The following is a 134506-nucleotide window of genomic DNA, read 5'->3' as shown; positions in this document are numbered from 1 at the left end:
ACAAATGTACAATGTTTGAAATACGCTGCCGGCTCCAAGTCATGAGGCATTTAGAGACCGTCAACAAATGGCAATATCAGGTCATACGTGCTATGAATGTGGCGAAACGACAATTTCACATTTAAAAGCTATTGAATGTTCATATTTGTAATTCACCATAACTCTGTGTGTGTGTGTGTGTGTGTGTGTGTGAATAAACACATTGAATAATATTTATTAATATTCCCAATTCACAATCATTAAACAAACTGAGCCTAATAAAGCGTCAGATGACAAAAGTCGAGGCTCCATAATTCATAGTTTAACGTCATTATAAGCCATTATGATGAATAGCAATATTCAATACATTTTTATTATGTTCTTATTACATTGTAATAATGAATAGTGTTTGTAATGGCCTTCACCCTGTTGTATTTATTTTGTATTTAAAGTGTTGTGGCTATTAAGAATTGAAATATATTTGGTATTGCCATTTGTTGACGGTCTCTAGTGTAAAAATACACGTCTGTAACTGAGGAATCTGCTGTTTGTCCCACAAGCTCTGAATGTCCCAATCTGTGGATTTCACATTGACTTTACCTGACTCATGGTTAGTGCCGTGGAGGGGGTAGTGCGCGTGAGAGCGTGCGTGCGTGTGAGCGCGCGCGTGTGTAAGAGCGTGCGCGCGTGTGTGGGAGCGCACGCGAGAAAGAGCGTGCGCGCGCGTGTGAGAGCACGCGCGCGTGTGAGAGCGTGCGCGCGAGAGAGAGAGCGTGCGCGCGTGTGTGAGAGCTAGTGCGCGCGCGTGCGCAGGGTGATTTAAGGGGTGGGGCTGATTAAACGGTAGTTTATGCCTCTCCATGAAATCTGGGCGGAAATGCCGCACACCGCCCCCACTCACACCGCAGCCAATCAGAAAGCTTGCAGCTCCTCCATCCTAAAGTCACCTTTGACAACAAAGGCTGTGATTGGTGGATCCACACGGACTATGTGGGAGATTAAATACAGGCTGAACCATAAATCAGCTGTGATGCTTCTCCATCAGCAGCAGTCACGTGCTCACGTGGTTACGCAGACCTGAACCATTCCAGCTTCTTTGTGGAATTAAACTTTATTTGATATATTTATTGGCACAATAAACTGTCTCATTAGGGTCAGAAGTTCTAAGCTGTATTTAGTAAGCTTTCCTTATAGTCTGTGTGGATCAACCAATTGGAGTTGGGTTTTAGGACCAATTCATACTTAATTACAAAAATATATACAAATGAATAATAAGTTATATATATATATATATATATATATATATATATATATATATATATATATATATATATATATATATATATATATATATATATATCATTATTTATTTTCAAATGTTATTGAACACAAATAACTCACACAGTGAAACAAAACATGACAAAAACAAAAAAATCTATTTTCCAACGAAGTCTGGAATTTGGTCTTGTTTGGTTAAGATTGCTTTACTCTGTTTGTCATGTTTCTAAAGTTGTTCTTTTGCAGGCTAATAGTTTTTTGTATTTTGTATCCACTTTAGTAAAGACTTTGTTTGGTAAAAAGCATTTTCTTAACTATTTCCTGTTAGGTCAGGTCACTTTTATTTCAAATGTCCTGTAGCCTTTGAGGATTTCCCTTCTTGGTTTTCCTCCAGCATTTTGAGTTTGTCTTTCTTTTTCTCAATGGCTATATTTGTATCAAAACTGTTTTAGAAGTCTCCCAAAGGATGGACGGATACGTCTTAATGTTGTTGGACATTTTGTCTTAAAACAAAGAGTCATTCAGCATTGAACCTCCACCTCCTCCAGTGTTTCATCTTTCCTCTAAATCTACAGAAATGTAGATATGAGCGTGATCATTTATGTCTATTGTGCCTACATCTGCTTCATTCTAAGTCTTTAATGAAATTAAGAGATATTCTGGAATAAAGTGCATGTGGATTTGAAAAACAGGTATGCTGGCGTGCATGAGGGTTCAATTCCCTCCATATGTCAATCAGTCCAATATTCTTCATTAACTAATCATTTTCCTTCATATTCTTAATGAACACAATCATGATATGGCGGCTTCAGACACTGGCTTACCACACATAGGGTTATCATTTGGAACAAGAGAGAAAATGATTGCCTGAGCTGTATCAGCGGGACCTGTCTCGGTCGCCGCCATATTAGAATTGTGTCTCTCGTGAGGCAGCGGGGGCTGATCTAGACCTTGGCAAATTTGAGAGACTTGGACCGAATGGACTGAATATGCCGGACTACATGTTGAGTTTAAATGCTCGCTGTGTCTTGTTTTGTCCAATGTTCTATTTTTATTTTGGTTCTATTAAAGGTTAAATGTTATGCATTATTTGTAAAGTTATCAGCCTCTAAACATGCTCTTGAATTGTTACCTATAGGATCTGCTGTGTAATTCCCTCTACAGCCAGTAGATGGCACCAAAACTCACAGGTTAAGATAGGCCATGCTTTATACTGGGAAAAGTCTCAGCACGTAGTTGTGCTGATGATGCTATAACAAGGACAGAAAAGGATAGAATGAGTCTGGCAATGATGTGCGTACACACATATGTACATTAGGGCTGATATGACAATATCCATCAAACTTCCTATAAGTGATCTGTTCTTTTCCTCTGTATCTTCCTGCGTTGCATCAATGACATTTCCCCATGTGGGACAATAAAGGATTATCTTATATAATCTAATATAACGCACCCACTGCTAGACTGGGGAGGCAAACGACCTGCTAATTTAAACTGTAAACTTATAAACTTAGATGGCGAACTCCCACGGACCAAACTTCTTCTCTCTCTCTCCCTCGCTCCGCTTGGTCTAGGCTCCGCCCCTTAATGGGCCAGCATCTCTCATGGAGCCTTTTTAACAAATAGGATACAAGTTGTTTATTTATCATTGTGTTTCAACAAACATTGAGATACATTTATATTTAGTATTGCCATATCGCGATATTATCGTATCGCGAGCCGTGTATCGTATGGTGAGGTACCCAGTGATTCCCATCCCTAATATACATAGATACACATCAGGCTGAGAAATAGATTTTCAAAGTTAGGGGCCAGGAGGGCCCCCTACCTAAAAAAGTTAGGGGCCCCGCAGCAATTTCAGGGGCCCACAAGTGCGCGCGGCATCGCAGCATCATAAGAACAAGATAAATGTGTTGTTTTAAACCTGGTTATTGTAAGTACTTTTATCTGTTATTTGATATGAAGAGCACAAATAGTGAATCATATAAACCAGAGATCATGATCTTTAAAACTGTTTAATTCAATATAATCATGTTTCTTAGATACAAAATAAATACTGTTTACAGCATTTGACACAAGGAGATCTTGTGGAATATATGAAATCACGTCCTACAAAATAAACTACTAACATATATACATTGCCCTGATGCTAACAACTCCAAAGGGGGCGGGGCCCTTGGGGCCCTTGGATACTTCCACATTGACATTGTCCCTAATGTGCAAAATTACAGCTTTTGTTGCAAACAACTTTAAAAAGACTGAATTGCGAACTGAGGAGATTGATGCTCGCCAACCTCGATATCACTTTTGGGGCAAAATTAGAGCGGGCATTTCCGAGTACAACCGAACACAGCGGCCAATCAGATGCCCGCTTTCAAATTAAGATCACGGACACCGCTCGGCCAATGAGAAGCGAGAAGACTGCGAAGTGGGCATGTCTGTCAAAACGAAACTTAAGCGATGAAAATGCCCCATATATGGACAAATTACTAGTTAAAGGTTGAATGGACGATTTTTTTGGCCCAAATTTGAGTCTTATTTCCTCGTGGCGTGGACGGCCCATTAGTCCTGCCACGTGTCAATCATAAAACGCACCTACCGCTCACCTGCAGAGCCTCGTTCACCTGCAGCCGCGTGTGGCTCGTCCCCCGAGAGCAGGCTTTTAGCTAGAGGGCCGTCTTCCCGTCTTTTGGACGGCGTATCTCGACATGTGGACGGACATTTTCGAGGGCAAGGACGGTGTAATTTTTATTAATACATTTCAGAAACGTTTTTTAAATTGGGCCGGGAAGCGCTTGACGATAGTCCGCCGTGGTCCGCGCCATGACAGTTTAGTGTTTACAAGTGAAAATTTGCATGCTGCGCGCTGATTGGTCGACAAAGTTTGTGTGCTTGGCTCTGATTGGCTGCCGAGCCGTGGTCTGGAAAATGCCGAACCTCCACGGCCAAATACCATGTCAAATACGGCGCAATACGCAGAGTGTGATCCGCACGGCCGAGAGGCGCAGGCGGCGCGAGAGTATGGAAAGTCAATATGACACGAGAGGCGTGCGGCGCTCTAGATCGCCTCCGCGTTAAAAGCGCCGCTTTATTTAGTAATAGCGTCGAAAAAAGGTCGTGAAACACATATTGGGTTTCCATAGCCAATATGTAAAGCCCCCGGTTGGACGGGGTGTTTTCAAATCCTAGATAAAAGCCGGCCCAAGAGCAGCACGGTTCCGCGTGTCTAAGCGCATTGATCTATCATAATATAGTTCCCTCAGTGTACGGGACAAAATTAGGACGGAGATAGACTGTTCGAGTTGACTCATAAGAGACGGAAATCTACGGGAGACGAGAGATGTGATGTGATCCGTCGCGCTAATAAACAAACGCACGTGTGTGTTGTATCAGTCCACACGGGGGAGTGGCATGTGCACGGGGGAGTGGCATGTGCACGGGGGAGTGGCATGTGCACGGGGGAGTGGCATGAGCACGGGGGAGTGGCATGTGCACGGGGGAGTGGCATGAGCACGGGGGAGTGGCATGTGCACGGGGGAGTGGCATGTGCACGGGGGAGTGGCATGAGCACGGGGGAGTGGCATGTGCACGGGGGAGTGGCATGAGCACGGGGGAGTGGCGTGGCATGAGCACGGGGGAGTGGCATGAGCACGGGGGAGTGGCATGTGCACGGGGGAGTGGCATGTGCACGGGGGAGTGGCATGTGCACGGGGGAGTGGCATGTGCACGGGGGAGTGGCGCATTTCCGCCTGAGTTCTCAAATCGCCGAAAAATCAAGATTTTTTTCGGGGAATTTAGATACAGGGGCACGGCGGGCCCCCTCTTAATTCAAACCCCGGGCCCGCCGGAGATTTGACTGCTTACGGGCCCCGGGCCCCCGTCTATTTCGCGGCGTGTACATACACATACACATACACATACTTGCATTCATGCTGTAATATACTCATGTGGATACTTCCATATGTACATTTTTGGTAAAAGTATCACTGTGGAAAAAGCTTATAAATGTGTTTCTCAGAGTCAGTTACCGAGGAAACGTTAGTAATCTTGGAGCTGCAGAAAAGACCGTTTTTGACTATCAGAAGGAGAGGATTTTCTAACTAGAGTGAATGAAGCTAAATGAAACTCCAAGTGTGTTTTTGATGAGGGAACAATGTTAGAACATGGGTCTAAACTAAATTCTGTACCAGTTGGATGCCGCTCGTCATAGATTGAGCTAATCACATAGACATGTCAACAATAGTAGAAATGGAGGTGATTTTTGTTAATACTATGCATGAGATGGACAGTTCTACAACAATCTCGCTCAAAGCTAGACCTCTCTCGGTCCACTCTTGATTGCTAGTACAGTTCACTTCAGACAGTGGAGACGTGCCACTTGTGGTTGAATGGATAGCACATATGCCTGCTAATTTTATGCATGTCATTCCAAAATCTCATTCACATTTCACACCGCTATGTCCTGTTGAAAAAAGCTTATGGGCAAAACAATCCATCCATCCTCTTCTGCTTATAAGGGGCCGTGTCGCGGGGGCAGCAGTCTAAGCAGGGACTCCCAGACTTCCTCTCCCCAGACACTTCTTCCAATTAATCTGGGGAGATCCTGAGGCGTTCCCAGGTCAGCCGAGAGACATAGTCCCTCCAGTGTGTCCTGGGTCTTCCACGGGGCCTCTTCCCGGTGGGACATGCCTGAAACACCTCCCTAGGGAAGTGCCGAGGAGGCATCCGGAACGGCTGGCCTCTCAACATGGAGGAATAGTGGCTCTACTCCGAGCTCCTTCCGAGTGACTGAGCTCCTCACCCTATCTCTGAGGGAGCTCCTAGCCACGCTGCGGAGGAAACGACCGCTTGTATCCGCGATCTTATCCTTTCGTTCGTTACCCAAAGCTCATGACCATAGGTGAGGTCAGAACGTAGACCGACCGGTAAATCGAGAGCTTTGCCTTTCGACTCAGCTCCTTCTTCACCACAACGGTCCGATGCAGCGACTGCATCACTGCAGCCGCTGCACCGATCCACCTGTCAATCACGTTCCATCCTTGACTCACTCATGAACAAGACCCCGAGATACTTGAACTCCTCCACTTGGGGCAAGGACCCCCCACCCACCCGAGCAGATGGGTTCCAGAGCCCAAACTGTGCATGGAGGTGAGGCCGACTATATCTAATGGATCCCAGTTACATTACATTACAGCTTTTGGAAAACATAACCACTCACACTGTGATATTGCAGGCTTTTCATCATATGTTCTTGCTATTGCATCCAATCACATTTCTGGCATGGGTCATGTGACATGTCTTGTCACATAAAGTTGCCAAGAATCTACGTGACAAAACGGCTCTGTGGCGCCCTCTTGAAAATCAAAATATATTACGCCAATGGAGGTGGTGACCGTCATTTTGGTTCAAACTTGACATCCTGTTTTTAAAATGATTTGCTGTGTGTTAATTATACATTTATCTTTAAAAAATGTAACGTTATAATGGGACAAAAAAAAATCTTGAAATTTGTTACACACTCCCTTAACGCGGTGGGAGTGTGTAACAAATTTCAGGGCAGGTAGGGATTAAACAATAAAATGTAAAATAAATGTTCTGAACTATATACAAATAAGCCCTTCTGCTGCTGAAGCGTGGCTGTCCTTTAGTGGCTCCTACACTACTTTAGGACACTTGGTTGTATTTTTGCCACAGCAGTCTCTGATTATTTATTGTTAAGTCATCTATTTTATATTTGCTCAATACTCTAAATAAATCAGGCCAGCTAACAGAATCAAACGTTTTCTCTGCGTCTAGACTTATTATTATAGCTTTGTTTTGTCGTTTTTGTATACGGTTCATTATGTGTAAAGATCATCTTGTGTTGTCTTGTTGTTTGTTAATAAATCCTGTCGGATCATTGAGGATTTGTTCCATTCTTTTGGACATAATTGAGGTGTACAGTGAGGAAAGTAATTATGTGAACACTGCAATTTTGCATGTTCTTCCATTTAGATATGATGGGTCTGACATTATCATCTTAAGTGGATTTCCACTGTGAGAGATAGACTCTCAAAATAAAATCTGGAAATCACATTGTATGATTTTTTAAAATTGTATTTCAGAATCAGAATCAGAAAGGGTTTATTGCCATAGTCAATGAACAGAATTCACAAACATAGGAACTTGTCTTGGTGATTCAGTGCAACATAAAACAATGAATAAGTCAAAAAGAGAAACACTTAAATTCTGCTATGGGATGAAAATAACAATAAGCCTTAAGATAAAATATAAAAATAAAAAAATAATATAGGCTTGTACACAAATTTATAGTTGAGTTTACATATTTAGTGTAGAAAGTGAACAGCGCAGTGAGTGATTCAATTATGGTTAATGGTTAATCTTGGCTTTCCTCAGCTGCCGCAGGAAGTAAATCCTCTGCTTGGCCTTCTTGATGAGGAGCTGATGGTGGGCTCCCACTTGAGGTCCTGGTGATGATGGTGCAGAGAAAGCGGGAGTCCAGGTTGGTGATGGGGGAGTCTGTGATAGTGAGGGGGGGATGGGGGGCTGTAACTTTCCTGAAGTCCACGATCATCTCCATTGTCTTCTGGGCATTGAACTCCAGGTTGTTACTGCTGCACCAGGACACCAGCAGGTTCACCTCCTGTAGACAGACTCATCCCCGTCCGAGATGAGCCCGATGAGGGTGGTGTCATCCGCAAACTTGATTATGATACGGAGCCATGGCTGGAGGTGCAGCAGGTTGTGTACAGGGAGAAGAGCAGGGGAGAAAGTATGCAGCCCTGTGGAGTTCCTGTGCTGATAGTCCGAGTTGCTGAGACATTCTTCCCCAGCCGCACACACCGCCTCCGATCCGTCCGGAAGTCAGTGATCCACCAGCAGGTGGAGTCAGAGACGTTGAGCTGGGAGAGCTTGTCCTGGAGCAGAGCAGGAGGATAGTGTTGAATGCAGAGCTAAAGTCCACAAACAGGATCCTGGTATAGGTTCCCGGGGAGTCCAGATGCTGCAGGGTGAAGTGGAGTGCCAGGTTAATGGCGTCGTCCACAGACCTGTTGGCTCTGTAGGCGAACTGCAGGGGGTCCAGCAGAGGTGAAAGACTTGAGGTGGGGGAGGACCAGGCACCTCGTGGGGGATCAGTGATGATAGGAATGGTGAGGAGTCCCTTGCTTAGGTCTGCACATGTCCAGGCCTGTCTGAAGTTTGCCAATGACCATCTGGATGATCCAGAGGAGTTATGGGAGAAAGTAATGTGGTCAGATCAGACCAAAATAGAACATTTTAGTATAAATTCCTCTCACCGTGGGTTGGCTGAGGAGGCGGGGCCTATTCCTCCTGCCATATAGCATGACAGAGGCGTCACCCCTTCAGGCTTTTAACTCTTCTCGCTCCTTTCTTCGGATGAGGCTGAGGTGGATGTGGAGGAATTCACACTCACACAAGCCGCAAGGCCGGATGTAACCGCCTCCAGTGGTAGCAGGGCGCAATCCCCGTTTGCCACTCAGGATTTGCACCAAGTGTGTAGGAGGGCAGCTGAAAAGCTGGGCTTAAAATGGCCGGAAGCACCCGCCAAGGTCTCGCTACGAGGGAAGAAGGCTACCAGCGGCCAACACTTCCACAAAGCAACTCCTACCACTATTCCCAGAGTGCCTCGAAGAAGCCCCCCGGTCCTGGAGCAATCCTCTCACAGCCAAGGCCCCTGTCCAGGGAGGGGCCGCGCTGGACTGGGACGGCATGGAGTATAAAGGCTTTACCCACCTGGTGGCATCTCACCTGCACCCACGGAAGTCAATGACGACCGTGGGGGTCTGGCTCTCCCCTCCAAAGCGGATTGCTTCCAGACAACGCTAACGAAGAAAAGCTACAAATCTATAGATACTTCAGTGAGAGCCCTGAATGCATCCTCCATGCTACTTGCCTACCAGGCAGAGCTACAGGACGACATGACCTCCTCACTGGACCCGGAGGTGTGGGACAAGTCGTGCGTGGTCACTGACCTCTGCTGCGCAGTCCAGGCATGCGGCTGAGCTATGGGAGTAATGGTGACACAGGAGAGGGCCAGTTGGCTCAACCTCTTGCGCTCTCCCAAAGGGAAAAGACTCAGCTCCTGGATGTCCCTGTGGACCCCAAGGGCCTGTTCGGATCTGCCGTCCCCGTTATGCAACAACGGTGCAAAAGCGAGAAGGCGATTCTCTACAGGTGTGTCTTCCCAGGAAAGAGCCCTCCGCCACGGCACAGAGACAGGCGTTTAGAAAGCCGCATATGACCAGACAGGCATATTGCGTCCCTAAACGCCAGCTGCACCCTCAGGCTGAAGGTGACAAGCCACCGGAACTGAAAGGTGCCTTGGCCAAAAAGCCATTTGCCCCCAAGGTGACGGCGGGAATCCAACAGGGCGTCCCATAATGGATCTACGTGCTCTGAACATGATAACGTATAAGTTCAGAATGCTGGCACACTACTCTTCTACGCTTTGTGCATCAAGGCGATTGGTTCGTGTCCATAGATCTGAACGATGCATACTTTCACATCCCTATTCATCCCCCTCCCAGGAAATATCTGAGATTTGCCTTCCAGGGAGTGGCCTACGAATATACAGTCCTCGGCCTCTCTTCCACGGGTCTTTGTGAAATGTACAGAGGCTGCAATAGCACCACTCAGACAGAAGGGGTTGCGCTTGGCCACGTACATAGACGACTGGTTGCTTGCAGCGCAGTCGCCTCATCAACAACATTGACGTCATTAACGCCATTGAAAGCGCCAGGGCCAGTTCTACTCGTAGTGCATACAATGGGAAGTGGCACGCTTTTGAGGAGTGGTGCATGAACATAGGCTGTGTTGCTCTTCAGAGCCCAGTGCCCATCATTTTGACGTTCCTCCAAAGTTTGCTGGAAAAAGGACTGGCTTTCTCCACCATCGAAGTGTACTTGGCCGCTATTTCAGCTTGTCACATTGGTTTTGGGGATAAGACGTTATCTGTTCATTCATGAAAGGTGCCTCAGGCTAGTCTCAAGAAGCCTGGTCACTCCGTGGGATTTAACAATCTCGCCCACCGTTTGAGCCGCTCCATCAAGTGGAGCTGAAATGGCTCTCTTTTAAAACGGCTTCACTGCTGACGTTGGCTTCTGCCAAGCGTGTGAGTAACATACATCCTCTGTCTGTTAACGCGTCATGCATGCAGTTTAATATAAGGGATTCTAAGGTTTTGTTGAAACCTAATCCTGTTTTTATGCCGAAAGTCTTTAACCCGACTTTGTCATGCCTCCCCATTGAGCTCTCTGCATCAGCGGCTCCATGCGTTCTGTCCAGTGCGCGCACTGCGCATTTATGTAGACAGGACTGCTTTGTTTCGGGGAACTGAGCAGCTGTTTGTGTCATGGGCTCCACCTCATCGGGGTAAGCCTCTCACGAAACAGCGTTTGTCTGTATATTGTACTGTATAGTGGAAGCTATTAGGGATCTTCTCAAAATAGGTTGAAGCTTAAAAGACAATTTTTTTTCCGTCTCTCTCTGGACCCCCTCCCCCCCTCAAAAGACTAAAAGCAAAAAAATGTCTGGCTTCACATAAAATGTTACGCGTTGATAAAATGATAGTAGCTTGATAGACCCTGCTCACCTCTAGTCCCTGAACATCCTTTGGTATGTTTATCAGTAGAAGTTATGAACTCTCCAAATAATGTCACCTGTCACGCATGTTAGTTTACTCAATCCACATGGTCCACGGGCCCAAGGGGCCCTAGGGGCCCTAGGGCACATCCCATTCAACCCAAACTGTGAGATGACCACATTGAGATCGTCTCAAGAGGATGAGAGAGTGAGAAACTCATGTTTCTTGTCAAAACCTGTAATTGTCAATTGCCTGAGTTTAGACCTTAGACATGTCAGAGTGACAGAAGCAGGACACGCCCTTTCGTCTCAGTGAGAATCTCACGTCTTCTGTGATTGGCTGAAACCTCGTGCGGGGTTTGTTTTGTTTCCTTCTTCTGGTATGTGCGTAGCACGTTACTAGAGTGTAATCTCTTGATCATTTGCTGCGCCAGGTTTTGCCGCAAAAAAGCTTTTCCAACTTTTCTGCACCAGCCCCGCTCCCCGCGCTGGCCACGGCACGCCGTGCTCCCCGTACGCACCCACCCCGCTCCCCGTACGCACCCGCCCCGCTCCCCGTATGCACCCGCCCTGCTCCCCGTACGCACCCGCCCCACTCCGCGCATGCACGGCTTTTTTTTAGCATTTCAACGATGTATTGAAGCTTCAAAGCAAGAAAAAGACGAAATGTAGGTTCAACAATACCTCATGTTTCAAAGAACCGGGGTTAAGTTCTTAACCTTAAGTTGTGGAGAGGCCTAGCCAGTCTCCAGACCTCAATCCAATAGAAAATCTTTGGAGGGAGTTGAAACTTTGTGTTGCTCAGCGAGTCTAAAATAAGATCTATCTAATCAGACTACAACTGAAGCTGTATCTAGATTGTTTTTTAGTCTTTATTATTTTGCTCTCCGGTCGTGGCAGGTAAATTGAGACTGTTCCAAAAAGTTTTTCTGCAGAAGAATTCAAATGCTGATGTCTTGTTTGGTTGAAATTACATTGTTCTGGCTAGCTCATTTTTTTGTCTATAAAGTCTATAATTTGTAGACTTTTGAATCACTTTCATACCATCTTTGTTTGGTGAAGAGCATTTTAAAAATGATTTCCTGTAAGGCCAGGTTATTAACACTAGGACTCCCAGAATTTAGAATGATTAGAACTCCCAAGGCTGTCAATTGTACTCATCAATAGAATTATTATTTTAACAAGCAAAAAAATTGTATATTATTCTCTTAAGAACCAAAAAAGTATATTAATGATTTGTATTATTCTATTATCAGTATTTAGAGGGAATTTGTAATTTTCTTTTATGATATAAACAAGTTTAAAAGTTATGAAGGGTTTAGTAGATTTGATTTAATAAGTAAATTAATTCAACATAGGAATATATAGGCTATTTATAAAAGAACCACTATAAATTATTATATTTATAGACAAATATTACAATAAATAATAGATCATATGTCAACAAAATTACATACACACTCTAAAAAACACATTCAAGCTACAATAAGCAGGATATTTATATATATTGTTAATTTCTAAATAATCATAAAGGATACATTTGGAGAAAACAATTTTAGACAATGAAAAGAACATATTCATACATTTTTTTGTATGCTACAAAAGTCATTTCAATAAAGTGAAATATCTAAGTCTAAATCATCAAAAAACTCCATACAATAAACAAAATGTACAAACATAATGGGCAACACTATTTACAATTCACACAGAAGAAACTGACTGCTCCTATGCAGCCGCACACATGCGACTTTGGACCGTTTAGGGGAACCTGGCCCTTCTTTGGTTCAAAAGGACAGGAACTGTCCTGTTCAAAAGGCTGCTCCTTTGAGCACGTGTGGTCTGCGTGGAGTTCGTAGGCCATCTCAAAGATGAAGTCGTGGACACTTCTTGAACAGGACCCAGGAGTTGTCCCATGTCCATCATGTTGTAACTGCCATCTACGCGTTGCTGCTTCCTGAGAAGTTCCTCAGCACTTGTCCAGCACGTTGCGTTATCACTGTGCCGTCAGGTGTTTATGGACGCCACTATTACTACAATAATCCAATAGATGGCGCCAAAAACGTGTCATTCTAATTGTGAAATTGCTTTTAATGGACTTCTTGAAAACAACATTTAAAAGTTTGGGCCACTCCTCACTGTTCATGCAAATTAAGACTGTGAATATAAGGATCCCTCAATAAGATTAACGTTTGCAGATCTAGTACTACATTAGATTTGATATGCTATGACATGTCACTATTTTGATACATACTTTATTTACGTGTTGTATCATTAATATAAATGCATATTTTTGTTGTACTGAAATAAAGCTACTGATTTATTAGAACTTATGGCTATACTGTAAATAAATCAAATCCACATGACGTGTCACTGTCAAAAAAAAATATGTTTTGTGATTTCTTTAATTGAATAAAATAATGGACAGAGTGCGGAACACGCAGTGCAAATGTGTTTTATATAGTTCATGAGGTGAAAACACTGGTCTTGTGGCGAGAGGGTCTGGTCTGACAGGATAGTAACCTCCTGCCCGGGGGCCGTAGTAGTAGTACTTTTTAGCATTCTGATGTTATACCAACCTAATATTAATATTCCAATTCTTATTAAAGGTGTGGAGGAATTGAAACAATGTCAAATGCAACATTTCAAATGATTCACTTTGTCATTTGAAAAATTCGACATTGTTTTGTTGTTTGTGGCTCTCTGTGAAAAAAGTTTGGACACCCCTGGGCTAAGGTCTGTGTCCAGGGTGAAGAGGGTCCAGGTCAGAGGTCACCTCACTTCTCAGCAGAGTACCCAAAGCCCTGCAGTCTGTGTCTGGCAGAGACTACACAGTGATGGAGGATATAAGGATCTGATGGTCTGCTGCCACTTGAGGTCTTGATGATGGTGCAGAGGAAGCAGAAGAAACCCAAGGTCACAGTGGTGATGGCTGTGACCTTCCTGAAGTCCAAAATGATCTGTAATGGCATCCAGCTCTACTGCACCAGGACACCAGCCTCTGCTTTTATCCACGCTTTGGTCTTTGAATAGGTATTATGTGTGACATGCAAGCTATTGTGTCCAAGTTGTGGATCTAAATGTCCCAGATCAGATGCATTGACACGCAGTGTAACAAAATGTGGCGTTTCTCATCTTTAAATCACACAATTAAAACATTCAAAGCTTCCCCAGGTTTTCATGTCAGGGACATTTCATATCATTTATCGCGGTCCAGTGCAACAGTAGTAAACACTGCAACTACTGGTCTTCTGTAACATGCTATGGCTAGTAGCAGTGTGCTAACAACACTACAAGCCAAACAGATTGAGGCTACTACCGCTGTACTTCCCCATTGCTTGTTTTTGACTGGAAGTGAATTAAACTTACTCAGAGCCGTGGGCAGTAGCTGTGTTCTGGAAGCATCTAGTAAACACGATGGGTGAATGATTGCCGATGTCTTGCCTTCACTGCGCTGATTGGCGGAAGAAAGGAGAGTCTAACTGGCTTGGCAAAATAAAAGGGTGGGAATCATCAGCATCTTATTATAATATGAAGAGAATGGCTCACAGCGTAGGCCGTAAACTACGATACTCGTTTTTGGCGCATGTCGGACCGCCAGATGGCGCACGGCGATAAAAGCTTTATTTTGAAAAAAAAAAACACTTTTTCTTTACCTGTGTGTATATCATCCCCATGTTGCAATTCAACGGAAATAAAATCATTGAACACGTTCATTCAAATGTGAGTAATTCTTCCTCTAACTCCCACACTCAATTTGACAGCCTTAAGTTTTGTAAGTTTTCCTGCGGATGACAGTGGCGCGGGAGCATTGCGTAACCTTTAGTGTCACTCACAACAAAGCAAAATCTAAAGGTAAAATGGATTTGAGGAAGCGATTATTCATAGTCACTGGCAATGCATCAACAAATGGATAAGGTTGATTTGGGAGGTGACGGCGAGTCAGACGAGGACTGGTGGGTTTTGGGCAGCTCAGCCGAATCAGACAGTGAGTCGGAGGACGAAAAACAACCTCCCGCAAAAAGAAACTGGCAAAATCTCACTGGCAGTCGGTCTATTGTAAATTTTCAAGGTATTAATGACAAACTTTATTATAGGGTAATGGCATTTTAGGCTGTCGAGAACTAAGCGCCTGCTTATTTATTATCGCCGAGTGAGCTGCTCATTCTTGACAGCGGTGACAATATTCCAGGTATTTAGGAGAAAAACCTGGCTGGGTGGCTTCAATAAGTCAATGTGCGTCTATTCTCTAACAGCGACTTAGCAATCACAAACAACTGCTGAGCGAGCGCAGCAGCACCCACATCCTCCTCGTCCTCCATCCACTGATGATGATCTACTTTGGCAGGAGATGGGAAAGGATGGCACTTTGTGGACTCTTGCACAAGGAGAAGAGAGAGGAAAAGGGAAAGCCATTTTGATAAGGGAATGTATTCTGATGTGGATCAGATAAGGTTTATTACATATACTGTAGTACAGAAGATTTGCAAAGTGGTTCTGTGCCTTTAAAAATGTCTTCAGGGTAATGAATGAATTCCTTTTTATTCTGTGTGTTGAAGGTATGATGGCTGCCAGGCTCTCCACACTCCTCCTGTTGCTGCTGCTGCTGGTGCTGTGCTGCAGTGACCTTACCTCAGCCAAAGATGGCAAGTCTAACAAGAAGGGCAAGAAGGGCCCGCTGGTGGTCTGTCCCGCGTAAGTAACCTCACTACTACCCCCGCTCTACTTTGACTTGAGATAATAATGCAAACAATACAAATATTGAATCATTTAAAAATATAGTCATTGGCCTTAAAGAGATATAGTATATATAACATATAGTACAACATATAAGTAGAAATTGACTTAAATTTATGTCCAAATGTGATCTTCTCCATATTCTTTATGCCACCGGAGTGTTTTAGGAGGCCCTTCATTAGAATGGACTTTCTTCCACTAGGGATCAGTTTTTTTTGGCCCTGATCCGATTCTGAGTCATCTGATTTTGAGGATCTGCCGATACCGAGTCCCGATCCGATACTTTCATAACACATCAAAAAAATGCACAAATGCAACATAAACCGTTTTTTTAAACCCCAGTTTTAATTTTATTTCTTAAAACTTTAACAAGGCAAGTTTATTTGTGTCGCACATTTCATACACAAGGCAATTCAAAGTGCTTCACAGCAGGAAAAATGCATTCAAATCACAAAGAAATTACAGAAACAGAAATACAATAAAATTAACTAAATTAAAAATTATCAATCCAACTGATTTTCTAAACTAATAAAATCACAAACAAAAGAGAAGAGTACAAAGAAAAAATCCTTTCAGTCACATGTGCAGCTAAACAAAACTGTTTTTAGCTTAGATTTGAACATTGTCAGAGTAGAAGCCTGTCTCACATCTTCAGGAAGACTGTTCCAGATTTTAGCTGCATAAAACTGAAACGCAGATTCCCCATGTTTAGTCCTGACTCTGGGCACCAGCAGGAGGCCGGTCCATGTTTAGTCCTGACTCTGGCACCAGCAGGAGGCCGGTCCATGTTTAGTCCTGACTCTGGCACCAGCAGGAGGCCGGTCCATGTTTAGTCCTGACTCTGGCACCAGCAGGAGGCCGGTCCATGTTTAGTCCTGACTCTGGGCACCAGCAGGAGGCCGGTCCCTGAGGTCCTCAGAGTCCGAGATGGTTCATATGACACTAACATATCCAAGATGTACTTTGGTGCTAGGCCATGGAGAGACTTGTACACAAGCAGAGCTGCTTTAAAGTCTCTTCTGAGCCACAGGGGGCAGTGCAGAGACCTGAGAACAGGACTAATGTGATGGTACTTCCTGGTTCTAGTCAGGACTAATGTGATGGTACTTCCTGGTTCTAGTCAGGACTAATGTGATGGTACTTCCTGGTTCTGGTCAGGACTAATGTGATGGTACTTCCTGGTTCTGGTCAGGACTAATGTGATGGTACTTCCTGGTTCTAGTCAGGACTAATGTGATGGTACTTCCTGGTTCTGGTCAGGACCCGAGCAGCAGCGTTCTGGATGAACTGCAGCTGTTTTACAGCTCGTTTGGAGAGACCAGTGAGCGGCCGTTACAGTCTAATCTACTGGAGACAAACGCATGGATAAGTCTCTCTAAATCTGGTTTTGACACTATATTTTTGATTTTGGCAATGTTTTTAGATGGTAAAAAGCTTCTGATGTTATTGATTTGACGTGGCTTTTAAAGTTCAAGTCTGAGTCCATTATTACCCCCAGATTTCTAATTTGGTTTGTAGGTTTTAGAGCGAGACTCTGGAGGTGACCGCTAACACTTTCTCTTTGTTTCTGTGACAAAAACGATGATTTGAGTCTTGTCTGAGTTCAGCTGGAGAAAGTTGTTTTGCTCCACACACTGATCTGTTGGATGCAGTGACAGAGTGAATCTACTGGTCCATATTCACCTGCCGATAGTGAAACATAGATCTGACTCGTCTGCATCATTGTGATAGGACACATTTTCACTGCGTATCAACTGACCCAACGGCAGCATGTAGAGATTGAACAGAAGGGGACCCAGGACTGACCCTTGGGGCACTCCACAGGTCAGGGTCATGTGGTCTGAGACACAGTTACCAATTTCAACAAAGTACTTCCTGTCTTCCAGATAGAACCTTAACCAGATTAGGGCAGTGCCAGTGATGCCCACCCAGTCCTCTAGTCTCTGTAAGAGGATCCCATGATGGACAGTGTCAAAAGCAGCATCAGATCTAACAGAATTAAGACTGAGGCTTTGCGCGTGTCAGTGTTCAGGCGGATGTCATTTGTCACCTTGACAAGAGCAGTCTCAGTGCTGTGATGAGGTCTAAAACCTGACTGAAAAACATCAAATGAGTTGTTTATTAACAGTGAAACCTTTCTTTGATGTAGCTTGAATAAGAAATAATAGTGCAAAATTTGAATTAGATAAAAATAGCAGCTCAACTTCAAATACCCAGCAGCAGTAAACAAATAAACAAAGTGTGTATTAAATGAAAGTGCAACAGTGTCATAAAGTAAGGCCATAATGTGCTTTCCAGAACTCTTAATACTCTTCTGGCTTCAATAATAAAATGTATGTTTTTCTTGATGAAATCCGTCCAAATGTCGAGTCGAGAGTAAGTCAGGGGCGAGTGTTCTGATCCTCGCGGTCGCCACGGTGACTATCACGCCGCGCTATCAGCCCGCACTCCGCTCCCCCATCTCCCCATGGCTTTCTTCATATTAGTAGCGTTTGTCGCGCACAATTACATCAACCCATTTCTTGTCGATGCCACAGTTATTGAGCATTTTTCCTTCATGTGTGTGATGCTCTGCTGTGACGTGCAGGATCGAAAACAACAAACTAAAGTTTACTGCCGTAAAGTGTGGGCTTTACGACAGTCAAATGTTGTGATCCATTCATGCATTATGCGGAGGTGAGAGACTAATAATGAGCTTGAAATATAAAGCGCTGATCAAACTAATAAGAGTAAAATGTATATCCGATCAGTGATCGGAGGCGACGTCTGATTTCGATCAAGTCTGAAACCACGTGATCGGGCCCGATTTCCGATTACGTGATCGGATCATCCCGACCTTCCACCGTTTTGATTATATTACATGCTCATGTTTTTGGCTGGAATTCTGCTGTTGGAGAGGAATGACACGGTTGTCCCCCATGTCGGGTGCTCATTGTTTACGAGGAGATTCTAGCTGTTGGAGAAACAGTTTTCCAGGTGTTTTGGGACTGCCCAGTTGCTGATAAATATTGGTCTGAAGTCACCAAAGAGCTGTAGACTGTATTTGACATGGCTATTCCATTTGATTTTGGACCTAATTGGGCCATAGGGCTCCTGCCATGGACACAATCGATGGATACCTTAGAACAGGGGTTTTCAACTAAAAGTCACTGAGGTCCAGTTATTAAATTTTGTTCAAGTAGAAGGTCCGAACTGAAGTCCAGCTCGTGTCGACATTTTCATCTGGTTTCAACAATACTTATTGTTCATTTCCACTGCAGGAAATGAACTGGTGCATAACTATCTCTTTTACCATCAATAAAAGTCGTCCCAGGCAAATAAATTCAAGGGCTTTATTTCAGATTAAAGAAAACAGAAACCTCAGAATAAAAAAAAATAAAAGTGCAAAGTGGAATAACTAATTGTTCTCTTAAATAACATTGACTTAACATTCTCTCATCTGTGTTCTTAAAATAAGAAGGTCCCAGCCCAAACAAAATGAAGGATCGACAAGCTGTAGAGATAGATGGTGGCTGCCCACGAGTCCGAAGGTTCACTAGTCCGAAAATTCAGAAATTTTAAAGGTCCCATAACATGCAAAATTGACTTTTCAGAGCTTTTAACTTTCTTACATTGCTATTTGTGCTTCATATATGTCCAGAGTGATTTTTTGATTGATTCCCGCAGTGTTTAGCTATAGTACAGACTATCTCCTTTCCTCCAATCTCCAAACTGACGGGCGGTGGCTGCAAGACCGCGTCATAAGGGCAAGCACGCGTCATCATCCCCCTCCCCCCTCTCCACCCGCCTCCCCCTCCCGCCTGACGCCTCCCGCCCCCTTCCCCCCGGCTCCGCGCTGCTCCAGGCTCGTCTCCTCATACAAGCCCCGGAGTTTTTCTGCTTCGATTTACGACCAAACACGGTTCAAAGAGGCCCAAAACTTCATTAATGATATCACACTCTTTACTATTATCACAATGGTGAAGGTTTATGTGGCAGTTGATGCAGCAGCCGGGAAAATAAACGGAGAGAAGTTCTATCCGATACCGAGAAACCCGGAAATAAGAGTGCGATGGACATAAGACTTTTATATATATATATATATATATATATATATATATATATATATATATATATATATATATATATATATATATATATATATATATCTGTTCTGCGCACGATGTAGAATTAATACCAGTTTTATTTAGTCTCAAAGTAGTGTTGATCTGAATTTCTATCGTTTCTCACTCACTCGCGCGGAGCGGCGCAGACAGCTGTGGGGGACACACACTGAGACTACGTCACGGGTGGGCGGGGCACACACGCTGAGACTACGTCACGGGTGGGCGGGGCACACACGCTGAGACTACGTCACGGGTTGGGCGGGGCACACACGCGCTCTGAGACTACGTCACGGGTGGGCGGGGCACACACACGCTCTGAGACTACGTCACGGGTTGGGCGGGGGAGCCAGATGGCTCTTCACAAGGGTGGGGGCGAATATCAAACCAAGCCGTCTGCATTTCCGGGTTGGTGAAGGGTCCAAGGTCTGGGTGATATTTCTGAACTATTATGTTAAGGGTGTTGCACAACCCTTATTATTATCAATTATACACTTAGGATAGACTACGAAACGTGAAAAAAAGCATGTTATGGCACCTTTAAGGTTCACTAGTCCGAAAGTTCGCGGGTCCGAAATTTCCCCGAAATGTTAAGGTTCACAAGTCCGAAGATGTGTCTCCGCTCAGCGGGCTCTCCTCGCGGCTCTCCTCGCCTCCCTTTGCCCTAGACACTGGCTTTTAAGACTTTTCTAGTGTTGATGCACTTTTTATGATTAAACTCACGTATTTTCCAGAACCGACTTGTTTCTGTGCATAGCCTGAGCTCCTTATCGTATTATTAATGAATGAATTAACTCAAATAGCAGCAGTTTCGGCCGCGCGCCGCGGCTCTGTAGACACTCCCGTCTTGGCCAGCTGAATTTCCTTTTTGACTACCAATCCTACGGTGATCGGATCACGCGTTTATATATATATATATATATATATATACATATATATATATATATATATATATAATTTCTATACTTATGATAAAATGCATTTTACAGTCTGCACCTTCACTTTAGCCCATGAGGGACTTTCGGATCAGTGAACTTTCGGATCAGTGAACCTTCGGACCAGTGAACCTTCGGACTCGTGGGGGAACCGTAGAGATCCTGCATGTGCCACTTGAATGTCTGAGTCGCTTCCTTCCAAAATCCTCTGACTTCTCTGATGAGGAAAGGATTCTGAATTAACAGGAGGAGCTGCTGCCCAAAACTTCATTAATGATATTGCACGCTTCACAATAATGAAAATGGTGAAGGTTTATGTGGCAGTTGAGTGCAGGGCAGCGGTGGCCAAATTATTATTATTTTTAACAATATCATGTCACACACCAACATGATAATGACAGAAACTGACTCCTACAGCACTAAGACCACAGTCATTTTCAACAGTGAACATTGTGTCTCACACAAACTCTCAGTTCAACAAAGTCCACAAACAAAAACATCATCATTTACAATAGTGTGTTTCACTTACTGCATGTTGCTTAGTGCGATTGTTCAAGGGAACAATCCTCTTCAAATCTGGCTTGAAAAATATAAACTTTCCCACTCTGTTAAAAACGTCCTGTGTTCATCTTCATATTTTCTTATAGTTGTGCATTTTTTCCTGCCATTTTGAGAGCAAAATTGACACCTGCTTTGCGGAATTTCAACTCATGCACGTTTGACAAAAATACCATATTGAAGTTCAATATTGGTGGACTGAAGAACGATAATATGAACGCGTTCATTCTGGTGTCTGTGAACGGCACCTTCGTTTTGTAAATTTTTGTTCAATAAAGTGTCAGATTTCTAGAGACTTCCAGGCGAAAAACACCGTTAAGTTGCCCAAAAAGAGCCCATGTCTGGCAAGTGTGAGAGCTCCAGAGTTGTAGAGGCGATAGATCGCGGAGACAGAGATTTCGCGTGTCGCACCGCACTGCACATGCGCATCACAACAAAAACCAGCATTGACGCGACAGCAACGTGTGTCAACAGAGCAGCAGGAGTTGCCCTACTACGACCAGTTACGTGAGTTTTATGATGAGGTCGGTGAGGATTGGAACAATCTAACATTTATGTGCAAACTTTGCCCAGCAAGTTCTCCCTCATGTTTATGAGAATATACTGTGGGGTTGAAAGCTGCTGCTGCTGCTAGTGTGGTGCTGAATGGACAGCAACACATGGGGGAAGTCTGTCCCTTCAATGTGAATGTAAATCCTGGGGAAGGATTCAAAATTGGATATGAAGATGAAATCTGACACATATTTTCAGCAATAAACTAATACAATAATTGCTGCCTGTGGTTGTATATGGGCTGTGGAAATAATTTAGAAACATTATAGCATAATATTGAAAAAAATAACTGAACTAGTTCATTTTTTGGAGCTGTGAACTTAGTTCAAAATTATGAACTATGAACTGAACTAGTTCATGTAGAAAGTGAACTTTCCCAACACTGTCCGTACCAAATATTAACCCTGATTTTCTCAGGGTTAATATGGCTTAAATATGTTTCAGGGGTTCAAATACTTATTAGCAGCAATAACAGCAAAATCATATATATTGTTTTAGATTCTGTCTCTCACAGTGGAAATGCACCCACAATGACAAGTTGGAGAACTTGTGAAAATTGCAGGGCATTCAAATAGTTGCTCTCTTTGTATGCTTTTAAATCAAGAATCAAATAAATGATCATGGAGAGGTATCACATCCTATATACTGTGGGACACTTTGAAAGCTGTTATAAGAGGGAAATTAAAGCAATAGCCTCTTATGAGAAAAAACACAACATAATAAAACAAATCGAAGACTTACAAAACACTTTTTTACCAATTATTTAGAAATCAAAAAACTGTTAGTAACAAAATAAATAGTGTTGCCTGGTGGTCGAGTGGTTAAAGGTTGAATAGAGGATTTTTGAGACCAGAGTCTAGTTTCCTCGTGACGTGGAGTAGTTTTCCTCCCACATGTCAATCATTCCCTGCGTGCTAGTGCTAGCACACCTGCAGGCTCGTTCTGGCTCGTTCCCAGGATCTCAGCACGTTTCCCTGGCTGCGCATGCGTGGTTGATATGCCGGTGTGTGTTTAGCAAAGCGAGCAGTGAGTTCCTTTAGTGTAGCTCCACGCTTCGGACCACGGAGTACAAAAATGTATTTTTTTACCCTGGTTTTTGTGTATGTCAATCAACCCAATGGCATTAGAAGTGTTACAAGTTGCATCCTGTATGTGAACTTCATACTGAAGCAAACAAAACGAATAGAATAGATATTGTATATTCACAAGAGACACATTTGAATGACACTGAACATCAAAAACGTATTAAATTCTGCTATAAAAATATTATTGGTCATACAAACATAGAAGGGGAGTTGCAAATTTGATTTGAGAGTGATATCACTTTCATACTGTTGCCATGGACCTGATTGTAAACCATTCTGAGGGAACCCTAATTTTGTGGTAGTGATTGGAATATTCGGAGAGCATGTCGGAGGGGTCTCCGCTACATCTCTGAGGCCTTCTAGCTTTTTCTCCTCAATTCATTGGTGTTTAAAGACTTACAAAACACTTTTTTAACATTCCACATTTTGTTTGGCTCTCGTCCAAGTATGGTTTATGCGTCACAAGAATAAGCACACAATTTTAGTTCTCACAAGTCAAGTTAAACAGAAACATCTGTTTTCCATCTCACCTCAGTCCAAACATAGCATATTTCTTCTGCAGTGACTTGATTTAATGCTCAGAATAATGGATCAGTTCTGACCTTTCTTTACAGCAATGATTAATACAAAAACACTTATATTTATTATATATATATTGATACAAATGATAAGACCTAGGCTTTATTTTAATTTTATTCCATTACAAACTCAAGAGGCACCGGAGGAACAATAAATAAGAAGTTCCTTATCTTGTTGAAAAATATAGGATTGATTGACATATGGAGGGAAATATAATAACCCTAGGGCATGCCAGTATACAGTATTTTGCGCACGAAAAGGCGCACCGGATTATAAAGCGCACCATCAATAAATGGTGTACTATGGATCATATATAAAGCGAATCGGACTAGAAAGAGCATTAAGCGAAACAAGACAGATAATTCAGTTGAGCTTTATTAAACGCCTTCACCTCATTCAGATCAACGTTTTTCAACACACTCTGCTACCGCTAAAAGACACGTTTGCATATTCACAACCATTCTCAGACAAGCTCACTTATAAACACGCAAAATACAACACAATACACTCACTTTTTCAGTTCATTCCTCGTCCATAAATCCCTCAAATTCTTCATCTTCATTGTCTGAGTTTAACAGTTGGGCTGGATGCCATACATCCCGGATCCCCGGGTCCATCTCAGAGTCAGTGTCACTGCTGTAACCTTCAGTGATGATTCCGGCCTTCGTGAAAGCTCGGACCACAGTTGGACTGATACTTTAGCCCAGAGTTAAAAGTCTGCGTCGTAGGCGTGTCTCTTGCGATAATATTATAGATCCATGGTCTCTTGGCAGGAGCCATCTGGACCCCAAGATTCTTGGGGTCCTTTCTTATTTAGGTGTCCGCGTTGTTCCTGACGTATAATGTAGTTTACATTTTTACAGAGCGCTGCCGTGTGTAGTGGTAGACTATTGTTTCCAGAATACTTTGCATACATGTTGTTGGGACTTCTGGTTCCGGAGTACCATAAGTACAGAGTCTCTCGTGTCCCGAATCTTCTTTATACACCGTGTACCACACAAAATCGCTTCGGGGTCAGTAAGTACAACCAGAAATAATCCATATATTAAGATAAGATAAGCCTTTATTTGTCCCGCAATGGGTAAATTCCAGTGTTGCAGTGCAACGTAGGTACAGAAGTAAACAATAATAAAGAACAGATAACTTATAAACAACTTTTAAGAACTGTTGTTTCTAATTACTGAGAATAACAAGACAAGATTATGGTCGTTAAAATAAAAGTATTTATTCCCTACGATTACAAAACTAACAGATTAAAAACGCATGTCCTGTCCCTCAAGTTCCCATCAGACATCTGGTCCTCATCTGGGGGCCTCTCACACACAGGACAAAGAATATGAATATTGTAGGATATGCAGATGTCCTACCCCTGTTGCCATGGTGACAGGAATGCGGGCTAGGTGTTATCTACTGCCCGTGTGGAGTTTTACACCCCTCAGAAGAAAGAGGATGTAATAGTGACAACAGAGACGCTCTGAACTTTGAAAATAACTTTTCATCAAACGACTCCTTTTGGATCACAGAGAGTAACGATCTCTCCAAGACAAACGCTAAAACGCTGAAAGACTTTGCACTTTTAGTGGTTTTAATAGACAATCATCAGATTGTAAACATGTGTCCACCAGATGACTTTAGAAGTACATATTGTGATATCGTGTTTAACTTGTCATTTTAACTGTTTCATAACTTGTTTTGTGGACAATTTTACCTTTTGTGTAACTCTTGTGGCCTAAAGCCAGATCTCGTCTCCTTATCAACTCTGACCCCAGCGTGCGTGCTGATTGGCTGAAGCCACGGCGCCAAAACCCCCGCGGGGAAAGACGAAAGGAAAGAGCAGGGAGTTACAGACCAGTACCATCCGAGCTCCAAAGTGAGTTCCATCCGAGTTTCTTTCGAAGCTCGACCCTCCATCCAGGGTCCCACCAGCAAGGTCCATGAGGCCTTGGGAGCAGGCCTCGGGCCTAGTTAGCGTGAGCGATGCTACGCTACGGGACAAAGACTTTTCCAAGCGAAGCTAATGTTCCCTCCCGGAACTAAGAAACCTGTGCCCGTTTTTAAAAACGTGATTGATGCTGCATCACGCAAAATCAAGCAAGGACCTTTTGCAACTTTTCAAGTCCACAGCCTTTTAGACCAGCCACATCGGTGGAGCACCCGACGGCCTTTTCATTCGGGAACGCCTCAGAGCCAAGGAGAACGCCTCAGAGCCAAGGAGAACGCCTCAGAGCCAAGGAGAACGCAGATCGCAGAACCGATCCAGTCCTTCTTTGGCCAGACAACGTCAGAGCCGAGCTCCAGAGCAGCCCTGCTCTGGCCAGCGTGTGGACTGAGCCGCAGGCCCTTGGATTGATAGATCTAGAACCATCATGTCTAGGGTTTTCCAGCTGTTATCGACTCATTTGCATATTCCTAATTCATCTGTTTAATTCTTTGGTCATTAAATCTTCATAATCCACATTTGGTTAAGTGTTCCTTCATTTCCAGAAAAGGGGTCAATGTCACGGTTACGTTCTCAAACCTTTAGATCAACGAGCAAATTAATTAATCTAGATATCTGATTATAGAGTTGTTAAAATTGCTTATTATCTGGCTGGTGCCCCATTCTACTCTTAAATGCAGTGTGTCATGTTTGAATTCTTGACCTTGAATGCCCCCCCTCCTTCACAAGTGGGTGGACATTCATAACCTTACAGTACTTGTACTTAGGGATGTGTACCGCTACGACGGACCGGATCCGGACTTGTAAAAACGTTTCGGTTCAGGTCCAAAAAAAACGAAACCCGGTGATTCAGTCCTGGACTCATTAAAAATCTACCACTCACATTCTATATCCTTTACGTTCTAGAATCTAAACCATCTGAAACCTTCCATAGATCGCGAAATTTGCGCTGGAAAAGACGTAAACACTGACATCGTTGTCAATGGCGCACCCGGAGCCATCAGCGACGCACGCGTCTTCAGGGCAGAAGTTGAAGCCAGCGCAATGAGTTTAAAGACGCGAGAGACCGAACCTTCGGGAAGATCACTGACTTTAATTGAATCGTTTGAAGCCGCCGCGTGCGTCGCCGCTTGTGCCGCTCCGTGAGTTAGTTTGACGCTTGTTAAAGGAGCCGGTTGTGCTTTGGTTTGGGTGTAAATATTGTAACTTCTCGCTCAGGTCAGTGATACTGGTTTAATGTCACAAGTTGTCACTTTATTTCTTGAACAGAGTTGGTTACTGTTGGCCGTAACCATGGTGATGGAACAGGAACATCAAAAACTACCTCGTCTCCTGAGCCCGCTCTTAGCTCCGCCCCAGAGACCACACACGCGCACTAGAGACGAGGGTCGCTACAATATGAATAAAATAACTGTTATGTTGTGATGTGATGTAGCATTTATTTAGGTGAGTTAATGTGCAATATACATATTTATACATCTAAGTAAATACTAAGTCAAAGGAATATTGTTTAATTGCTGGATTCATTAATTGGAGCTTATATTTAGTAATAGTATTTGTATTCTACAGTTGTTAAATATGGTCTTGTGTTTAATGCTGTTAATATGATGTATTGTGTGTAATGTAAAATATTTTCATATTCTATTTTTGATACTGCTAAGTTGATTGATTTATAGTGGTTCTAGTTGACTGTTATGCTAGTTTTTGAAGGTTTTTACATGACTTTGAAGCCAATGGATCTGCAAAATTGAAGAGTGTAAATGTATCTAAAGCATTAAACTTCAAGTGTGGGAACAGCCCAGTCAAACCAGTAACACACTTACACACACAGTATCAGCAGAAACAGCTGCTCCAATACCAATACTCAACTTGCTCTTGTTCGGGAGTTGTTCCTCTAGTAAAACACATGAATGTGTGTTAGCTCGTAGCTTGTGATTTGTAAGTTGTAACTTCTGTTAAAAACAGTGAATAAACCATACAAGTTGAGTTTATTTCACTGCAGTTAAACCTTGTGTTTGATAGTTGTCCTTGTTCATGTGTCTTCAACTTAATTTAGCCAAGTGTCTTGTGTTACGCTGTTATAACATTATGCAAGAATGGCATGAGTTCATGAGTGACCTCTGGATTCGAATCCGGACTTGAACCTGAACGTGGGTTTAGGTCTGCATCCCTACTTGTACTAGTATGTTACCCTACAATATTCATAAGAAGGTGGATCTTCTCTGGCACCTCTTGGTACCAGGCTGTACCTTCCAGGACATCCTAATATGGTCGTGAGATGCGACCCTTGACCCAGACAGAGAAGTTGGGGGAGCAGAGACAGACAAAGCAGACAGAGCAAGAATGTGCAGTGTGTGTGTGTGTGTGTGTGTGTGTGTCCAGTCTGCAATAACAATGAAAGGTATATTAATGCATTACAATATTAAATGCGTATTAATTCCTACAGAACGCTCTTAATAGAAAAGCTCTTATAAAACTCTTATAAAAAAAAAAAAAAAACTCTTATATTCTTACAGTAGAAAATAATAATAACAATAGTCACATGTTCAGGGCTAACAGTGTTTGTTGTAGAGTCCGACAGTAGCAGGAAGGAAAGACCTGCGAAACGCCACTGAAGCTGTTGAAGTCTTTGGCGCGCGGTGTCTTGGGCACAGGTACCAGACAGGAGGTCTTCAGACCTGTGGTACCACCCTCAGCTTCAGGCTCATGTTGAAGACATGCTCCATAACTCCACACAGTTCATCTGCGCAGGACTTAAGGAGCCTGGGGCTGATGCCAACAGGTCCTGCTGCCTTCCTCACTTTAATCCTCTTCAGCTCACTCCTCACCTGTGCTGCTGTGACAGTCAGTGGTTGGCGGGGGGACTGTGTGCTGGGGGGATGGGTGAGTCCAGGTGGAGTAGTGAGCTGATGGCTGGAGTAGAGGTATAAATAGAAACGGGTGTTGGCCATTGTCCAGCTGTGGAAGAGAGAGCATGCAGCTGTGCATGTTCAAATCTCAGGAAGTGAGAATGTAACAGGAAGGATAGTTGGTGAACCGGGGTGACGGGTCTCACCACAACCGCATGTGCGCCGCTCAACCGCACGGAAGTGGAGCTTCGGCATTCTCCGGACCACGGCTCGGCAGCCAATCAGAGCCAAGCACACAAACTTTGTCGGCCAATCAGCGCGCAGCATGCACATTTTCACTTGTAAACTGTCATGGCGCGGGCTGAGGCGGACTTTAATCAAACGCTTCCCGGCCCGATTTAATGATAATATTCCCTTTTTTCTGAGATTTATTAATAAAAATGACCCCGTCCTTGCACTCGAAAATGCCTGTCCACATTTCAAAATACCCCGTCCAGAATACGGGAAGAAGGCCCTCATCTAAAAGAAAACCAGCAATATTGAACTTCAATATGGAATGTAAATTATTTTTGGTTTTGGACTTTGTTGAACTGAGAGTTTGTGTGTGAGACACAATGTTCTTTGTTGAAAATGACTGGTTTGTGGTCTTAGCGCTGTAGGAGTCAATTTCTGTCATTATCATGGTTGTGTGACATGATATTGTTAAAAATAATAATAATTTGGCTGAGCAGAGGTGTGTGTGTAAGAGGAAGGGATGGGGTGATGTTCATGTGTGGCATGTGTATGATGTGGCTCTTTGCGGTAACACAGTAAAAAATGTGGCTCTTCGTCTCTGACTGGTTGGCCACCCCTGATTTAGTTCATTCACCCACTGTAGGTCCCCCTCCGTCTGGACAGGGGGGACTTTGAAGCCTGAGATGGTTTTCAGGCTCCTCCACATTCCCTGAATGTGCTTTTGCTGCAGCTGCTCCTCCATCCTCCTCTTGTAGCCGGCTTCCTCCTGCCTGATCTTCCTCCTCAGCTCCTTTTGCACAGTCCTCAGCTCCTCCTTGTTCCCTGACCTGAAGGCTCTCTTCTTCTCCTTCAGCAGAGCCTTCAGTTCACGGTTAATCCATGGCTTGTTGTTTGGAAAACACTGCACCGTCCGGGAGGGAACAGTGTTCACAAAACAGAAGTTGATATAGTCCGTGATGCACTCTGTGATGGTGTTGATGTCCTCCCCATGTGGGTCATAGAGCTCAGTCCAGACAGTAGTGCTGAAGCAGTCCCTCAGAGCCTCCTCGCTCTCAGCAGTCCACCTCTTCACCACACAGGGCACCACAGGAGCTCTGTGCACGATGGGTTCATACACAAGATTACACAAGATGTACAAGATTGTGGTCCGAGCTGCCCAGGGGAGGGAGGGTGGAAGAAGAATAAGCCTCCTTGGTGTTGGCAAAGAACAAGTCCAGTGTTTTATTGTCTGTGGTGGGGCAGATAACATACTGGGTGTATGTTGGCAGAGCATGAGGGAGAAGCGTGGTTGAAGTCGTCCGAGACAAGGAAGAGGGCCTGTGGGTGCTGTGTCTATAACCTGCTGGTGCAGGAGAGCAGTACTTCACAATCATTTTCAGCATTAGCAGAGGGGGCCACAAGTGATCCAAAGCGATAATAGAATCCGGCATTTCTGGGGTCAACCACGTCTCCATGAAAAGCATGACGCTGCTGTCCTTGTACTCCCGCTGGGACCGCGTAAGACCCGCCAGCTCCGTCAGCTCCGTCGTCTTGTTCTGGAGAGATCTCACGTCTCCCGTGACGATGGCAGGTAGATCAGGTCTGAAGCATCTTTTATTTTCCCGGAGTCTGCGCCCCAGTCTCTGCTTCTACCTCTGATGAATTTTGTGTCGGTCGCCGGGAGAACCGCACTCTCCGGAGCGCCAACAGCTGTTCCTTTGTGTAAACAAGCACAGGCGGACCCGCCCACTCTGCATGCGCGGGTAAACCGGCGTGGGGCTCAGGATTCAGGTTTTTTGACTGATACACGTGGCCTGCGTTAACATGCAACAAAATAATTAATCACGATTAAGCTCTTGATAAATTAACACAATATTATCACATTATTTAGGATATTCATTTATAAGCTGCATATTTTGGTATCTATGTAGAGTTATGCACTCAGATACAAAACAGATACATTTTTACTTTGGCAAGCCTATTATTAACTAAGGGAAGACATTAGAACATTGTTTTGCGAAAGAAAGAAGACTTCCTCCCAGAGGTTTCTTCTTTTAACAGAAGGAAAGCTCAAAACAATGGGTAAAAAAAGAAAAACGCTTCAGTGTTTTGCACATGTGTAATAGTGAAGAGACACACATCTCAAGGAGCTCATCCCAACACCGGCCAATCCTAGCATGATCGCTTTGGCCCTCAAGTAAAACACACATTGGACAGAATTCAAGTAAACAACAGAAAGACCAGGCCAGAGAAGGCACATTTGTTTAATAACTATTTGTGCTCATTTACAGTCAGTTGTCTCCTGAAGACATGGCCCACGTTCCTGCCAACTCCACCTCCAACATCCTGAACCGTCTGATGGTGACCTATGACCCCCGGATCAGGCCTAACTTCCAAGGTAAGCTGAGTGTGCTCGGGCCTCTCCTGGATGTGAGCTGCTCGTCAGTCAAACCCAAACCTCACAATAAGCCATGATTACAATGCACTGACATTGTTGTCAGAATTATTGGCAGCGCAGCAGACAAAACGTTTTCCTTTCATTTTTTGCAAATGATTTAACTGTGGAACATTAGTTCCGCTCAAATAAACTTTGAAAAATATAGAAAATGTAAACTAAAAGTAGTTATGCTATGACTGCAGAGATTAGCTAGCTTGTTTCTTAAAGGCATGGGGTGATAAAGGACACTTCAACTCGACCCATAACAATTATTTTAACTTTGACTTATGTGACCGGTATTATACGTTAATGTAATTATATATATATATATATATATATATATATATATATATATATATATATATATATATATATATATATAGTGTATAAGTTATTATAGTAATAGCAGATCGTTGGGCTAGAATCAGAAGAACAGATACGACTCCAACAGAGAGAGAAGACTGTTAAATTGTGTTTGAAAAGTGTTTCCTATATTAAATATTTGGCCCTGGCTGCAGAGCCGCGGCGCGGTCAAATGGCCCAGCAGTTTCAGGAACCGCGGCACTGGCATATAGCCTCATGGTTAACCCTAACCCTAACCCTAACCTGTTACCATCCACCTATTTTCCACGGCACAATGGTTGGACCCAAATGGCATTGCTTATTAAAAGAGGATCTTATGTTCCACATGTGAGTGTGATGCATCATTAGAAAGCTTATGTCTTCTAGTTTCTGCAGATGTGCACATGACAAACTGTCAGGGCTTCAGAACTTACACTACAGAGGCCCAAATATGAACAAAACATATTGTTTTAGTCTCGCCTGAATATTGTCCATGTGTAATGGTCCTGAGCAGGACATACTTCATTGTGTGTTTATGCTGTTCACTGCACATGCTGTTGTCATGACAACAACTGTGTAAAGTTTCAGATCTCTAGGAACAGGCATTTTGGTGCTGTTGACCTTTTTGTATCAAAAAGTATAATATTATTCGGAACAAGTGATCCAAATATGTGCCAACTGTGCCAAACTTTTTTATTACAATTTTAGCTCCTCTATGATCATAAAACATACATTTTGATGTTTTGTAGGCCACTAATAGCAATTATAACCGCTAAAAAAAATATATGTGAAAATGTGTAAATATGAGTTTACCCATGAATTTCCCATATAAAGATGAAACAAATTATAATATTTTTATTTTATTTTTGTATTGATATAATAATACATATATCTAACAAAATGCGCGTCCAAAAGGCTAATAAAATCAGAAAACGTGATGCGTAAAATCTAGGCTCTGACATGAATGGATTCTGTGTGAATAAACCCTTAGTCCCGCCCCGCATTCTAAACCATGTGCGTCGGAAGCAGCACTTTTTCTTTTGCGGCGGCTGTAAAGAACAAACCCGTGGACAGAAACATTGGTGGATGGTCTTATTCTGTAGCTAACAGTCTGAAGAAAAGATCGATGCCAAACACCATCTTATAAGTCAAACAGGTCATTTGTTATGAACGGAGAAATGCGCCGGACGAGCCTTCATCCTGATATTGTCAAAGAAGAAAACTTTGTTTACTTGACAATATCTGGAAATTGGAAAACTTAGTAAAAATACATGTGTATATTGTTGTTCAATGGTTCCTTACGGACAGACTGAGTACAAGAATGTACAGAATTAAAGCCGTTTCGTCCATCATAAACAGCAAACAGGACATGCGTTTGTAAAAGTTGAGACTTTCTCACAAACTATTGGCAATTGCTTCTTGGGGCAAATTATTCAATGTAAATCAATGACTTATTCATTTTGTTGAGAAAATAAGCTTTAAAATGATGTATAACTTATGGTATTGACCACGGAAATAAAAGTGATGATTTAAGAGAATATTTGAGGTATGGAAAATGCTCGCCTCAGGTGGATGGGAACAGCTTAACCCGGTGCGGTCAAATAGCGCAGCAGTTTCAGGAGCCGCGGCACAAAATAACATGGCAGTTTCGGCTCTGTAGACACTCCCTAAATATGTAGAGGAGACAAACTGGCCATTCTGTTTACTTCTTTGTCCTTTCACAATGATTATATATGCTATATTCTTATAACCCACGCCCCCCACACAGTTCAGTTCATGTGTCCAAAACCCAGATAGTACATGACTGCATTTGAGGTAGAACAAGCACAAATTAAACACAAATATCAATATTCAACCAGTGTCTCCCTCTCCCTCTCTCCCTCCCTCTCCCTCTCTCCCTCCCTCTCCCTCTCTCTCTCTCTCTCTCTCTCGCTCTCCCTCTCGCTCTCTCCCTCTCGCTCTCTGCCTCTCGCTCGCTCTCGCTCTCTCCCTCTCGCTCTCTCGCTCGCTCCCGCTCCCTCTCGCTCGCTCTCTCTCTCGCTCGCTCGCTCTCGCTTTCGCTCTCTCTCGCTCTCTCTCGCTCGCTCTCCCTCGCTCTCCCTCTCTCCCTCTCGCTCTCCCTCTCGCTCTCTCCCTCTCTCTCTCGCTCGCTCTCCCTCTCTCCCTCTCGCTCTCTCCCTCTCGCTCTCTCCCGCTCGCTCGCTCTCTCCCTCTCGCTCTCTCCCTCTCGCTCGCTCTCGCTCTCTCCCTCTCGCTCTCTCCCTCTCGCTCTCTCCCTCTCGCTCTCTCGCTCGCTCCCGCTCCCTCTCGCTCGCTCTCTCTCGCTCGCTCTCGCTCGCTCTCGCTCGCTCTCTCTCCCGCTCCCCCCCCCTTCCTCTCTCCCCCCCTCCCTCTCTCCCTCTGCATTGATAGTATTATCAATAAATATTCATTGCAATGTGAACTAGGGCAAGATTTACTCTACAAAATGCTAAACATTTTGCTCAATTAGCACCAGTGAAACAGTCAGTTTTTTTTTTTTTTTTTTCTTACTTCCTGCTTCTGAAGAGTGCACACGCTTTCCTGCTCGCTCCGCTTGCTATCGCTGCTTTTGTTATTTATTTTGCTTTTTGATCAGTTTTTGTCTTCCAAACATTTTTGCTTTAGACTTTTTCAAGTAAACCAAGGATTTTAAGAACATTTTTCCAGTTTTAACGACATATCTGACGCCAGCGACATGTCCGGGAGAAGAAGGGAGAAAGACTGTGAACGCTGTCGGAAATATCAACAAGAAATTAATGAGCTGAAAACACGGATATTTGTTTTGGAATCTGAAAAAGTTCTTCACGATACAATTCCTGTGTCAACCGATGGTAAGAAGAGCACACTTTTTACAAGAAAAACTGCTACTTTCAACCTAAACCGCAGTGACTCTGTGTCATTTCCAAAACAGTCTAAAAACCAGAAAGACCAGGCTGTTTCTTGGAACAAACTTGGAGCAAAGCCTAAACGATACAAAGATAACGTGAAGTCACCTAAAATACAGCTCACAAACAGATTTTTACCACTTTCAGAGATGGAATTAAATGAAAAAAGGAAAGATGACGTGGCCAAAATACAGCGAGGAGGATCTGTGCCAGGAGCCAAGGTCACGCAGATTGTTTTAGTTGGGGACGGCGCGATAAGTCACGTGACGCATGAAAAGATAAACACACATTCTTTTCCAAGCGCCACTGTTTCTGAGATAACGTCACTCCTTCCAAATATTATGGCAAAGCATTGAGGAGCTAAACAGCTGATTGTGCACATGGGTGCAGTGGACATGCGGCGGGAACAGACAGAAGTTTTGAAAAAAGACTTCTTGAAGTTATTCCACGTGCTTGATAAAGTGGAAATCAAAACATTCATAAGTGGACCTCATCCAAACATCGACAGGAGGATAAACAAGTTTAGCCGGCTTCTTCAGCTGAACACATGGCTGTCCAAAGAGTGTTCCCCGAGAGGACTACACTACATTGAGAACTTCTATCTATTCTGGAAACGAGAGGACCTGTTTAAGAGAAATGGCCCCCACCTATGCAGAGGTGGAGTGAGGGTGCTGACAGAGAACCTGCTCCACGCTCTGAGGCATTGGACTGGGCCTGGACAGGGTCCTGAGCAGATAGTTAGAGAAAAGAGGAATGAGAGAAGAATTCCTGCTCCATCAGCCAGAGACCGAGCCAATGTTTCAACATCAACAGCACCACAACCTCAGCCTCCACCAAAGGATTCATCAGCAGCTGCTCCACCGCCACCAGCAAAGGATTCAGCTCCAGCTGCTCCACATTCACCTCCACCGCCTCCAGCAAAGGAACAATCTTCAAAGGCCTTGGACCCATCTGTGACAAGCCCAACAGCATCCCTGTCATCGCCCCTGCCTTCAGACCATCCCTGCAACATCTACTCCCACCCCCTGCAACATCTACTCCCACTAAAGATTCATCATTCTCCTTCTCATCTCCACTCTCACCCATGGGCCTTCCCAGCCATTTTGAAAGTCTGATCAAATCAGGCCTTAAGATGGCTCCACTCACGCCCAATATAGCAAGATCAAGGGCTATGTCAATACTTATCAACTCTTCCCCCCACAAGCCGACTACACCAACCAAAGCCCCACCACCCATCCCCCCTCGCCTCTCACCTGGTCCCAAACTCTCCTCGGCTACAAAAACCCCACCACCCATCCCCCCCTCGCCTCTCACCTGGTCCCAAACTCTCCTCGGCTACAAAAGCCCCACCACCCATCCAACCTGGCCTTTCACCTGGGATCTCCCATAGCTAGGATGCACTGGGTCTCAGCGTTGCCGGGACTTATTGTCATATTAAAAATCAAACCAACCCGGGGCCCTATGTAAAAAGAGCCCCCCCTAGTGCTATTCCTGTAGTCACATCACACAGATGGAAAAACAAAACGCGAGTCAGGCCCAATCTGAGAAATGTGATTCATATTCCCTGTGAAAAGATAAAGCCCAGTCTCACTGAAACTAGTCTGAAACTTGCTGTGCTAAATGTCAGATCCTTATGTAACAAATCACTCTTAATTAATCTTTTTTTTCTTCTTATAATCTTGATTTTATGTTTTTAACTGAAACATGGCTTGACAAAAACACAGGAAATGTAGTTCTGATAGAATCTGCTCCACCTAACTTTAAGTTTGAATCTGAAACACGAGAAAACAAAAAAAGGAATGGAGTCTGTGCTGTCTTTAGAGATGAAATAATTACCCGCAAGTTGTCTTTTGGGGTGTTTTCATCATTTGAGTATGTATCCTTTAAAATGGAGCTAAAACGGTCTCCATCCATTCTCTTCATTGTTTTATACAAGCCTCTCCAGCACTTTCAAAGTTTTATTGATGATTTTACTGAGATGCTTTCAGTCGTATGCACAGAGTTTGATGGTTTGGTCATTACTGGTGATTTCAATGTGCATGTTGATAATATTTGTGACAGAAACGCTAAATAGCTTGATGCTGTCCTTGAAACCTTCAGTCTTACTCAGCATGTGAGAGGCCCCACCCACAGCAGAGAGGCCCCACCCACAGCAGAGTGGCCCCAACCACAGCAAAGGACACACTCTAGATCTCATAATTACAAAGGGGGTAAATATTTCAAATGTTAATGTGATCGATGTTGCTCTGTCTGATCATTTCTGTGTCTTCTTTGATCTGTCTGTTTCTCCCAAACCTCCGGTTGGTCCTGCAGTTGTTCAGAGGAGAAACATAAGTGATGGCACAGGTGCACTGTTTATGGAAATGATAAACTTTGAAAATGTCTCATGTTCTAATGTAAATGATTTGTTGAACTCTGTTACATCTAGTGTTTTGAATGTTCTGGACACCATCGCCCCTATGAAGGCTAAAATGGTTAAAAATAAGCAGAAGTTGCCATGGAGACATGATGATTGGGTCAGGACACAGAAAAGGGAGTGCCGCAGGGCCGAACGGAAATGGCGCAAGTCAAAGCTCCAGGTTCAAAAAGAGATTTACAAAGAGAAGCTGAACATGTACAACCTAATCTCATGTAGAACTAGGGAAAGATATTTTTCTGAAATTATTGGAAGCTGCAGTAACAACTCGCGTGTCCTGTTGCCACAGTAACAGATGAACAAACCCTCCAGCTCAGCTGCCGTTAGAACTCATTTCCACATCCAAGTGTAATGAGTTTACATTATTCTTTAATGACAAAGTTCAGGGCATTAAAAATGCTATAAATCCCACAATGCAAAAAAATACCCTAAAACCACCAAGACACTTAGAGCTAACTCACTTTGCACCTGTAACTGACAAAACTGTCCAGGAGATCATCACCAGTCTGAGTTCATCTACATGCTGCCTCAATGTGTGAGCCTCCAGATTTCTAAAGTCTGTGCTGAACAGTTTGTTAGCACCATCACTCACATAGTTCAATCTGGAACATTCCCAATGTCTTTGAAAACTGCGGTCATAAAGCCACTCCTAAAGAAGAGCAGTCTTGATGCTGCAGTCCTGAGTCATGACCGGCCCATCTCTAATCTGCCATTTTGGGGCAAAGTCCTTGAAAATGTTGTTTACAACAGCTCACAGATTTCCTCTTAATAAACAACTCATTTAATGTTTTTTCAGTCAGGTTTTAGACCTCAGCACAGCACTGAGACTGCTCTTGTCAAGGTGACAAATGACATCCGTCTGAACACTGACACGGGCAAAGCCTCAGTCTTAATTCTGTTAGATCTGAGTGCTGCTTTCGACACTGTCGATCATGGGATCCTCTTACAGAGACTAGAGGACTGGGTGGGTATTGTAGGGTCTTAAGCTACAGATATTCAGTTTATGATTAAGGAGGATTTAGCAACATATTCTTATTGATCGCGGGGCACCAGGATAAAATCCAAAGCTAAAATAAGGTCCTTAATCGCGCTCGTTAAAAAGATCTGAAGGGTGACTTCATGATTCAGGGACTTACGACATAGTCTAATCAAACAAACAATAGTCAAGAAATATTTCCTGTAGTTTATTTATCAAAAGACAATCAAAATGGCACCGGAGCAGCTGATTCATGCGGGTAAATCACAGGTGATGTTCGTATGAGATTTAAACAGCAGATTCATGCAGGTATTCAGTTAAACCAGGGTTTTTGCCTTGAATAATCAAACGTGTCTATGCTAATCTATATCAAAAAGAGGGAAAATGAGGAGCTAATGAGGAGGGAGGAGGAAGACCAGCCAGGTTTAACGAAATCACGCCACAACTGCAAATTAAGACCACACACTGAGATCGGCTTACAGTTTGGTAGAATAGGTCCGCAGCCTGGTCCTTGTCCTCGGACGGGATCCGTGGGAAAGAAGTGGCGGGACCGTCAACCTGGTCCGTCTCGTGTGCGTGTCAGCAGGGGAAGTCCGTGACGAAGGCAGCGGCGTCAACTGGTCCGGAGTCCCTCTCACCGATGGGACGGGTCCTCGGCGTTAGCGGCGTGTTAGCTCCTCACTGGCACTTTACTCAGATGAGAACGTAGCGCTGATCTACGTAAACAACGTTTTACTTCAAAAATAAAATAACGAGGTAGAAAGGAAGAAAAGAGTCTCAGTACGGTTAGCGCTTAGCTTAATTCCAGGTGTTTCCAGGTGTTTTCAGAGTTCAGAGGGCAACGCAGCTTGGCCTAGCTTTGTCGACCGCCGTGTCGGATCCTTTGTTGAGACGAAGAAAAGGGGGGGTCAAAGCTCACGTCTTGGAGACGTGCTTCAAAAGGAAGAGAAAGAACAAAAGAGCAAAGAGAGCGTGTCCTGCCTCGGAGCATGTGTTTTGTTCCAAAGTGCGCGGGGCACGCTGGGAGCGGAAGGGGCGGGCGCTAGTGCGACTACTTCCTGTTTAACATAGTTCTGACCGAGAAAATAAAACTGAAATAATGTAATTTTGGCAAAAACATTAAAACCCTGTTTTAACATTTACACGTTAAACACTTTTAGCAGTTTGTGCACGTTATTTCTTGAGTTGGATACATTTTACATCTTCTTTCACCTTTGATGGGCACTCGAGTTAGAGCGTTGAAAACATAAAACCTTAAACAGTGGAAAATGCATAACACAAGGAAAAACATGCAGTGTATGGAGCAGATCCAGACAAACATTCATGACATTATCACATAAACATAATTTTCATCGACGGCAGTCTTCCTGTAAGAACTGTGAGGGGAGAATGTCTGTTATCACAAAAGTACCAGAGCCCTCCTGTGGTGAGGAAAGAGAAACATTGTTCAGAGAGGTTTTCCTGTTATCTTGCAGTTGAGGAATTTCACATTCCCCGACAGTATCACTGGCCCCGCCCTAAACTGGCTAAGGTCCTATCTGGAAGACAGGAAGTACTTTGTTGAAATTGGTAGCTGTGTCTCAGACCACATGACCCTGACCTGTGGAGCGCCCCAAGGGTCAGTCCTGGGACCCCTTCTGTTCACCCTCTACATGCTGCCGTTGGGTCAGTTGATACGCAGTGAAAATGTGTCCTATCACAATTATGCAGACAGATCTATGTTTCACTATCGGCAGGTGAATATGGACCAGTGGATTCACTCTGTCACTGCATCAACAGATCAGTTTGTGGAGCAAAACAACTTTCTCCAGCTGAACTCAGACAAGACTGAAATAATCGTTTTTGTTCCACAGAAACAAAGAGAAAGTGTTAGCGTCACCTCCAGAGTCTCGCTCTAAAACCTACAAACCAAGTTAGAAATCTGGGGGTAATAATGGACTCGGACTTGAACTTTAACACATCAAATCAATAACATCAGCAGCTTTTTACCATCTAAAAAACATTGCCAAAATCAAAACTATACCAGATTTAGAGAGACTTATCCATGTGTTTGTCTCCAGTAGATTAGACTGTAACGGCCGCTCACTGGCCTCTCCAAACGAGCTGTAAAACAGCTGCAGTTCATCCAGAACGCTGCTGCTCGGGTCATGACTAGAACCAGGAAGTACCATCACATTAGTCCTGTTCTCAGGTCTCTGCACTGCCCCCTGTGGCTCAGAGAAGAGACTTTAAAGCAGCTCTGCTTGTGTACAAGTCTCTCCATGGCCTAGCACCAAAGTACATCTCAGACATGTTAGTGCCATATGAACCATCTCGGACTCTGAGGACCTCAGGGACCGGCCTCCTGCTGGTGCCAGAGTCAGGACCTAACATGGACCGGCCTCCTGCTGGTGCCAGAGTCAGGACTAAACATGGACCGGCCTCCTCTACATGCAGCCAATCATACATCAGTTCAACAAAAATAACCAATGAAACGGGTAAAGAGCGTTGAAGCCACTGCTGGATTCAAACTCTCATCCCCTGGGTCCCAACCCAACGCTTTACCTGTAGCGCTAAACACTTAGTGACTTCATAATGCATTTTTAAAACATTAAAACATCCGGGGCTTTTGGACAAAGCCGGGGCTCAAGCCCCAAAGCCAGGGTCTGGCGCCGCCCATGGGGGGCACCGCAGTTTGTTGTTCAAGCGCTGGCACTGCTTATTTTGTGCCTGACCTGGGGCTGGCGGTCAAGAAGAGGTTAACAGATCGCCTTTCTGTTTTCACATCGGAACTCATAGCGATACGGTTGGCATTGGAATGGGCAGATTCTGCTTTAGAGTGTTGCGGCTTTGTGGTGGCCTCTGACAGCCTTTCTGCATTACATAGCACTAAGGAATAAAGTCTGGCGGTAATGCAACACTCGGATGTCAACCGCCATAAAACAACAACAACAACAACAACAAAGCCGGTCGGTCTCTGAAGAAGAGCTAGTCTCCGGTCTGGAGAGACGGGAGATGGCGGAGGAGAGTGGATCGGTGGTCGAAGACGTTCTGGACGGCGTGGAGGAGCAGCCTTTTCTGGCTGCACGTGCCCGGAAAAGTAAAAAGTCCCTTAGCTCGTCTGAGGGTTCTGGGAATGAGCAGCAGGATGAGGCTGAAGCTATTGATATCCGGGGTGAGAGCAGAGACTGTAAGGTGATCATAAAGCTTGCACAGGATAGTGCATCCTTTAAGGAGTGGAATTCAGTGGCATTGTCAAAGAGCCTAACTGTAGCTGTGGGAGTGATCAAGAGTGCGAGTGTCCTTAGAGATGGCTCGCTGCTGGTCGTGTGCAAGGACGCGGCTCAGCAACGGAAGGCGATTGGAACTAAACGTCTGGGTGGAAAGGACATTCTTGTGTCTGATGCTGAAAGAAACACGGTCAGAGGAGTTATCGTAGGTGTCCCTACGGCGACGTCTGTGGATGAAGTTAAGGAGAATTTGACGGGAGCTACGGTGGTGGACGCTAGGCGGTTGAAGGTGACCCGGTCTGGGGTAAGATGTGACAGCTTGTCGTAATGGTAACACTTGAAGGGAGGTGCCTGCCTAGTAAGGTGTTCATTGGGTTCATGTGCCATGACGTTAGGCCATATGTTCCACCGCCCCTGCGTTGCTTTAAGTGCCAGCACTTTGGGCATATTGCAGCGGTCTGTAGAGGGAGGCAAAGATGTGGTAAATGTGCAGGAGATCACGAGTATGGGAAGTGTGACGTGGGAGCAAAACTGAAGTGCTGTAACTGTGGGGAAGAACATAGCTCTGCCTACGGGGGATGCAGGTTTAGCAAAAGAGCTGCTGAGGTGCATAAAATAAAGGTCTCTCAAGGTATATCCTATGCAGATGCAGTCAAGAAAGTTTCAAGTAACGAGTTTAGAGTAAATACAGAGAGAGGAGCCAGCGCTGCTCCCAGCCAGGGCGAAATGAGAAAGGCCAGCGTGGCTCCCAAGAAGTGTGAAGGTTTCAAGAGTGGAGGTCCCAAGTGTGCAGGTTCCAGAATTAATGAGAATACCCTGGTTGTGGATAGAGAGGATTTTGTACTCTTTATGGTGGATGTTGTAAACTGTGCTGCTCAGACTCAAAGCAGAACTGAAAGGATCAGGATCATTTCTAAAGCTGCAGGGAGATTCCTTGGAACAAAGTAGCTTGATTGGGCAGATATAGAAAACAGGCTAAAGGCGCTAAATGGGAGTCGGAGTGATGGGGGTCTGCTTTTGGTGAGTCAGAGTGATCAGAGTGACGAGATGGGGGTGGGGGTGGTCTCCTGTCCTCGTCCAGTCTCGTAGACGCACGGCTACCAAGCAGCGACATCAGTGGAAATATTAAAGCCTATAGAATGAAGCCTAAAGAATAAAGCTGTACGGTGGAAGCACCGAACGTCAAAGGAGAGGAAGATGAAGAAGAGTCTCCCTGGAATAAAGCCGGTTGTTGTTGTTGTTGTTGTTGTTGTTGTTTTATGGCGGTTGGCATCCAATTGTTGCATTACCGCCAGACTTTATTCCTCAGACTTTTCGTAGTTGTTGTTGTTGTTGTTGTTGTTGTTTTATGGCGGTTGGCATCCAATTGTTGCATTACCGCCAGACTTTATTCCTCAGACTTTTCGTAGTTGTTGTTGTTGTTGTTGTTGTTGTTGTTTTATGGCGGTTGGCATCCGAGTGTTGCATTACCGCCAGACTTTATTCCTCAGACGTTTCGTAGTCCTCAGACTCTGTCGTAGTCCGTAAAAGTACTCCTCCCATTGCTTTGGCGTTACAAAGCCCATGAGGTCATGATGTGTTTTTGTGACTAGAATAGTTGTTGTGTCAGAGACCAACCGGCCTTATTCCAGGGAGACTCTTCTTCACCTTCCTCGCCCTCTTTGACGTTCGGTGCTTTGGAAGTACAAAGCCCATGAGATCATGGGACGTCTTTGTTGTTTTACAAAGCCCATGAGGTCATGGGACGTCTTTGTCGTTTTATCCTTTAGAAGTCCTTCTTCCATCACTTTGGTGTTTCAAGGCCCATGAAGTCCAAGCGCGTTAGAACATCCTCTTGCTCCTCATCCTCGGCTCAGTCTCCAACACCCCCCACCTCTATAAACGTTTACCCAGCCCTGTGCTACATAAGTAAGCAACCACAGCCTGACACAAACCCTGTGACTGGATCGCCAGAACGTTCCGCAGATTGAACTCCCGCCCATTATTCCGAAACCACAAGGCCAACCCGGCCCTTTCCCCATCATAAGCCTCACAGCAAATCAGCACATGCTCGACAGTCTCTGGCACCCGACAGTGACCACAGAGACCGGTCTGATGTTTGCCTATCCTACTCAGTGACCAATTGAGTCCAGTATGGCCAATCCTCATGCAGGCGAAGGCCCTTTCCTCCCACGCGTTCCTGCCCATAGACCCGCAAGGACCCACACTACCCTGTATGTGATAGAGATGCCGTCCAGTAACACAGTGGCTCCAAAATTCCTGCCAAAGGCCGACCACATGACTCTTGATAACGGGCTTGATTTCAGACTTGCCCAACTCAACCGCCACATCAATTGATGGCCGCCGAAGGGAACGTTTAGCCAGTGCATCAGCCATTTCGTTACCATCCACCCCCACATGCGCAGGGACCCAAATGAAGGAAACCCTCACATCCTTCCTGGACAGGGAGAGCATCAGACAGAAGATGCCATTCAACACATCCTGTCTGCAATCCGATTTCCCAGATTTAATGCTTTGCAATGCAGAAAGGCTGTCAGAGGCCACCACAATGCCGCAACACTGCAAAGCAGATTCCGCCCATTCCAACGCCAACCGTATCACTATAAGTTCCGACGTGAAAACAGAAAGGCGATCTGTCAACCTCTTCTTGACCGCTAGCCCCAGGTCAGGCACAAAATAAGCGGCGCCAGTATGCCCACTCTCAGGATCCCTAGACCCGTCGGTATAAATAAACACATCACCTGAGTGCTTATCGATGAGCGCTTGAACGGCAAACTGCGGTGCCCTCCCAGCGACTCCTCTAAGCTTGCCATGCAAGCTAACATCAACAGGAGCCGGGACAAACTTCCACGGAGCTATAGCAGACAAAGCCACCGACGGGCTCACACGCAGATCACCAACCCCCGCAAGCCGCGCCTTCGCATTTCCTACCTGGCTGAAAATCATACCGCCAGCCTCACTCTGCCCCCCATCAACCCTGAGAAAGTCCCTCACCGGGTGAGAGCTCGTATGACCTTGCACATTCACCCAGTAAGCCAACAGAAGTTCTAGCCTCCGGAGCCGTAACGGCAATTCCCCCAACTCAACCTGCAGCGCCGAGAGAGGGGAGGTCCTAAAAGCCCTACAGCAGATGCGCAAGGCCTGGGCTTGCTCCACATCAAGCTTCTTTAAGTTAGTCTCAGCCGCAGACATGTAGGCTATACAGCCATAATCAATAGCCGCCCTCATGACGGCCCGATAAATACCCAGGAGCGACCTTCTGCTGGCCCCCCAGTCCTGGCCGGATAGACAACGAAGCAAGTTATTCACCCTTTTGCATTTACCACTGACCTCATCAATGTGCCGACGCCAACTAAGCCTCTCGTCAAAGGTGACCCCCAAGAACCTCACCTCCCTGACCTGTTCGAGCACCTGCCCATGCAGTCGAAGGGAGACGTCCCTATGCCCATTGAAGAAACAGATCACTTGAGACTTCCGTACGGACAGTTTAAACCCCCACTTCAGGGTCCACTGCTCCACCTGCTGTATTGCCCTTTGCAGTTTCGCCTAGTAAAACCGGAGATTCCTCCCTCTCACCCATAGAGCGCCATCGTCAGCATAAAGGCTCCTCCCAACAGACCCATCCACGTCGTCAAAGATGTCCTTAATCATAACATTGAACAAGATAGGGCTACACACACTCCCCTGCGGGATCCCATTCTCCACCCCATAGACCCCAGAGTAAGCAGCGCCCACTCTGGTTTGGATACGCCGGCCAGACAGAAAGCTCCGGACCCAGTTAAACAGTTTACCCTTCACACCACACTTCCGCAGCTTAATGAGGAGCCCATCCTTCCAAACCATATCGTACGCCTTCTCCACATCAAAGAGCGCCGCAATAACCTTTTCTTTCTGAGCCCTGGCCAGCTGGATATCAGATTCCAAACACAACACGGAATCCATGGTGTTCCTGCCCCTACGGAAACCACTCTGGTGCGCGGGAAGCAAACCCTGACTCTCCAAGAAGTAATCCAACCGCTCGGTAACCATGCGCTCCATCGTTTTCCCGAGCTGCGACGTCAAGGCAATCGGCCTATAACTTGAAGGGTCAGACGCTGGCCTACCCGGCTTCAGAACCGGCACCACCGTAGACTGTTTCCACGCAGATGGAACACAACCTGAATCCCAAACACGGTTGAAAAGACCCAGGACTAGCCCAAGCGTGTCATCAGTCAAATGAGAGAGCATGTCATAGCACACCTCATCTTTACCCGGGGCTGTCTGTTTCGCCTTAGAAAGTGCTCTCCTTAGCTCAAACAAACTAAACGGAAGGTCAAGGTCATCTTGAGTCGAAGGCTGGTGCCCAATCAGCTCAGAATTCTGGGCCAAAGTACTCTCCCTGTAGTGCCTTTCCGCAGGTGAGAGATTGTCAGAGCTGTGCACCGACACAAAGGTGCTGGCCAACAGTTCAGCTTTGTCAACGTCGCTGACTGCTTCAACACCATTCAGTATTAGGACCGGGGTCCCATGAGGGCGCTCAACCCCATGCATCCGCTTAATCATCCCCCAAACATCCCCGAGACGCGTTTCTCTCCCAATTTTGGAACAATACCGCCTCCAATAGGCACTCTTGGCCGTTCTCACAGTTTTCCGCACAACAGCGCGGGCCCTCTTGTAGTCAATGAGGGCACCCTCAGTGTGGGCAACCCTTAGCCGGCGAAACGCCGCATTTCTCGCCCTAACAGCATGACCACATGCTTCAGTCCACCACGGCACCCGCTTCCTATGTCCACTACCACCACTCTTAGGAATCGTGCCTACCGCTGACTGCGTGATGAGCGAGACAATTGCACTATTCAGATCATCCACCTGAGTCAATCCTCCTTCCTGCAGAACCCTAGAACCATCATTAGCTTTCCTCAGGAAAGCCCCCCAGTTCGCCCTTGCCAACTGCCACCTCTGGATCCTCGTCCCCCTGACCACACAGCTCCCAAAGCCAATCACGGTGCGGACTAGATAGTGATCGCTACCAAAAGAAAGATTACCAAGAACCTCCCAACTACAAACACCAGCATCGGGAGCCCCCCCACTCCCACTGCCAGAATGGGGCAGGGCGCCCTCCCGCAGCGCATCCTCTATCTCCGTCCACTCGGGGCCCCCAGCTCCAAAGTACTTCCCTGCAGCCTTAGCGATGATCTTAGTCTTTTCGGATCTCTTCTTGGTTTGCCCAGTACAGTTAATCACTTCCACTATAAAGAGGAAGAAATCTTTCCTCTTCACAACCAGTACATCCTCCGCACCCACAGGGCCTCTGCCCGTGGAAGCCACACTCACAGGCATCCCAGTGGGGACCTCCCCCTGGCCGCGGGCAACGCTGCCCCCTCCCCTGTCGCCTAGGACACCAGCAGCACTGGCAGCCCCCACTGCATCCACCGTCACCTGACTACCAGACACCTTCTTGACCGCATCCGCGTAGGATATGCCTTGAGAGGCTCTAACTTTTTGCACCTCAGCAGCCCTCTTGCTGAACACGCATCCCCCGTAGGCAGAGCTATGCTCTCCCCCACAGTTACAGCACTTGAGTTTTGCTCCGTCGTCACACTTCCCATACTCGTGATCTCCTGCACATTTACCACATCTTTGCCTCCCTCTACAGACCGCTGCAATATGCCCAAAGCGCTGGCACTTAAAGCAACGCAGGGGCGGTGGAACATATGGCCTAACGTCATAGCACATGAACCCAATGAACACCTTACTAGGCAGGCACCTCCCTTCAAGCGTTACCATTACCGACAAGCTGTCACATCTTACCCCATACCGGGTCACCTTCAACCGCCTAGCGTCCACCACCGTAGCTCCAGTCAAATTCTCCTTAACTTCATCCACAGACGTCGCCGTAGGGACACCTACGATAACTCCTCTGACCGTGTTTCTTTCAGCATCAGACACAAGAATGTCCTTTCCACCGAGACGTTTAGTTCCAATCGCCTTCCGTTGCTGAGCCGCGTCCTTGCACACGACCAGCAGCGAGCCATCTCTAAGGACACTCGCACTCTTGATCACTCCCACAGCTACAGTTAGGCTCTTTGACAATGCCACTGAATTCCACTCCTTAAAGGATGCACTATCCTGTGCAAGCTTTATGATCACCTTACAGTCTCTGCTCTCACTCCGGATATCAACAGCTTCAGCCTCATCCTGCTGCTCATTCCCAGAACCCTCGGACGAGCTAAGGGACTTTTTACGTTTCCGGGCACGTGCAGCCAGAAAAGGCTGCTCCTCCACGCCGTCCAGAACGTCTTCGACCACCGATCCACTCTCCTCCGCCATCTCCCGTCTCTCCAGACCGGAGACTAGCTCTTCTTCTTCTTCTTCTTCTTCTTCTTCTTCTTCTTCTTCTTACTTTAACCTCGTTACTTGACAGAACGTCAGTTGTTGTTGTTGTTGTTGTTGTTGTTGTTGTTGTTGTTTTATGGCGGTTGGCATCCAAGTGTTATATTACCGCCAGACTTTATTCCTCAGACTTTGTCGTAGTTGTTGTTGTTGTTGTTGTTTTATGGCGGTTGGCATCCGAGTGTTGCATTACCGCCAGACTTTATTCCTCAGACGTTTCGTAGTCCTCAGACTCTGTCGTAGTCCGTCCGTAAAAGTACTCCTTCAATTGCTTTGGTGTTACAAAGCCCATGAGGTCATGATATGTCTTTGTGACTAGTTGTTGTTGTTGTTGTTGTTGTTGTTGTTTTATGGCGGTTGGCATCCAAGTGTTGCATTACCGCCAGACTTTATTCCTCAGACTTTGTCGTAGTCCTCAGACTCTGTCGTAGTCCGTAAAAGTACTCCTTCCATTGCTTTGGTGTTACAAAGCCCATGAGGTCATGATATGTCTTTGTGACTAGAATAGTTGTTGTTGTTTCAGAGACCAACCGGCTTTATTCCAGGGAGACTCTTCTTCATCTTCCTCTCCTTCTTTGACGTTCGGTGCTTCCACCGTACAGCTTTATTCTTTAGGCTTCATTCTATAGGCTTTAATATGTCCACTGATGTCGCTGCTTGGTAGCCGTGCGTCTACGAGACTGGGCGAGGACAGGAGACCACCCCCACCCCCATCCCGCCACTCCGACCACTCCGACTCCCCACAAGCAGACCCCCACCACTCCGACTCCCATCCAGCGCCCCCAGCCCGCCCTCCACATCTGCCCAATCAAGCTCCCCTGTTCCAAGGAATCCCCCCGCAGCTCCAGCAATGATCCCGATCCTTCCAGTTCCGCCCCGAGTCCGAGCAGCACAGCCCACAACATCCACCACAAAGAGTACAAAATCCTCTCTATCCACAACCAGGGTATTCTCATTAATTCTGGAACCTGCACACTTGGGACCTCCACTCTTGAAACCTTCACACTTCTTGGGAGCCACGCTGGCCCCTCTCATTTCGCCCTGGCTGGGAGCAGCGCTGGCTCCCCTCTCTGTATTTACTCTAAACTCGTTACTTGAAACTTTCTTGACTGCATCTGCATAGGATATACCTTGAGAGACCTTTATTTTCTGCACCTCAGCAGCTCTTTTGCTAAACCTGCATCCCCCGAAGGCAGAGCTATGTTCTTCCCCACAGTTACAGCACTTCAGTTTTGCACCCACGTCACACTTCCCATACTCGTGGTCTCCTGCACATTTACCACATCTTTGCTTCCCTCTACAGACCGCTGCAATATGCCCAAAGCGCTGGCACTTAAAGCAACGCAGGGGCGGCGGAACATATGGCCTGACGCTATAGCACATGTACCCAATGAACACCTTACTAGGCAGGCACCTCCCTTAAAAGTGTTACCATTACCGACAAGCTGTCACATCTTACCCCAAACCGGGTCACCTTCAAACGCCTAGCGTCCACCACCGTAACTCCAGTCAAATTCTCCTTAACTTCATCCACAGACGTCGCCGTAGGGACACCTACGATAACTCCTCTGACCGTGTTTCTTTCAGCATCAGACACAAGAATGTCCTTTCCACCCAGACGTTTAGTTCCAATCGCCTTCCGTTGCTGAGCCGCGTCCTTGCACACGACCAGCAGCGAGCCATCTCTAAGGACACTCGCACTCTTGATCACTCCCACAGCTACAGTTAGGCTCTTTGACAATGCCACTGAATTCCACTCCTTAAAGGATGCACTATCCTGTGCAAGCTTTATGATCACCTTACAGTCTCTGCTCTCACCCCGGATATCAATAGCTTCAGCCTCATCCTGCTGCTCATTCCCAGAACCCTCGGACGAGCTAAGGGACTTTTTACGTTTCCGGGCACGTGCAGGCAGAAAAGGCTGCTCCTCCACGCCGTCCAGAACGTCTTCCATCCCCGATCCACTCTCCTCCGCCATCTCCCGTCTCTCCAGACCGGGTGTTGAGCAAGGTCGTGTTGTTTCAGAGACCAACCGGCTTTATTCCAGGGAGACTCTTCTTCATCTTCCTCTCCTTCTTTGACGTTCGGTGCTTCCACCGTAGTCTGAGGAATACAGTCTGGCGGTAATGCAACACTTGGATGCCAACCGCCATAAAACAACAACAACAACAACACAACAACTATTCTAGTCACAAAAACACATCATGACCTCATGGGCTTTGTAACGCCAAAGCAATGGGAGGAGTACTTTTACGGACTACGACAGAGTCTGAGGACTACGAAACGTCTGAGGAATAAAGTCTGGCGGTAATGCAACACTCGGATGCCAACCGCCATAAAACAACAACAACAACAACAACAACAACAACCGTACAGCTTTATTCTTTAGGCTTCATTCTATAGGCTTTAATATTTCCACTGATGTCGCTGCTTGGTAGCCGTGCGTCTACGAGACTGGACGAGGACAGGAGACCACCCCCATCTCGCCACTCCGATCACCCCGACCCCCCACAAGCAGACCCCCATCACTCCGACTCCCATCCAGCGCCCCTAGCCTGTTTTCCACATCCGCCCAATCAAGCTCCCTCGCTCCAAGGAATCTCCCCGCAGCCCCAGCTGTTGTTGTTGTAATTGGTCTCTGAAACAACAACAACTATTCTAGTCACAAAGACATATCATGACCTCATGGGCTTTGTAGGGAGTGGAGTCTGGCGGTGATGCAGCACTTGGATGCCAACCGCCATGGAACAACAACAACAACAACAACAACAACAACTGTTCTAGTCACGGGGACATGTCATGACCTCGTGGGCTTTGTAACACCAAAGCAATGGAGGGAGTTCTTTTACGGACTACGACAGTCTGGGGACTGCGAAGGGCCTGAGGAATGAAGTCTGGCGGTGGTGCAACAGTTGGATGCCAGCCGCCATGGAACAACGACAACAACAACAACAACAACAACTATTCTAGTCACAAAGACATATCATGACCTCATGGGCTTTGTAACACCAAAGCAATGGAAGGAGTACTTTTACGGACTACGACAGAGTCTGAGGACTACGAAAAGTCTGAGTAATAAAGTCTGGCGGTAATGCAACAATTGGATGCCAACCGCCATAAAACAACAACAACAACAACATTAAATCTGGGAAATCGGATTGCAGACAGGATGTGTTGAACGGCATCTTCTTTCTGATACTCTCCCTGTCCAGGAAGGATGTGAGGGTTTCCTTCATTTGGGTTCCTGCGCATGTGGGGGTGGATGGTAACGAAATGGCTGATTCACTGGCTTAATGTTCCCTTAGGCGGCCATCAATTGATGTGGCGGTTGAGTTAAGCAAATCTGAAATCAAGCCTATTATCAAGAGTCACGTGGTCGGCCTTTGGCAGGAATTTTGGAGCCACTGTGATACTGGACGGCATCTCTATCACATACAGGATAGTGTGGGTCCTTGCGTGTTCATGGGCAGGAACGCGAGGGAGGAAAGGGCCTTTGCCCGCATGAGGATTGCCCATACTGGACTCAATTGGTCACTGAGTAGGATAGGCAAACATCCGACCGGCCTATGTGGTCACTGTCGGGTGCCAGAGACTGTCAAGCATTTGCTGATTCGCTGTGAGGCTTATGAAAGAGAGAGGACCGTGTTGGCCTTTTGGTTTCGGAATAATGGGCGGGAGTTCACTCAGCGGAACGTTCTTGCGATCCAGTCAAAGGGTTTGTGTCAGGCTGTGGTTGCTTACTTATATAGCACAGGGTTGGGTAAACGTTTAAAGAGTTCGGGTGGGTTGTTGTTGTTGTTTTATGGCGGTTGGCATCCGAGTGTTGCATTACCGCCAGACTTTATTCCTTAGACTTTGTCGTAGTCCTAAAAGTTCTTCTTCCAGTGCTTTGACTTCCGGTGTTGTTGTTGTTGTTGTTGTTCTATGGCGGTCTGCATCCAAGTGCCGCTGCACCACCAGACTCCATTCCTTCGACTTCATCTTTCAGAGTGTCCTTCTTTGATGTTCGGTGCTGCCGCCGCACAGTTATACTCTTCAGGCTTCATTCTTTAGGCTTAGCTCCACTGATGTCGTTGCCTGGCAGCCGTGCATCTATTAGACTGGGCGAGGACAAGAGACCACCCCCACCTCCATTTCTTCACTCTGATCACTCTGATTCCCCAAAAGTAGACCTCCATCACTCCGACTCCCATTTAGCGCCTTTAGCCTGTTTTCTATATCTGCCCAATCAAGCTCTTTTGTTCCAAGGAATCTCCCTGCAGCTTTAGCAATGATCCTGATCCTTTCAGTTCTGCTTTGAGTCTGAGCAGCACAGTTTATAACATCCACCATAAAGAGTACAAAATCCTCTCTGTCCACAACCAGGGTATTCTCATTAATTCTGGAACCTGCACACTTGGGACCTCCACACTTGAAACCTACACACTTCTTGGGAGGCACGCTGGCTTCCCTCACCTCGCTCTGGCTGGGATTAGCCCTGGCTTCTCCATAAAATACCAAAAAAGAAGAGACTACTACTATTGTAGTAATTAGTTGGTATCCCAATGTTGTTGTCAACATTGGGATACCAACTAATGCCAAAGGTGAGAAAGAAGAAGAAGAATTGTATAAATGCAGGTCCATTAACGCGCGCTGGGATGTTTGGGGTATACGCTCCAGAGTCCCTGGCCAGCCTGGTGAAGACGAAGAAAAAGAAGAATCGGGTCTGCGCTGTGGGCGGTCTGGAGAGACAGGAGATGGCGGAGGAGAGTGGATCGATGGTCGAAGGCGTTCTGGACGGCGTGGAGGAGCAGCCTTTTCTGGCTGCTGGTGCCCGGAAACGTAAAAAGTCCCTTAGCTCGTCCGAGGGTTCTGGGAATGAGCGGCAGGATGAGGCTGAAGCTATTGATATCGGGGGTGAGAGTAGAGACTGTAAGGTGATCATAAAGCTTGCACAGGATAGTGCATCCTTTAAGGAGTGGAATTCAGTGGCATTGTCAAAGAGCCTAACTGTAGCTGTGGGAGTGATCAAGAGTGCGAGTGTCCTTAGAGATGGCTCGCTGCTGGTCGTGTGCAAGGACGCGGCTCAGCAAAGGGAGGCAATTGGAACTAAACGTCTGGGTGGAAAGGAAATCCTTCTGTCTGATGCTGAAAGAAACACGGTCAGAGGAGTTATCGTAGGTGTCACTACGGCGACGTCTGTGGATGAAGTTAAGGAGAATTTGACTGGAGCTAAGGTGGTGGACGCTACGCGGTTGAAGGTGACCCGGTTTGGGGTGAGATGTGGCAGCCTGTCGGTGGTGGTGGCACTTGAAGGGGGGGTGCCTGCCTAGTGGGGTGTTCGTTGGGTTCGTGTGCCATGGCGTTGGGCCATGTGTTCCACCGCCCCTGTGTTGCTTTGGGTGCCAGCGCTTTGGGCATGTTGCGGCGGTCTGTGGAGGGAGGCAGGGGTGTGGTGGATGTGCGGGAGATCATGAGTGTGGGAGGTGTGACGTGAGAGTAGGGCTGGGGTGCTGTGGCTGTGGGGAAGAGCATGGCTCTGCCTGCGGGGGATGCAGGTTTGGCGGGGAAGCTGCTGAGGTGCAGAAAATTGGGGTTTCTCAGGGTGTTTCCTGTGCGGATGCAGTCAGGAAAGTTTCAAGTGGCGAGTTTGGGGTGAGTACAGAGAGGGGAGCCAGCGCTGCTCCCAGCCAGAGCGAGGTGGGGGAGCCCGGCGTGGCTCCCGGGAGGTGTGGGGGTTTCAGGTGTGGAGGTCCCAAGTGTGCAGGTTCCGGAATTGGTGGGAGTGCCCTGGTTGTGGATAGAGAGGATTTCGTGCTCTTTGTGGTGGATGTTGTGGACTGTGCTGCTCAGACTTGGGGCGGAGCTGGGGGGATCGGGATCGTTGCTGGGGCTGCGGGGAGATTCCTTGGAACAAAGGCGCTTGATTGGGCAGATATAGAGTGCGGGTTGGGGGCGCTGGGTGGGGGGTCGGAGTGATGGGGGTCTACTTTTGGGGAGTCAGAGTGATCAGAGTGACGAGGTGGGGGTGGGGGTGGTCCCCTGTCCTCGCCCAGTCTCGTAGATGCACGGCTACCAAGCAACGACATCAGTGGAAACATCAAAGCCTAAAGAATGAAGCCTAAAGAATAAAGCTGTACGGTGGAAGCACCGAACGTCACCGAAGGAGAGGAAGATGAAGAAGAGTCTCCCTGGAATAAAGCCGGTCGGACTCTGAAACAACAAAAACTGACCTCATGGGCTTTGTACTTCCAAAGCACCGAACGTCAAAGAGGGAGAGGAAGATGAAGAAGAGTCTCCCTGGAATAAAGCCGGTCACAAAGACATATCATGACCTCATGGGCTTTGTAACACCAAAGCAATGGAAGGAGTACTTTTACGGACTACGACAGTCTGAGGACTACGAAAAGTCTGAGGAATAAAGTCTGGCGGTAATGCAACAATTGGATGCCAACCGCCATAAAACAACAACAACAACAACAACAACAACAACAACAAAAACTATTCTACGACAAGGTCTGAGGGGAAGAAAGACTTCTAAAGGATTCAACAACAAAGACATCTCATGACCTTGTGGGCTTTGTAACACCAAAGCGATGGAAGGAGTACTTTTAAGGACTACGACAGAGTCTGAGGAATAAAGTCTGGCGGTAATGCAACACTTGGATGTCAACCGCCATAAAAACAACATTTCTTGTTCTGCTGCTGGAGAAGACACAGCTCTTTTGCCTCCATACTTTTGCACATGAAATTTGCACTTTATTTTTTGAATAAAAATTGAAAATGTGGACCACATCAATGTCTTGTCACAGCACTATTCCCATGATAAAAGAAGAGAGCGAGAGAGCTACATGTACATGGGCAACTTCCTGACGAGGTGTTTGTTATTACATTGTTTTGTGATGTTTTTCATTTATTATGATGATTGTGCAAGTGTTTGAAGTGTGATTATTGCTTTTGTTATTCGATAACTTGGGATTCCCGTGTGCTGCTGTGATGGCTCAGTCTGTTTACATTCATCGTCTCCGCGCTGAGACTACGTCAAGGGGTGGGCGGGGGACACACGCTCTCACTGAGACTACGTCACGGGGTGGGCGGGGGACACACGCTCTCACTGAGACTACGTCACGGGTTGGGCGGGGGACACACGCTCTCACTGAGACTACGTCACGGGGTGGACGAGGGACACACGCTCTCACTGAGACTACGTCACGGGGTGGGCGGGGGACACATGCTCTCACTGAGACGGCGTTACGGGGTGGGCGGGGGACACACGCTCTCACTGAGACTACGTCACGGGGTGGACGAGGGACACACGCTCTCACTGAGACTACGTCACGGGGTGGGCGGGGGACACACGCTCTCACTGAGACTACGTCACGGGGTGGACGAGGGACACACGCTCTCACTGAGACTACGTCACGGGGTGGGCAGGGGACACACGCTCTCACTGAGACTACGTCACGGGGTGGACGAGGGACACACGCTCTCACTGAGACTACGTCACGGGGTGGACGAGGGACACACGCTCTCACTGAGACTACATCACGGGTTGGGCGGGGGACACACGCTCTCACTGAGACTACGTCACGGGGTGGACGAGGGACACACGCTCTCACTGAGACTATGTCACGGGGTGGGCGGGGGACACACGCTCTCACTGAGACTACGTCACGGGGTGGGCGAGGGACACACGCTCTCACTGAGACTACGTCACGGGGTGGACGAGGGACACACGCTCTCACTGAGACTACGTCACGGGGTGGGCGGGGGACACACGCTCTCACTGAGACTACGTCACGGGGTGGGCGGGGGACACACGCTCTCACTGAGACTACGTCACGGGGTGGGCGAGGGACACACACGCTCTCACTGAGACTACGTCACGGGGTGGGCGGGGGACACACGCTCTCACTGAGACTACGTCACGGGGTGGGCGGGGGACACACGCTCTCACTGAGACTATGTCACGGGGTGGGCGGGGGACATACGCTCTCACTGAGACTACGTCACGGGGTGGACGAGGGACACACGCTCTCCCTGAGACTACGTCACGGGGTGGGCGGGGGACACACGCTCTCCCTGAGACTACGTCACGGGGTGGGCGGGGGACACACGCTCTCACTGAGACTACGTCACGGGGTGGACGAGGGGCACGCGCTCTCACTGAGACTACGTCACGGGGTGGGCGGGGGACACACGCTCTCACTGAGACTACGTCACGGGTTAGGCGGGGGACACGCGCTCTCACTGAGACTACGTCACTGGGTGGGCGGGGGACACACGCTCTCCCTGAGACTACGTCACGGGGTGGGCGGGGGACACACGCTCTCCCTGAGACTACGTCACGGGGTGGGCGGGGGACACACGCTCTCACTGAGACTACGTCACGGGGTGGACGAGGGACACACGCTCTCACTGAGACTACATCACGGGGTGGACGAGGGACACACGCTCTCACTGAGACTATTTCACGGGGTGGGCGGGGGACACATGCTCTCACTGAGACTACGTCACGGGGTGGGCGAGGGACACACGCTCTCACTGAGACTACGTCACGGGGTGGACGAGGGACACACGCTCTCACTGAGACTACGTCACGGGGTGGGCGGGGGACACACGCTCTCACTGAGACTACGTCACGGGGTGGGCGGGGGACACACCCTCTCACTGAGACTACGTCACGGGGTGGGCGAGGGACACACACGCTCTCACTGAGACTACGTCACGGGGTGGGCGGGGGACACACGCTCTCACTGAGACTACGTCACGGGTTAGGCGGGGGACACGCGCTCTCACTGAGACTACGTCACTGGGTGGGCGGGGGACACACGCTCTCCCTGAGACTACGTCACGGGGTGGGCGGGGGACACACGCTCTCCCTGAGACTACGTCACGGGGTGGGCGGGGGACACACGCTCTCACTGAGACTACGTCACGGGGTGGACGAGGGACACACGCTCTCACTGAGACTACATCACGGGGTGGACGAGGGACACACGCTCTCACTGAGACTACGTCACGGGGTGGGCGGGGGACACATGCTCTCACTGAGACTACGTCACGGGGTGGGCGAGGGACACACGCTCTCACTGAGACTACGTCACGGGGTGGACGAGGGACACACGCTCTCACTGAGACTACGTCACGGGGTGGGCGGGGGACACACGCTCTCACTGAGACTACGTCACGGGGTGGGCGGGGGACACACGCTCTCACTGAGACTACGTCACGGGGTGGGCGAGGGACACACACGCTCTCACTGAGACTACGTCACGGGGTGGGCGGGGGACACACGCTCTCACTGAGACTACGTCACGGGGTGGGCGGGGGTACACGCTCTCACTGAGACTATGTCACGGGGTGGGCGGGGGACACACGCTCTCACTGAGACTACGTCACGGGGTGGACGAGGGACACACGCTCTCCCTGAGACTACGTCACGGGGTGGGTGGGGGACACACGCTCTCCCTGAGACTACGTCACGGGGTGGGCGGGGGACACACGCTCTCACTGAGACTACGTCACGGGGTGGACGAGGGGCACGCGCTCTCACTGAGACTACGTCACGGGGTGGGCGGGGGACACACGCTCTCACTGAGACTACGTCACGGGGTGGGCGGGGGACAACGTTGGATTGGATACAGGTAAATATATGTATATACATATATTATGTTAAATACTAGGCTGTGGCTGCAGAGCCGCGGCGCGGTCAAATGGCCCAGCAGTTTCAGGAACCGCGGCACTGCCATATAGCCTCATGGCTAACCCTAACCCTTACCCTAACCCTGACCCTAACCTTAACCCTAACCTTAACCCGGCGCGGTCTAAAACAGCGCGGTCAAATAGCGCAGCAGTTTCAGGAGCCGGGCACAAAATAACATGGCAGTTTCGCCTGCGCGCTGCGGCTCTGTAGACACTCCCTTCATTAAACCTCTTGGAATCATGAAAACTACTGGAACTCTAGTTTACAGCACTGGGAAGTGTATTGAAACATCCAATTATATGTATACATGACTAAGATAACTTTGTCATATACTTTCAGGAATCCCTGTGGAATCCAAAGTCAATATCTTCATCAACAGCTTTGGCTCCATCCAGGAGACTACCATGGTGAGTATCAGAAGAAGCTGTAAGCCTGCGGCCCGACCCAGCACTAATGTCCCTGCTTCTGCCCAGGACTACCGCGTGAATATCTTCCTCCGTCAGCGCTGGAACGATCCACGCCTCCGCTTTCCCGCGGACTTCAAGAGTGACGCACTGACTGTGGACCCCAAGATGTTTCAGTGTCTGTGGAAACCAGACTTGTTCTTTGCCAACGAGAAGAATGCAAACTTCCACGATGTCACCCAGGACAACATCCTACTCTTCATCTTCAGGAACGGAGATGTGCTCGTCAGTATGAGGTAGGCTCGTGTGAACGAGTAGGTCTATAGGAAAGGTGGGTAAAGTTTTGAGACCAATGAGCCTTCTGTGCACGCTGCCTGTGCAGCTTTGTTGTCACTGCAAAATCTGCGATCACCGAAGTGTCTGTTTTTTTGTAAAAGACACAAATGGATCTGTGCGCACCAGTCTTGCTCACACCCACTACTCTTTGTCCCTACACTGGTGTGTGCTCTCTTCACCTCCCTACCAGCTCATCTCATCCTCTGTTAGTGAAATGGTGTAGCCACAGGTGTGCCAGGGTGTTCCAGTGCCAACCAAACCAGGAGCTGACAAACCAAAAGTATTAGTTGCCTTTTTTTTATGGCCACAATTTGACTATTTACAAGGCACCAGCATGAGACCTTACATAAAAGCCAACAACTACCTACGCTTCAGGAAACTGGAAATGGACTTTGTAGTCCTGAAAGCTGACTTGGGTAAAGTGGAGAGACATGTGACGAGTCACGGACGGTAGAGTCCCTGAGAAGGACAACATCTAAGGCTACCTTGAAACCGTAGTTCCGTATCTTTTATCTGCGACTCCAGTTGTGATTCTTTGCCACTTTGGAGAGGGCGCACCGACTTTGCAAAATAATGTGGGACACCGACCCCGCACACGGCCTGATAATGCAGAGACTGCTGCAACGTGTTATTTTTTTCTTTTCCAGTCAATCAAAGGTAAAAACACCTGCTCAGAATAGCAGCGGAAGCAGAAATGGTATATAGTGATTTTGTCAAATTAACTGATCGATGAAGTGAAACTATTTAATCCATTCAGCACATTTAACGCATTTAGGTGTTTGCCCTTCACGTGGGAGACCAGGATTTAAACCTCACTTATTGTTGCATGCAGTGGTGGCTAATAATGCAAAATATAGGGGGGGCTATTTGACATGACCATGTTTCTTTTTTTTTAAATGTCCAAAAGTGAATATTTCACACTTTATAAATTATCAGATTGTAAAGAGCATAACAAGCATTTTTAATTTTCAAAATTATTCATTTAGAAAATTTTGATCCACTCTCAGAATATCTTTGTTTGCTAAAGAGCATTTTCCTAACTATTTCCTGTGAAGTCAGATCATTAATTTCTCCTCCCATATTTTTAATTTCTGGTTGCATTTTAAGACACCCGTTCTTGGCATGGTTTTCCTCCAACAATTTAAAATTTTCTTGCATATCCTTTAGCTGTAATTTCTCCTCTCAAGACTGCTTTCGAAGCATCACAAAGGATGAGCGGAAAAAAATCCCAGTATAGTTTTCCTCAAGATAAGTCTCAATATTTTTGGACATTTTTTCCACAAAGGGGTCACTAAGCAGTCTGGGATTGAACCTCCACAGTGTTTTGTTTTTTGTCATCTTTCCTCTAAGGCTACAGACATGTAGATAGGAGCATGATCAATTAGGTATATTGTGCCTATATCTGCTTCAGTGATTTATCTGAAACACCCTGCTCAACTTCATCCATGCATGCTCCGGTTACTGCTGTTGCTTTCAGCTCAGCGGCTACTGCAGCAGATAAGGCCGGGCCCATGGCAGCGGTCACCTCAGCTCTAAAAGACTCAATATCACACTGCAATTTGCATCTTATTTTGGTCAACTAGAGCAATAACACATGACTAGTTATATTCTCTCCCCCTTTCAATGCAAAGATGTTAAGAGAATCCTTATATGTGTTGGCGGTAGCCCGTTTCTATGGTGGGGAGGGACTTCTGGCGCATCGTTAGCTTGTGATGCGGGCTGTTTTCCAATGGGATCGTTGACAGTCAGCTTTGTTTGTTTTTGTCCCGTAGTGTTACCAGGCCTTCCTTGTTTATGCATCCCTTGTTCTTCTTTTCTGGGATTATGGGGGTCAAATGATGATTTAAAAGCCAGGTGAGTCAGCTCAAAGCACTGTAAGTCCTTGCCAAAAACCTTTAGTTTTTTTAGCCTTGCCATACAAATCTTGAGATTATTTTATTCCACCCTTCAAACAGCTGGTTGGGGATGGAAGTGGAAATAATCTGGAATAGATACAGAAATCTGGGCAAAACAAAAAAAATATTTTTGTGCTTTAACTTAGTATCGGATCAGAGTATATTTACGAGGAAAATAGAACTTATACGAGCCGCACCTGACAACAAACCGCAGGTGCCCACGCTGTAACATGAGATATTTACACATAAATAAATGTGGTAATGATAGCTAGTGATTGGTAGTGAGTGGTAGTGATGCGTCTTTTGAACCGTGGGTCTCGCGACGCACCAGTGGTCCGCTGCGCTGCAATGCTAATTAGAGTAATATGTTTAGATGATACCCGGCTCCTGTACACTGGTCTGATGTGTGTTCAGGCTCTCCGTGACTCTGTCCTGTCCCCTGGAATTGAGCCTGTTCCCTATGGACACACAGTTCTGCAAGATGCAACTGGAGAGCTGTAAGTAACACTCACTCACAATTCACATGTGCAGCCATACAGGTCTGACCCTAACTGTGCATTGAGGAGGGGGGAGAGGAGAGGGAGGAGAGACAGGGCGAGAGAAACGGACTGATAGAAACATGAGCTGCATCCAAATGTCCACACTCTTCCTACATAGGGCACCTTTTAGGGATCATACCATCTTTAGTGCTGTCTGAATATCCAGCAGGTAAAAATTTAGTGCCCTCAAAATTTCCCACCATGCACCTTCAAAAGTAGTAGTAGTTGTCACTTGACAATACGAAATATACACCAATATAGACCACAATGCAGTGCGACAGTTTGAAAAACAAGAGTGGAAAGTGACAGATCTTTAAATGGACACAACACCTCTAAATGAATGAAAGCAGAGAGCTGTTTAAACGAAGCACTGCTGGCTTGTTATTAGAAATACAACACTGCAAAGTTACTAGCATTTGCTGCTTACCTTATCTTAAGCTGTTAAAAGATCACCATCACAGGCAAAAAGTTCAACAATCCAGTCTGTTTGATGTTTATGTTAAATAAAAAGTGTATGATTATTTTTAGCCCTTAACTATAGGTGTGTCGGACGGACTTGACTAATATTCATAAGAGGATAACTTTTGTATCAGATTTTTGCTGACTTTTTTTTTCACCTTGACGATAGAGTTACATGACCTGCGGGGAGGAGAAAGTAGTGCACTCAATAATGTATGAATGAGGGCTTATGGACTAGGGTGGACATTTGGATGCAGCCATAGACTTATAAATGAGTAGATGCTGCCTTCTATGCTACTATCACTCATTTAGTAACTCAGCTCGAGTTGCTAAGAGACGTTTTAAATGAGTGTCGATTTCTGATGTGCTTCTGTAACAGTCTAATTACACTAAACATGCCTCTTTTACATGGGACTGGTGAGCAGCAGATGAATGATCCAAATATCATGTCATAAACATGTGATATACTTTAATATGTGTAGTAGAAAAAGCTTCAGTTGTAGTCATCTGGACTCAGTTAGAAAAAAATAGACGTTCGGGCTGGACTTACCAATAGTATAAATATCGGAGTTCTCGACCTAAATTCTTTTATTGACAATGACTCTTGGATGAGTCCAGATGACTACAACTGAAGCTTTTTCTACTATTGAACACGCCTGGACATATGAGGGATTACACCGACACTTTAATATGAGGATTGGCTTCAGCATTCAGTAGGTGAAGGAACGTTGGATTTGTGTATGAGTTTGAACATCGGCAGAGAGAGAGAATGTGTATCCATGAATAATCTATGGGTAGATAGAGATGAGAGAAAGAGAGATCGCGATAGAGGAGAGTAAGTCATAAGTTTGAGCGAGACAGCAAAGAGAGACGGGGGAGAGATTGCGGAGAAGGGAAAGACAGAGGGAGAGAGAAAATAGGTCAGGGAGGCAGAGGAGAGCGATAGAGGACTTTAGAGAGTCTACAAGTGTGTATCGATCGGATACTGAGTAAAATGTCTGTGTGTTTCAGTCGGATACACTACCCGAGAGCTGGTGTTCATGTGGCAGTCCGACCCTGTGCAGATGGACGAGATCTCCCTGCCTCAGTTTGACATCCGCCAGGAGGACATCAAGTACGGCAACTGCACCAAGTTCTACCAGGGCACAGGTCGGTACTGCACCAGTAGGAGTGGTAGGAGAAACCAGAGTACCTAGGAAAAAACTACACAGACACGGGGAGAACATGCAAACTCCACACAGAAAGGCCCCGCACTATTCATAAATCGATCCCAGGACTTTCTTGCTGTGAAGCAAGAGCGCTAACTGCTGTGTGCTGTGTCGCCCTGTCTGTGTGAGCGACCTAATCCATTGAATGGGCCGGAATAGCCCGTTTGTAGATCACATTGTTTGGAAAAGAGCCAAGAAAAGTGTCCACTGTTCTCTCTTGTCCTTTTTATTCATACAGTGTAATTATATAGCTCTTTCTCACCTTCAAGGCACTCGAAGATTAAGGGCTTTGTGGATGACATGTCTTGCCTAAGGACACAACATTTCTTCTAGCACCCCCAGTGGCCCCTGGTTTTCAGAGGTCCCAGTGGTCAGCACATGTACAGCTGTGTTCACTACTGTCTCTAGTGGTCATTACATGTACAGCTGTGTTCACGTCCCTAGTGGTCATTACATGTACAGCTGTGTTCACTACTGTCTCTAGTGGTCATTACATGTACAGCTGTGTTCACGTCCCTAGTGGTCATTACATGTACAGCTGTGTTCACTACTGTCTCTAGTGGTCATTACATGTACAGCTGTGTTCACTACTGTCCCTAGTGGTCATTACATGTACAGCTGTGTTCACTACTGTCTCTAGTGGTCATTACATGTACAGCTGTGTTCACTACTGTCCCTAGTGGTCATTACATGTACAGCTGTGTTCACTACTGTCCCTAGTGGTCATTACATGTACAGCTGTGTTCACTACTGTCTCTAGTGGTCAGCACATGTACAGCTGTGTTCACTACTGTCTCTAGTGGTCATTACATGTACAGCTGTGTTCACTACTGTCCCTAGTGGTCATTACATGTACAGCTGTGTTCACTACTGTCCCTAGTGGTCATTACATGTACAGCTGTGTTCACTACTGTCTCTAGTGGTCATTACATGTACAGCTGTGTTCACGTCCCTAGTGGTCATTACATGTACAGCTGTGTTCACTACTGTCTCTAGTGGTCATTACATGTACAGCTGTGTTCACTACTGTCCCTAGTGGTCATTACATGTACAGCTGTGTTCACTACTGTCCCTAGTGGTCATTACATGTACAGCTGTGTTCACGTCCCTAGTGGTCATTACATGTACAGCTGTGTTCACTACTGTCTCTAGTGGTCAGCACATGTACAGCTGTGTTCACTACTGTCCCCAGTGGTCAGCACATGTACAGCTGTGTTCACTACTGTCCCCAGTGGTCATTACATGTACAGCTGTGTTCACTACTGTCTCTAGTGGTCATTACATGTACAGCTGTGTTCACTACTGTCTCTAGTGGTCAGCACATGTACAGCTGTGTTCACTACTGTCTCTAGTGGTCAGCACATGTACAGCTGTGTTCACTACTGTCTCTAGTGGTCATTACATGTACAGCTGTGTTCACTACTGTCCCTAGTGGTCATTACATGTACAGCTGTGTTCACTACTGTCTCTAGTGGTCATTACATGTACAGCTGTGTTCACTACTGTCCCTAGTGGTCATTACATGTACAGCTGTGTTCACTACTGTCTCTAGTGGTCATTACATGTACAGCTGTGTTCACTACTGTCCCTAGTGGTCATTACATGTACAGCTGTGTTCACTGCTGTCTCTAGTGGTCATTACATGTACAGCTGTGTTCACTACTGTCTCTAGTGGTCATTACATGTACAGCTGTGTTCACTACTGTCCCTAGTGGTCATTACATGTACAGCTGTGTTCACTACTGTCTCTAGTGGTCATTACATGTACAGCTGTGTTCACTACTGTCCCTAGTGGTCATTACATGTACAGCTGTGTTCACTACTGTCTCTAGTGGTCATTACATGTACAGCTGTGTTCACTGCTGTCTCTAGTGGTCATTACATGTACAGCTGTGTTCACTACTGTCCCTAGTGGTCATTACATGTACAGCTGTGTTCACTACTGTCTCTAGTGGTCATTACATGTACAACTGTGTAAGTGGGCCCTCACACACGTTGTAAGTGGGCCCTCACACACGTTGTAAGTGGGCCCTCACACACGTTGTAAGTGGGCCCTCACACAAGTTGTAAGTGGGCCCTCACACACGTTGTAAGTGGGCCCTCACACACGTTGTAAGTGGGCCCTCACACACGTTGTAAGTGGGCCCTCACACACGTTGTAAGTGGGCCCTCACACACGTTATAAGTGGGCCCTCACACAAGTTGTAAGTGGGCCCTCACACATGTTGTAAGTAAGTGGGCCCTCACACACGTTGTAAGTGGTCCCTCGCACACGTTGTAAGTGGTCCCTCGCACACGTTGTAAGTGGGCCCTCACACACGTTGTAAGTGGGCCCTCACACACGTTGTAAGTGGTCCCTCACACACGTTGTAAGTTGTCCCTCACACAAGTTGTAAGTGGGCCCTCACACATGTTGTAAGTAAGTGGGCCCTCACACACGTTGTAAGTGGGCCCTCACACACATTGTAAGTGGGCCCTCACACACGTTGTAAGTGGTCCCTCGCACACGTTGTAAGTGGGCCCTCACACACGTTGTAAGTGGGCCCTCACACACGTTGTAAGTGGTCCCTCGCACACGTTGTAAGTGGGCCCTCACACACGTTGTAAGTGGGCCCTCACACACGTTGTTTGTGGTATCTCACACATGTTGTGATGGTGATTCTTCACAGTTCTGGCTTTGTGTTCCTGCAGGACATTACACGTGTGTGGAGGTCATTTTCACACTGCGCCGACAGGTGGGCTTCTACATGATGGGTGTGTACGCTCCCACTCTGCTCACCGTGGTCCTATCCTGGCTCTCCTTCTGGATCAACCCGGATGCCTCAGCCGCCAGAGTGCCCCTGGGTCTGTACTGCATGTTTTCAAACTCCGGACAGTGAGGTGGCATGTACTTAAATTGATAGAGAGACCAGACAATATTCCTTATACTATGCTCATGAGTGTGAGGGTACTGGAAAGGAGAATCCGACCGATAGACAAACCTCGGATTCAGGAGGAACAGTGGGGTTTTTCGTCCTGGTTGTGGAACACCAGACCTGCTCTATACTCTCATGCTTTGTAGATCAGGTTAAGCCTTTTGACCGTGTCCCTTGTGGTGTTCTTTTGGGGATGCCCTGGGAGTATGGGATCCGGGGCACTTTGCTCAGGACTGTCCACTCCCTGTATGACTGTATGACACCTAACCCTAGCCCTAAGTCATACAGGAAGTCAGCCATATTGGATCAAACATGGCGCTCACAAAAGTGCACCTCGTCGTACTTTTGGCATCTCCTCCTACAGTTTGAAGCTAATATACGCCCTCTTAAACTTTTTGTATTATTATTTTTTTTTTAATTGAGCGTTTGTTTAGATTTCCAAGTTGAACACAATGATATGCAAATGTAGTGGCTTGCTAATGAAATGGCTCTCTCATAATTTGATTTTTGAAAATGTATATATATTTATATATTTAATATTTTTTTTTTTTTTAATTATTTAAATGTAATAATTATATTTATATAATTTATTTGTCTATAACAAATGTGTCTTCATGTGTTGCCATTCTAAACAAACTTGAACATCCATTGTGTTTTTCGTCTTTCCTCCAACTCTACAGTAATGTAGATAAGCCTATATCTGCCTGATGAGTGATTTTAGCTCTGTCTTTATTGAAGACAAAGAAATAGTCTATTCTTGAATAAATTGCACATGGATTCAAAAATGTGTATATTGGTGTGCATTCGGGTTAATATCCAGATGTCAATCAGTCCTATATTCTTTATTGTTCCTCCAGTGCCTCTCGAATTTGACAAGTCTAATGTAGCTTGAATGCAAAGATTCTAATCGCTGCCACAGATTAGGGTTCCCTCAGAGTGGTTCACAATCAGGTGCATGACATCAGCATAGAAAGTGATATCACTCCCTGGTGGAGCAGACACATTTAAGAGTGAAAACCTTTAACCAGTACATATCTGCCCTTTTTGTCTTTACATTCAAAGCTAAAAAACAATTCGGTTTGAGATTAATATTCCAACTACCCTTTATGTTGGCCTCTGTATGGTGAATAATGTGATTTTGCATAACAAAATTTGGTTAGTTTTGATATTTAATGTTATTCAAATGGGTCTCTTTTCAAAAGTATAATGTTTATTTTTTCTTTTCTCATTTTTGCTAACATTTTTGATTATTGCTTTAGTGATCCGGTGCAACATAAAAACAATGAACAGTAATAAAACAACTTGTATAAAATCAAAAAGGGCATGCATTAAAGAAAAAAAAAATCTACGATAGGATAAAAATAAAAATGGGCCACAGATGTAGTGCAGAAAGTGAACAGTCCAGTGAGTGATTAAATTATAGTTAAAGTGACAGTGTTTAGGACGTGTTCATGAGTCCAACAGCAGAGGGAAAGAAACTGTTCTTGTAGCGGGAGGTTCTGGTCCGGATGGACCGTAGCCTCCTGCCTGAGGGGAGTGGCCTCCTTCCTGAGGGGAGTGGCTCAAATAGTCTGTGTCCAGGGTGAGAAGGGTTGGCAGTGATCCAACCTGCACGTCCCAGAGTCCTGGAGACAAGTCCTGACGAGATGGAAGTCTGCAGCCGATCAACTTCTCAGCAGAGCACACAATGCGATGTAGTCTCTGTTTGTCCCTGGCTGTGGCTCCAGTGTACCACACGGTGATGGAGGAGGTGATAGAGGAGGTGAGGATGGACTCAAACTCGTGTGTAGAACTGCACCATCATCTCCGCTGGCAGCTTGGCTTTCCTCAGCTGCCACAGGAAGTACGTCCTCTGCGATGAGGGAGCTGATGGTGGCTCCCACTTGAGGTCCTGGGTGATGGTGGTGCTGAGGAAGTGGAAGGAGTCTACGGTGGTGATGGGGGAGTCTGTCGTAGCAGGGGGGGCTGTGACTTTCCTGAAGTCCAAGATAAGATAAGATATTCCTTTATTGTCCACACATGGGGAAATCTCATTGATACAACGCAGGTTGATACAGAGGAAAAAGACAGATAACAGATTATAGGAAGTTTAAAAAACACTCTTAATAGAAGAACTCTTATAAAGAAAAACTCCTATAGACAAAACCTCCCATTTCCCAACAAGGGATGTAGGGGAAAAATGAGGATGTACGCCGGGATAACGTGACGATCTCCGGGTAAGACGATGGTTCCCCCTCAGTTTCATGAGTTCCTCCTTTGGAACAGGAAGTATAGTTCCTGAACTGGGGTGACGGTCTCGCCACAACCGCATGTTCCTTTGTATAAACGCGCACTGGCGCCGTTCCGTACGGCGGCGGTGGCCGGGGTGCGTGGTGGGGCCGGGGGGGCTAGCTTGGAGCTAGCGCACATCACGACGACACGACGAAAAAAACTCAATAATCCAGCCGAACAAAGTCGAAACAAGTTGAATTAAAGAGATTCCAGCGCGTGTCCCAATCGTACAACTAAAGTAGAACATTTTTTTACAAAATACAAAAGATAAAGCACAATAAGTGTGAAAAAAGTGTGAAAAAAGTGTGAAAAAAGAGCGGAGCGTTGCACCGGGCTGCCAGCTGGACCGGCGCCTTTGTGACGTCATCATCTCCACTGTCCTCTGGGCATTGAACTCCAGGTTGTGACAGGACAGGACACCAGCCGGTACACCTCCCTCCTGTAGACAGACTCATCCCCGTCCGATATGAGCCCAATGAGGGTGGTGTCGTCATGGTGATGAGGGTGGTGTCGTCCGCAACCATAATCAGTTTTACCGAGTTGTGGCTGGAGGTGCAGCAGGTTGTGTACATGGAGAAGAGCAGAGGAGAAAGTATGCAGCCCTGTGGAGCTCCTGTGCTGCTAGTCCGAGTGTTTGAGACATTCTTCCCCAGCCGCACTGCCTCAGATCTGTCAGGAAGTCAGTGCGCCACCTGCAGGTGGAGTCAGGCACGTTGAGGTGGGAGAGCTTGTCCTGGAGCGGAGCAGGAGGTGGTGTTGATGCAGAGCTGAAGTCCACAAACAGGATCCTGGCATAGGTTCCTGTAAGGTGTATAGGTGAGTCCAGATGCTGCAAGATGATTGGATGCAGTGTGCCGTTAATGTTAATGGATGCTACTTGTAAAAAATGCTGATGCCATTGTGTAGCATGTGTGTCACTTAAGGTAGTGTTTAAAGTGGATAAACACAGGTAACAATGCCTTAATAATGATGATTATAATTGTTGTTGGGCTAGTTCAGAAAGATTCTAGATGCGGCTCTCAGAACAGAGTAAGAGTAAGTAGGAGACAGTAATTAAGTTTGCTGGTACATATATTGAGTAGACATAAACATACATAAGCATGGCCATTCACTTTACAATAGAGAAAGAGAGGTATACACATCATATAGTTAAACTTTTTTTATAGTTCAATTTCAGTTATGAATTAAATCATCAGGTAGAAAAGTTCTTTAGTTCCCAGCGCGTGTCACGCTAAATCGCAGAGCGCAAAGTGGTTCTAATTGTCCATTGAGCAGCAGGAAGTGGAACGAGGAAAGACAGTGTATGTGTGTGTGCAAAACCACAAGCAGCAGTGCAATGCCCTACAAGAGCCTCCTACAAGAGCCTCCTACAAGAACCTCCTACAAGAACCTCCTACAAGAGCCTCTACAAGAGCCTCTACAAGAGCCTCTACAAGAGCCTCCTACAAGAACCTCCTACAAGAGCCTCTACAAGAGCCTCCTACAAGAACCTCCTACAAGAGCCTCTACAAGAGCCTACTACAAGAACCTCCTACAAGAGCCTCTACAAGAGCCTCCTACAAGAGCCTCCAACAAGAGCCTCCTACAAGAGCCTCCTACAAGAGCCTCCAACAAGAGCCTCCTACAAGAGCCTCCTACAAGAGCCTCCTACAAGAACCTCCTACAAGAACCTCCTACAAGAGCCTCCTACAAGAACCTCCTACAAGAGCCTCCTACAAGAACCTCCTACAAGAACCTCCTACAAGAGCCTCCTACAAGAGCCTCCTACAAGAACCTGCTACAAGAGCCTCCTACAAGAGCCTCCTACAAGAGCCTCCAACAAGAGCCTCCTACAAGAGCCTCCTACAAGAGCCTCCTACAAGAACCTCCTACAAGAGCCTCCTACAAGAGCCTCCTACAAGAACCTTCTACAAGAACCTCCTACAAGAACCTTCTACAAGAGCCTCCTACAAGAGCCTCCTACAAGAGCCTCCTACAAGAACCTCCTACAAGAGCCTCCTACAAGAGCCTCCTACAAGAACCTGCTACAAGAGCCTCCTACAAGAGCCTCCAACAAGAGCCTCCTACAAGAACCTCCTACAAGAACCTCCTACAAGAGCCTCCTACAAGAGCCTCCTACAAGAGCCTCCTACAAGAGCCTCCTACAAGAACCTCCTACAAGAACCTTCTACAGGAGCCTCCTACAAGAGCCTCCAACAAGAGCCTCCTACAAGAGCGTCCTACAAGAACCTGCTACAAGAGCCTCCTACAAGAGCCTCCTACAAGAGCCTCCTACAAGAGCCTCCAACAAGAGCCTCCAACAAGAGCCTCCTACAAGAGCCTCCTACAAGAACCTCCAACAAGAACCTGCTACAAGAGCCTCCTACAAGAGCCTCCTACAAGAGCCTCATACAAGAACCTCCTACAAGAACCTCCTACAAGAGCCTCCTACAAGAGCCTCCTCCAAGAACCTCCTACAAGAGCCTCCTACAAGAAACTCCTACAAGAACCTCCTACAGGAGCCTCCTACAAGAACCTCCTACAAGAGCCTCCTACAAGAGCCTCCTACAAGAACCTCCTACAAGTGCCTCCTACAAGAACCTTCTACAAGAGCCTCCAACAAGAGCCTCCTACAAGAGCCTCCTACAAGAACCTCCTACAAGAGCCTCCTACAAGAGCCTCCAACAAGAACCTCCTACAAGAACCTCCTACAAGAGCCTCCTACAAGAGCCTCCTCCAAGAACCTCCTACAAGAGCCTCCTACAAGAACCTCCTACAAGAACCTCCTACAAGAGCCTCCTACAAGAACCTCCTACAAGAACCTCCTACAAGTGCCTCCTACAAGAACCTTCTACAAGAGCCTCCAACAAGAGCCTCCTACAAGAGCCTCCTACAAGAACCTCCTACAAGAGCCTCCTACAAGAGCCTCCAACAAGAACCTCCTACAAGAACCTCCTACAAGAGCCTCCTACAAGAGCCTCCTCCAAGAACCTCCTACAAGAGCCTCCTACAAGAGCCTCCTACAAGAGCCTCCTACAAGAACCTCCTACAAGAGCCTCCTACAAGAACCTCCTACAAGAGCCTCCTACAAGAGCCTCCTACAAGAGCCTCCTCCAAGAACCTCCTACAAGAGCCTCCTACAAGAGCCTCCTACAAGAACCTCCTACAAGAGCCTCCTACAAGAGCCTCCTACAAGAACCTCCTACAAGAGCCTCCTACAAGAGCCTCCTCCAAGAACCTCCTACAAGAGCCTCCTACAAGAGCCTCCTACAAGAGCCTCCTACAAGAGCCTCCTACAAGAACGTCCTACAAGAGCCTCCTACAAGAGCCTCCTACAAGAACCTCCTACAAGAGCCTCCTACAAGAGCCTCCTACAAGAACCTCCTACAAGAGCCTCCTACAAGAGCCTCCTACAAGAGCCTCCTCCAAGAACCTCCTACAAGAGCCTCCTACAAGAGCCTCCTACAAGAGCCTCCTACAAGAACCTCCTACAAGAGCCTCCTACAAGAGCCTCCTCCAAGAACCTCCTACAAGAGCCTCCTACAAGAGCCTCCTACAAGAACCTCCTACAAGAGCCTCCTACAAGAGCCTCCAACAAGAACCTCCTACAAGAACCTCCTACAAGAGCCTCCTACAAGAGCCTCCTCCAAGAACCTCCTACAAGAGCCTCCTACAAGAGCCTCCTACAATAGCCTCCTACAAGAACCTCCTACAAGAGCCTCCTACAAGAACCTCCTACAAGAGCCTCCTACAAGAGCCTCCTACAAGAGCCTCCTCCAAGAACCTCCTACAAGAGCCTCCTACAAGAGCCTCCTACAAGAACCTCCTACAAGAGCCTCCTACAAGAGCCTCCTACAAGAACCTCCTACAAGAGCCTCCTACAAGAGCCTCCTCCAAGAACCTCCTACAAGAGCCTCCTACAAGAGCCTCCTACAAGAGCCTCCTACAAGAACGTCTTACAAGAGCCTCCTACAAGAGCCTCCTACAAGAACCTCCTACAAGAGCCTCCTACAAGAACCTCCTACAAGAGCCTCCTACAAGAGCCTCCTACAAGAGCCTCCTACAAGAACCTCCTACAAGAGCCTCCTACAAGAACCTCCTACAAGAGCCTCCTACAAGAGCCTCCTACAAGAGCCTCCTACAAGAGCCTCCTACAAGAACCTCCTACAAGAGCCTCCTACAAGAGCCTCCTCCAAGAACCTCCTACAAGAGCCTCCTACAAGAGCCTCCTACAAGAACCTCCTACAAGAGCCTCCTACAAGAGCCTCCTACCGGCCCGACCAGAGCAGGTGGAGTTCTTGTGAAAACGTCCAGGCTTGAAGTGAAGCTTTAGGCTGCCTAATGTTCAGTCTGGCTCAGTTCGGCTCAATTCCTATTTAACATCTTGGAGATGTTAGTGCCATAAGAACCATCTCGGCCTCCTGCTGGTGCCAGAGTCAGGACTAAACATGGACCGGCCTCCTGCTGGTGCCAGAGTCAGGACTAAACATGGACCGGCCTCCTGCTGGTGCCAGAGTCAGGACTAAACATGGACCGGCCTCCTGCTGGTGCCAGAGTCAGGACTAAACATGGACCGTCCTCCTGCTGGTGCCAGAGTCAGGACTAAACATGGAGAATCTGTGTTTCAGTTTTATGCAGCTAAAATCTGGAACAGGTTTTACTCTGACAATGTTCAAAAGTTAAAAGCTGTTTTTTGAGCGGTGCATGTGACTGGAATGATCTTCTTTGCACTCTTCTCTTGTGTGTTAAACTGTTATGTGATTTGAGATATTTAACACAGAGATTTCTTTGTGATTTTACTACTGAAAATAGCACCTTTAAATTTTTTTAAATTGTTCTGAGAAATTCTTTACAATTCTAAAACTACTATTTAGACACAATTCAAATTGAACATGTAAATAATTCTGCTGGACACAATAGCCCATTGTGCAGCAGCAGAGCAGGAGCCTGGGGAGAGGGTCAGAACACTCACTGGTCAGATGGTCAGTCGGCACTAAGGCCACTGCAAAGTCCAGGAAGAGCCTGGCGCACCTACTGATCAAGAGCCCGTTTTAATCACTAAGAGCTTTGGTCAAGTTTTGTCTGGGACAATTAGTTTAGCAAAAAGCTAAATCTAGGGCGGGGCCTGACAAGACTGGGTCGCTAAAGACACAAAAGCTCCACCCATAAGGTGGAGGCGTCATAAAGGATAGTCTCTCAGCACTGATGCAGTGGCAGATATCACATGAACATCTAGGGACGGTCAAACATAGGAAAGAATGTAAAAGAGACGTGCCCTTGTAACTTGTGAGAACAGCGTATATGAAGACTGTTACTCTCTGCAGGCTGCAACACCGCCCTCAGAGGGGCGGAGCTAACAACATGCACTGGGCGTGTCACTACCATGCCACACATTTATGTTTACATTCTTACAACTTACATTAATAGGAGTGGAATAAAGGCTTTGTGGGATTATGCACAAATAAAAACATACATTGCAAAGTAAAAATAAAACATAAGAACAAGACATGCAAACAGTTTAAATGTCTTCGTAGCAGGCACACTAGCTCCTATAAAATGAAAACAACAATAATGTAGCCGTCTAAATAATATGTATAAAACTACATGCACTGCATGTAAAAATGATGTTCTATCAACATGCGTTTTGTGTTTTGTTGGATAAAGTTTAAGTGTTAATTCAGTCAAATATATTATACTTCCACAGAGCCAAACGTCCCCTCTGCAGGCTGCAACCCGGCACTGAGAGGTGAAGCGACCGAGAAAACACCCTCGGGAGTAGCATGCACCTGTCATTCAAAATGAAATGACAAAATGATCAAATTCTCATTTTTTAAACTGTAAAACTTAAATACGCACAGGAAATGAAACCAAACAGTAATAAGTCTGTTCCGTCTCAGCTGACACGCCGAGGGGAAACCCGCATGTCTTCTGGGTCTGATCCCCGAAGGTCAGCCCTCGTCTCATTTTATTGCCCTAATGATTTGTTTCATTTACATATTTAATACAAACATGCAAATCTGTGGTGGAACCTGTGGTGCTTTTGTTTCACACAGAGCTAAAGAACTAAAGTACAACAGAGAAGAGAGCGGCGTGATTTAAACTCACCAGTATGAAAGAGCACGGTGTCCCGAGCTGCCCCCCCCCAGTCCCTCCGTCCCCCCGTGAGGGCTCTACTGCTGTGACAGTTTCTTAGCCTGGCTACAGTGCTGAGAAGTTACTTTTGTTACTTCTCTTAGATGTGAGCAATCTCTGGTTTGGGCCTCACACAGAGCTGCTGACAGGACAGGAGCTGCTGACAGGACAGGAGCTGCTGACAGGACAGGAGCTGCTGACAGGACAGGAGCAGCTTTTCCTGCTTTTAGAGATTCTTCTGTGTGAGAGCGATAAAATGATCTTTCTCATTTTCTAACTCTTTGTTTATGTGAAGTTCTTCATTGTACCTGAACCTTTTCCAAAAACGATTGAATTCATTAACAAAGAGTCGTTTAGAGGACATTGACTTCATGTTTAGCATTCCACATTTTATATGTACTTTCTTTATTGGGTCTGACGCCTGGAATAGCTCTTCTGAGATTTGACTTTTTGACATTATTTACATGAGGGACAGCCACACTTGCCTTGTCTCTGAACACTTTGGACAGAGTCTTACACTGCTGCCCCGCCCAGCTGGGGCTAATCCCTGGGTCTTCACTTAGACTTAGGCTGGAAAGAAGGTAATTACAAAGAAATTAAGGATACAAACTGAACAGGACTTTACTGAAATTATAACTGACACTCTAAATACGTGACTCTTTGAATAAAAATGTGGATAACTTTTGATGGTCCGCCCCTGAAGATGAGTCTCACCAAATTTCAGGTTAATAGGGCTGACGCCCTGGGAGGAGTTGGTGAAAGTATAAAGTGTAAACATGTTCTGGTGATTTCCCCATTGGAATAACATGGGAGGTTTCGGTCATCGCTACGGCAACACCATAACAATTATGACATGGGTCTCATTGACTATTTTGATGGGTATGCCAAAATTGAGTTGTGTGTCAAATTTCATATAATTTCGCAAAACTAAACATTTAACCTCAATATAAAATCTGTAGGGGGCGCTGTGGCGCCAAATTTATTTATTTCACTTCAAGTAGGTTTAGGGCAAAGAGTTTAACAACTGATTCTAATTTGACGCAATTCAGACTTTATCTGCGCAAACGGCAGAAATGTTAAATTTGGGAGATTTCTGAAATTCTTGCTACAGTTTGAGGCTTCGCCGCTCAGAGACCGTGACAGGGTCAATGTAATTTGGATAACTTTTGATGTCCCACTCCTCAGTAGCATTTTCACCAAATTTCAGCTTTTTAGGGCCAACGCCCTGGGAGGAGTTCGTAAAAGTATGACGTTTGGAAAAACTCCCGAGTCATGCTTAGCCATTTTTGAAGCAATATGGACAAAATTTGGTTGGGCGGACGGCGTTGGCGTAATAATATTTTTTACTTCTCTTGTCACCATCTACCTCTGCGCCAAATTTCATGATTCTACGATCAGATTTTTTTTGGGTCATTTCCCATCTCTCAATGCATTTTTGGTACATTTGGGGGCGCTGACGCGCCAATTTTTTTTTATTTTAGAAAAGGGAAATAGCCAGAATGTAGAGAGGCACAATTTTTAGAGGTGTGCAAATTTTTGTGACTTTTCGTCAATGTTCACTGGGTGAAAAATAGGGGGGTTGGTCCCGAGAAGAAAGAAAGAAAGAAGAAGAAGAAGAAAGAATATTAAAGCCGCAAGCGGCATCCAACAGCCCTCGCGGGCCGCCGGCCTTCCGACTCTGCTCTCTGCATTTTACAGAGATGGCGCTAACGCAATTGTCTAAGAACTAAGACAGCGACACATTGTACATGTACAATGCTGTGCTTAACCAGTGCAAATGAACACAAATGTTGGTCAAATGTGCAGCTCCAGCGCACAGAGACCGTGACACTTGGAATAAAAATATGGATAACTTTTGATGCTCCGCTTGTGTAGATTATTTTCCCAAAATATGAGCTTGATCGAGCTATTGCCCACAGAGGAGTTCATTAAAGTGTGAAGCATAAATGTGAACATTTCAAGGATTTGGCGTTTTTCCCATTTGTGACATATATTTGCGGCTCTACCGCACAGAGACCCTAGTACTTAAAATCAAAATATGGATAACTTTTGATGCCCCGCTTGTGTAGATGATTCTCCCCAAATATGAACTTGATCGGGCTTTCGCCCTAGGAGGAGTTTGTTAAAGTGTGAAGTGTCAAAATGTGGTCATTTTAGAGATTTTGCGGTTTCCCCATAGGGATAACATGGATGTTTCTGTCATCGCTACGGTTATGCCATACAAAATATGACTTTGGCTCTCATACTTGTATGATCAGGATGGAAAATTAGAATTTAGTGCAAAATGTCATGTGGAAAAACTCTATTGTTTATAGGCCACTCTGAAGGCCAAATAGTCAGAATTCTGGGAAACGTTTGCGGCTCCGTCGCACAGAGACCGTAAAGTTATCCTTAAAATTTGGATAACTTTAGATGCACCACTTGTCTAGAGGACGTACACCGATTTTGAGGTTGGTGGGCAAAACGCACTAGGAGGAGTTCGTTAAAGTGTAAAACATAAAAATGTGGTAATTTGAGAGATTTTGTGGTTTTCCCATAGGGATAACATGGGAGGTTTATGTCATCGCTACGACTACGCCGTAAAAATTTAGGCATTTTTGTGATTGGCTTTTGTGATCGGGACGGCAAAATAGAATTTTGGGTAAAGTTTAGACAATTTTGGTAAAACTAATTTTTGACCTTCAATGTTAATTTAAAGGTCACTCTGTAGGGGGCGCTATCACTGCCATTTCAATTTTGTCAGCCTAAACTGGTCCAAACTAGAAAGTTTAACAACTGATTCAAATTTGGTCCTAATCGGACTGGTTTTGATCAAATGGGAGCAATTTTTAGACCTGCAATATTCCAAAATAAGTTGTCCAACTTTGGATAACTTTAGATGCCCCACTTGTCCAGAGGACGTACGCCGATTTTGAAGTCAGTGGGCAAAACGCCCTAGGAGGAGTTCGTCAAAGTTTGACGTGAACAAAATGGCTAACACAGCGTGTTTTCATTTTCAAAGGAAGATGGCGGCCATAGGGTAAGTCTGGGGGCGTGGCCACAATAATATTTTTTTTTTTGTCCTCACGAGAGGAATGCGTGTCCCAAATTTTGTAGCTTTACGCCAAAGTTGACCTCGGGGCGTCTCCCATAGGCGCAATGTATTTTGACTTTTGTCGGTGGCGCTGTCGCGCCATTTTTTAACGCAAAAAAAAATGGCCCAGAAAAAACAAAATTTTTCGCCGATTCTGAATTTTGGGCAAAGTTTGGTGAGTTTTTGAGCATGTTCAGGGGGTCAAATTAGAGATCAAAGCGCTGAAGAAGAACAATAAAAAAAATAATAATATTTTTAGCAAAAACAATATAGCCGTTTTTTCTATAACAACAAATTATACATCGTTTGAAAGCTCTAAGCCTTCCCCATGCCTTCATGGGGTGGAATCATCATTACGAGCGCTTACGCGCTCGTCACTCCCTATTTCGTCGGGATGCCCCGCCCACTCCCCATAGACTTCCATTGATTTTAGCAGAAACAAGCATGGCCCATGCCTGCGGCATGGATTCTCGCGTACGGGACGATGCCAGGAGGGTTTTTGGAGGAATGCAGCGCTTCGCGCTGCTGTTGTCAACAATTTGTGAATGGGCTACGCCCATTCACAAATTGTTGACTATTTCTGTCATAGCAGGAGTAAGTATGCATGATCCATGCCTTCGGCATGGGCTAGTTCACTGTACTTGCCAGGGGCGACGGGGGACAGTTGCAACGCAGCGTTGCGGGAGCAATAGGCCCTCCGCCCTGCTGGGGCTCGGGCCTAAATATTCCGATGCGAAAACAATGTTTCCCATTTTTCAAATATCATAAACTATACATTTTCGGAAAGCGCTCGCGCTTTCCTACCTTATGGTGTGGGTGCCTGGTCACTGACGGGTACTTTCGTTAATTTTGAGTGGGCTCCGCACACTTTGTGTTTTTGGCCCTCTAAACAGTAATAATGTTCAATTTTTGCATTACATGTTTATATGAACGGAACATGCAAGAGATGGAACGTATTCGTGAGCTACTTAGCGCAAATGAGTGCTTTATATGGAAGCGGTCGTCATCCCAATGTAAAGTGCTCGTTTAGTGCGCACTTTTGCACGGGCTTCGCCCGTTTACTACGGTAATGTTCCATTTTCCTACTACTAATTAGTCTGCACGGGGCGTGCGTGAGTGAAGGAGTGCGTTAGTGAGTGTTTGGAAGTGGGCGAGCGCTTCGCGCTCGATTACGTGCGCACTTTGGCAGCCGTGCTTCGCACGGCCTTACGGGACTTATAGGCCTCTCGCAGCTTGTGGCTCTCGGGCCTAATAATAATCTGTACTGTGAAAAAGCTTGCCTCGTCACAGATCTGACCTGTAACACAGTGCCATGCCTTGTTTCCCACAGGTATCCTCTCAGTGCTGTCCCTGTCCAGTGAGAGCATGTCCCTGGCCGCACAGCTGCCCAAAGTGTCCTACGTGAAGGCCATGGACATATGGCTCATCACCTGCCTCATGTTTGGCTTCTTGTCCCTGGTGGAATTTGCCGTTGTGCAGGTTGTGACAATGTAGCTATTATAAAGCTTTAGTGTCTCATCATTTAACATGTCCCACTGTCCCACATGACCCTGAACACACATCTGTCCCACATGACCCTGAACACACATCTGTCCCACTGTCACACATGACCCTGAACACACATCTGTCCCACATGACCCTGAACACACATCTGTCCCACTGTCACACATGACCCTGAACACACATCTGTCCCACTGTCACACATGACCCTGAACACACATCTGTCCCATTGTCACACATGACACTGAACACACATCTGTCCCACTGTCACACATGACCCTGAACACACATCTGTCCCACTGTCACACATGACCCTGAACACACATCTGTCCCACTGTCACACATGACCCTGAACACACATCTGTCCCACTGTCACACATGACCCTGAACACACATCTGTCCCACTGTCACACATGACACTGAACACACATCTGTCCCACTGGTCCACATGACCCTGAACACACATCTGTCCCACTGGTCCACATGACCCTGAACACACATCTGTCCCACTGGTCCACATGACCCTGAACACACATCTGTCCCACTGTCACACATGACCCTGAACACACATCTGTCCCACTGTCACACATGACCATGAACACACGTCTGTCCCACTGTCACACATGACCCTGAACACACATCTGTCCCACTGTCACACATGACCCTGAACACACATCTGTCCCACTGTCACACATGACCCTGAACACACATCTGTCCCACTGTCCCACATGACCCTGAACACACGTCTGTCCCACTGTCACACATGACCATGAACACACATCTGTCCCACTGTCACACATGACCCTGAACACACATCTGTCCCACTGTCACACATGACCCTGAACACACATCTGTCCCACTGGTCCACATGACCCTGAACACACATCTGTCCCACTGTCACACATGACCCTGAACACACATCTGTCCCACTGTCACACATGACCCTGAACACACATCTGTCCCACTGTCACACATGACCCTGAACACACATCTGTCCCACTGTCACACATGACCCTGAACACACATCTGTCCCACTGTCACACATGACCCTGAACACACATCTGTCCCACTGTCACACATGACCCTGAACACACATCTGTCCCACTGTCATACATGACCCTGAACACACATCTGTCCCACTGTCCCACATGACCCTGAACACACATCTGTCCCACTGTCCCACATGACCCTGAACACACATCTGTCCCACTGTCACACATGACCCTGAACACACATCTGTCCCACTGTCATACATGACCCTGAACACACATCTGTCCTACTGTCCCACATGACCCTGAACACACATCTGTCCCACTGTCCCACATGACCCTGAACACACATCTGTCCCACTGGTCCACATGGTGCTGTGGGGCTGCTTTTCTTCAGCAGGGACAGGGAAGCTTCTCAGAGCTGATGGAAGATGGATGGAGCCAAATACAGGACAATCTTAGAAGAAACCCTGTTGGTGTCTGTAAAAGATTTGAGACTGGAGCTTCACCTTCAACAGGACAACGAGCCTAAACATAAAGCCAGAGCTACAACCGAATGGTTTAAAACATATTCACATGTTAGAACAAGCCAGTCAAAGTCCAGACCTAAATCCAGTCGAGAATCTGAGGAAGACCTTTCCTTCCACTTGGAGAATGCTTTATTGAAGGAGCACTATGTAACTTCTCAGCTAGAGGGTCTGCCTCCTGCTTGTCTCCATGGAAATGCTATTGATGCTTTGACTGTAATTTCCCACAGACTTTTAACTTGTAGCCCTACCGTCAGATCTGAAGTGAAGCAAGATGAGAACTGGTTAGTTCTTTGATGGCAGACACTCACCCAGGGCAGCTGTGGCTACAATAGTAGTTTACCACCACTGAGTTTTGCCATGCAAATACAATTAATGAATTAACTTGCCAATTCAATTAATGATGTTTTTATTGCTAAGCAGCCACACCACCTGGTTGTCTCCATGGAGATAGGTGGGAGACCCTCACCCCAAAAAGAAACATAGTGCCCCATGAAGAGCGCATACTGACCCAAACCTAAACATGGAACAGACTTAAGAATCCCTGTTTGACTTGTGTCCTCTCACTGCTGTCTCTGTAGGTCATGCTGAATAGTCCCAAGCTCATCGAAGAGGAGAAGGCCAAAATGGCATCAAGAGAAAAGGCTCTGAAAGAAAAAGAAGGCAAGAAGAACTCCAGCAAGAACACTGTGAACGGGACCGGAGGAACGCCCATTCATGTCAACACTCTGCAGGTAAACGTTCCAGTAAGACTTCTCTGTTCTGGCTCCTTCTTCCCAGATTTCAAACTGTAATATAATATCAGAATCAGAAAAGGTTTATTGCCGTTGTCAATGAACAGAATTCACAAACATAGGAACTTGTCTTGGTGATTCAGTGCAACATAAAACAATGATTAAAAAAACACCTCATAAAACTCAAGTGTTCTAAGTATTCAGAATACAGTACTCTGATTATACAGAGAATACAGAATACAAAAACAGAATACATTACACAATACATTTGAATGTATATATTCTTATTCTGTACCTAAATACATAAGTATTCTTCCCATCACTGAATATAGATTTATCTCAAATTGACCAAATTGTACTAAAGCTTTCAAATTTGTGTGGCCAGGTGGTAAAATAATGGAGCAGCTCCATTAACAAAATGTGGGTCTTTTATTTCCCGACTGTCCCCAGGAGAACAGCATTCATTTTGGTTTGATTTGGCTTTCTCAAAAATATTTCAAAGTCCTTTAACATGTGTCAGGAACCTCAGTATTCCAATTTGGTCAAAACAAGACAAAAGAAAAGACAACAGTAGTGGGCTTATACTATAAAAAAACAAAGAATAAAGACAGTTTAATCTATACATTTGACTGTGGGCACAATGAAAATTAAATTACAATAGAATCACAATATATGACAATGGACTTTAACTCACTTGCAAAAGCAAACAGACTGTTCAGACCACACTCGGCACAAGGACCACAAGCAGTGCTGTCTCCCCTCTGCATTAACCACAAGTACAGATTGAATTAACCAAAAACACAATCTTAAACATTAAAAACATGACATTTGACTGATATTTCAACTCACGCCGTCACGTAGTTTCACACTTCCCCCACGTGAGTAGTGACACGCTTCACAGGACCAGGATCAATCCTTTTTTCTACAAATTTAGTGGACAATAATCTTAGAAGATGCGTGTGCGACTGTTCTCACATTTTACCACAGTGACATCTGCTGGCTAAATTGAGAATTGCAACTATCTCTTAAAACAAATATTACATTTTTGACTTGCTACATTGTATTGGGCTTGCGATCGGCTTTGCCGCATATTAATAGCATCTTAATAGGATTGAAATAGTATTTGACCTGGGTTGGAGAATTTGTGATTGCCAGGTAATTTGCCATTGGCCATTGTAATTTGTTTTGAAATTGTCCAACTGTTTCTACAAAAAGGACAATGCATCTTCTTTAAATGATTATGATCAAAAACATATCTGGAGTTGTATGGACCTTCTTTTGTGCTTGTTTGATGAATCTTGTTTGTGTTATTAAAGTCATCTTCCCTCCAATTGTCAAAAACACTCCATTCTGAATTTGCTCAATCTGTGATGTTGTATTCAAACTGACATGGCTCCCAGACTTCTGTGCTGTTTTTCACTCCATAAATCATCGTTACACTTGCTGTGAGCATTTCAGCTATCATGATCCATACAAGTGCATGCATTATAAAATTGGAAGAAAACTACCATCTGTTTCTCTCTTCTATGTAATTCCCTCTGCAGTCAGTAGATGGAGCCACGAGGTCAGTTCCTAGCATGGGAAAAGAGTGACATGTATTTTTTATTTGTTTGTTTTTTTCTTCTAAAAAATGAAATACCTGGAGGGTTTCCGGTTATGGCTTTGGTCTGGAAACACGCATTCACTACGTGCCTGCCAATATTTGCCTAAAAATATCAATCTCAACCCAAGAAATGAGGAGATGAGGAGATGAGTTAACGCGGAAAAAAGAAGGCAGAAATTGCTTTGGGAGCTGGACAATTAAAGGGGGAAAACCCTTCCTCGAGAAGGTGATCCCGGAACTTGTATCCAGGACTGGACTTGCGGTCCCTCCCATTAATATAGAGGGAGCACCTTGCCTTTCCCAAGCCAGACAAGAAGTTGATAAACCACGAGGCCACACAGTTTCTTAATCATAATTAATACCTGCATATACCTTTGGAAATAATCAAGGTACATTAATCCATCTTTGAAGGAAAATGCAACCCTATATGAGGCATATTTACCATCCCTTTTAAAGATTCTGGGGAGTTCTTTCAGTGAACAGTACAAAAATGGCTGAGGGACGACAAAGAAAGACGTGTTCGAGCTGGCTCAGAAGAGACCGATATCTGCGGAGACAAGAGATGATGCGATCCGTTTGTGCTAATAAACAAGGCCGTGGCTGCAGAGCCGCGGCGCGGCCAAATGGCCCAGCAGTTTCAGGAACCGCGGCACTACCATATAGCCTCATGGCTAACCCTAACCCTAACCCTAACCTTAACCTTAACCTTAACCCTAACCTTGACCCTAACCTTAACATTAACCTTAACCCTAACCTTGACCCTAACCTTAACATTAACCTTAACCCTAACCTTGACCCTAACCATAACCTGGCGCGGTCTAAAACGGCGCGGTCAAATAGCGCAGCAGTTTCAGGAGCCGCGGCACAAAATAACATGGTAGTTTCGGCTCTGTAGACACTCCCAATAAACAAACGCACGTGTAGCAGTGGAATTGTCGCATGCGCACGCACGAGGATGATGGTAGGCAGCCTCTTGGAAAGAACAGGCGGGTGGGGGTGAGTGTACGCATGCGCATTTTTAAAAACAGTCGCTTGAGTTCTCAAATCAGCAAAACATCCTCTATTATTCCTTTAAGGCAGCAGAAGGAGGCAGAGCACAGGGCCGGTGTCAGAGAGCGCGATAAAGATGTGAGTATGGATTTCACAAGGAGGTGTCAAGAGCTAGATCTCAGCACAACACGCGTCTGAAGCAGCAGTTCTCTGACAACAACCCGCCTCTCTGTGGAGTGGGCTCCGGCTTCTCACCAATTACAAGCCCAGAACCCCCCAGACGGCCAGAAACTGGTTGAGCAACTCAACACCTTCTACTCTAGGTTTGAAACCACTCCCCCACTGTAGCCACCTCTGCCAACCCATTCCCGGAGCCATGTCCCAGCCTCCTTCATGTCGTCCATCACTGTCCCTGTCCCCAAGAAGCCCGGATCACTGGACTTATGACTACAGGCCTGTGGCACTGACGTCTGTAGTCATGAAGTCATTTGAGCCCTTCTCACTCTGGACACGGACTATTTGAGCCACTCCCCTCAGGCAGGAGGCCGTTCCCCTCAGGCAGGAGGCTACAGTCCATCCGGACCAGAACCTCCGCCACAAGAACAGTTTCTTTCTCTCTGCCGTTGGACTCATCAACACTTTATAACACCTGTCACTTTACCTAGAACTTAATCAATCACTCACTGCACTGTTCATTTCCTGCACTTCACCTGTAAATTTAACGTATCTTTTTTTGTACATAGTAAGCCTATTTTTATTTGTATCCTATAGCAGATTTCAATTGTTTTTCTTTAATGCATGCCCTTTTTGATTAAGTTCATTTTTTATGTTGCACCAAATCACCAAAGTTCCTCAATTTGTGAATTTGGTTCTTTGACTATGGCAATAATCCTTTCTGATTCTGATTCTGATTCTGATTCTGATTCTGATTCTGAAAACTTGCTCTGGGCTCAGTGAATACTGGGAAGGCATTATGTAATTCTGCCCTTCGAGGCACCCGCTAAAGTGATTTCAGGTTTAAAAAAAATAAATTCAATTAAGTGAGGTGTAATCCCTCATTTGAACTAATTCCAAGAGTCATTCTCAATCCCAGCAGATTGAGAATGACTCTTGAATGAGAGTCGAAACGTATCGTTTTTGCAAAAAACATAGTCCAGATGACTACAACTGAATCTTTTTCTACAATGAATTAAGTGAGCAATACACGTAGACCGCTTTAAAATGAACTAGTTCTATTCATCACATTTTAAGGAAGTAAAAATCAGGTACAGCGCTGAAGTCCAAATATGATCCATTTTATGGCTCGGTCAAAAGAATGCTCCAAAGGTATCCACACAGTGTACATGGCTGGTTTTTAGGCCCAGTTCTGAATTCAAGTTGGATGGCAATATCAAAGAGTCTACAGTGCTTTGTTAATCTCAGTACAATATTTGAGGATAATACAAAAGATGATTACGTTTTGAATATCATGGTATTTCAATCCTGTTAACCATGTTATTATTGTGCTTAAAATGTATATGTTGTCAAGAAAACATGCATGCATTCTGGACCTTACAGCCTATAAACAAAACAGTTCCAATATTTTCTCTGTCCTCTGCTAGGTGGTAGAAAAACCGTGTAAGAAAGTCTGTACCTCCAAGTCGGACCTGCGCTCCAACGACTTCAGTATCGTGGGATCATTACCGCGGGACTTCGAGCTGTCGAATTTTGACTGTTACGGTAAACCCATCGAGGTGGCAGGAGGGCTCAAGTCCCAGAAGAAAGCCAACAAAAAGCCGGCCCCGCCCAAACCAGTCATCCCCGCGGCAGCAAAACGCATCGACCTCTATGCACGAGCCCTCTTCCCTTTCTCCTTCCTCTTCTTCAATGTGGTCTACTGGTCCATCTATCTATAACCATAGTCAATGCTATAGTCATACATCACATTTGATATGTGAAGTAATAGATTGGGTTCACGCAACAGAATTTGGAGATGGAGGGCAAGGGTGAGCAGAATTAGCTGGGTGAGGCGTCATAAAACAAGAATGAAAATTTAGAACCACACACAAGCACATCAAATGATTATGAGGATGTTAACCCCTTGATGCCTGAATTATTTTCCCAATATACGAAATATATATTTGAAAGCTGATTTTTACTTCAACCAAACCCCAAAACAAGGCTGAGTAAAATCTTTCTGCTGGTTCTTAAAATAAGGGTACTTTTGTATCACACCTGCAACACCGACAGACAGCAAACCAACCCAGGTTCAAGCATTGGGCATGTAAAGCCCGGCTGATTCACAAACAAGAAAAGAACTGAAATGAGTTCAATCAAAACAAAGGAAATGGTTGAAAAGCAACTAACAATTATGGCATTTACTTTTTTATGTCATTTGAACGCCTTTTCTAATTAAATAAACATTGTGTATTTGAAGCCCATTTGAACACATTACCGTATATCCTTTATGGCCTGGCGTTGTGTATTTGTGACAAACTCAAAAATACATATCCATACATTATAATTCCTGTTAATCTGATTTTGGTAAATTATTGAGGGGCTCAAAAAAAACGCTTCTTGACTCAGCAGAAGTTGGCAACGTTTCTCAGTCTGTGTTATTTTTATTCTTTCCTCGTAATCCTCCATGTTTGTTTAGACACGAACAGACAATGCGTTTGCCTGATTGGTTAATCCGCCCGTCAATCACTCCCTTTGGAAATTGGAGCGACTGGGTTGGATCCTAGACCCTCACGGTTTTGTAAAGTAGTCTCTCAAAACGTGTTGGGACTGGCTGGTCAGGTCAAGGCTCTTGTAAAAACATAATGTCAGCTTTGATTGTTTTTGCTGACAGATAATATGTTGAACTGTTTGTTTCGTGTGGATTGGCCCAGTAAATACAGAGATATAAACCATAAACCATGTCAACAAATCTGCAATCTCAACTAATTCTACCAAAAGAAAATTGCACCAGGGAAATTGGAGCGACTGGGTTGGAGATTCTGGCTCTTGTATACATTGTACTTCTTTTTTTAAATTTGCATTTTACAAAGAGGAGGTGGTGAACCCTTAATTTGCATTAAAGTGTTGAGGTGGATGTTGTTTTATGCACATAAAAGTAGAAGCGACAGTTGAAAGGTGGAAAAGCTTATGAAACATTAAAATCAGACTACAGGCCTGCACCAGGCGCACCCGAGGAGACACAGGTGATGAACAAAGCCAAAATGACCCACACATGAGCCCCTCAGCAGAGCCAAACAAACATCGCTGCACTGCACAAGGCTTGAACCAAACTGTAACTTGTCCTGAAACACATACACGCTGATCTTCATCAGAAGAGAAACTCAAGGACAGTTCATGTTTGTCCAACATCATAAGTGAGAGATTGTTCGTGTCAACTTCAGTGTAACATTTTAGCAACGACAGAGCCATAAACCTGTTGTTGTCCTATAGGAGGATTGAAGACCTGACCAATTTTCCACGTGATGAAAAAGTACTGCTAATAGCTAAATAACAGAATTTCAAACCAAACCAAACCAAGCAGACTGCACAGTGCGCCCTCTGCAGGTTTAGTGGTGTCTCCACAGCCCCATAACCAGGTAACCATGGAAACTGAACAAAATGTACATTTGTTATGCGCTTTTCTCATGCACATGCAGATAATGTCCACATTTTGTAAGGGTGGAAATGTAGTTACTAACTTTTGAACAGTGTTCATTTAGCTGTATTAAGTATTGTTGGCCTGTAGAATGTTAGTACATCATCTGAAACCCAACAACTGGGTTTGTTGCAGATAAGAAACACCAGGCCTCTTAAACAGATCTAGAACCAGCTCTAAAATCGGACTTGAATCTGGCTTCAAGTGTTTAGGTTCACATATTTCTCTAATTCTGATTAGTTTGGTGTGATATAACATATGGTAAATATTCATCATAATTAAAGTAAAGCGCTGTGTTCTAAAATGGAATTCCTCTACCTCTGCATCATACAAGGGCAATTTACACACATCTAACAATTTTCAGATTGTTTAAAAATGATCTTAAAAAAGGGCGTGTCTGCAGAGCCGCGCTGCGCCGCCCAAACTGCCATGTTATTTTTGTGCCGCGGCTCCTGAAACTGCGCCGTTTTAGACCGCGCCGCGTTAAGGTTAGGGTTAGGATTAAGGTCAGGGTTAAGGTCAGGGTCAGGGTTAAGGTCAGGGTTAGGGTTAAGGTTAGGGTTAAGGTTAGGGTTAGGGTTAGGGTTAGGGTTAAGGTTAGGGTTAGGGTTAAGGTTAGGGTTAGGGTTAAGGTTAGGGTTAGGGTTAGGGTTAGGGTTAGGGTTAAGGTTCAGGTTTAGGGTTAAGGTTAGGGTTAGGGTTAGCCATGAGGCTATAAGGGAAAGGCCGCGGTCCCTGAAACTGTGCGGCTATTTGACCGCGCCGCGGCTCTCCTGCCACGGCCTTTAAAAAAATTAAAGATCTTATCGGGTATCATTATTTGTTAAATGATAAGTTTTGTGTAATGTTAGTTACTTTTTACACTTACAAAAAACAAGTCTTAAATATAATCACGTTCACTAAGTCATGTGCACTTTAAGTAACTTCTCCCTTAGGGCAGTATAAAATCTAGCTTCTCATGCTACTACCTTCAGATTGAAAATGACTTAGATTTGAAAAACAGTGTCCCGGACAACTTCAGGAGCGCCTTTGACTTAAGTAGTTGTAAAAAGGGAATGACTCTAAAGGGAAAATATGTATCGAAAATAGTTTCTAAATAACCATAAGCCCCGCAAAGCGATCGGACCTGAGTATCAGAGGCGTATCTGATACACCACAGAGAGGCACGGACCCAAATGTGACTCCTTTTGCTGTACCCACTCTCTTTAAGACATTTGAGAATGTTCTGGTGTCACATGAACCTTTTCTAGCAGCGTCAATGGAGTTTCTCCTCATATTCCTTCTAGAAAAGAACTTTGATTGTAAGACTTTCCCCCCCATAGAATTCTAGGAGCCATTTCTTTGATGGCAGGTCTGAAATAATGGTTTTAAACTTACCTCATGTAATAAACAGGCATGATTACCAGTCTGTGCTGTAGGAGAGAGGAGCATGCCAACGCTGTGTGCCAAATCTAAATGAAATATGCAATGTACAGCTGTCTACAATTGTAAGTCGTGTTTGAGAAGGTGCAAGTGGTGGGGAATAAAGCTCATAAGCGCTCCAACTACCCTAGGCCTATATATTTATATCCAGGAAGGCGTCTTGTATGTGTTCTTTGATGGAGTTTCTGTCAGGATGGACACTGGCGCTACATGGTCACAGAAAACCAAATGGACGTTTTGTCTTCAATGTGTCTGATGTTTTCTATTTTCATGTTAAAGCATTGTTTATTTGCAGATTCAAGAATGTGTTGATGTCATTCTCCCAGCTGGGGCCTAGAGGCAGATTACATTTATTAATTTCCCGTGAAATATCAAAAAGGTGTTTTAATATTTTGATGTTTAAACCTGATCATTTTTAATTGTGACCCATGCATAAACTCTTCATTTAAAGAATACACATTTTAGCTGCCCCAATCTGTACTAAGTATTATCTAGTCATCACTGGAGCAGCAGACAGGCATCTGAAAGTGTAGACCTCCACAAAGGGCAGTGGACAACATGTGAACACCAATGAACAGACAACAGATGAATTCAAATATTGGATATTGCTGATAGGAAAATTAGGAAGAATCTTTTCAAATAGGAACGTTTTAAGCCTGGACTTAAATGAAGAGACTGTGTCACCTCTTTAACATGGACCGGAGCTGATTCCATAACACAGGAGCTCTACCTCCTACTGTGCTTTTAGAGACTCTTGGGACCACCTGAAGGCTCTACCTCCTACAGTACTTTTAGAGACTCTTGGGACCACCAGAAGGCTCTACCTCCTACAGTACTTTTAGAGACTCTTGGGACCACCAGAAGGCCAGCATTTTGAGAGTGAAGAGCTCTGTTTGGATGATATGGTTCTATAGCATCTTTGAGGTGGGAGGGGCCATGTCATTTATTACTTTGTGAGTCAGGAGGAGGAGTTTAAATTTGATTCTAAACTGGACAGGAGCCAGTGAAGAGACTCCAGCACCGGCGTAATGTGCTCTCTTCTTTTAGTTCCTGTTAGTAATCTATAAAGTAAAGCTTTTTATATAAAGCTTTTATGACACGCTGCGAGTAGGAACTTACAGTAGTTTGATCTTGATTCAACAAACGCATGGATACATGGTCAATTTTGGGCAAGATTTTTTCAATTTTGGCCACGAGAAAATAGACTGTTGTGCAGGCTGATTTATATGTGCAGTATTATATATATATATATATTGTTTTCTTGTTATTGAACATGACATGACAAAGACATGACATATATTTTTAACTTTACATCATCGTTGACAATTATTGTTGACAAGTAGAATTTACCATGGTAGTATTTTAAAAATAATTAAAACATGTTTTGACTTGGGTAATTATGCTATGAGGCAAACGGTATGTTTCCATGAGGGGACTAGAGCTGTCACAAGAATTACTATATCAACGTATCGTTCAATAAATAATGGAGCATTACTGATTTGTCTCAGTATTTATCGCATGGGATTTTTATTTATTTCACGACAAAATCTGAGCAATGGAGGGTTGAATAAGTAACTTTTGCGACTAATTATAGATAGTAACTAAGTAAAGCTTTTCATTCTGCTATTTATTCATGCTTTTTTAACAATATTATATATTTATACATTAGCGCCAATGCTCGATCTCGTCAGCTCTCAGAAGCTAAGCAGGGGCCAGGTTAGTCCTTGGATGGGAGACTGCTGGAACACCAGGTGCCACAGTGGGGCGCTAGAGGAAATGCTGTTGTTTCCTTAAGTAAGACACCTCACCGACATTGCCTAGTAAAGCTCTTTGAGTGGCATAAAGTAGTTTATATTTTCAATTTTTTCCTTGATATTTTCTGTAACTTTTCTGATGAGGGTCAGCCACCCGCTTGTCTCCATGGATATGTTATTGCTTTGCCTGGAATGTTACAATATGACATTAAACATATCTATCTTACATGTATTTATTGTCTGGTCTTTTACTGCTCAAAAATAATGTTGAACTGTGGGCGGGTCGTTTCTCTCCACAAATCTGACCTGTAACTCCATAGACATTCATAGATGCAAAATTAGTCCAGTTACCAATATACAGACAGCACGCCGCCTTGTTGGTTCAATATTCCCCATATTCCGAAAACCGACTTAAAGGCGGTATGGAAGATTTTTCGGCGATTTGAGAACGCAGGCGGAAGTGCGCATGCCACTCCCCCGTGCACATGCCACTCCCCCGTGCACATGCCACTCCCCCGTGCACATGCCACTCCCCCGTGCACATGCCACTCCCCCGTGCTCATGCCACTCCCCCGTGTGGACTGATACATCACACACGTGCGTTTGTTTATTAGCACAACGGAGCGCATCACATCTCTCGTCTCCCGTAGATTTCTGTCCACTTCTGCGTCAGCTCGAACAGTCTTTCTCAGTCTTCATTTTGCTCCGTCACTGAGGGAACTATATTATGATGGATCCATGCGCTTAGGCACGCGGAAACGTGGGGACGAACCACACGCGGCTGCAGGTGAGCGATAGGTGCGTTTTATGATTGACACGTGGCAGGACAAATGATTTATCCACGTCACGAGGAAATATGATCAAAAAATTTGCTGAAAAAAATCGTCCATACCACTTTTAATCCTTCTTCAGGTTGTATTAGTGAAAACAGGGCTCCCGACCTGCAGAGAAAATAAGTTCTACACAGACTAAAAAGCAGTTTTCGGGCCGCCCAGGGAATCGGTGCATTGTTATTTTACAGAAATCAATCTACTTTCACAAGCAAGGACCACGCTGCAACAATGGATTACAAGGGATTTTTTATTGATAATTGTATTGATGATGAAGACAATGATGATGAGGATGACAAAAAAATAAAAATAATAATAATATTTTGTATTTTTTTGCCCTTAGGCCAGACCTGGGCATTTGTGGCCCCAGGGGCAAGATTTTGCCCTCGGCATGTTTTTTAACTGTCAGCAACATCTGTCTGCACTGCACAAAGATGACATGAAATGAATTAAATAATAGATTCAATAGCTTATATTTGACAGAAAAATGATATTTAATTTAATATATATCTATATAGATATATATATTTATTTATTTATTTTTCACACCAATGATGGCGGGCCGGCCCTCCGCTACTTGCCTGGATTCGAATATGGCTCTCGGAGGAAAATAATTGCCCACCCCTGCTCTAGACAGAGAAATAAGGCAAAATAGAACAGAGTTGTCTTACCAAAAGTGAATCTTTATTTCAGCTGACGTCTCTCCCTTCCTGATCTGAACAAAGAACAAATATGAGTCCAACTTATCAAGGCACAACAGGTATGCATGAAACCAGTCTCAACATATTGCAAAAATACACTCAATGTTTCACCGCAGTGAGACATCCATGGATCCCCGGCTATCAGGCTGTTTTCCCAAGGAATTCGACACGCTGAGCCACAATAAGTGTGTCCCGGATGTTACACACGGATGTCAATTTTGAATGAAGACAAAGCGGAGTGTGTTCCAGATGGATAATCACAGCAGCGTGTTCATGTACCAGGTAAAACCCTGGAGACATCTATATGTGTATTAAAAATAAGTTATTTTGTCTGTAAGCTAATGCTAAGATGCAATACATGTAATCAATAATGTTGAAATCACAGCACAAACTGAACTAACCTTTTATTCACTAGCAAGGACCACTCCACAGCAATGAAATATGAAAGAATGTTTATTGATAATAGTGATGGGTCGATGATGGAGCGATGATGGATCGATGATGGAGCGATGAGAGATCGATGATGGATCGATGATGGAGCGATGATGGAGCGATGAGAGATCGATGATGGAGCGATGATGGACATTTGATGGAGCGATGATGGAGCGATGATGGACATTTGATGGAGCGATGATGGAGCGATGACAGTTAGCTGGGTAGAGACTCAGGATGGGGGCTCTGTCTCGGGTAATCAGCTCAGCCGATTCAGACTCCTCCTCCGTAGATGGTGATGTGTTAAGGTGAAGATGATAGAGACATGGGGTGGGAGGGTGGGGTCGAGAGAGCAGAGACAAAGAGAGATGCTGGAATTGGCCTGTATATATAGGCCTTCTGGGTAATTAGAGGCGTGGTTAAAGAGTGGAGGTGTGGTTGCTGGGGAAGTAAGAGGTTGAGGCGTGGTCCTGCTCCCCAACACAAGTTAATGAATAACCTCGTCAACTACACTCAAGTTGATGTGTTTTTTTGTTCAGGATTTTTGGCCCGTAGGCTTCATTGGAAAGGACAGATGAGAGCGAAAGGGGGAATTAGAGAGACGGACGAACATGCAATAAATAGTCGGAGTCAGGATGCAAACTGCGGCTTACTGTGCTGTGCCTTAACCACTCGACCACCAAGTTGGTGTGTTTTACATTTAAGTGAATCTATGTTAGCCTTAGCTTTGAGACCAAATCACTTATTGTGGTCCATTATAATAGTCCATGACCAGGGTGAGAAGGGTCAGCTGTAAACCGACCTGCTCGTCCTAGAGCCCTGGAGACGTACAGGTCCTGCAGGGATGCAAGTCTGCAGCCGATCACCTTCTCAGCAGAGCGCACAATGCGCTGTAGTCTCTGTTTGTCCCTGGCTGTGGCTCCAGCGTACCACACGGTGATGGAGGAGGTGATGGAGGAGGTGATGGAGCAGGTGAGGATGGACTCAATGATGGCCGTGTAGAACTGCACCATCATCTGCGCTGGCAGCTTGTCTTTCCTCAGCTGCTGCAGGAAGTACATCCTCTGCTGGGCCTTCTTGATGAGGAGCTGATGGTGGCTCCCTCTTGAGGTCCTGGTGATGATGGTGCAGAGGAAGTGAAGTGAGTCCACGGTGGTGATGAGGGTGTCTGTGATGGTGAGGGGGGGCTTGGAGACTGTGGCTTTCCTGAAGTCCACGATCATCTCCACTGTCTTCTGGGCGTTGAACTCCAGCTTGTTACCACTGCACTCGGACACCAGCCGGTCCACCTCCCTCCTGTAGACAGACTCATACTAAGATGAGCCCGATGAGGGTGGTGTCGTCCGCAAACTTGATCAGTTTTATGGAGTCATGGCTGGGGGTGCAGTAGTCTGTGTACAGGGAGAAGAGCAGGGGAGAAAATACACAGCCCTGTGGAGCCCCTGTGCTGATAGTTAAAGTGTCTCAGATATTCTTCCCCAGCCGCACACACCGCCTCCGATCCGTCAGGAAGTCAGTGATCACCGACCACCAAGAACTATATTACAATGATCTGCTCAGATTCCATCACACAAGTGGTGATAAGAAGTGGAAAAGTTGTCTTGTCCTTGGGACCCAAACACATTTTGTTCCGGGGTCATACGTCAGCGTGGGCCGTTTCAGTGTGATTAAGCTGTATACATGGCACGAGGAAACCGAACACAACCGCATCATCTGGGTGTCTCAATCGGACATTTTTAACGCCGATTTCTATTGGAGTAAGGTGTTTACATGCACACGAAGATGTCTGATTGTATCGGATTAAAGCAACAATTTGTTTTTTTCGTTTGCATGTAAATGTACTGACAGAGGCGGGGATGTTATTGGAGAACTGCTGCTTCAGAGGCGTATTGTACTGCGATGTAGCTCTCGACACCTCCCTGCTAAATCCGCTCTCTATCACCGGCCCTGTGTGCCACCTCCTTCTGCTTCCTGAGCTGTGTTATTGACCGAAAGGACCAGATCAAGGATACAAACGGTTGAAACTAGTTTCCTCTGCAGGACGACTGGGCACTCCCTTAGAGATAGGGTGAGGAGCTCAGTCACATGAGAGGAGCCCAGAGTAGAGCCGCTGCTGCTCCAGCTGAGGTGGCCCGGACGCGGCCTTGCCTAGGGGATGTCTGGGAGTTTAGACTGCTGCCTGTGCAACCCGGTCCTGGATAAGCAGGAAAAAAATGTATGGATGGAACTTCATTCTGAAACTATGTGTTCTCTATAGAAGGCATTTTGTGGACGGTCAAGTTACATTTCGCAGGGAGTTAATCAATTATTAGAGAGTAATTTCATTTATTTTGTGTTCAAACTTTTTTCCGAAATTTTCCCATTGTGTCTGAAATCTCCCCATTGTGTGAACAAATAAAGGTTTATCTTATCTTATTTTATCTTAAGTGATAATTTGGCGTAATCCCTCATTTGTCTAGGAATATTCCATTGTAGATTAAAGTGAAATTAGATATTATGCAATGGCTGAAGCGAGTGTCTGCGTTCTTGCGTAAAAGTACATGTGTGTAAGAGTACTACATGTGTGTAAGAGTACTACATGTGTGTAAGAGTACTACATGTGTGTAAGAGTACTACATGTGTGTAAGAGTACTACATGTGTGTAAGAGTACAACATGTGTGTAAGAGTACTAGATGTGTGTAAGAGTACTACATGTGTGTAAGAGTACTCCATGTGTGTAAGAGTACTACATGTGTGTAAGTAGTACTACATGTGTGTAAGAGTACAACATGTGTGTAAGAGTACTACATGTGTGTAAGAGTACTACATGTGTGTAAGAGTACTACATGTGTGTAAGTAGTACTACATGTGTGTAAGAGTACTACATGTGTGTAAGAGTACTACATGTGTGTAAGAGTACTACATGTGTGTAAGTAGTACTACATGTGTGTAAGAGTACTACATGTGTGTAAGAGTACTACATGTGTGTAAGAGGAGTACTACATGTGTGTAAAAGTACTACATGTGTGTAAGAGTACTGCATGTGTGTAAGAGTACTACATGTGTGTAAGAGTACTACATGTGTGTAAGAGGAGTACTACATGTGTGTAAGAGTACTACATGTGTGTAAGAGTACTACATGTGTGTAAGAGTACTCCATGTGTGTAAGAGTACTACATGTGTGTAAGTAGTACTACATGTGTGTAAGAGTACTACATGTGTGTAAGAGGAGTACTACATGTGTGTAAGAGTACTACATGTGTGTAAGAGTACTACATGTGTGTAAGAGTACTACATGTGTGTAAGTAGTACTACATGTGTGTAAGAGTACTACATGTGTGTAAGAGTACTACATGTGTGTAAGAGTACTACATGTGTGTAAGAGTACTACATGTGTGTAAGAGGAGTACTACATGTGTGTAAGAGTACTACATGTGTGTAAGAGTACAACATGTGTGTAAGAGTACTACATGTGTGTAAGAGTACTACATGTGTGTAAGAGTACTACATGTGTGTAAGAGGAATACTACATGTGTGTAAGAGTACTACATGTGTGTAAGAGTACTACATGTGTGTAAAAGTACTACATGTGTGTAAGAGTACTAGATGTGTGTAAGAGTACTACATGTGTGTAAGAGTACTACATGTGTGTAAGAGTACTACATGTGTGTAAGAGGAGTACTACATGTGTGTAAGAGTACTACATGTGTGTAAGAGTACTACATGTGTGTAAGAGTACTACATGTGTGTAAGTCTAAAGAATAAAGCCTAAAGAATAAAGTCTAAAGAATAATAATTCTAATGCCACATTAATTTCAATGGGGAAAAAGTAGTAATACTTTTGAAAATACTGCAAAAAGTACAAGTTGTTCAAATGTCAAAAGTAATAGCACACGTAATACTGTGAAAGCGATCGTAATGAGGTACAACTTGTTGAAATCGGTTAAAGCGTTAAGAAGTTGACACTCAAAAGCAACAGAACATATAGTGTCTGCGTCATTACGCAGACATTCAAATACAAAAATGGATGCCACGTCAGACTCAATAAACCATCATGACATGCCATTTCATGTATAACACGTTATGTAAACACGTTACGTAGCAACAGTTCGAGTCAGATTACATCATAGAGACCTGATGCAGGAGGAACAAGTGCAGGCAGTGCTCAGGAAATGTTTGGATCATTACCAATCCGCTGCGCTCAAGCTGTGTCTGTGCGGTTACAACATGGGTTACAAACACGTCAGGCAAAGACAACATGGTAGCATTTTAGAAGCGCAGACGCCACGACAGGGAGAGGGTGCTGTGCTGTGCCGCCCTCTCGTGGACGTACGGGGGAAGTGCATGCTCCCGGGCCTTGGGGCGCACGGCTCTCCTCCAGCGCCCCAGGACACACTTTCAAATGAGTTCTGTTACTTTCAACGAGAGAAAAAGACACGTTTTATAGCTGTAGTTGTATTTCATCTGAATCTTTAATTAGGCTCAGTGAAAGCTTGCAACCTGGTGCGTGGTGCGTGCGTGGTGCGTGCGCGCGTGCGTGGCGTGTGCGTGCATGTGCATGTGCATGTGCATACATACAGGCCTGACCCGCTTCATCAGAACCAGGGCGGGCTCTGTTGACGGTGTGGGACACGGGGAGCGGGCTCAGGGATCTGGGCCAAGCTTTGTGGATGTTTGCGCTCCTTTCTCCATGAGCGCATCATCGCGTTATCCTCGGCAGAGTGGCGCTGTCCATGGTTCTGCCTAGTCCGCGGCGCGCGCCCCCCGCAGCTGCAGCGGCGGCACGCGCATTCCTTTGAGGAGAGCACGCGACCGCACACACGCGTCTCCTTTCGGCGTGATGGCGTGAAGCAGGACTGCACTCAGAAACACTCGGAGCTCTGCATTTTGGACGAGTCTCCGCCATGGAGCTGCCCCTGTCTCTGCCCCTGTCTCTGCCCCTGTCTCTGCCCCTGTCTCTGCTGTCTTTGCTGTCTCTGCTGTGGCGCCACGCGTCTTGCGGATCTCCGAGCGTCCAAATCGGTGAGTCGTGCACGTCTTCAGCACCGTGAGCCAACCCTTTGCAGCACTGCTGCGGTCACAGATAAAGCATGTCCTCGGCCTGTGTTTCATGTTCATGTTTCTCTGAGTTGCGCCTTCATTTGCGCCTGTAATGTCGCGGCGCGTGCACGCGGGGCCTCGCGCACTGCCATAGCGTTCAACAGGGACAGAGACGTGCGTGAGCCTGGTGCACACGGCACGGATCCACGGGGAATGAATGCGGGGTTTCTCCGGGTCGAAGAGGAGCAGTGGCCCCTCTTCGTGTAGAGCCTTTGTAGCTGCACTATTGTACAATAAACAATAGACATATTGAATGTAAAAGGATTTGCATATGTGCGCTGTGTCTTGCCCGGTGGCACCAGGGCAGAAGATGGGGCCTTACGGATCATGTTGCAGCAGCGCTCAGTGAAATCACTGCATCTGTATGTGTGATGTGTTCTCCGGGTCATTCAAGTGGAACAGAGCGGTGTATGTGCGGGCCCCTGGCCGCCACAGAGCGGTGTATGTGCGGGCCCCTGGCCGCCACAGAGCGCACACAGCGGGGCCTGTGGGTGCTGCGCCCCGGCCTGCTCCTGGAGAAGCTTGGCCCCTCAGGGTAGCGGAGAGGATGAACATTTCAAAGACATTTCAAAGCCCCGGAGACACAGAAAAGACTGGGACTGAAATAAAACTCCTGAAGCTCCTTCACAAGCAAATGACCTACTTTCTCTGGGCTTCACAGAAGCGTCTGTCTCTCTTCCTCTATGTCTCTCTCTCCCTCTCGCTCTATGTTACTATGTGTCTCTTCTCTCTCCCTCTCGCTATGTCTCTGTGTCTCTGTGTCTCTCTCTCTCACTCTCTCTCTCTGTTTCTCTCTTATGTTTGTTTGTTTGTTTATTTGTTTGTCTCTCTCCCTCTCTCTATTTAACCGTCTCTCTCTGTCACTCTGTCTCTCTCCCTCTCTTCTCTGTTTTCTCTCTCTTTCTCTATGTCCCTCTCTCTCTCTCTGTGTCTGTATCTCTCTTTATCCTAGAGATCAGTCTAACATTCACGTCTCTTTTCAATCTGGTTTCCGCAAACATCATTCTATGGAAACAGCTTTGCTAAAAGTGTCCAGTGACATTATGAGGACGATCAGGGTCAGTTCTTCATTGGTTTTCCTCATATTTATCCGGTCGGAGCTTTAGTGTTGCTGCAAACCAAATAACTTCTGATTCAGCTGATCTGCTTTGTAGTGTTCCTCAGGGCTCCGTTTTAGGTCCTGTCTTATTTTTACTTTATATTATCCCCCTGGAAATGATCATTAAAGAGTTTAGAGATGTCTCCTACCACCTGTTCATGACGATATTCAGCTCTTTTAAACCTTCTGAGATCCAGAAGCTGAACTCCTTGGTCAGTTGTTTAGTGCAAATAAAACAACGGCTGAGTCAAAACTCTGCAGCTAAATGCTGACAAAACAGAAACTCTGATTACTGCCCCTGATGATGCCATTCCAGGGATAAACCAGTACTTGGGTGTTTTAGGTCAGACTGCTAAAGTCTTAGAAATTTGGGTGTTGTCTTTGACAAAGACATGTCTTTAGAGCACCACTCCAGCTGTTGACGAGGAACTGTTTCTTTCAGTTGAGGAAAATCTCTAAACTCAAGAAAATGGTGTCTCAAAATGATCTGGAACTTATAATTCATAATTCTTCACTTTTAGACGATTGTAACAGTTTGTTTTCCTGTCTAAACAAGAAGGAACTCTCTCGTCTGCAGCTGGTCCAGAACTCTGCAGCGAGGATCTTGACCCGCACAAATAGAAGGGCCACATTTCACCCTCAGAGCCCTACACTGGAGCCGGTCTCCATGGAAACAGTTTAAAATTCTAGTCCTGACTTTTAGAGCTTTGCATGGTCAGGTCCCTTTGTACATCAGCGATCTGATTAAACCGTGCACTCCCCCTCGCTCACTGAGGTCTTTGGATCAGAAACTGTTGGTTCCTCGCACTCGTTTTCTGACCAGAGGAGACAGAACCTTCCAGGCTGTTCCAGACTCTAGAATGATCTTCCACTGGACTCTGTTGTTGCTGCGGTCACTGGACTCTGTTGTTGCTACGGTCACTGGACTCTGTTGTTGCTACGGTCACTGGACTCTGTTGTTGCTATGGTCACTGGACTCTGTTGTTGCTACGGTCACTGGACTCTGTTGTTGCTACGGTCACTGGACTCTGTTGTTGCTACGGTCACTGGACTCTGTTGTTGCTACGGTCACTGGACTCTGTTGTTGCTACGGTCACTGGACTCTGTTGTTGCTACGGTCACTGGACTCTGTTGTTGCTACGGTCACTGGACTCTGTTGTTGCTACGGTCACTGGACTCTGTTGTTGCTACGGTCACTGGACTCTGTTGTTGCTACGGTCACTGGACTCTGTTGTTGCTACGGTCACTGGACTCTGTTGTTGCTACGGTCACTGGACTCTGTTGTTGCTACGGTCACTGGACTCTGTTGTTGCTACGGTCACTGGACTCTGTTGTTGCTACGGTCACTGGACTCTGTTGTTGCTACGGTCACTGGACTCTGTTGTTGCTACGGTCACTGGACTCTGTTGTTGCTACGGTCACTGGACTCTGTTGTTGCTACGGTCACTGGACTCTGTTGTTGCTACGGTCACTGGACTCTGTTGTTGCTACGGTCACTGGACTCTGTTGTTGCTACGGTCACTGGACTCTGTTGTTGCTACGGTCACTGGACTCTGTTGTTGCTGCGGTCACTGGACTCTGTTGTTGCTACGGTCACTGGACTCTGTTGTTGCTACGGTCACTGGACTCTTGTTGCTACGGTCACTGGACTCTTGTTGCTACGGTCACTGGACTCTGTTGTTGCTACGGTCACTGGACTCTTGTTGCTACGGTCACTGGACTCTGTTGTAACTACGGTCACTGGACTCTGTTGTTGCTACGGTCACTGGACTCTGTTGTTGCTACGGTCACTGGACTCTTGTTGCTACGGTCACTGGACTCTGTTGTTGCTACGGTCACTGGACTCTGTTGTTGCTACGGTCACTGGACTCTGTTGTTGCTACGGTCACTGGACTCTGTTGTTGCTACGCTCACTGAACTCTGTTGTTGCTACGGTCACTGGACTCTGTTGTTGCTACGGTCACTGGACTCTGTTGTTGCTACGGTCACTGGACTCTGTTGTTGCTACGGTCACTGGACTCTGTTGTTGCTACGGTCACTGGAATCTTGTTGCTACGGTCACTGGACTCTGTTGTTGCTGCGGTCACTGGACTCTGTTGTTGCTACGGTCACTGGACTCTGTTGTTGCTACGGTCACTGGACTCTGTTGTTGCTACGGTCACTGGACTCTGTTGTTGCTACGGTCACTGGACTCTGTTGTTGCTACGGTCACTGGACTCTGTTGTTGCTACGGTCACTGGACTCTGTTGTTGCTACGGTCACTGGACTCTGTTGTTGCTATGGTCACTGGACTCTGTTGTTGCTACGGTCACTGGACTCTGTTGTTGCTACGGTCACTGGACTCTGTTGTTGCTACGGTCACTGGACTCTGTTGTTGCTACGGTCACTGGACTCTGTTGTTGCTACGGTCACTGGACTCTGTTGTTGCTGCGGTCACTGGACTCTGTTGTTGCTACGGTCACTGGACTCTGTTGTTGCTACGGTCACTGGACTCTTGTTGCTACGGTCACTGGACTCTGTTGTTGCTACGGTCACTGGACTCTTGTTGCTACGGTCACTGGACTCTGTTGTAACTACGGTCACTGGACTCTGTTGTTGCTACGGTCACTGGACTCTGTTGTTGCTACGGTCACTGGACTCTTGTTGCTACGGTCACTGGACTCTGTTGTTGCTACGGTCACTGGACTCTGTTGTTGCTACGGTCACTGGACTCTGTTGTTGCTACGCTCACTGAACTCTGTTGTTGCTACGGTCACTGGACTCTGTTGTTGCTACGGTCACTGGACTCTGTTGTTGCTACAATCACTGGACTCTGTTGTTGCTACGGTCACTGGACTCTGTTGTTGCTACGGTCACTGGACTCTGTTGTTGCTACGGTCACTGGAATCTTGTTGCTACGGTCACTGGACTCTGTTGTTGCTGCGGTCACTGGACTCTGTTGTTGCTACGGTCACTGGACTCTGTTGTTGCTACGGTCACTGGACTCTGTTGTTGCTACGGTCACTGGACTCTGTTGTTGCTACGGTCACTGGACTCTGTTGTTGCTACGGTCACTGGACTCTGTTGTTGCTACGGTCACTGGACTCTGTTGTTGCTACGGTCACTGGACTCTGTTGTTGCTACGGTCACTGGACTCTGTTGTAACTACGGTCACTGGACTCTGTTGTTGCTACGGTCACTGGACTCTGTTGTTGCTACGGTCACTGGACTCTGTTGTTGCTACGGTCACTGGACTCTGTTGTTGCTTTTAAAGCTCAAAACCTTTTTATTTAGTCGAGCCTTTTAATTACTTTTGCTTTAGCGGCTGATTTGACTGTTTATTGTTGTATATGTATTGATCACTGTAAGTTTGTTTATGTTTTTATTGTTTTATTCTCTCTTTTGTGAAGCACTTTGTGACTTCTGTCTGTGAAAGGTGCTGTATAAATAACATTTACTTACTCTCTCCTTCTCTGTTTCTCTCTCTCTCTCATATACATATATATATATATATATATATATATATATATATATATATATATATATATATATATATATATATATATATATACATATATGAGAGAGAGAGAGACACACGGGAGGGGGAAGAGAGGGAGGGGGATGTTGGGGTTAGAGGGAGAGACGCAGAGTGTCTGCGTCTCTCCCTCCAACCCCATTTCTCTCTCTCTCTCTCTCTCTCTAAAGAGAGTCTAAAGAATAAAGTCTAAAGAATTCCGCAGACACTCATAATGCCCAAATTCATTTAAATGGGGAAAAAGTACTAATACTTTCTAAAATTCTGCAAAACGTACAAGTTGTTCAAATGTCAAAAGTAATAACACACGTACTACTGTGAAAGCGATCGTAATGAGGTATAACATGTTGAAATCGGTTAATACACATATATGTTACACTCTCTCTCTCTGTCTCTCTCCTCATTGACTTTCTGTCTCGTCTCTCTTATGTCTCTCTTATGTCTCTCTTGTGTCTCTCTTGTGTCCTGCAGGGGGCCTGTTCCCGCGAGGAGCTGACCAGGAGTACAGTGCGTTTCGAGTGGGGATGGTTCAGTTCGGTATGGCAGACTTCCGCCTGACACCGCACATAGACAACCTGGAGGTCACCAACAGCTTTGCTGTCACCAACTGCTGTGAGTGATCCTCTTCATCTAAACATTTTCATGATTATATATTATTTTCTATTTGTTTATTGGTCACCCATGGGGGACATTTCTCTGTAACGAATGCTCAAAGCATCACCCACAAACAAAGGTCCCTCAATGTCAAGACCCCAAACACTCTGAGTTGACGAAAGGTCAAGTCATTTGAGAGTAGACTTGGAGGACGCCGCTGTTACTCAGCCCTGTGTGAGGAAGAGGCAGGTTAAGCCTCACTTGCTGGGGCTGATAAGATAAGAATGTAAGATACAGAAGAAATTGGAAAAATTACTTTATTTCAGCTCAGATCAGAGCGTTGCTGGTGTGATCCAGAATATGAAGCTCAATGGAAAAATATGAGATTAATGTTGTGCGATTCCTGTGCTGGCTTTACTGGCAGATGACAGACGGTTGAGTCATTGGGAGGAAGTTAAGAATCCCTACTTAAAATCTGTGCCTACAACATGGGAGGAGCTGATCCAAACGTATAAACTAAACACACTAATGACTTTGAAATGTCTTGTTTTTCAAAAACAGAGTCCAGATTACTACAACTGAATCGTTTCCACCGACGTATGCACAGAACCATACTCATTACTTATCCAAAGTTTATTCTAGAATTATGTGTCTTTAGATCAGAAAAGACCCTTTTAGGTTTATATTTTACACTCTTTTTGGTCTTAGAGTCTGGCAAAGCTATCCAGCAAATCAATATTTTATTCAGGCGTGTTTTATTCAAATGTGGGGACACAGATGCTGAAGGGATATTACACAACATTCCCACATAGCCATATCTCATCCTCCCTAACATGCTCTATATTATACAAATGTGTAAAGGTATTCATCTGTAAGTACCGCACGCACACACACGCACGCACGCACACGTACGCATGCGCACGCACACGTACGCACACGCACGCACATGCACGCACACGCAAGCACACGTACGCACACGCACGCACACGTACGCACACGCACACGTACGCACACGCACGCACATGCACGCACACGCACACGTACGCACACGCACGCACACGTACGCACAAGCACGCACACGTACGCACACGTACGCACACGCACGCACACGTACGCACACGCACGCACACGTACGCACACGCACGCACACACACGTACGCACGCACACCCGTTGACGCTAGCTTCTGTATATTAAAGGTTTATTACAGAATCAATAGAGCCAGTGCAGACGCCTGGGAGATCCACTGTGGCCAAATCTGGAAACTCCTCAAATCTAGTATAACATAAGCTTATATATATATTATATTATATATCTGGAACAACCACTTGCATAAAAGGCAGCCTCCTCCTTAATGGAAAACCGCCTGACCTTCTGTCCCCTTCCTGCATTCCAGAGATTCAATTACATTTTTTTGTTACACCCAAAATCACATTAGCAGTTGCCTCGTGGGGCTACAGTGAAAAAAACAGAGGTGAGCAAATAAGAACAGTTATGTCTCAGCAGACACTTCAAATCTCTAAAATGGTGATTTCTGGACTTCTGTTACTACATAAAAAGTCCAGTGGGAAAAGTAGTACATTTAAAATTAAACAGAAACTATGCCACAGATTTATAGACAGGTGTTTGTTTCATTAGAAACACAGTGCTTATATTGAAATCACGTCTCACTGTTGTAAGCCATGTTTCCACTGGCATTTTAGTGAGATGATTAGATAAGAGAGAACGCAGACTCAGAAACAAAGAAGGCAAAAAGCTAACATAAACGGAAAATAATCATTTCTTGATCTCTTTCTACTTTCGTTGTTGAACCCACTTGCTTAGCTCTGTATCTACTGCGTTGTATCAATGAAATTTCCCCATGTGTGGACAATAAAGGATTATCTTATCTTATCTTAGCAAATCAAAGCTAGCGTGGCACTCACGGTATATGTGAGATTTCCCAGTCATAATGCATCTAACAATATCCAAAACCAATGCATTACACAAAAAGATGTTAAAACGCAGGGTAGAGGCTTTGGAGTGGAAAGAAATAAAGGCTGGGAGTAACTGGGACTCCTTTTCCTGTCACTTTAGCCACATCACACAGTGCCACAAACTTACTATATTACTCAATGCCTTTTTGTTAATCACTGAAATGTCATCATTTGACGTCATGATTAAAAATAGCCTATAATTCCGGTACAATTTAGGTTTTATTCAGTTGCTCACGTATCAAAGCACTGCCTCTGTTCAGAGACACAGTTCACAGTTCAGAGCGCTCTATGAGGGGGGCAGTTGAAACCTGGCTGCAGTTTGCAGAATTTCATTCATAACCTGATAAAAACTCCCTCTTCTCCAGTTTGTTCCCAGTTTTCTCGTGGTGTTTTTGCCATATTTGGATTCTACGACAAGAAGTCGGTGAACACCATAACTTCGTTCTGTGAGACGCTCCATGTTTCCTTCATCACGCCCTCCTTCCCCATCGAGGGCACCAACCAATTTGTCCTGCAAATGAGGCCAGACATTAAGGGCCCCCTGGTGTCCCTGGTGGAGTACTACAAGTGGGAGAAATTTGCCTATCTCTATGACAGTGACAGAGGTATTGAAACCTGGAAGACTAAATCGTCCACCCTGTTCACCTGTCTGCCAATCACCGCCTGATCCCTGTGTATTCATTTCGATGACTCTCTCTCTAGCAGCAGACTCATTAGCCTCCTCAGCGTCTTCATATCATCCTCTTCACCAGCATCAGTGTCTGTATGTCCAAGGAGAGGTATACATCAGTCATATCCATTCAGTTTGTCTATTTACCTTTTTCCAAAATGAAACAAAGCATTTGCAGATGACTTAATACTTCATAGAACTTAAAAAGATAATTACTGAAATGGATTTATAAACTCAGTTGTTTTTGCTGTGTTTAGGGTTGTCTACTCTGCAGGTCATTTTGGACACTGCGGCTGAGAAAAAATGGGTTGTGACGGCGATAAATGTTGGAGAGCTGAAAGACGAGCGGAAAGATGAAGCGTACCGCTCGCTGTTCCAGGTGAGCTTTAAGTTTGGTCCGAGTCTGGTCCAAATCTCATACAGGTCTACTTGAAATGTTCAAATGATATGTGAACTTGCAAAAAAGGGAATGTGATCTATCTATCAACGAAAAGCCCATTCTGTCATCTGTAGTCGCTTACACAAGTAATACCATGACAAGTTTTATGATATTGATTTGAAACCAACAGGCTGGGTGTATAGAACAGAAACACCTCGACTATAAAGAATTTGATCTTGGCTAAGGAAGGCAATGCATCATTATTTTCTCTCCACCACAACATGACAACGTATTTCAAAAACACTGCAATAAGTAGGCAAATGTTTTGTGGTAAAATGGTCACATTTATATAGCGCTTTTCTACCGTCAAGGTACTCAAAGCGCTTTTACATCAAGGAACCAGTCACACATTCACACACACAATCACACACCAGTGTTCACAGACACTGGGGGGCGAGTTGGGTTAAGTGTCTCGCCCAAGGACACAACGGCAGTATTTACATGAGGCAGCTGCAATCGCACCGTCAACCTGCAGGCCAGTGGATCTGACCGCTCTGAACGAGCGGGGAGTTGAACCGCCGACTTTTGGATCAGAAGACGAGCACTCTACCACTGAACTACTGCCGCCCCATAGGCCTGTATATTAGCATGAAAATGTATACTTCTGTATGTATACCACATTCAACATGTAGATATTTTACTATCAATCCGCCCATAACTATTGAAATTTGATCCAGGTCTGATCTAAATGGCGGCACGGTGGTAGAGTGGCTAGCACTTTTGCCTCACAGCAAGAAGGCCGCCTCCTGCGCCTCTCTGTGTGGAGTTTGAATGTTTCTCCCTGTGACTGGGTTGGTTTCCTCCAGGTGCTCCGGTTTCCCTCATCAACCCAAAACAGGCACAATAGGTAAAATCCTCCAGCGATGGTCATGACAAAGCAAAGTTCAAGAGTTGGAGATGGATCCTAAGGAGCTGCACAGCAGTGATCACTGCCCTTGAGTGCCCAAGCTACAATTTAAGGATGGGTCAAATACAGAGGACCAATTTCCCTACGGGAGCAATAAAGGCTAATCTAATCTAATTTAATCTAGTCCAAATATAGTCCAGGTCTGGTTCCAATCAGGTTCAAGTTATATACTGGTCTGGCCCAGTCAAGGTTGGGGCCAAAGAAAATCCTGGCCTTGCGCAAATCAGGTCTAGGTTATTTTCAGGTCTGTCCAAAATCTTTTCCAATTCTGGCCTGGGATTTGTTCAAATTTGATCCAGATCTGGTCCAGTGAAGGAGCTGGTCTGATCCAGAGCCAGAAAAGCTCTATACCGAGAATGGGCCACGACTAGTCCAAGTCCAGTCAGTGTAATGCCCAGGGCTAGTCCTGAGTAAGTCTAGGTCTGGTCTAGTGGAGGACCTCATGTATAAGTAGCTTAGCTGAGCTTCTTTTTCAGGACCTGGAGATCAGGAAGGAGCGACGCATCATCCTGGACTGTGAACAGGACAAAGTCAAAGACATCCTGGAGCAGGTGAGGCCTGGAATCTTATGTTAAAGGATGTTCTAAATGATCATGTGCGCTGGTGGAGCCATTTGAGAGTGCTTGAGTAAGATACTTAAATAGATGTGGAATTTCTTCCTACAGGTAATCACCATCGGGAGACATGTCAAAGGATACCACTACATCATTGGCAACTTGGTAAGACAATTGACTAAATGCATCCAAGTCCCCCTAACCAAAGTGTAGAAGGGTGCTAACAAAGAGTAAAAGGGCCCCTGACCAATAGCTATGCTTTCACTGGATCACTTTGGAGCAGATCGGTACGGTCCAAAAATGTCTCCTCTGTCTGAAGTAAACTGTACCAGCCCATTTAAACAATCCAAAGTGGGCCATGAGAGATTTAGCTTCCAAAGCAGCCTGGCTCACTTTTGGCTGCTGGAATGCTTTTGAGTGATTTGATTGGACAAAAGAGTATATAAATACATAGCCCACATGCTTAGCAAAACAAAGCTAGCCACTATGTGTATCTCTTATTTCCCTCCTGTTTATCGATGCAAGTCAAGACTAAAAATATTTCATTTCCAATGCATAATGCAGCCAACATTTTCCAGACAAAATATATTGTATGTATTATGTAAAAGTAAAACTTCCAATTTAAAATTCAAATGACGATCATCAAAATATTTGTTATTGTTCATAATGATATGCATAAAAAACATTATTTTATTTATTTGTCTATTTAGCAGGACAGTTACATAATGCCAGAGGGCATGCTTGTTCCAGATCATAGCTATGAAAGCTCATTTCAGAGACTTCTGGGTATAGTTGCCACGCCCTGCTCCCAATATCTTTTTTTATATCTCCTTTTGACCCATAACCCGAAGAGCAAGATGCTGTAAGAGATGACTTAACTCTGAGGGAGGTGATGCTTTGGGGGCTAAATAATCAAAACTGACTAGAACCTCTGCATTCCCCACAAGCTAATGATGCTAATGCTAGCGCAGCTTCAGAGGGACTGCCCACCACCACATAGCTGAGCTCCATCTCTGGTGGGGACCTACCGGGCTCGCATAGTACGGACGAGAGGACATAAGTTTACAACAGGTGGGCCTTATGTTGCTTGAAATAGAGTGTGATATGGTGTCATTAATAACTGAAGTCAGAACTGAGAATAATGAACCCCAATTCGCCAGAATTGGAGAAGAAATACTGGAGCTGAAAGTGGCAGGAAAAGGAGGCGGCGCACAAGGCTCTGAGGCCGAGCAGCATATCTGGGATATTGTGGATGAGCTACGAGAGGATTGGTTAAACTCCAGGTTGAGAACAAGAATATGAAAAACAAGATCCTGGATTTGGAGTCCAGGTCATGCCGAAATAATATCAGATTTGTGGAAGTGGGACAACACAGAAGGCCTCCTCCTGAAGATAATTCCAGAACTTATATCTGGCACTGGAGTTGTGGTCCCTTCACTATAGAAAGAGCTCATCACCTGGGCCAACAAAGTCCAGAAGCTAATAAACCAGAGGAAGATGTTTCTGAACCACTGTGAGAAGCGCATCATAAAGGCTGAACAAGTTAAAGGAGACCTCCAGTACAAAAGCAAGAAGGTTTTTATTGCACAGTCAGCAACGAGCAAAGTTTTGCCACGTCTGTGAGGAACACACAGGGAGAAACTGAGGCATGGCTTCTCACATCCAGCAACTCTTCTGGGGACTTTAAAGCTCTAAACACCAGCAGAGGCAGAAGTGCTGCTCAGAAAAATACAAAACAGAGACTCAGAGAGAGAAAAACTCTCTTTGAATAATTGTCTCTTTTCAGTTATTTTAGTTATTCAATTGACCGTCACCAGAGAATCCAGGACTTTGAGAGGATTGGTACCAAGAGCAGGCAAGGAGATGATGGGGAAGGAACTGTTTCAAATATTTTACACAATCTGGTTTTGGGTTCAGTGCACGTGTGATGGAGCATCCCCGTCTTTAACCGAAGCCCCGCAACCACACGTGCACCAAACACATACCGGTTCATCCATCTCCTTCCCCGACTGTCTCTGCCATGCTCCATCCATGGCATGAACCGTTCTTCCAAAGAGGACCACAGCATCAGTATGGACAAGGTGTTGGATAAGGAAATTGATAAGTTGGACGACGAGAAAGAGGAGGAGAGTGGCAAGAAGGAGAGTGACGAGAAGGAGGCAAGAAGAGCAAATAGGAAATAAAGGAGGTCAGTGGGGAAGAGAAAGAGTGAAGTGAAGGACAATGGTGAAAAGGAGAGTGAAGAGTTTGATGAGAGCTGAAGGAGGAAGATCTTACAGGGGACACTTGGAATGCAAGAAACTGGGACATTATCATTGCCAACTCATCAGGAAAGAAAACTATTCATGCCCCACATATTCTAATTACCTTGGCTGGTTAGACGAGTTTGGATGCCATCTCATGTTTGCTCCGCCCTTTTTATCCACAAAGGTCAGCTTCTTTCTGAGGAGTGAGGTAAAACAACTTGTTACTGATGACTTTGTAACTTTGGTGGCTCTCAGTCTACTCATGGGTCCAGAGTGTGCCCTTATTGACCTCTATCCCAGGATCTGTCACCTGTCTGGTGTGCACCTTACGTTTGAATTCCCATTTTCCTCTTCATCTTGGTTGCTGAGCTCCTCTTCTATCGACTGCATAACAACCTCAAGAGCCTCTCGTTTACTACAACCTCTAATCATTTTCTTACCCAAACTAGCTGCAGTGAATATGACCAGAGAAGGTTTGTTTACACTTGACACATGTAAAAATGTCCTCTCCTCCATCTGCCCCACAGGGCTCGTCACTTCAGGAGCCACGTTAGTATTAGCAGCTTGTGAGTCTGGCTCTGTTTTACGCAGAGTCCATCAACTTTGATTGTTTAGCTTCCGAAGCTTTACTTTTTTTTGTGTTTACTCCCTCACAGCGTCTTGCTCCTCGTCTTTTGGATTTTAGTGGCTGAAATTGAGATTTTAAAGGCATATTTGGCAGAATGGCGTAGTACTGTAGCTAGTCATGTGCGCGCCATGATTCGACGTTTTGCAGCTTGTAAATTAACAAATGATAACTAACACAATGTATATTATGTTACAGACTTGTATAACATATAACTAAATACAACCATCACTTTGTCCAGCAAAGAGTGATAATATCAGTTTGAGAAACATTGTTCACAACTGAGAAGGCCTGAGAAAGTAAGACTCAGTGCTGTTCATTTATCACATCTAGTTCTTTATGGTTTCATGTGATTCTTGTCCAGATTAAGAATTTCTTCCCCAGATTAAGAACTTCTTCCCCAGATTAAGAACTTCTTCCCCTGGTGTCTTCCTGCACCCAGAGACGCCACAATGCAATAGGCCAGCCTGGCAACTGCTGAGTTGAAAGGCCCCCCGAGGACAGCACAGTCATTTAATAGTGACTGTCTCTATGAAAAGGGCCCCATTAATTCGAGAAAGATTCCCCAGAAAGCACCATAACATTATAAATGACACTCACATGTCCCCCCTAAAGAGGCCCCAGCAGCCTGTTGGACGTAGTTGGTCCACTTCCATGTCGAGTGCTTCCACAGAAGAAAGTGGCCATGTGCAGATAGAGAATCACAAAGACAGCGAACACAAGCTGCTGCCTCCAGGGAGACGATATCTTGCCTCCAGGGAGACGATATCTTGCCTCCAGGGAGACGATATCTTGCCTCCAGGGAGACGATATCTTGCCTCCAGGGAGACGATATCTTGCCTCCAGGGAGACGATATCTTGCCTCCAGGGAGACGATATCTTGCCTCCAGGGAGACGATATCTTGCCTCCAGGGAGACGATATCTTGCCTCCAGGGAGACGATATCTTGCCTCCAGGGAGACGATATCTTGCAGTCAAACACACTGTTGCTTTGCTTAACAAGTCAGATAGTAGGACTCATTTTTAATTCATTATTCTTGAAATTGTCTTTATTATGCTGTATTGCATTCATTCTTATTGGGCAGGTGTAATGTATTCTTGACATTTGACCCACACAAGCACTTTATTGGGGTTGTGCAATAATGTTATGGCATGGCCCTATGTTTCTGTGTTGAAATTGTGCAGATCGGCTGATTGTTGTGTGTGGAATGTGACCTGCAAAGAGACTTTTCAGCCACATAAAGAGATGTTAAAACGCGATGTAGAAGTGCAAAGAAGTGAACTTCATGCAGAAATGGCTGATGATAATCTAAAAGTTGTTTCCGGTTTACTTTAGTTTTAGCACTGCGTACACTGTCACAAACTTGGCCTAATTGTAATGATCAAGAACATATTCATGAGCCAGCTGCTCATGTAGGAAATCTATTCAACCCAGGACTTTATCATAGAAATGCATTCTGCCATCAACAGAACCGTTCCAAAGTTCACCGGTCTGGAGGGCACAAGGCCCTCCAAGCAAATTGTAGAAGTTAACCTAATATTCCTACAACTATAAATACTAACTATTAATATGATGTGAAAACCCCTTGACTTACCCTGTGTTTCTGTATGCATTTGGATAGGGTTTCTTGGATGGAGACCTGTCTAAGATCCAGTATGGAGGAGCAAACGTGTCTGGTTTTCAGATCGTGGACTTTGACGATGCTGTCGTGGCCAAGTTTGACCAGAAATGGGAGGCTCTAGAGGAGAAGGAGTACCCAGGAGCCGACGCCCGCATCAGAGTGAGTGCCAAGCTTTCAAGGCCTTCAGAAATTGATTTGAGATTTGCTACATAATAATATTGAAAGACTGATGTTCTGAGTCTTTCCTGCTCCCCAACCCAAGTTCAATAGTCCAGTCAACTGTAAACATCTGTGAGGACAAACTGCTCCAGAGAATCTACTCTTCTTGTTCCAAGATTAAGCCTACGGTGTACGTCATTGTTACTGAGAGCCCAATGACTTTAGTGAATGCTCCTGTATTCTGCCATACTGACTTTGTTCAGCTTTTAACAATGGTATGTTTTAAGAAATAAGAAAATACACTTTTCCACACATCATGTAACCGGGTGGCAATTCAGAAAGAGCTTCTCAGTGTTTTTAAAGTTCATAAAATATTGTTTTTATCAGCAGCTAGAGTTCATGCACATCCATTATTGAATATTATGATATATAACTCATAGTTGTGTAGTAGCAGTTCATTACTTATAAGTGGTCACTTTGAAGTTCTCCCACCAACATCTCCTTATGTTTGCTTATGTACACTTTACAGGTCTTTGATGAGTTGCTTACATTTTAAGTCCCATCCCGTCTTGAGAAGGAAATATTGTGATGTTGTCTAGTAGATTGTTGACAGAGTGGAGAAAGTGAAGTAATACTTGTAAACCAAGCGGCATGGTGATCGCTTGTAGCTCCCAATTATGTCTCCATGTTTTCATTGAATCAAAGTTTCCCCCTGAACATGCTGCATGTTTTTTTTCAGTACACGTCGGCTCTAACCTACGATGCGGTGCATGTGATGACTGAGGCCTTCCGCTTCCTCTACAAACAGAGAATAGACATGAATCGACGCGGAAACACTGGTGACTGCCTGGCCAACCCTGCAGTGCCTTGGGCCCAGGGGGTGGAGATTGAGCGCGCACTCAAACAGGTGAGGCTTTTAGGAAATCTCAATGACTTAACTGACAAAGAGCTGTTGTTTAAACTTCCTTGCAAAATTGTTCCGAGCAGAGTCCAAAGCAAGAGGAGAGAATCTCAATGGCACAGGATTTAGGCATGTTTATGACTAGAGCGATATCAATGTGACTTCACTTTGACTTTTGAACAATGACTTACTGGATACTGAGATCTGACCAATTTTACAAAATGTAGAGTTTTATTTATATACACATATACTGTACATACAAATACATACATATAACTTTAATAAAATAACTTTTAAAAGTAACTTGTGAACTTGTTACGTTACCTCGTTACTGCCCTGGAATAAAAACCTGAAAGTTTAGTCTATAACAGACTGCGAGAGGCGAGGATCCTTCTTAATGTCTTTAAGCATGTTGTTTGTCTTGCAGCTGAGCTCCGTCCACAGTTTAACTCTTAAACTCTTTATAAAGCTGTTGCTTGGGTTTGATCAAATGACATGTCAGCTTTAAGATTGTTTGTTCCAGTTCACAGATAATGAGAAAGTACACACAAGTACACACGTCAAAATATTGTGTCCCATATGATAAATATGACACAGAAATATAATATAAATGCCTGACAATAGTTTGGTCAACATTCACACAAGCCCTACAAATACAGTAACATAAAAAGTATGTTACTGTAACTTGGGGAGTACTAAATGGGTGCATAAAACTAACGAGTTACGTTCCTCTCAAAGTGATTTGAGTACTCTGTGTCAACCTGCACACCCCCCATTCTGTGAAACTCTGGACACCCTTGGATTGCCCTTTTCAGTGAAGGCCCAACGTGAGTCGATGCATTTTTTAAGGTTCAAAGGGGGTGAGATAGGTAGTTCCAAGGATCAGTTGCTTCTCCGTATTGTGAATATGAGTAAGTGTGAGGCATAAGTAGTATAATGTAGCAAGTATCAAAGTGTATGTCAGAGTAGTGCTACTACTCTGACATACACTTGCATGGGTCTGGAGGAGCAGGAGTGGCATGGTCGGATTGAAATGGTTGTTAGACTGGATAGTTTTGTAATGTAGCAGTCTAGACTTACAATGAGAATAAAAGGAAACGACAAGTCAATGTTTTACAGGGAGTTTTATTGAGGAGTTTAGAATTGTGAGGATGCCTGCAACAAAAGAACATGTATGTAACAACAGTGTAACAAAATTTAAATGTGAACTTGCCTCATGTGTCCGCCATTTTTGTGTGCCGGCCAAAAGAGTCCCCTGGGAGCCGGGGCCCCTTCAGAAGGTTCCGGGGCAGAACATTGTTGGAAAATAGGAGGGGTAACTGTTTTAAGATATATCGTAAGGATCAAAATGTGCACGTAAATCAAATAAAGAATATATTTTTGTATTCAAATGAAGTATGTATATTGGCAGTGATTTTCTACAGTTAGTTTTTATCTTTGCTGTTTCGCAGTTACTCGTTTGGTTGGTGCTGTGTGAACATGCTGAAGAAGGCTGTATTTGAAATCTCTTTTTTTGTAAATGGTCGCAGTAAATAAAATGCACTTGGGTCTGCTCCAGCTCTGCTCTTTCCTCGTCACAGCCTAAGGTTGCTCTCCGGGTGGAACGATCATAAAGGATTTTGGAATGCATACATTATTTAAAAAAAAAAGATAGCTCAGAAGAGGGAAACAAATGAGAAGGCTCTGAGGCTTTGGAAGCCTGCTTGCGTAGGTGAAGGCATGTATGGAACTATTGTGGCAAAGCACGAGACCATCTGGGCTGGTGAAGGTGGAAAGAGGAGAAAGCAGGGATGAAGGGATACATTTGTATGGAAATTAGAAAAGATGATATCAAACACAGAGGAATCGGGGACGGGGTGGTCCCCACCAGGGGGAGCTGTAGAAAAGCTGTAGTAGAGGTACGGTTGGAAGTGCTGGGGAATCCTATGGCAACCAAGACCTTGGAATTGTCAATGCTCGGAGGATGCTGGTAAATTCCGGACTGAGGTCAGAATCTGCAGGGGTGGACACTAGAGTGGGACATACTGGACAGACATGCGACCGGTCTTTCTGTCTTTCAACCAGTGACTGAGGCATTAGGCTGGTATAAGAAGGCTTCTGGGTAACAAAGGTGTGGCAATGGGGGCATGGTCCTGCTCACAAACCTCAGCTAACATATTTGTTACTTATGCTTAATTTGTTTTTGTCTCATTTATATTTGAGTGTCCTGTCTGCAACTTAATCTTGGACTCTAAGACTTGAAGACTTGACTTGGATTCACCTCGAACTAGTTCCATATGACGTGGGCTCTGTGTCCACAGGTGCGCGTGGATGGACTCACTGGGAATATACAATTTGATCCGTACGGACGAAGAGTCAACTACTCAGTTACCATCATGGAGCTGAAGAACAGTGGCCCCATTAAGGTACTCACACACGCAGCCACACAAGACAAGGTGACAGAAATCATAAGACATAAAAGAGAACAGTGCAAATAAAATTATTTTCAGTCATAAACACAGCTAAACAAAACTGTTTTTAGCTTAGATTTGAACATTGTCAGAGTTTAACCTGTCTCACATCTTCAGGAAGAATGTTTCAGATTTTAGCTGCATAAAACTGAAATACAGATTCTCCATGTTTAGTCCTGACTCTGGCACCAGCAGGAGGCCGCTCCATGTTTAGTCCTGACTCAGGCACCAGCAGGAGGCCGCTCCATGTTTAGTCCTGACTCAGGCACCAGCAGGAGGCCGCTCCATGTTTAGTCCTGACTCTGGGCACCAGCAGGAGGCCGGTCCCTGAGGTCCTCAGAGTCCGAGATGGTTTATATGGCACTAACATATCCAAGATGTACTTTGGTGCTAGGCCATGGAGAGACTTGTACACAAGCAGAGCTGCTTTAAAGTCTCTTCTGAGCCACAGGGGGCAGTGCAGAGACCTGAGAACAGGACTAATGTGATGGTACTTCCTGGTTCTAGTCAGGACTAATGTGATGGTACTTCCTGGTTCTAGTCAGGACTAATGTGATGGTACTTCCTGGTTCTAGTCAGGACTAATGTGATGGTACTTCCTGGTTCTGGTCAGGACCCGAGCAGCAGCGTTCTGGATGAACTGCAGCTGTTTTACAGCTCGTTTGGAGAGACCAGTGAGCGGCCGTTACAGTCTAATCTTCTGGAGACAAACACATGGATAAGTCTCTCTAAATCTGGTTTTGACACTATTTTTGATTTTGGCAATGTTTTTAGATGGTAAAAAGCTGCTGATGTTATTGATTTGATGTGTTAAAGTCTGTGTTAAAGTCTGAGTCCATTATTACCCCCAGATTTATAACTTGGTTTGTAGGTTTTAGAGCGAGACTCTGGAGGTGACACTAACACTTTCTCTTTGTTTCTGTGACAAAGACGATTATTTCAGTCTTGTCTGAGTTCAGCTGGAGAAAGTTGTTTTGCACACACACACACACACACACACACACACACATTCATGCAATGCTCACGTCCCCCTGTGCTGTACGCGCTGGTCTTAAGGTAAATACACAGAGTGATGTGGGGCAGAGACAAAGCTGTGTGAGCATCATAGAGGCTTTACCTGCTGCGCCCATTCATGCAAATATGCACCGTATAAGCCAGGGGTCCCCAAATCAAATCAAATCAAATCAATTTATTTTTGTAAGGCCCAAAATCACAACAACAGTTGCCTCTGAGGGCCACAGGGAGAAATGAATCAACAATGTCTGTGGTGGCGATGGAGTCAGACAATGTCTGTGGTGGCGATGGAGTCAGACAATGTCTGTGGTGGCGAGGGACGATGTCCCAGGGTCCTCTGTCCTTAGACTCTCCTTCTCGGCCAGGAAAAACTACAAAAAAAACCTCTTTGGGAAAAAAGCGTAGAAACCTGGAGGAGTTCCAGTGAAGGAGAGATCCGACTCTCACAGACGGACAGACGGACACAAGGAGACTGGAGCTGGACCCACTCTTCAGGCAGAAGAGGGACCGTCTGAGTCGAGCTGGACCCACTCTTCAGGCAGATGAGGGACCGTCTGAGTCGAGCTGGACCCACTCTTCAGGCAGAAGAGGGACCGTCGGAGGCGAGCTGGACCCACTCTTCAGGCAGATGAGGGACCGTCCACACAGGGCAGGGACCACTTCACCAGGGGAGGGGCATCTGGGTCCACAGGTCCTCAGGAGTGAGAGAAAGAAAAGAAGGCGGTGAACAGTTTGCAAGTGGAATCAAAAAATAAATATTGTTTGATAGCATAAGAAGTCAGAAGAAGAGGATAGTGCTCAAGCTGTCATACTTCCCCCAGCATAGTTACTCCTAGGGCAGCGTAGCTGAAGCTGTGGGTTTATGTTTCTGTTCCTAACTAGTCTGACCATAAGCGATTTCGAAGAGGAACGTTTTAAGCCTGGACTTAAATGAAGAGACTGTGTCAGCATATTTAACATGGGTCGGGAGCTGTTTCCATAACACAGGAGCTTGGTAGCTAAACGCTCTACCTCCTACAGTACTTTTAGAGACTCTTGGCACCACCAGAAGGCCGGCATTCTGAGAGCGAAGAGCTCTGTTTGGATGATATGGTACAATAGCATCTTTGAGGTAGGATGGGGCCATGTCATTTATGGCTTTGTAGGTCAAGAGTAGAATTTTGAATTTGATTCTAGACTCGACGGGGAGCCAGTGAAGAGACTTCAGCACTGGCGTAATGTGCTCTCTTCTTTTTGTTCCTGTTAGTAATCTTGCTGCTGCATTTTGAACCAGTTGAAAGCTTTTTATGGAGCTTTTAGGACACGCTGCAAGCAGGGAGTTACAGTAGTCTAATCTAGTCGTTACAAATGCATGGATACGTTTTTCGGCATCACTTTTAGGCAGGATTCTTCTGATTTTGGCGATGTTGCGCAAATGGAAATAGGCTGTTTTACAAGCTTGATTTATATGAGCTTTAAATGAGAGCTCCTGGTCAAATAAGACTCAGAGGTTTCTTACAGTAGAACTGGAGGCTACACTGACATTGTCCAGTGTGACTATCTGCTCAGATAGAGCGTCTCGTAGATGCTTAGGACCAGCACAATGACCTCGGTTTTTTCAGGGTTAAGAAGCAGGTAGTTTAGTGTCATCCAGGTTTTTATCTCCTTCACACAAGTACTAAGTCTGTCTACTTGATCGCTCTGATCAGATTTCATTGATAAATACAGCTGAGTGTCGTCTGCATAGCAGTGGAAGTTAATGCCATGTGACCTGATAATGTTGCCTAATGGCAGCATATAAAGAGTAAACAGAATTGGACCGAGTACCGAACCCTGTGGCACACCGTAAATTACTTTAGAGCTTGGTGAGGAGCTCTGGTTTACATTAACAAATTGGAACCTATCAGATAGATAGGATTTAAACCAGCTGAGGGCTGTTCCTCCAACACCTACATCACATTCTAACCTCTGCAGTAGAATGTTGTGGTCAATGGTGTCAAACGCTGCGCTGAGGTCCAACAGAACCAGGATTGAGACCAGTCCATCGTCAGCGGCTAATAACAAATCATTTGTGACTTTAACTAGTGCAGTTTCAGTGCTGTGGTGGGCTCTGAACCCTGACTGGAAAACTTCAAATAAGTTATTGTCCTGCAGGTGGCGACAAAGCTGTTTTACTACAACTTTTTCAAGGATTTTAGAGACGAAGGGAAGATTTGAAATAGGTCTGTAGTTTACCAATAGGTCGGGATCTAGATTAGGCTTTTTCAGAAGAGGTTTAATGACTGCATGTTTGAAGGACTGTGGAACATAGCCACTTTCGAGTGAAGTATTTATTATATTAAGAATAGAGTCTATAATTAGGGGGAGAATGTCTTTGAGGAGCTTGGAATGGGGTCTAGGACACAAGTGGAGCTTTTAGAGGACATAATGGCTGAAGTTATCTCTGCTTGATCAACAGCTGTGAACCTTTCTAAGTTTACAGGTGGATTTATATGGGACGTTAGATTTACAGCTTGGGCTAGTTCAGGGCTAATAGCGGGGGTAATTTCATCTAATTTATCTCTGATTGTTTTTATTTTATTATTAAAAAATAGGAGGAAATCATCAGAGCTAAGTGTAGCTGGGATTGAGGGCTCTACTGCACTGTGACAGTTTGTTAGCCTAGCTACAGTACTGAAAAGGAATTTAGTGTTACTTTTGTTGACTTCTATTAGATTTGAATAATATCTGGTTTGGGCCTCACACAGAGCCTGCTTATAGGACAGCAGGCAACTTTTCCATGCTTTTAGGGATTCTTCGGTGTGAGAGCGACGAAATAATCCCTCTAACTTTCTAACTCTTTGTTTATGTGAACGCAGTTCTTGGTTGTACCATGGGGAGGCGCGCTTTGGCCTAATGACCTTCTGTTTTAACGGCGCGACAACGTCAAGAGCAGACTTCAGAGAATTCATGGTCAAGTCGACACATTGATCACTTAAACTGGGACTAAAACTGTTCTCAGCAGGATCACATGACGTGATCACATGACATGATCACATGACAGGATCACTGAATATTGGCTCAATTATTTCTTTGAATTTTGAGATAGATTTTTCAGATATTGTCCTTTTCATTATAACTTTATTTTGTGGGACTGGATGATCTTTAAGAATAAACTGAAAGGTAATTAGGAAATGATCTGACAATAGGGTTTTGAGGGAGGACAATGAGGTCACTAATCTCTGTTCCATACGTTAGGACAAGATCCAGAGTGTTCTTGTGAGTGTGAGTCGGTTTATTTACATTCTGAGTGAAACCAATGCTGTCTAACAAGGCGCTGAAGGCATTACTGAGAGCGTCATCACTCATGTTCACGTGGATATTAAAGTCTCCAGCTATAACTATTTTATCCCAGGCTAACACTAAGTTTGATATAAAGTCAGAAAACTCTGTTAAAAACTCTGAGTAGGGACCAGGAGGTCGGTAGATAACTATGAACAAAACTCCTTTTTGGTTTTTCATATTTGGACATGTGATCGACAGCATAAGGCTTTCAAATGAGTGAAATGCATTGTTAGTTTTAGGGCTCATAAGTCGGCTTGAGTGGGAGATCACTGCCACACCACCACCTCGGCCTGTGCTCCTGGCAGTCTGAAAGTTAACATGGGTGGGTGGGGTTAACATGGGTGGGTGGGGTTAACATGGGTGGGTGGGGTTTACATGGGTGGGTGGGGTTAACATGGGTGGGTGGGGTTAACATGGGTGGGTGGGGTTAACATGGGTGGGTGGGGTGGACTCATTTAGTCTGACGTAGTCGTCTTGTTGAAGCCACGTTTCAGTTAGAGCTAGAAGATCTATGTTATAGTCACTAATTAATTCATTAACTAAGAGCGATTTGGAGGAAATTGCTCTAATGTTTAGCAGTCCACATTTTAAGTGTTTATTCATTTGTATATTTGTGTCATTTGTGATTGTTATTTTCCTTAAGTTATTTGGTCTGACGCCTGAAATATTTTTATGAGATGTGACTTTTTGGCATTATTTGTACGAGGGACACGAGGGACACGAGGGACACACACAGTCTCTATCTGTCTTGAATCTGAACACTTCACATATAACAGAACGGGCGAGAGTTCAGCGACAGAGGAGCGTCTTGAACTGCTGCTCTGCACCTGGGGCTCATCCCTAGATGGTCACTTAACACGACTAAGACTATCGGTCAAATTCCGAACTAATAGGGATGTACCCTCCGAAGTCGGATGGATGCCATCCCTGCGTATGAGCCCGGGCTTTCCCCAAAACGCACTCCAGTTATCAATAAAGACAACGTTGTTTTGAGGGCACCATCTGGATAACCAGTTGTTGAATGCTGAGAGACGGCTGTACAATTCAGCATTGATCCGATTGGGCAGGGGACCAGAAAATATTACAGTGTCTGACATCGACTTCGCTAGGTCACACACCGCGGCTACTTGAACTTTGAGCACCTCTGATTGTCTCCGACGGACGTCGTTACCGCCTGCGTGAACCACGACTCGCCGGAAACGGGTCCTACTCTGCTTTAAGATCCTAAGGTTTCCTTCGATGTCACCCATTCTGGCCCCCGGGTAACACCTAACGCTAGCAGCTGGCAGCTTCACGTCTCTAACAATAGAACTCCCGATTACAAGAGTTTCTCTCGTGTGTTCAGCGGGCGTGTGATCGCTGAGGGGAGAAAACCTATTATAGACGTGAAGCTCACGGCGCTCTGAGGTTCGGCGTTTAGTGCCTTGTCCCCTCCGAACTGTCACAAAATGGTCCCTATTCTGTTCCTGGTCTTGTCCCGGCTGCACGGGAGACGCTGAGGGGCTGAGCTCGGCCTTACTGCAACTGCTAATGCTAATGCTACGCCCTGCAGCGCGGTCCGGTAGCCCTCGCGCTAAAACCGAACTATAACTGGACTTTAGCTCCTCTAAACAGCGGATCCGCGCTTCTAACTCCGTAACCCTGGCCTCCAAAACTACCACTACACTGCACTTCACGCACCTATCATCAGAGAAGGAGCCAGGGTTCTGACTCGACATATGACAGCTCAAACAGGTAAAGGTAGATCCAGCCATGACGCTAGCGGCTAGGCTACGCTAGGCTAGTTCAGGCTGGAGCTAGAGAGTGAGGAGGGCTTTTAATCCACGAAATACTGAAAAGCGAGCGGCTTGAGGCTCCGGATTGTTTGCGGAGAAATCAAACGCTCACTTTTGTGTATATGATGTGTAAATAGTGTGTATAATTCGTGGATTAATCGGTAAAAGGCTCTAAGAACGAACAGCTCTGAAAACGCGACACACTCACCGGAAATGACGTCACCGGAAAAACCCCAACCATCGGGCCGGGGACCGGTACCGGTCCGCAACGCGTTTGCTTCTGGTGACAGCATCTTCTCCGACGTAACTTTGGCCTGTCCCTCATGACACGCTATTATAAGCTTGTTTGTGGATATATAATGAAAAGCCTTATAAGAAATTGCCAATGAAATCCATTGAACATAATGGCAAGTATATTATATCTCTGCTCTTGTCCTGCGTGATAGCATTTCTGATACGTGCACGTGAAAAACAAGTCTTAGAGAGCATTTTTGCATAGGGGAAAAGGCCAAGTGAGGAGCAGACAAGGAGCCAGCGAGGATGTTGGAGGAAACTGCAACTGCTACGCGATCACCTGTTTTTACTTTTACAAGAGTTTGAGCGCTACTTCCCGCGCCGTGACGGTAACAAGACAAAATTACGGAGCAGACTGGACTTAAACACAGTGCGGGTGTCATTGTCTCCCATCAGTCCTAGATGGGACCATCTCATTGCACATTTGATGCACTTATTTTTGCCATATTTATCTGACGAGCTTCCACCAGTCAGAAGAACAGTGAAGACACGTGCAACTGTACGTTATGTTACTCCAATTCGGATCTTTTGGTATGGTACACTTAATAATGTACAGAACGCGTCTTTTCCGAGCTGAATTGAACGGAAGCCTAAGCCCCGCCCACTCCCGCGCAAGTTAACCTGACACACCTGACACATAAACTGGCACACCGGTCCGTGAAAATAAAACCTACATTCACCTTCAAAGCTCTTCACCACCTTGCCCCCCCCTACCTGTCTGACCTCCTCATCCCCCACCGCCCCACCCGAGCTCTCCGATCCTCCTCCTCTCTCACCCTGACTGCACCAACATCCCGACTCAAAACTTTTGGCGACAGAGCATTCTCCCGAACAGCACCCCGACTCTGGAACTCCCTCCCCCAACCTGTCCGCCACTCTCCCTCACTCACAACATTCAAATCCCGCCTAAAAACATACCTCTTCACCCAAGCCTATGACCTCCCCTACCCCTAGCCTCCTCTACCCCATTGCCTACACTTCTACCCCCTGTTACATCCCCATCTTTTTCTCTCTACTTCTTCTGTCTTGTTCATTTTATCTGTATATTAATGTGTATTGTACGTGTTGTCCCCCCTGTCTGTAAATACCCCCCCTTTTTTATTATGTTCAGCGTCTTTGGGTCACTGAAAAGCGCTATATAAATAAAAGTTATTATTATTATTATTATTACATTATTCCGGTCCATGGTACAAAAAGGTTGGGGACCCCTGGTCTAAGCGCATTATTGATCCAATTCCAAGCACTTTTACCCTGACTGTGGATGTCACGGGTCGGCCACAGTCACACCACACTCTCCATTTTTGTGATTTATATTGAAATGCCATGTTACATGAATCAAATGAGCTATATTTCAATATAAATCACAAAAATACTGTAAAAAAGTTATCTATCTAGTTTGCCTATGCATAAATCATAAGAAAGAAATGAATGAGACAGTATTGTAATTACAATGAGTCTCACTTTGTAACATTTAGTCATCTGCAGTTATTGTAATATGAATGTCTTTTTAAGTTCATGTTTAACTTCAGTTGAACGTGAAGAGTTAGGGAGCTGATTCCAATGAAATATGGCTTTATAAAACACAGTTGACTTAAAACACCAAAGCAGAAGAAGGAGAGTCAGCTCTGGAATAAAGTCTAAAGAATGAAGTCTGGCAGTAATGTAACACTTGGATACCAACCGCCATTTCAACAAAAACGGACTTTCAGCAAAAAATTCTCGGCTGTTTTAAAAATACTGCATTCCAAATATATAAAACAAGTAGCAGATTATACTGTCAGCTATGAGAGGCGAGAATGCATTAAAGCCACACTGGTCCTGTGACGAGTTGGCCACTGTCCAGGTTGTACCAAGGCCTGAAGTCACTGGGATAGGCTCCAGTCACCCGCGACCCCGAAAGGGAACAAGCGGGAGAAAATGAAGGAATGAATGGTCTTATATGAGCAATATGGCCCTGGCAGCCTGGTTTTGGGCCACCTGTAATCTTTGAAGCTTTCTTTGTGATGCAGACGACCATATAAGTAAGTACATGTTATTTATACAGCACCTTTCACAGACATAAGTCACAAAGTGCTTCACAAAACAGAGAATAAAACTTACAGTGAGCAATACATATACTACAATAAACAGTAAAATCAGTCCCTAAAGCAAAAGTAATTAAAAGGCTCAACTAAATAAAAAGGTTTTGAGCTTTAAAAGCAACAACAGAGTCCAGTGACCGTAGCAACAACAGAGTCCAGTGACCGTAGCAACAACAGAGTCCAGTGACCGTAGCAACAACAGAGTCCAGTGACCGTAGCAACAACAGAGTCCAGTGACCGTAGCAACCACAGAGTCCAGTGACCGTAGCAACAACAGAGTCCAGTGACCGTAGCAACAACAGAGTCCAGTGACCGTAGCAACAACAGAGTCCAGTGACCGTAGCAACAACAGAGTCCAGTGACCGTAGCAACAACAGAGTCCAGTGACCGTAGCAACAACAGAGTCCAGTGACCGTAGCAACAACAGAGTCCAGTGACCGTAGCAACAACAGAGTCCAGTGACCGTAGCAACAACAGAGTCCAGTGACCGTAGCAACAACAGAGTCCAGTGGAAGATCATTCTAGAGTCTGGAACAGCCTGGAAGGTTCTGTCTCCTCTGGTCAGAAAACGAGTGCGAGGAACCAACAGTTTCTGATCCAAAGACCTCAGTGAGCGAGGGGGAGTGCACGGTTTAATCAGATCGCTGATGTACAAAGGGACCTGACCATGCAAAGCTCTAAAAGTCAGGACTAGAATTTTAAACTGTTTCCATGGAGACCGGCTCCAGTGAAGGGCTCTGAGGGTGAAATGTGGCCCTTCTATTTGTGCGGGTCAAGATCCTCGCTGCAGAGTTCTGGACCAGCTGCAGACGAGAGAGTTCCTTCTTGTTTAGACAGGAAAACAAACTGTTACAATCGTCTAAAAGTGAAGAATTATGAATTATAAGTTCCAGATCATTTTGAGACACCATTTTCTTGAGTTTAGAGATTTTCCTCAACTGAAAGAAACAGTTCCTCGTCAACAGCTGGAGTGGTGCTCTAAAGACATGTCTTTGTCAAAGACAACACCCAAATTTCTAAGACTTTAGCAGTCTGACCTAAAACACCCAAGTACTGGTTTATCCCTGGAATGGCATCATCAGGGGCAGTAATCAGAGTTTCTGTTTTGTCAGCATTTAGCTGCAGAGTTTTGACTCAGCCGTTGTTTTATTTGCACTAAACAACTGACCAAGGAGTTCAGCTTCTGGATCTCAGAAGGTTTAAAAGAGCTGAATATCGTCATGAACAGGTGGTAGGAGACATCTCTAAACTCTTTAATGATCATTTCCAGGGGGATAATATAAAGTAAAAATAAGACAGGACCTAAAACGGAGCCCTGAGGAACCCTACAAAGCAGATCAGCTGAATCAGAAGTTATTTGGTTTGCAGCAACACTAAAGCTCCGACCGGATAAATATGAGGAAAACCAATGAAGAACTGACCCTGATCGTCCAATCATGTCCCTCAGTTTAACAGGATATGATGGTCGACAGTGTCAAAGGTCAACCGTGCAGACAGATCCAGCAGAACTAAAACAGTGCATTTCCCAGAATCAGCATCATAATGTCACTAGACACTTTTATCAATGCGGTTTCCGTAGAATGATGTTTGTGGAAACCAGATTGAAAAGAGTCGTAAATGTTAGACTGATCAAGGAAATCTGACAATTGTTCAGAGACCACCTTCTCCAGGATCTTGGACATGAACGGGAGCTTTGATATGGGTCTGAAACTTTTGGGGTCTGTCGGGTCCAAGTTTGTTTTTTTCAGTAAAGGCTCAACTATGGCATGTTTAAATGGACCAGGAAACACACCAGTAGAAAGAGAGAGATTTACCATTTTGGTACCCCAGGGGCCAATGACATCAAACACCTTGAGGAAGAGCCTGCAGGGAAGGGCATCTGATGAACAAGAGGAGGGTTTCATCTTGGTCACCAGAGCTGAGATGTCCCCTTGAGTGACAGGCTTAAAAGATGACCAGTTTTGGGAAACAGGCTCCACAGAAACAGGTTTATCACACAAAAGGGGTTGGATTTGGTCTTTGATCATCTTGATCTTATCGATAAAGAACCTGAGGAATTCGTTGCTGTCGGCTTTGCAGAAAACAGGTGTAACTGTAGATGTAGGACATACAATAGAAATGATAGTGTTAAACAACTGTTGTGGAAAAACTATTCTATAACAAATGACAGAGAAAATGAGGCGAAATATATCCAAGTTGTCTCGTTCATAAGTGGTTCTTTATTTCAGCCATGCACAGCCAAAAAGCTCTCCCTGACATCTGCCTTTCTGTCCCTCCTGATCTGACCAGATCAAACATTGAGTTCAGCTTATTAAGGCATAACAGGTGCCACGTATGCACAAAACCAGTCTAAACATATTGCAGAAAAACACACTCAATGTTCTACCGCATGTGAGACGTCCTTGGATCTGCAGCTGTCAGTCTGACTTCACAGAGTCTGCAGAGCCATAATAAGTGTGACCCGGATGTTACACATATGTTGACCTAAGTTTTATGGCCTAAGGCAAAGACATGACATTTTTACAACACTTTGGGTTTTTTCTTGTTCGATGTTATTAGCTGGCGGAAGTAATCAGATCTGGAACTTTCCATCATTTCATTGTAAGATGAACTCTGAGGTGTGACCTTTGACCTCAAGATTGGAGGTTTTCCACAGATGCTCAGTTTTCCGACATAGTCTCTTTAGGTTTAGGATATCTTCATTTATCCAAGGACAAGCTTTTTTCTGTGTTGACAAGGTGGATTTTACAGGTGCCTGATCTAAAATGGATACACAGTGGCTGTTAAAGGAATTAATTAAACTGTCCACATCAAGACAATTCAGAACAAGTGAGGATCAAATACAGCAGAAAATTGGACGATCTGTATTTGCAGTGATAATGCGCCTCTGAGACCTGATGTTTGAGGCACAGGCTCAGGAGAAAAGTTCAATTCAAATAAAACACAGCTATGATCGCTCATATCCACACTGAGGTAAGCAACACTCAGGCCAAGTGAAAACACCAAGTCTAAAGCGTGTCCCTTTTGGTGAGTGGGACCAGAGACATGCTGCTCAAAGTTAAATGTTTCAGTCAAGGTTAAAAGATCCTTTGCAGGGCATGATGAGCCATCGACCCAAATGTTGAAATCCCCAAGAATTAAAACATTTTCCAGCTTTATAATAGAAGATAAACAGTCACTAAAGTCCTTTAAAAAGACCAGGACCAGGAGGCCGGTAGACTAAAACACAGTAAAAAGGACTTGAAGAAGCAACCTTGATCATCTGTAATTCAAAGGAAGTGAAAGTTTGTGAGTTTATGACTTTGCATGTGTGACGGTCCTGGAACACAACCGTAAGACCTCCTCCACGTCAACCTGGGCGGGGCATCGCAGCAACAGAGCAGCCAGCTGGGCAGAGTTCATTTAAATGAATAACCTCTCCCTCTCTGCCAGGTCTCAGTAAGACACATGAAATCAAGGTTTTTTCTCGTAAACAGTTCATTCAAGGAAAAGGCTTTATTGGCAATTGAACGGAGCTATATTCTAGCTGACACAACAAGAGATTGTATGACTTGCTTAGCATCAGGCATGATGCCACAAATGCCCTTTATAATGGCCCACCATTCAGTTCTGAGGCAGGATTTGTACAGGCTCCTTCTGGAATCGTGACCCCCGATAAGGTGCTGGTGATGGTGCAGTGTCTCACCCTCTACCCTGAGATACTACACGGTGGAGCTGACTCCCGTCTTCACAGACATTTTTAACAACTTCCTGGAGACATGCCATGTCCCAGTCTGCTTCAAATAGTCCATCATTATGCCTGTCCTCAAGAAGCCCCGGATCACTGGTCTTAATAAGATAAGATAAGCCTTTATTTGTCCCGCATTGGGGACATTCCAGAGTTGCAACACAAAGTAGGTACAGAAGTAAATAATAAAGAACAGATAACTTATAAAAAAACTTTTAAAAACACTCTTAATAGAAAAGCTCTTAAAAACCTCTTATATTCTAAATAAAAAGTAGAAAATAATAATAACAATAGTAACACTCTTATTTACAGCTGTCATATGGACAGTGAATATTGCACCAAACAGTATAGCACATGAATATGACAGTATTGCACATGATTTTGAAGATAAATGACTCAGGACAGTGTTTGTTATAAAGTCTGACAGCAGCAGGAAGGAAAGACCTGTGAAACCTTTCCTTCACACAGCGAGGCTGGATCAGTCTCTCACTGAAGCTGCTCTCCAGAGCGGAGAGAGTGTCCTGCAGGGGGTGAGACCCTTCTGTCCCCCACCTTCTGCACCGAGTCCAGAGCACAGCCCAGAACGGAGCTGGACTTCTTGATGACTTTGTCCAGCTTCTTCCTCTCCCTCTCTGTGACGCTGCTGCTCCAGCAGACCACACCTACAGGAGGGTGCTGACGTCTGTGGTCATAAAGTAATTTGAGTGCCTGGTCTTGCCCCACCTCAAGTCCTTCACCTGCCCCCTGCTGGACCCCCTGCAGTTCACCTACAGAGCCAACCGGTCTGTGGAGGACGCCATCAACCTGGAACTCCACTTCATCTTGCAGCATCTGGACTCCCCGGAATCCTACGCCAGGATCCTGTTTGTGGACTTCAGCTCTACGTTCAACACCCTCCTCCCTGCTCTGCTTCAGGACAAGCTCTCCCAGCTCAACGTGCCTGACTCCAAGAATGTCTCAGACACCCGGACTATCAGCACAGCTAACCGTTATGTGAAGGAGCGGGTCATGAAAGTTGCAAAAGTTAAAGGAGACCTCCAGAAAATAGGCAAACAAGTGTTCTTTGCTCAGGATATTCCATACAAAGTTCGCCAAGAACGAGAAAAGTTTCATCAGTCAACATAGGCAAAGAACCCATGCCATGGGTTCTTTTGTAGGTAAATGGTGTCTCTGATATCTTGAATGTTGAACCTTGTCCTTGAGTGAGAAAGAAGCTCATGGAGGTTAAATGTTTGGATGGTTCAAGACATGGCATTGGTTGGTATTTGTGACCAGATAAAGCCGTCCGTCCTGGCTCTAGCTGGCAAACTGCAGCTGGCATAAGTTTGTCCTTTTTGCGTGGATCCATAAGCTTAGCCCACTTTGTTGTCAGACTCTCAGTTGTTTCTTCGCCCTTTAAACTTTGTCTTTGAGATTATAATAGGCAAACTTGATGATAATTCCCCCCATGGCTGCACTATTATGTTGAGATTGTTCTTCAGGATACTCATGACCACTTTGTTTACATTTTCTTGATAATTTTCTGGAACACCAAACAAAACCAGACAGTTACACCTGGAATACTGCTCCAGAGTATTGTAGGGGTCTCAAGCAACAGATATTCAGTTTAGTGATTAAGGAGGATTTAGCGACAATGTAGAAGAAAACGTGGCACCAGGATAAGATCCAAAGCTAAAATAAGGTCCATAATCGCGCTCGTTAAAGGTCTGAAGGGTGACTTCACGGTCAGGGACTTACGACATAGTCTAATCAAAACAATCAATAGTCAATAAATCTTTTGTGTGGTTTATTTATCAAAACAATCAAAATGGCACCGCTACAGCAGATTCTTGCGGGTAAATCACAGGTGATGTTCGTATGAGATTTAAACAGCAGATTCATGCAGGTCGTCAGTTAAACTAGGGTTTTTGCCTTGAATAATCAAACGTGTCGATGCTAATCTATATCAAAAAGAGGGAAAATGAGCTTACACTAGTGAGGATATTATTAATTAATATTGAGACCAGCCCAGGTTTACCAAAACCACGCCACAACTGCAAATTAAGGCCACACACTGAGATTCGGTTTACGGTTTGGTAGAATAGGTCTGCGGCCTGGTCCTTGTTCTCGTGGAAAAGGAGCGGCGGGACCAGCGGAGCAGTCTCAGGCGTGTACCGGCGGCGGAGGCGGAGGAGGCGGAGGCGGCGGAGGAGGCGGCAGAGGAGGCGGCGGAGGCGGAGGAGGAGGCGGCGGAGGCGGAGGAGGAGGCGGCAGAGGAGGCGGCGGAGGCTTCTGTGCTGGCTTGGAATGGCTCAGTCTCTTTCAAACGCTGGAACGTTTCCTCAGCGTTAGCGGCGTCACGCGGCACTCAGATGGAACGTAGCGCTGATCTACGAAAACGACGTAGGTTGCTTCAAAAGTAAAATAGACGAGGTAGAAAAAGAAGAAAATAATCTCAGTCCGGTTAGCGCTTAGGCTGCTTCCAGGTGTATTCAGAGTTCAGAAGGCAAACGAAGCTTGGCCAAAGCTTCGTTTGACCCACGTGTTGGACCTTTGTTGAGAAGAAAAGAGAGGTCAAAAAGTTCCACGTCCTCCGAGACATGATTCAGAGAAAGGAGAAGAAAACAAGAGGGCGTTCGCCCTGGAGCGTGTGTTTTTTGTTCAGCGCGCCCGGGGCCGCTAAAAAAGGAAGGGGCGGGCGATACTGCGACTACTTCCTGTTTAACGTAGTTTTGGCCAAAAAAATAAAACCCTGTTTTAACATTACACAATTAACACTTTTAGCAGTTTGTGCACGTTATTTCTTGAGTTGGATACATTTTACATCTTCTTTCACCTTTGATGGGCACTCGAGTTAGAGCGTTGAAAACATAAAACCTTAAACAGTGGAAAATGCATAACACAAGGAAAAACATGCAGTGTATGGAGCAGATCCAGACAAACATTCATGACATTATCACATAAACATAATTTTCATCGACGGCAGTCTTCCTGTAAGAACTGTGAGGGGAGAATGTCTGTTATCACAAAAGTACCAGAGCCCTCCTGTGGTGAGGAAAGAGAAACATTGTTCAGAGAGGTTTTCCTGTTATCTTGCAGTTGAGGAATGTCACATCTCCATTCCCCCACAGTATCCTCAATGTTGTCTTTATCCTTTAGTTCGTTCAGTGAATCAGCCGTGCCTTGTGGCAACTATTTGCTTTTTGCCATCTTGTCTTCACCTCTTCACCTGAGTCTTATAAATGTGTTCTCTCTAATCCAATGATCTCGGGTCTACATTTGATCTTTTAAATGGGCCGGTATGGTTCACTCAAGATAGTGGAGACACCTTTGGACCGCACCAATCTGTTCATATACACAACTCTGTGTTCAAATGTGTTAAGCTTTATTTTTTTTGTTTATTTTTGAATACTAAGTTAAAAGGGGCAAACTGTACACGTATGTTAACACATGTTCACCTGCTCCTTGTTTGTGCACCAGATCGGTTATTGGAATGAGCTAGACAAGATGGTGGTGACCAAGTCTGACCTGTACCCAAACGACACCATTGGGATGGAGAACAAGACAGTGATTGTGACCACCATCCTGGTAAGTACAGACTCGAAAGATGGGTCTGAAAAAACAGCCTGACCACCGTGTGTGTGTGTGTGTGTGTGTGTGTGTGTCTGCAGGAGGCTCCCTATGTCATGCTCAAGAAGAACTCCGAGCTCTTCCAAGATAATGAGCGCTATGAAGGTAACATACAGTATTCAATCTACGTACTACAGATTTAAATTGTAGGCTTTTATCCCCAGGACAAAGTTTAAAATATATATATATATATATATATATATATATATATATATATATATATATATATATATATGTATATATATTTTTTTTATTTACTCGCGATTCAAATGGCAAGTCAAAGTTAGTTCTATAATTTCTTTCTGTAACATATGTTTTGCATGCACATTGCACAGTAGTTTTGTGGCACATTGCTTACCCACTGATCATTTAAAGGCGGTATGGACGATTTTTCGGCGATTTGAGAACGCATGCGGAAGTGCGCATGCACACTCCTCCGTGCGGACTGATACAACACACACGTGCGTTTGTTTATTAGCACAACGGAGTGCATCACATCGCTCGTCTCCCGTAGATTTCAGTCCACTTCTGCGTCAGCTCGAACTGTCTTTCTCCGTCTTCATTTTGCCCCGTACACTGAGGGAACTATATTATGATAGATCCATGCGCTTAGGCACGCGGAAACGTGGGGACGAGCCTGACGCGGCTGCAGGTGAGCGATAGGTGCGTTTTATGATTGATACGTGGCAGGACAAATGATTTATCCACGACACGAGGAAATATGATACAAAATTTGCTGAAAAAAATCGTCCATACCACTTTTAAGGTGGTTTGTTCCCACTCCTATGCATGCGCAATGCCAATGTTCCCCTGGGTAATGGTGTAGTCCTATTTTGGATCTGCTTTAGCTCTTCAAACTTGGAACCGTCCACAGCTTGTATATGTTTTTTTAGAACCACCATATAAAAAACACTTGAAAACTGTTGTAAGGCTGTTGTAAGTCTTCAATAAAGAGCAAAATGAAACAAATGAATACGTAAATCTACATAACAAGGGAAATGTACTTATCCTGGCTCCTCTCTCTCTTCCAGGGTACTGTGTGGACCTGGCTGCTGAGATCGCCAAGCACTGTGGCATCCGTTACCAGCTGCGCATCGTGGGGGACGGCAAGTACGGGGCCCGTGACGCTGAGACCAAAATATGGAATGGGATGGTCGGAGAGCTGGTGTACGGGGTGAGGGAGTGACCCAAACCTGCACGTTCAACCCAATACATGCACAATATTGTCAAATCCTTCCGCTAATGGGGTTCTAACATATCAAAAAAAACAAAATCTCAAGATGGGTCTCTGGGGCTGCACTGTGACAGGTTGCCCTAGCGGCATTGAAGGATAAGTCAAAGGCAGAGGATAAACATCCATAAATAAAGTGTACCTTAACCCCGAGACCGAGCTGTGAGAGGCAGAGCGAGATCAGTGTCCGAGGCTCTCTGGTTCAGCGGGGCTGATGACCACCCTGGCTCCGCTAGAACTGAACTGTTGGCTGTTGGCTGCTTCAAACAGGCAGCGGGATTTTGAGCAACATTTGCACATTGTCTTGTCACGGAGCCTGATTTACAGTGTGACATCAAATGATGACTAATTTTCCAAATTTTTTTTACAACTAAAAAACGCGTTACCCTATTTTCTAGTTTGTTTTGAGATCAGAAACTAGGAAACAGGTCACTTTCCAATTTTGGATTTCCCATTTCAAAGCACAACTCAAGCGGCCAGCGGGAACACGCACCGTATAACCACACCAATATGTCAAGGCCTGATCTCATCAGAGCTAAGCAGGGAATGTACTTTGGTTAGTACTGGTTAGTACTTCTATGGTTAGTACTGGTTAGTACTTCTATGGTTAGTACTGGTTAGTACTTCTATGGTTAGTACTGGTTAGTACTTCTTTAGTTAGTACTGGTTAGTACTTCTTTAGTTAGTACTGGTTAGTACTTCTTTAGTTAGTACTGGTTAGTACTTCTATGGTAGACCACTGGAATGTCCTTAGTCAAAACACACTCTCACAACACAATGAGAGTGTGTTGTGAGAGTGAATGTTGGACAACGGATGTAAATGAGCCCATGGCTATGGGTTCATTAACACTGACGACCGCCTTCCCGCGCGACCGCCTTCCCGCCTGTCCAGAGGCAGGAAAAAAAAGAGGAACTACAAAAATGGAGTGAGACTACAAAATGACCCGGGCTACAGAGTGGAAACACGTCAACAATCCTACAATCTCCCTCCCTCTCCCCCTCTCTCCCTCTTGAGTTGTGGCAGAAAGAATAATGTCAAAGAATAAAGTCTAAAGAATAAAGAATAATAATTCTAACGCGGCACAAGAGGAAATGTCCCATCAAAATAAAAGCGGAAGAGGAAGTGAAGGCATTCATTGCGCCTCTGCTGGCCAATTGTGAAAATACACAATATCTGCAATGCACTTTTTTCATGGCGTCTCGAGGAGAATATAATCCATGAGTTTCAAATAAACCAGACAATGTTGAGTTTTTCACACAATGAGTAGGGGGCGCTATAGAGTACATTTGTTACATGGTATTTATTTCCAATCAGACATAAAAACACATAAGTGAGTTAAATATGAGCTGAAAATTAAGCCTTTTTTGAGGGCGTGTTACGCAGAAACCGTAAACAATATCAACATTCTTTTGAATATTTATTACATTTCAATGTCTTTAGATTCAAAAAGTGTTGTTTTGAGCTCGATCGGACAAAAAACTTAGGACAAGTACGATTTTGAAAAAAAAAAGTCAAGGGTGGCAGTGCCACTTTGATACAACATGGCTGTTTATCTTAGAGCGATGCTGGCAGCTGTGTTTTACTCCTCAAAGGTCAGAGTTCAAAGGTAGCTCTATCACTGTCCCAAGTGTCATGTGCCTAGGCCAAAGATTAAGAGTTTCATGTTTTTTCTTTTTTGAACTAGTCGCCACTGTTGCGACGGGCGTTCTCACAACCTCCATTTGATTGGAGTTCGGGCCGAGCCGATCGCGTTTATGTCCCATGTGTGACCTATGACCCCATGTGTGACCTATGACCCCATGTGTGACCTATGACCCCATGTGTGACCTATGTCCCCATGTGTGACCTATGACCCCATGTGTGACCTATGTCCCCATGTGTGACCTATGACCCCATGTGTGACCTATGACCCCATGTGTGACCTATGACCCCATGTATGACATTCATCAATGTTCAGGGGATCAAAAATGCCACAATAATAATAATAATAACAAACCATGGCAAGAACAAAGACTCGTCGCATTCCATTCCATTCCATGGAATGGCTCGAGCCAATGATAATGATGATGATGATGGTGCATCGTCCAGCAATTCTCAAATGTCACAACATTTGTCGTCTCAATCTGCCTGAATCCAAAGTTGATCGACGCACACTGAAAAACGACATTAAAACAGCCCCGTACTGACAGCCCACGCTGCATTTCCACACGGTCAAACGAGAGCATCAAATGACTATCTGTATATAATAATATCATATTTTTTCCCCATGTGGGACAATAAAGGAATATCTTATCTTATCTTATATAAAGGCAAGGCAAGTTTATTTGTAGAGCACATTTCATACACAAGGCAATTCAAAGTGCTTCACACAACAGGAAAAATGCATTAAAATCACAAAGAATTTACAGAAATCACAAAACAGTTCAAGAAATAAATGAGAAGAGTGCAGAGAAAAATCATTTCAGTCAAACACAGCTAAACAAAACAGTTTTTAGCTTAGATTTAAACATTGTTTGTGTAAAACCTGCCTCACATCTTCAGGAAGAATGTTCCAGATTTTAGCAGCGTAAAACTGAAACACAAATTCCCCATGTTTAGTCCTGACTCTGGCACCAGCAGGAGGCCGGTCCATGTTTAGTCCTGACTCTGGCACCAGCAGGAGGCCGGTCCATGTTTAGTCCTGACTCTGGCACCAGCAGGAGGCTGGTCCATGTTTAGTCCTGACTCTGGCACCAGCAGGAGGCCGGTCCATGTTTAGTCCTGACTCTGGCACCAGCAGGAGGACTGTCCATGTTTAGTCCTGACTCTGGCACCAGCAGGAGGCCGGTCCATGTTTAGTCCTGACTCTGGCACCAGCAGGAGGCCGCTCCATGTTTAGTCCTGACTCTGGCACCAGCAGGAGGCCGGGGGCAGTGCAGAGACCTGAGAACAGGACTAATGTGATGGTACTTCCTGGTTCTAGTCAGGACTAATGTGATGGTACTTCCTGGTTCTAGTCAGGACTAATGTGATGGTACTTCCTGGTTCTAGTCAGGACTCATGTGATGGTACTTCCTGGTTCTAGTCAGGACCCGAGCAGCAGCGTTCTGGATGAACTGCAGCTGTTTTACAGCTCGTTTGGAGAGACCAGTGAGCGGCCGTTACAGTCTAATCTACTGGAGACAAACGCATGGATAAGTCTCTCTAAATCTGGTTTTGACACTATATTTTTGATTTTGGCAATGTTTTTAGATGGTAAAAAGCTGCTGATGTTATTGATTTGACGTGGCTGTTAAAGTTCAAGTCTGAGTCCATTATTACCCCCAGATTTCTAACTTGGTTTGTAGGTTTTAGAGCGAGACTCTGGAGGTGACACTAACACTTTCTCTTTGTTTCTGTGACAAAAACGATGATTTGAGTCTTGTCTGAGTTCAGCTGGAGAAAGTTGTTTTGCTCCACACACTGATCTGTTGGATGCAGTGACAGAGTGAATCCACTGGTCCATAGTCACCTGCCGACAGTGAAACATAGATCTGACTCGTCTGCATCATTGTGATAGGACACATTTTCACTGCGTATCA

General features: G+C 45.2%; 2 protein-coding genes across 5 annotated transcripts in view; both read left to right on the top strand.

The window, feature by feature from the left end:
- Positions 1-15416: 15416 nt before the first annotated feature.
- Positions 15417-84229, top strand: LOC140378273 (glycine receptor subunit beta-like). Its single transcript, XM_072464039.1, has 10 exons — positions 15417-15552; positions 30699-30805; positions 57090-57157; positions 57224-57450; positions 59800-59882; positions 61395-61532; positions 64283-64435; positions 77292-77440; positions 79559-79711; positions 83906-84229. Exons 1-10 carry the CDS (start codon positions 15419-15421, stop codon positions 84197-84199), a joined length of 1506 nt encoding a protein of 501 aa, XP_072320140.1. The 5' UTR covers positions 15417-15418; the 3' UTR covers positions 84200-84229.
- Positions 84230-95997: 11768 nt separating this feature from the next.
- The window catches only part of LOC140377177 (glutamate receptor 2-like), a 73052-nt gene continuing 34543 nt past the window's right edge, over positions 95998-134506 (top strand). For 2 of the 4 annotated variants that reach the window (XM_072462507.1, XM_072462506.1), the window contains exons 1-12: positions 95998-96079; positions 101242-101382; positions 103704-103943; positions 104266-104387; positions 105831-105905; positions 106020-106073; positions 110402-110560; positions 111300-111467; positions 113762-113866; positions 129565-129672; positions 129756-129819; positions 130746-130888. In XM_072462507.1, the coding sequence (XP_072318608.1) occupies positions 101295-101382; positions 103704-103943; positions 104266-104387; positions 105831-105905; positions 106020-106073; positions 110402-110560; positions 111300-111467; positions 113762-113866; positions 129565-129672; positions 129756-129819; positions 130746-130888 (1326 nt within the window). In that variant the 5' untranslated portion in view covers positions 95998-96079; positions 101242-101294. The remainder of the gene's footprint in view (positions 96080-101241; positions 101383-103703; positions 103944-104265; positions 104388-105830; positions 105906-106019; positions 106074-110401; positions 110561-111299; positions 111468-113761; positions 113867-129564; positions 129673-129755; positions 129820-130745; positions 130889-134506) is intronic. The other 2 variants (XM_072462505.1, XM_072462504.1) reach the window with 1 other exon arrangement.

This window comes from Eucyclogobius newberryi, unplaced genomic scaffold (assembly GCF_026437365.1).
Source record: "Eucyclogobius newberryi isolate DKJ021-1_F unplaced genomic scaffold, fEucNew1.0.hap1 SCAF_4, whole genome shotgun sequence".
Taxonomy (NCBI): domain Eukaryota; kingdom Metazoa; phylum Chordata; class Actinopteri; order Gobiiformes; family Gobiidae; genus Eucyclogobius; species Eucyclogobius newberryi.
This window is presented reverse-complemented; position numbering and strand designations above follow the sequence as displayed.

Bases quoted from the DNA above. Each gene is read 5' to 3' on its own strand.
- LOC140378273 (XM_072464039.1), top strand. From the start codon at position 15,419: ATGATGGCTGCCAGGCTCTCCACACTCCTCCTGTTGCTGCTGCTGCTG. The intron at 30,806-57,089 runs GTAAGCTGAGTG...ATATACTTTCAG, and splicing joins GATCAGGCCTAACTTCCAAG to GAATCCCTGTGGAATCCAAA. The intron at 57,158-57,223 runs GTGAGTATCAGA...GCTTCTGCCCAG, and splicing joins CCATCCAGGAGACTACCATG to GACTACCGCGTGAATATCTT.